General features: G+C 40.7%; 7 protein-coding genes across 9 annotated transcripts; 3 read left to right on the forward strand and 4 right to left on the reverse strand.

Annotated features, from left to right (window-relative positions):
* Positions 1-36253: 36253 nt before the first annotated feature.
* hbp1 (HMG-box transcription factor 1) lies at positions 36254-44223 on the reverse strand. 2 transcript variants are annotated; one of them, XM_004567742.3, is made up of 11 exons: positions 44139-44223; positions 42596-42759; positions 42327-42504; positions 41870-41990; positions 41624-41738; positions 41076-41194; positions 40073-40229; positions 39782-39926; positions 39302-39589; positions 37299-37440; positions 36254-37159 (listed from the first exon to the last, which is right to left on the reverse strand). In XM_004567742.3, exons 2-11 carry the CDS (start codon positions 42732-42734, stop codon positions 37142-37144), a joined length of 1422 nt encoding a protein of 473 aa, XP_004567799.1. In that variant the 5' UTR covers positions 42735-42759; positions 44139-44223; the 3' UTR covers positions 36254-37141. The 2 variants fall into 2 exon arrangements, with proteins under 2 accessions (XP_004567799.1, XP_076742048.1); XM_076885933.1 differs by having other exon boundaries at positions 44124-44142.
* Positions 44224-44572: 349 nt separating this feature from the next.
* On the reverse strand, positions 44573-51469 carry prkar2b (protein kinase cAMP-dependent type II regulatory subunit beta). Its single transcript, XM_004567743.5, has 11 exons — positions 50888-51469; positions 49806-49841; positions 48699-48751; positions 48527-48610; positions 48173-48279; positions 47875-48028; positions 46598-46699; positions 46434-46508; positions 46260-46328; positions 46033-46168; positions 44573-45890 (listed from the first exon to the last, which is right to left on the reverse strand). The coding sequence occupies exons 1-11, from the start codon at positions 51150-51152 to the stop codon at positions 45757-45759; spliced, it is 1215 nt and encodes a 404-aa protein (XP_004567800.1). The 5' UTR covers positions 51153-51469; the 3' UTR covers positions 44573-45756.
* A 4980-nt stretch (positions 51470-56449) lies between these two features.
* hsp90b1 (heat shock protein 90, beta (grp94), member 1) lies at positions 56450-62033 on the reverse strand. Its single transcript, XM_004567744.4, has 18 exons — positions 61868-62033; positions 61296-61398; positions 60835-60976; positions 60626-60742; positions 60210-60541; positions 59842-59953; positions 59603-59731; positions 59299-59415; positions 59076-59213; positions 58902-58979; positions 58735-58800; positions 58214-58483; positions 57872-58117; positions 57614-57750; positions 57445-57523; positions 57125-57280; positions 56821-56916; positions 56450-56718 (listed from the first exon to the last, which is right to left on the reverse strand). Exons 1-18 carry the CDS (start codon positions 61914-61916, stop codon positions 56695-56697), a joined length of 2391 nt encoding a protein of 796 aa, XP_004567801.1. The 5' UTR covers positions 61917-62033; the 3' UTR covers positions 56450-56694.
* A 3689-nt stretch (positions 62034-65722) lies between these two features.
* nt5dc3 (5'-nucleotidase domain containing 3) lies at positions 65723-76204 on the forward strand. Its single transcript, XM_004567745.2, has 14 exons — positions 65723-66121; positions 67131-67315; positions 67767-67841; positions 67936-67991; positions 68098-68188; positions 69195-69332; positions 70144-70204; positions 70366-70468; positions 71107-71208; positions 71352-71433; positions 71532-71618; positions 74526-74666; positions 74796-74860; positions 74968-76204. The coding sequence occupies exons 1-14, from the start codon at positions 65830-65832 to the stop codon at positions 75227-75229; spliced, it is 1740 nt and encodes a 579-aa protein (XP_004567802.1). The 5' UTR covers positions 65723-65829; the 3' UTR covers positions 75230-76204.
* Positions 76205-76266: 62 nt separating this feature from the next.
* Positions 76267-79623, forward strand: parietopsin. Its single transcript, XM_004567792.3, has 4 exons — positions 76267-77026; positions 78546-78874; positions 79024-79269; positions 79404-79623. Exons 1-4 carry the CDS (start codon positions 76675-76677, stop codon positions 79557-79559), a joined length of 1083 nt encoding a protein of 360 aa, XP_004567849.1. The 5' UTR covers positions 76267-76674; the 3' UTR covers positions 79560-79623.
* Positions 79624-84719: 5096 nt separating this feature from the next.
* Positions 84720-120371, reverse strand: LOC101467844 (A-type voltage-gated potassium channel KCND2). 2 transcript variants are annotated; one of them, XM_004567746.4, is made up of 7 exons: positions 119926-120371; positions 118432-119618; positions 94183-94345; positions 93545-93643; positions 92314-92412; positions 91045-91265; positions 84720-86330 (listed from the first exon to the last, which is right to left on the reverse strand). In XM_004567746.4, the coding sequence occupies exons 2-7, from the start codon at positions 119541-119543 to the stop codon at positions 86156-86158; spliced, it is 1869 nt and encodes a 622-aa protein (XP_004567803.1). In that variant the 5' UTR covers positions 119544-119618; positions 119926-120371; the 3' UTR covers positions 84720-86155. The 2 variants fall into 2 exon arrangements, with proteins under 2 accessions (XP_004567803.1, XP_004567804.1); XM_004567747.3 differs by lacking the exon at positions 93545-93643 and having other exon boundaries at positions 119926-120370.
* LOC143419399 (uncharacterized) lies at positions 87538-90161 on the forward strand. Its single transcript, XM_076885935.1, has 4 exons — positions 87538-87699; positions 88613-88761; positions 89455-89619; positions 89697-90161. Exons 2-4 carry the CDS (start codon positions 88705-88707, stop codon positions 89784-89786), a joined length of 312 nt encoding a protein of 103 aa, XP_076742050.1. The 5' UTR covers positions 87538-87699; positions 88613-88704; the 3' UTR covers positions 89787-90161.
* Positions 120372-122091: the final 1720 nt, after the last annotated feature.

Raw genomic sequence — 122091 nt, forward strand, 5'->3', positions numbered from 1 at the left:
TTGTCTTAATGGATTTTTTTTATTTATTTTAGACTTGAGAGTAAATGGGTAGGAGTCCTTGCTTATTGTTATTTGTTTTGTTTTTTTAATCTTGTTATTCTTATTCATTTTTATACCAAAACCATCTTTTAACTCACTTCTATAGGAACTCTCTGCTCATTTGTATTCCAGCCTTAAAGAAGAAAAGAAGGGAGGGGTGCGTGGGGAGTGGTTAATGCATAAAAAATTAACCTTTTAGTTTAAATCCAGTTCTTTTTCAGGTTCCTCACAGACAAAAGGGAACGTGGGTGAGTGTGTGAGTGAGTGTCCAAAACATTTGCACAGCCATGGGTGGATGGAAAACATTCAAGCTATGATCAGCTCTTAATCCATCACCACTCTGGTTGCATTTTTGCTCTTTTGCACAGTTTCACAGAAGGTTTAAAAAGTACTTACATATTTAAGAACAGAGAGATAAATGTAAGATGTACTTCTGCATGTATATAAAAATGAAGACGTGTTGGTATTTCAATCGAAAACTGCAGGAGGCATCACAAACCACAATCTTAATGTATGTAGTGCATGTTCATAAATACCATAGGATATACAGACAGCCCACCCACTCACATATGCGGTAGCTGTAAATTGGTGGGAATCCAACGGCAGAGCCAGATTAACTCTCCTTGTAATACAGAACCTCATTATAAGATGAAAAATGAACTCAAAGCTAGAAAACCATACATTGGAATCTACTGTTGAATTCCTGCATTTCTGTTGAGCTTTCGGAGTGTTTTACAGTATTTATCTTTCATAATGCGCCGATAAATTGAACTCAGAGTTTGATTATATCCCCAACCTTTTACAGTTATGACCAGTTTTTAAATGTTACGTGAACCTCTTGGTAAGAATTTCAATTTGTGACTTGAACATTTTTCATTTTGCTAAAACTTTCAAAATATATATGATTATACAGTATATACAAGGCACTGGAAGATTGTGAATGTCTTTTAAATCATTTCTACAGTTTAACCTTTTCTGATTTGAGATTATTTAGACTCATTTTTAGAGTTTATATGTTTTAAGAAAAGAAAACAGTTTGCAAATGCAGGATGTATTTTTCTCTAGTCGCAACATACTTTACCAGCATTATATTGAACTATAAATCCTTCTGTAGAGCCTAGATGTACTGTAAACATGCATTTAGCAGAAAAATAATGAAAATATCAAAAGACAATGACTTTTCATCCAGCAATTGTTGCCAGTTGCAGAGAAATATTTGAATATGACCCAGTTTTAGGAGATTACTTGCGTTTTGCTGACGTCAGTGTCTAAAACGCTGGAGGCCTGAGAGCTTCTGCATGAAAGAAAGACGTCTTAAAATTTTAGGAACCCTATGCAGGAAGGAGGGCTGTGGGAAAACCTTGTTTGAAGTTTCAAACCGGCTCAACCTCAAGAGCATAATAAATTTAGAACTACTAATTTCACTAGACTCTAAGCCTTAGTGTTGCATTTAAAAATCTCTGCGTCTCTGATAGAGAATTGTTAGGTTGCTGTGTTACTTGGAGTCTGCATCCTGCAACTGACTGCTTCATTGCTTACCTGGAGTTTTGTATGAGGTGTGTAAAAACAAAACAATCGGGCCCATCAACATGCTCAAAACCATTTTATACTAATAAAACCTTGTTAACCTTCTAAATAAGCTGTCAGGACCTTTAAGAAACACAGCCAGCTCACTCCGTTATTAAACTGCGCTGTTATTTGTCCTGTTTTGTGCATAATTCTCATTGTCCAGATTTGGCTCAGAGATAACTGCAGATAACAGATTCCAGAAGTGAGTTTTGTGTTTGTAGGAAGATGTGGGTGGGCACCTCTATCAGAGTCCATGTATATAGGAGTGCAAAGCTAAATAAGTAAAGCACTCTCTCAGAAATGCTAATCTGTTTAGTAGGCTCACTGTTAGATTTCCTGTAGCATAGTACACAATTAAAGTGATTGTATTGATTCTACATTTCCACTGCTGATAAAAAAAACTAAGATAAGTCATTACTGCAGTCATGGCATATCCTCTTCTGATTTTAATAATGTGCTTTTTCAGCCTCTATTACATTCTCTCAAAACTGCCTCCTGTCCTTGTGAAGCATGATGCTGCTTGATGGATTTCATGGCGTTTTCTTGGCCTTGTGCATTGAATCCTCCCCCTTCTGCATTCCCCTGTGGCAGCAATTATCCCTCAGTTTGTCAGAGGCTAATGGCTTTCTAACCGAGTCTCCGCAGGTAGTTTACCTGTTTGTGGAGGTTAAACGGAAACAATGCGGGCAGGACAAAGATCTCTCCCCCCCCCCCCTCTTCATCATTTTATGGCAAACAGCAGGAAACAGTGTCCTCAATATATAAGTGTCATCCTTCCTGTCTCTCAGATTGTCACCCAACTGCTCTTCATCCAGTTTGCTGCAGTATCGTGCTGTTCAGCTTTGACTTGTACTTGACTCCTTTAGTCTCCAGTAAACCTCAAAATTCAACCTTACACCAAATGTATGCCTATGTTAACACATTTAAAATTTACAGTACGCTTTCACATCAAAAAGTTAATTGACAGTATGACATTTTTTTTATTTGTTTTACAGGTTTTTTGATAAATTGGAAAATTTCACCTTGCAAAACTATTCCAGTGCACCACCATGCATCCTTCTTCTCATTCCTCCGCACCACATATATCTTTGCACCCTGCATTTTACCTAGCCCCTACTCAGCTTCAATCTTCTTTCCAATATCCCTCTCCTATGGTACATTTTCCATTTTCTATTATCATTCTCACACAGGGCTGTCTCTTTTCTTTAGATCCACAGTTGCCCATCTGTGTGCCTTTTTTCAAAAGCTTTTCTTTTTCTGCCTGGACTGAAGGACACCATCAACATCTCTAATATCACTTGCTGTATTTTTAAAAAATGATTCTTACATTCCTGTTCCCCAATTATTTGCTAGCTATGGGACAAACCTAAAATAAAAGTATCATCTCTCTCACCTTCATCCAAATGAGCACCTCTTCGTATTGATTGAGTACTAAGTGCATTAGTGCCTAAACATGGACTCTCGCTCCCAGCCTGGTAAAGCAATAAAAGGCTATTGATCATCCTGCTCATCTGACATCTGCCTTTTTTGTATGTGTGTGTGTGTTTGTGTGTGAGAGAGAGAGTTTCAGGTCATGCATTGCTGATGGAAGTGTTTGTTACATGTTTTTTTACAGAATTTTTTTTTACAGATTATTTTTTTCTTGCATAGTAGAGACGTGTAGCAATGTAATGGGAAGCTAATCATTTAGCTATGCACAGGTATAAGCCATTATGACAGAAAGAATAGCTTACAGCTGCTGTCCACCTAATTGCACCTGTTGACCTTTCCGAGGCAGTTTGGTGCAAAAACAGGATTGCATTCACAAAAACAGTCCCGTGTAATTATTGTACACTGGGCAAATGAATTTGTCAGAGTAGGTTTGTGGGATTTCGGTATGGATTTTTTTGCTTTGGGCACAACATCTACATACTACTGTCTGAACTAATTGTTAGTGAATGAAATCTCAATCATGCATCCCTCTATTTTCTTCCACTTTTCTGAAGTTGGGTTGCAGTGACAACAGCCTTAAGCAAGGTTTTCTCTCACCATACGGTTCTTGTTAGTGGATCCTGAGGTAATCCCAGTCCAGAAGAGATATAGCTCTACACCAGGTTCTGGGTACACCCCAGGATACCCAGGACCTGGGTATCCCGAAAGAATCTCTGAATGGATCCACCCAGGAGGCATCCTTGAAGATGCCCAACCCATCTCAGCTGGCTGATCCCAGCCACCCTACAGGGGAATTTCATTTCAGTCACTTGTATTCGCAACTTTAATATTTCAGTTATTACCCAGATCTCATGATCATAGTTGAAGCTTGAGACATAGATTGGTGAATCGAAAATTTTGGTTTTTAGCTCAGCTCTCTCATCACCGTGACAGTTCGATTCCTGCATTACTGCCTGTACCACACCAACTGACACTTGAATGCTTCATTCCGGCATGGACGGCATGAAAAAGTAAGGTTAATGTTAATGTGCATCATGGGACTGTAATTGTGATAATAGATACTATTTTGCTAAAAGTGTCAGCAATTACATGGAGGGGAATTTCTGAGTGCGAATAAATCAGACATCACTTACATTAACAATCATTGCCGAGCTATCTCAAAAGTAAATTAGGTACATATTTACCCAGCAGCCAACTATGATGATCACAAGCTTCATAACTATATTTCTATTAGGATATATTTGTCAGAAAGCCCAGTCTGTGTTGTGCTGCATGTAATTTATGAATTTACTTTCATATATAACATATCTATATATTGTAAGTACTGGATTCATTGTCAGTCTTACATAACTGATTATCAAGTTCATATTAAAAAGTGAAAACATTTTTTACTGCAGTCAGCTTACATTCCCATTCCCACTTCATCATTAGCTCATGTGGGAATCATCATTAGGTATGCCAGATAAAAGGAAAAAGTAGAAAAATAAGTCAGTATGTTGTTATAGGATAATCGTTGCTATATGCATGAAAAATTATAGTCTATGTTTGTTGAGGGGGGATGATAATGGAAAACTCCAGACCTCAAACTTAGATTTGGTCCCTCCAAAGCTGACTCCATGCCTTCCCACATGTTCATATTTCATAATAAATGATTTAATATCATGAAAGGTTTCTCTGGGTGTTTTTGTAACCTGTGATGCATCACTCAGTTTCCTTGACCATAGAACAAGGTGTTACCTCTGGGTAGTGAATAAGAAGGCAACGTGCAATCATAGAATTTCGTAACCTGACCGTAAATATCAGTTGCTGTACATTTAATTTAACTTTGATCAATCTTCCCTTCAAGGAAACCCCGTAGCTCACTTTCGCTCGTACAGTAAAGCACAAACTTGTTTAAATAGCAAAGATTCTGTGTTCAACTCAGCTAACATTCATGTGTAGGGTCATCACTGATGACAGTTCCCAGTGTCCAAGTCCAAAGGCTGTGCATCAGGTGAGAAGCAGAATCAGGAGCATTTTATCAACATGTGCAGCTGACACAAGATCAAATGCAAATACTGTGCAATGACATCATGGGTATGCTAATCAGCACTGTTAAGCTGTGTGTCATGGGTTAAACATGCCTGTGACATTTGAGCGCCTCATAGAAAATACAGAGATATGCAATATACAGTTCATTGTCATTCAACCTAAAAATACCACAATCTAAGTTTTGGTCCATCTGCATCAGAAAAAGCTGAACAGCTGTGTTACTATTAAGCAGTGCAACTTCTTAACTTCTGCAAGTTTTCAAATATTTAATCTTCATACAGTTACAGTTGATGTGATCTAAAGTGTGCAATGTTTTGTCATTTTAACCAGAAATGTTTAAGATGTAAAGCTTTGATCGTGCTCCTTTTTTGTGTTCTCATCCTAGCCGGATTCAAAGACAATTATTTATTACACATACAAAATATTCCACTTTTACATTTTTCTGTAGTTGCAGGGTTCCAAGATGGATGTATGGCTCAAATTTTTATGCTAAATGCTAAACACAGCACAATTCCCATACCACCAATGTATCAGTATCAGATCAGAGCATCAGAATGAGGAGAATAAAACACAGTAAGCCCAGCGAAGCCTGGAGTAGCATTTGTTTGACCCTATCAATCCTAAAAAAAAAGGTTTGATCCATGCCAACAACAATCCTTTAGAATAGCTTGGGGCAATAATTCATGGTGCATCATACTTCTTATATTGCTCAGCATGTCCTAAATTATTCTGTACAAATTTCAAGGCATAGAACAAAGTGTTATTTGGGTTCACTTGTGTTCCTGTCCCGTGTTTCTGCTTCTGTGTTGTACACAGTGTCCTCTTGGTGTCACTTCAGAGTTAGGACAGCTGGCACAGGACTATTTGTTTCCCTCTGTAACGTCTTTTAATTATGAATAAAATTAGATCTCACAGGGCCGTAGCTTATATGCAGATCCAATTCACACCAGTTTGTCCTTTGGGCTACTGGTACCCTTTTTGCTACATTGTGCAATATGACGAGCCTGCTCCCCTCTATGAAGAAAGAATTAGCATATCTGAAAAACCCATTGCCTGCACAGGTCTTTGACCATTATGTGCATTTGATAATTTTGTTTCTCTCGAAGTGGCTTTTGAAATAGAATTCACAGATACAACTGTACGCTTCTGTATCTCTTTCCCACTCATTTTGCTCAGAGCAGTGGAGCAGAAAATGGGAGTGTGGTGCATGGGATTGTGTTTATGTGCGTATGTGTGTGTGGAAGGGGGGGGGTGTACGTACTTGTGCATATTTGGAGTGGGTGTCGTTTAAAAGATGTGAGATTATGTGCATGTGAATTATCTGGTATTTTCTTATGTGGTTCAGGGACATCAGCTCATTTATCAGCGAACAGCCTAATTACATTAATTCAAAAGCCGCGTGGTTTTCAGGTTAAGTGACATTTAAATTTTGCAGTCTGTTTTCGAAAGGTCTTTTTAACGATGTTGCACACGATGGAGAAGGGTGTGTGTGCATGTGTGTGTTCTTGTGCGCGTGCGTTTTTGTGAGGGAGCGAAGCAAAAAGACAGAGGGGGTGTGTGCATAGAGAGGTGAGAGAGAAGGAGGAGGGATGTGAATCCATGATTAATGCAGTATTGCCCTTGTATGTTTCAGAGGAGAGAGGACGGAGGTAAGCCTAACAGCATTAGCATTCTGCTGTACTCCTGGAGTAGTCTGCTGTGCCACTGTACAGATGCTCCATTGCCTTTCCGATTACTTGATATGTGCTTCACAGACACACTTTAGTCTGGATGCGCACTAAACAGACATTTTCCAAAATCAGTTTTAGGCCTATAGTGTACTCATAGATCGCTTTATTCTTTAATACAGTTTTTTATGGTGTGTCCATTCATCTGGTCTCAGCTGTCATCTCTCTTCATAGCTCTCATTCTAATGCTATTATTGAATACATAAACAATAGAGTTTGCTACCTACTGTAATTGGGGAATCGCTTTAATGGTACTGGGAAAGTGAAATATTATTGCCTTCAAGTGACAATGTTGTCCAAGGGCCTGGCTTCAAACTGACTTCAAAACTCATCACATATTTAAATCCCGCCACGCTGCCAAAAACCTTTGGGGTGTTATTTGGAGTAGTGACAGCAGGCACTTCAGGGTTACTGGTATGCAGAGCAAGCCGTTCCTGCACATGGAAGAGCTACTAGCCTGACGGTGCAACTTTTGACATTTCTGGTTCTGTGCTGCATTATAATGTGAAATATGAGCACCAACCTAGCAGAAAACTCCGTCACCAAGTTAACTTTGGTTCTGTACATGCCTGAGCAGGACCAATTCTGTCCAAACTACAGACACAGGCGTCCCAATTTAACATTTTTCTTCTCACGTGTGACACAGATCTGAATGTGAGCAGCAAAAAGCACAAGAGCATTATTTTTCTAGTTTAAGTTGGGTCAGCTTTTGTTAAAACCTCAATGAAACAACTCAGAATGCTTACATTGAGGATGAACCCATGCTTGGAACAATCATTCATCAGCACACAATATATGAAGTATTTAAAGTTTTAAGTGTTTCTGCAGCATTATTTGTTCTCAGGAGCAAAACCATGGTATACAAATTGACTGCTGATCATTTTCAAGACCAAACAATCTTCTGTTAGGAGTGTTTTCCAACCTTTAACATATACGTAGTTTGAAAATGACAAATTATTTCTGTTTCTGTTGCTTGTGTTACTCACTTATGGCAACAGTACCTCAACAGTGTTGAGGTAGTTTTTCAGAAAATGTAATTCATTATGCATTACTCATTAATTTCCTTAAAAGTAATGCAATTCATTATTTTTATTCACTGTACAGAGTACTTTGTTATACTACTCAAGGTCAAGGTCAAGGTAACTTTATTTATACCCAAAGGCAAGGTAAATTTGCTTTACAGAAAAATGACAGCATTACCTTACTGTGGTCGTGAAGCGTACTGTCACGTAATTAAGGTCTAATGATATGAAACTAAGGCTACCATCCAACACACACACACTTTCTTTTCCTTTTTGTATGAACACAGAAATCAAAAACGTAAAGCAAAGTTGAAAACGTGCAGCTTCAGCATCACTCTGGGGTTATTGCTAGCTTTGTGTTAGCATACTTCTGTCCAGATGCTTGCTTGCTAGCTAGAGTGGTGCTAGCATAAAAATGTGGTTTTTATGCACACATTACAACACAGGAAGTAGGGCTGATTGTAGCACTAAGGAAGAAAAGAACATGTTTTTTGGAGTTTTTTCTTTCTATCTGCCTGTCGTGCTGATAACTGCAAAACCTTTGTAATATGAGTAATGACCTTATTGTAACTCTAATGTAATTACTAACTTATTTAGTACGGTAATTTACAGTAATAAAAAGTGCATTTTCTTCTATCTGACAAATGTAATGTGATTGCAGAAGCGTGTTATTTTGGAATGCATTACACAAAACCTCATGACAACAGTAAAAATCAGATGATGGAAAAGGCATTTTTTCATGACAATGCAAGAATTTGCTGTGAAACTATGCGTCTTGGTATGTTGTTTTTACTTTGACATATACTAACCACCAAAACATTGCTACAGTGAGCACCACCCCATCACCCCAGCCCTTTCACACTGAAGAAATTACTTGAGGAATGCAACAAAGCAGACCCCAAACAATTAGCCAGATCCAACCCCAGACCTACTCAGCAAAGAACTCAAACAATCTATTGTCACCTTTGTGATCTGGACATCAAAGGACACCCTCGGAGCTCCTGCATCCATGACCGAGAACTTTAACAGGTAACAAAGGCAGTGATGAGCAGTCAGGTTTGTAGTGTTGTAGCCTTGCACATGCCTATGAGAGGCTGAAGTCTCCTGCTGTATAAAAAGCTACATCAACGTAGAGTCAGCCTCAAAAGATGCACAATAATGAGATATGGATATTGTGGGGGAAAATAGACAGCTCTTGACATTTAATTGCAATGGAAAATTGATCTTTGCATTTACTCAGTCAGTACCTCTCAATGGATCAAACCTAGTATTTCATTAACATCCAGAGGTAAACCATATGTTCACACTGGTCGTGTAGAATTAAGTAATGCTTGGAAGTTAATCACAGGTCTAGGTACTAAAATGGTCAAAATCTCATAGTTCTCATATTTTGCGGTATAAAAATTGTCATCTCGTGTTATTGTGGCTGAAAGAGGCTTGTTTCAGAAACAACGTGAGCATCTCTTTGTGTTGTAGGAACTGCTTGATTTTTGTGCCGGCAGTGGAGGAGCTGTTTAAGAATGTCTTTTTGATCCATAGAGCCGAGATCATCACAGCTGCCATTGTACCAATCGATTCCTGCATTTACCCTCCAGTGCTTGTCGTTGTCCTCGTGTTTCTTCTCCGCTGGGTTAAGGAAATGTTTGCACACATGGCTTGTTCGGGTACTTATTTCTGCTCCTGCCTCAGGTCACATATTGAGCTGAACCTGGCAGTAATGTTTGTTATATTGTCGGTCAGACATTAACTCTGCATTGTCTCCTTGTTACATGCTGTGCCAGAATGATTTTTTTAGCACTTTGACCTAACTATCATTCTTAAAGGACAATCAGTGTGGTATGGTTATTTTGTCTATACTCATCCTTAAGTTTGAATATCACCACAGATCAGTTTCATATTGTTAACTAATGGAGTCTTGGTTAATCAACCAGCTGATATGCCAAATGTATGTTATCACTGATAATGTGTATACACTCATCAGCCACTTCATTATATCATGCTAGTTCTGGGATGCTTTCCAAGCAATCCTCGGAGATATATTGACATGATAGAATCACAGAGTTGCTGCCAATTTGCTGGCTCCACATTCATGATGTGAATCTCCTGTTTCACCACATCCCAAATGTCCTATATTGGATTGAGATCTGGTGACTGTGAAAGCCATTTGGAGTACATTTGAGAACTCATTGTTCTGCTCAAGAAACCAGCTTGAGATGATTTGAGTTTTGTGACATGGTGTGTTACCCTGCTGAGAGCAGCCATAAAAAGATGGGTACATTGTGGTCATAAAGGCACGGACATGGTCGGCAAATGTACTTAGGTAGGCCGGGACTTTTTAAACAAGGTTTTCGCTAATGGGCCCAAAATGAGCCAAGAAAATATCGCCGACACAATTACACCACCAGCAGCAGCCTGAATTGCTGATACAAGGCAGCATGGAGCCATGTTTTCATTTTGTTTATATTATTCTCACCATATTCTCACCCCACCATATCAATGCTACTATAGAAATGAAGAGTCATCAGACCAGGCAACATTTTCACAATCTTATATTGTCCAGTAAGCATGACAGAACTGGAGCCTCAGTTAGGTTATTAGAAAGGAGTGGCCAGTGTGGTCTTCTGCTGCTGTAGCCCATCTGTTTCAAGGTTGGCATGTTGTGTATTTAGAGATGGTATTTACCATACTTGAGTTATAACAAGTGGTTATTTGAGTTGCTCTTGCCTTCCTATCAGCTCGACGCAGTCTCCTTCAAGCGCCAGCATCAACAAGTCATTTTCACTCGGAGAACTGCAGCTCACTGGATATTTTCTCCTTTTCCAGAACATTCTCTGTAAAATCTAGAGATGGTTGTGTGCATAGTCATCCTAATCTAAGGAGCTTGGAAAGAAAAGCGTCTGGACTTCTTTAAGTTGCTTGAAGACGTTTCACCTCTCATCCGAGAAGCTTCTTCAGTTCTAGGGTCAAATGGTGGAGAGTCCCAGATTTATGCTTTGTGGGCGTAACCCACCGAGAGGGACAAAGGACCTAATGATCCTCTACCTAATCACATGAGCATTTTCACACCTTGGCTCATGTGATTAGGTAGAGCTTAAATCTGGGACCCTAGAACTGAAGAAGCTTCTCGGATGAGAGATGAAACGTCTTCAAGCAACTTAAAGAAGTCCAGACGCTTTTCTTTCCAAGCTCCTTAGACTACAATGACCTGGATGACTGAGAACCTTCACAGACATAGTCATCCTAAGTTCATTGAAAATGTTGGGCAGTATCATTATTTGAGTTAATTAGTCAATAAACCAGTTAATTTGTGATTACCTATGAAGCAACAAAGTCACTATGTAACTATTATAGGGATAGTATATCTGAAATTATTTTAATAATGAAATGCATACAGATTAGATGAAGTTTAACTTTGTTTGATGGGTGTAAATGTAACCTTAGTATTGTAAAACCTGTTACTTCATTCATTTCAGCAGTTCTGAAACTTTTCTGGCACCATCATAGACTCACATGAGAAACTGGAAAAACCTCAAACTCTACACCTTAAAGGTCTTTTATCAATCTTTAGAAAGGAAAAAAAAGGATCCAGGTTCAATTTTGCTTAAATAATGAAGGTCAACATTTTCACAAGATTCAGTAAAGTCCTGCTTATTAACTTCTGTACACTTCTTATTTTTCACCTGGTTGTCCACACCCTAACCAGAAGGGTTTCGGCATCCTACCATGGGGGGCAAACAGTTTGAGAACCACTGATCCGATCCAACACTGCTGAATAACAGCTGAAGGAACCAGTTTATATCTTCAGATGTTGCAGACAATAGGCACGTAACTGGTGCACCTGATGTCTCGGTAATTTCAGAAATTGTCTGAACTTATGTCATCGGATGGGATTTTCTCATTCATGCTTTCAGGAATCATAAAATCTTCCCATTCTTTGCTATCGATGTCTCTGCAGAGGGTACAAATGTCAGCCTCAGAGGTAACTTTTGTTCACCAAATTCACAAATGTGATACGCATATTTTTAACCTTATTCACATCAGTTACACAGTTTTAATAGTGTTTTTTCTTTACGTGCTGTGAACTAAAAAATGACTTTCATCAGTTAAAATGTAAAAAATCTGCTATTTAAACAGCAAAACCTTATCCACGGATAACCTCAAGTATCACGTCTTCCTTGTATACATAGTATTTCAGTGTAGTTCATTATGCAGGCATATTGTGTTCAGCCACATTTAAATCAGAATCTGTTTTCAGTTAACAACCCACATTCATCTGTTCACATCTTCTACCTTTGATACTATCATCCATATTTATCTGGCATATTTTAGATGTGCATAACACAGTGGTTTGGATGTGCACTGTGGGACTTGTGAACGTTGTTAGCCAAAACAGCTTGCATATGTTAAACTATAGGTAATTTCCATAAGTTATCATTGATTACCATGTAATTGTTAACGTCTTTTAGAAGCATAGTTATTAGTTAAAAATCTTGCTGAATGCTAAATCCATTTTATGTCACTTACAATACTTAAACACTTCTGTTCAAACAATATATAAGTTTTAAAATTTAAGTGAAGTTTGTCTCTAGCTCAGAAGTAGCAAAAGTGTTATTTTTCACAAAAAAAACAAAGCCTTCAGCTCCTGCCTAGTCATGTGTTGGACTGGCTGTCTGAACAGTCGTTGCAGTGGCATCTTTTTCTTTTCTTTCTTTCTGTTTTTCCCTTTTTTTTTTACTGCCCTCTGCTTCACTGCATTGTGGAAACGGATGACAGCACCGTTACAAACAATGCTATACAGTTACACACCACAGATTCAAGTTTAGAAAACTTTTTCTTCCCCTTTTCACGTTCCGCCTTTAAATATCTTTTGCTGCAGCTTCACCATTTATTGAAACAGACGTAACCTTTGCTTTCCCTCATTGCATATGGTTCCCCTGTGCTTTTGGTGCATCCTAAAATACCTCTAAAAATTGTTTCATGTGTTACTGAAGTAGGGAAAGCAGGCAACCTTTGGGCATCCAAATATGGGTCATGAAATAATTTGAGTCCTGTGGATGTGAGGATATCTTTGTGTTGGAGTTAAAAAATATCAGCAAGCTGAAATGTCATGGGGGTCGTGTCTATTAGTGAATAGATTTTTTTAGGGGGATCAGGACCTGTTGCTGTTTCTAGGAGTGACTTTCATGACTCTTAGCTTTCCCCAGCACCTGGGCCCCAGAGCTGGGTTTCTGTGTTTGATGTAGCTTAATTACTTTAACTGTGCTGTAGAAGTCAAGGTCTCCACCTGTCTCCGGTGCCTGAAGTATAGTTCATTTTGCATCTTTAGCTATCCTTTAAAATTTTAAATGCTCTGCTGAGAAGGTGATTGGCTGCAGACTCCCATCTCTGCAGGACCTGTACACCTCCAGGACACTGGGGCGTGCAGCTCGGATCACAGCTGACCCTTCACATCCTGGACACAGTCTGTTTGACCTGCTCCCCTCAGGCAGGAGGCTCCGGTCCATTCGCACCAGAACCTCTCGCCACAAGAACAGTTTCTTCCCCTCTGCTGTTGGACACATGAACAGTAACCGTATGACTGTTCCCACCACTAACACATGACCCTACGCTGTGTTCACTGCATCATTCCATGTTTGGCACTGATCACCACCTGCACTCATGTATATATCATGTATATATCTATCTATCTACTTAGCACTTTTAATTCTTATTCTTATTTTTATTTTCATGTCTATTTTAGCGTAATTTATGACAGTATGTTTGCACTGAAGCACCGCAGCAATTTCCTAATGTTGTAAACCTGCTCAACATTTGGCAATAAAACCCTTTCTGATTCTGAAATTGACGTCAATTCACTCCTGCTTGGCTTGAATGATAGTCAAGTAGCATCCTTCCTGCCACTTTCATATACATAACTTTTATTTTACAGGAAATTTTCCTCTTTATTTATCCTGCTGTATCTCAAAACATTTTATTCTGAAAGCAGCGTAACAACAACAAACCAAAACATATGATAAAAAAAAAGTATTTTCAGCAACAAGACGAACAAGGAGTGTGTAACAGATGGTTTGACCTTAACAGAGACTTGATCTAAATATCCTCAAGTCAGTCTGATATTACAGAGACAGATAGAGACAGAAATACTGAAACAGACAAAATCTGCAGAAGTGCGGCAAATTTTCTAAAATGCTCACGCAGATAAATTGTCTGGTATTTGCATTTCAGCATGGACGTCCCTGCCAACTATGTGTATGGACACTTGTTCAGGAACCATTAATACTATTTTTCCATAAGCAGGCACATCTTTTACCCAAAATCACCACCTTTTCCAAGTAGTTCCCCCAAACTGTGGCCTCCTAAATATGGACAAAGTTACAGCTTAAACATTTGTCATCCATCCTGCCTTTGTATACAAAGTCCTGCTTCAAACAGGACTGTTTAGTGTCCAGTAGCCGTGGTTAATACGTCAAGGCACTGACACATTGCGTGTCTGTCACTTAGCACTTGATACCCTTAAATGTGACTGTATTGAAGATCTTCTTTGCATTGTTTTTGAAGGGGTACTGATTTAACATCAGCGCTGCTAATGCTGTATTTATACAGGGTTTTTCTTTGTTAAAAATAATGCAGTCTGTATACCTCTGTCCACCCAAATCGTACACAGTGAGTCATGGCAACATATTTCAGGCTAATGTACAAAGAGCAGGTATGTAATTTCAAATATTGCAGCTTTGAATAACTGAAATGCTGTCAGAACCACCTAAAGCATTGCTTTGGACATCATTCTTTGTTACTGCACCTTATGCTCTAAATTATTTTCTGTGCTGTCAAAGTGTTTAATGATAATATGCTGCAGATGATTCATTATCACTGTGGTTTAGAACAGAGTATATAAAATGAGGCTGATATTGCTCAATTCATCTTAACCCATGCATACGCTGTATATGACCGCAGACTGTGTTAAACTGCAGCCACAATCACTAATATAAATTCTCAGCTGTTGAATATTTCCCCTGAGATGTGTATGCAAAGCCAAATAATGTACTCTCTCCTCTGTTGATAATTAGAGACGTTCACCTAATCAGGGTTGTGAGACCACCTACAGTAATGTTAATATATTAAAGTCCCCGATCTTCCCGGTGAGATCTTATTCCTCTGCAGTTCACTGTGTTAGACTTTTAAGACCCAGATCTTCTCAGCGGTAGCTTCTCCAACCCTTATTTTTCAAACATTGTATTATTCTCCTGCTGTGCCCCAGGTTTGAGGCTGTTGTCGTCATTAATTCTGGACACAGCGCAGTGTTGCTGTGACCCATTATAACCCACATCTCCATCTTGGTTCTGTGGTGATGCATTGCTCTATAATTCTCATTAATAATCCCAACTGCAAATAGCATGGTGGTGGGATGAGGCATGGCAAATGCACTACAAAAGGCAAGAAAGCAGTGTTTAGATAAAGCAAAGCAGAAGTAGCTGATGGCAATACTGAATGGAGTATTAAACCACCTGTGTAGGTTAATTACTGTGATGATCCATTAAAGTAGCTATGTCCACTGATGCTCCTGGGAAATGTAGTACTAAACTAACTGGTCATGGTTGTGTATTATTAACTTTCAAGGAGCTAAGACAGACCTGAGGGAGGTTTGTGATATCACAAATATAAGGCAGGCATGTTTCCCTCCCACAGCCTTCGCTGTAGCTGAAATGATAAATATTTTTAAGGAAACAATCTGTTTGTGCTTCCTCAAGTTTTCAGTGTTCAAAATGTAAATTTTACCATTTAAAACATGTCTGAGGAGATCAGTCATCACGTAAAGCTATTATGTTTTCTAGTGGTGAGGAAAAATGTCAAATAATTAATCGATGGGAGATAAACAACATGTAATTTGTGATAGCTGCGAGTCTGTAGCGTTAGTGCAATAATTTATAGCAAACAAAACTGCTGCAATGTCAGGAGAATCTGGGTGTAGTACACAACAGAAGACAGGCAGAAAGATTCAAGGGTTAAGCACAGTTGCTGCCTGGGTAGGACATGCAGGACACGTGACATGCTAGATGTGATTTCTCTGGAATATTACCTGCACTCTACTCACACAGACTTTTTCCTCTGCAGGTTAAAGGCTGTTTAATGTCTCATGTTGGACATTTCAGGTCTCGCATCAACCTCCATCAGATAATGTCTACAAAAGTTGTACAAAAAGGGTGCAGTGCATGTGGAAGAACAAAAAACTGTTAATGAATCATTTACTCTGTCGGTTCACAGAAATTTACATTATTGCGGTGCACTTTTAGAGCTTTCAGCAATACATCGCATGGATTTTCTTAACAACTTGTTGACAGTTTTCTAGTGTCTTTCAGGATGATTTGTAATATTTTACAAAGATGCATATTTGCTGCAAAAAAGCAATGTTTGTGGATCTTTACTGCTAGCGAGCGTTTTTGTAAATTCAATAAGGAAGATCTGATCTCTTCTCTGCCTGCTTTCCTGGGTGGTCTGCTGCTTTTCTGTTCTTTACATGACTACAGCTTTCCCACGCTGTCAATCTCAATACTGACATCATTACTTTAGACTCTCCACCTCCTCCCCATCTCCACCTCAGACACCTCAAGCCTCAGTCTTCATCTTCTCCACCACCAGCAGCTAGACTCTGTGGTGTCCTGTCCTAAATCCTATCACCACTGGGATTCTCTTCTGCCGTGATGGTTCATCGGAGTCTGATCGCAAAATACATAAATTTCACTACCTCAATAAATCACGTTCAATTCTTTGGAGTCTGAAGGCACTACAAGCTCCATCGCCAAAAGTCACGCCATGTGTGTTGTTAATTTGTGTTATTTTTAGACTACACATGCACAGATAATGGCCTGCATTGTCAAAAATTTCATGTAGCCAGTGAGCTGATATTTCTAGTGATTGTTGTTAGCACATACTGTACAGTACAGTGCTTTAGGCTGCTGCTGGATTTCTGATATTCTTCATATCATAATTAGATCTAAACAGCTGAGATGGTCTTATCAAACACGCAGAGCTTGTTCGGTAGTCTTGTTAGTAAATGGAACTGAGGCAAAAAATTGGACTCAGACATGAAGGACATACTCTATTCACTGCACCATTCAACATTGTGCAAAAGTCTTATAGTCTAAATTTTCCTGGGAAAAGGCTTACAAAGCAATTTACGTGCAGCATTTTATTCAAACAAGCAAGCATGGAAATGCTGTATAAAAGACTAAAACAAAGCTTGTACAATTATAACGAGCTTGAAAGTCAATATTTGGTATGACCACCGCTATTCTCCAGCACAGTATGAGCACTCTTTACTTTACTGTGTTTCTCTAAGTAGCCCTAAGCTCTCTAAGCTCTTCTTTGGATGCTGCCTGCCTTTTTGTTGCATTTGCTGTCCAAATGATCCCACACTGCTTCCAAAATTTTGAGTTCTTGGCTGTGGGGAGGCCAGTCCATGACTGATAGGGTCCCATCGTGTGTTTGCGATCGTTGTTATTCTGAAAATAAAGCCGTTGCCAGTTAGATGTTTTCCTGATGGTATTGCATGGTGGATCAAAATCTAACAGCAATGTTCTCAGTTCATAATCCCATCAGTTTTGACAACATCCCCGCCACATTATTGACTGAAGCTGTAGCTCTGAATCAGAACAGAGCCACCTCTGTGTTTTACTGAGTGCTGTTGACTCTCACTGTTGTACCTCACCTGATGAAGGCTCAATCATCCACATGAAGAAATCCCAGAAAGTTGATTCTGTTCATCTGGAGGCAGCTTTTTCAGCTGGAGAAAAGTTTCTAACCTATAAGAGAGGATCCTTTATGAAGATGACAAAAGCCTAGAGAGTCTGATGGAAATATGTTTGCTGAAAATAAAGCTGTAAAACTATTTAATATCCTATTTGTTTTGAGGGTTATCTCTCCCATCTTCCATTTTCTTCTTTTCACTATCTCTGACTGGATCACTTGGAAAGGCTTACCTGTTTGAGCCTACTCACTATTCACTCAAATACAGGGCTGTCAGGCCTAAATGAAGAAAACTTTTTGGTGCTAATCAAGAGCATATGTTGCTTGCCACCAGGGTGACTAGGAACCTCACTGACAAGGCAGTTTGGCACACTACAGAACTCCCAGAATTAACAGTATGTTGAACGGCACTGCCAGGACTCCTTGATGAATCCATCACACTGTCACTGTGATACTCAGAGGATTCCTCATTAATTCAGGTATTTTTTCACACGACCACATTCACTTTAATGGTAAATGGTGAGTCTTTCTATGTAAGTGCTTTCTATCTACCATTCACACACATTCATACTCTGATGGATGTATCAGAGAGAAACTTGGGTTTAGTATTGTGCCCAAGAGCATTTGGCATGCCGAGTGAAGCAGACGGGGAGCGAACCCTCTGATTAGTAGGTGACCTGCTCCACCACCTGATCTACAGCTACCCCATAATTGTGATACTGTTCTCTTGATTGTCTATTGACAGTCACTGAATTGGCTGATTTATTATTAGTAGTATTTTTTTAAAGACTGCTACTATTACTTTTAAATGAGATTTCAGCTATATTTGATTGCTCAGGCCAGCCCCTTCAGGTACTGTTTCTCCATCTGTCAATCTTTCTGATTTGTTGCATGGCAAAAAACGAAAATGCAGCTCACAGTATTGACCATTGCAGATTTATGTCTTAAAATTATTTGTCATTTTTTTAAACTGTGGGCAGCTAACTGCAGGCAAAAGCAGAAAAACATTTGATATCTTTCTGATTATCACTGATTCTGATGGATGGACAAATGTTACAGGTTGCAGGTGGGCTACAGCTAATTCAGCTAAAACAAACTGCACTAACTTGTTAAAAAATACTGCCTGTGAGGCATGAAGTTAAGGGATTATTCAGACAAGTGTGTCATTTTCATCTGGTCGTTTTTCAACAAAAAAAGGTGACCACTTGTAAAGGAATGTGCTCTAGCTTGATCACATCCATTAACCCTAAACAAGTTGTGTTTACTGCCGTGACCTAATCACCACATGCTAGAAAAGTTTAACATGAAGGGTAAGGGCTGCCTGCTCACTGAGTTTATTAGTGGATCCGTATGTCATGAGGCAAATGCAGTAACCCTGGTTCAAATATTCCCTGAGGCCAGTTATTTCCTTCCCCCGGTCTTTCTCCCAGCTTTCCTGGCTTCTTCTTTTCTCTCTTGGCTGTTATACCTGTCACTTAAGTGTCAACCCAGGGTGGAAACATTAAATTCAAATGTCAGCATACCCAAGATGATGATCCATGTGGAACAGAGGAAAATGAAAGAACAGCATTGCTTTGTATACAAAGTTTTCCACAAGTATAGGATAAGAACAAATATTCAATGTTATTATTTTAGTGTACATGCTTTTTAATATATATACATATGTGTGTGTGTGTGTGTGTGTGTGTGTGTGTGTGTGTGTGTGTGTGTGTGTGTGTGTGTGTGTGATCTCTGGTAACACTGAGATTTCATGATTTTTCTTGGGAGTGACCAGCAGGGACAGGATTGAAAATCAGAGGGACAGCTCAGGTTGAGTGGTTTGGAGACAAACCTAGAGAGAAAAGCTTGATGTGGTTTGGACATGTGCAGAGGTGGAGTGCCACAGAAAAGATTCATGGATGTTGTGACGAAGGACATGCAGAGCATTGGTGTGACAGAGGAGGAGGCTGGGGTTAGAGCAAGATGGAGGCAGATGATCTGCTGTGGCCATCCCTAAAGGGAGCGGACAGAAGAAGGAGACCATCTCCGGTAACACCGACAGGACTGCTAAAAGTAAACATCCCCAAAAACTAATAAAGAACTGTACAGAGCTGGTAATGTTACACTAAAATCTGATATCTGAGAGAAGCAAGCCAGGTCACTGTGCTGTTGCTCTTATGTTCTCATCTTGGAGAGCCCAAAATATGACACCACTCTCCAAACCATCTAAATATGCCTCAGTTCATTCCCACCAATTTAGGTGTTTAGAGGTCAAGTGTGTTTGGTTCTTTTGTATTTATTTGTATTTTCAGTAAAATGCAAATTCTCCGCTGTTTACATTTTTCATAACGTTTAGATGGATTGTTGCTGTTTTATACGATCCTCGGTCTATCACGAGAACCAAAAAAAGACAGATTTGTGGGATTTATGAGTATGGATTTAAACTCCAACTTGCAGAAATGGATTTTTTTTTTTTTACATCTAGTTTTGAAATGTTAAACTGTTGGAAGGCGCTCCTTTAGTTGTCCATAAAGATTAACTACTCAAGTGCAGACATCTGGGGAGACTTCCTCAGCAACTGTGATGCTTATGACTCTGCCTGCACACAGCAAACACTTGATGGCTTAAAAGGAGAGTTTGTGAAGTGCCACTTAATATACTGATCATCACCTACTGTAAGTGTGAAAGTCCAGGCATGTCGCTCCATCTGTTAAGAAGAAGCAGTGATTATTAGCTCGCGTTAGGGTTGTTGTCACTGCTAGAGCTGGCCAAAAAGCAATGTGTTCAAAGATTAACCTTAAAGCTTGGAAGATTTGTGCCAATGTATGAGAGGGGGAGGGGGTCAGAGTACTGCATGTATTATTCAAAAACACTTATTTAATCATCAAAAAGAAAGAAAGAAATGCATTATTGACCAGTTGCTCCGCAAATAACTATGACTTTATTTGTTTGAAAGCACCGGATAGCAGTGGTAAGAATCGGATAACAAGCAAGGGCGCCGATGCAGTCTCCTCGTCTGTCTCTGATCCTCCTGACTTTCTCATCCCGAGAGTATAACCGTCATCTGTGGGCTAAGATCAGTGTCTTAGCTGAGAAGATCTTCTTTCCTCATATGCAAGCTATGCAAGTGTTTTATTTTGTGGGTACAGTCACAGGACGATCACGAATGGTGACAACCACGTATTTAATGATTGGTTGTTTTTTTTCTTCTATGGAAGATCAGAAAGACGTGCTCTATTCACACTAAGTTTTCTATAAAGATAATTTTGCATTTCTGCCACATTGGTTCTGTTAGACTGGACAAAAGTTGCACAGTTTTTGTTCAGTGTAATTTTGCAGAAATATTTCAATGATTTTTTTTTTCCTGTGGATGGCTGAAGGAGAATAGAACAGTCTGGCAGACTGTGGCATAACACTCTTTCTTATTTACATAATATGTCAAATTCACTGGAGAAGCAATGATATTAGAGTCCACTGGTGCTTTTGCAGCTTTTAGTTAAATGTTGGGGGGGGGGGGGGGGGGGGGGGGGGGGGGTTCTTGCTTCTCCATCACAGCAAGAAAATTTTTTCTCACTTAACATAGTGAGATTACATATCCACTATGACAGAAAATAATACACAATCGACATAATCTTCCCTTTGCCTGGAACAGTGAGGAAAGAGATGAGCAGGTAGCTGATAGTGAAATAAATATATAAATTTCAGAATCAATTTTCCTCAAAAGTGTATGTCACAGAGTTCATCAAGCGCCATCTCTGACCTTAGAACTTGAGGCGAGTGAGCGCACCTACATGAATGAATGTGACAATTACGTTCAGGCTGCACTGCGCTTGCTGATCAGATCAGCCCTGTGTTTACATTCCTGATGCCTCCCATTCATCACGTGAAAAGAAGACTATTTTTTAAGCGCTAAGCATCACTATGAATGAATTATGCGATCGTTTTATAGCTGAACGTGGCAGAAGTCCTTTTTGATTTGCACTCCAAAGATAAAGAGGTGTGTAATTCAGCAGTGCTTTTGCTTATTTTATCCATTTTATTTTTTAGACCTAGTCAGCCTCGTTGATTTGTATTGAATCTGGCAGAGATGCAAAACTCTTTATTATCTGCTTTGACTGGCTAAGAGCCTCAATAAGTGGATTGCATACATGTACAGATAGTAGTGCTATAATACGTAGATATGTAGATTAACTGAAATGTCATCTTTCCAACTTTCTTAGATTTTGCAGGTATTATGGGGATTACTGAAACATGCTGCAGAACATAACCATTCAGAAAGCGATGATAGCGCAACCATCAAATGGTCTCTGGCAAATCCTGCAGAGACCATATGTCAAGCAGTATCTTTGAAAGAGTTACAGCTGGGTATTTTCCTCGCACGTTCACATTTTCCTTCAGTACTGATGGCTATAAAAAAATAAATAAGAATAAAACTGGGCTAGTCTCTTGGCGCTAGGGGTTCCAGAAATACCTGCAGGTGATAACTAGCTGAGACTTTGTAGCAGGTGTCCTGTCACCTTCACCATTATCATAGCTGTGGGTGGAGGTGGTAATTAACTGTTGTTTGCCTTTTTTTAGAATGTTGCCATGACAGCTCTCCCTGTCTCTCTCTCTTTTCACCACTATTTTCTCAATAACTGTCACCTACTTCCAAATGTCTCTGCTTCTACATTTTTACCCTCTAGCTATGTGCCATTACACTTGTTCCTCGTTGTTACATATTTTTTTAAAATAGAAAGTCTGCACAATGCAGTTAAAATAGAATCATCTCATCTTACAAATGTGTGTGCATGTGTTTGTGTTTAAGGATGGTTTTGATGGGCTGACAATGTCATCCATCACGGTCAGGTCAGTTCATGCACTCTGCCCAGTGGGCGGTGGCCTGCAGGTAACAACAGCTGCAGCACAGTGTCTCAGTTGTCATCGGGGTACCGAACATCAGTGCGACAAGCCCTGCCCATGTCAGCCTGTTGTAATTCAATGGGCACACACGTAAAAACATCCCTGTTCTTGTTGTGCTCTGAGCCCTTTAAAGCCTGTTCTTTGATCGATGTTGATATCCAGGCATGTGGGTTTTAAATTACAGTCTTGCAAAAGAAGAGAAGATTTTTTTATAGTTGGGTTTATTTATAACAGTTTGAAATGATTAGTAATTATTTGTTAGCTGAGAGACAAATGCTTAAAGGGGAACTATTAGAGTCATTTCTGGCTCCATATTTTTATTCTTGAACTCATCACAGGTCATCACAGCGGGCGGCTCCGCATATCGGATTTGGCTGATTTTTTACGCCCGCTGCCCTTCATGACACAACCCCCAAGGGATTGGTGTCTCCTCCGGGGGGCTTTCACTTGTCCTTGTTTATCTTACCTACTGAGCTTGTACTCGTGCAGCCCTTCAGTCCATCCACAGTCCAAAACAAGTCGTTTTAGCTCCATTCTCTTGAAGCCAATTTTCTTCTGACTGGCTGCACCTTGCAGGCAGTAGATTTGAAGAGCATAAGGGAGGGCTTGCTGTGTTGACAGCTAGAGCTGTGTGCCTGACATGACTATATGAAGTATATCTGCTCTCACTGACATGATTCAGAGCCAAGAAGAAAAAAAAATGGAGAGGTCTGACTCCCGATCTTTTCCTCACTGGGATTACTTGCACATATGCTGCCCACAGGATTTGAAACTTTTACCATGTTTAACATGACCATCCTCCATTGTTACAGTGCAAAGATGACAGAAAATACTGAAAAGCATATCAGATCTCTTCGAATTCTCAGAGTTTCTGCAGAAATCCTCGTAATTTTTACGGTCCACAAAGCTATTCTTGCGACCTTTTTCTTTTTAGCTCTTCCTCTTGTCTCATTCAAATGCACTTACTGCAAGTTGCTTTGGGCAAACGTAATTGTCCCGGGAATGTAATGTTAAGGTTCAGCCACGTATTGTGCTCAGAGGGAAATGGAACACTTAGAAATGATTCTCAAATAATCTGTAATCTACTGTACCCGTGGATTTGTTTTTTCTGTGGAAAGATGATTCGGTGTTGCTGCTGTTGGCTTCGAGGTTTCCTGCTCTGTGTGGATTTAGTCATATGCATCTTACAGCGAATAAGCATGTGGTACTACCTCTGCTTGTGCTTGTCTCCCTTCTGTAGCACTATAGCTAGATGCTGAAATTCCACTGTCTTAATGCGGGGATGAGGATGAAAAACGGGTGTATAGAGAGTGCAGGTGGGATGATGGGGTGACATTACTCTGTAATTTAGTGAGTGAGTAGCCCCGTGAACACCAGGCTGCGGCACACAAAAATGAACTCACTTCATATCGTTATGTATTAAACTCCTATTAGGTCAGTCCCAAATCATTCCGGCCCACTTCAACCCCTGACTGTGCTACCTCCCTTACTACAGATGAGTTTTTTTGTGATGACAGTTTGTCATTCAGAGTCAGTCACTGGTGAGTGAGCACCATCATAGCCATGATGGACAGGTCCCTTCGAGGGGACCCTTTCCCCCAAAGGAGCAGAAGCTCAGACTTGTCCAGGTCGAGTTTTCAGGCAGTCCATCTCAATCTGCTCTCAGATGTCAGCCAGGCAGGCATCAATCTGCATGGAGTGTAGCGTATCTGGGAGCAGATAGGTCAAGGAATATGAGGACAGAAGAGTCTGTAGCGGAATGAAGCTCTCGTGCTACTGCGAGGATAGGCAAACTAAACTGGTGGGGATCTAAGAGGTAAGCAATTCTGTTTTGGCCATTTGTGGGTCCAGTGTGTGTTGACAGTGTGATAGTGATAGCGGCAAATTTGACAGGAGTAGAAAAACCAGACAGGTTTTGATAGGGTTGGTCCAAAAGGAGAGAAGGTTGGAGGTGACAGACTAGTGGAGGATAGATAAATGGTAGCAGGTGGGAGCAACTGGAAGTCTAAATAGGAGGCGGGGTATAAGATTGGATTATTTTAAATGGAATTAGATTGTCCAGGTGTTACTGAATGAGCACGTTGTTACCAGTACAAATTGTCACATTAAAAATTATGTCTAACCTCTCTAGTTCAGTGACAAATGAAGTAATAACATGAAAATAGTGTCACGGCGAAATACTTGTTATTTAAAAACCAGGATAACAGATATTAATATTGTGACTGAAAATACTAGTGCAGCATCATCAAAAGGTGAGTATTAGTTGAAGAAGGAGATGATGCTTGAGTAATGATATCTCAGGTCTGCGAAAGCTCTCCTGTGCATCTGCTTGAACACTGGTGATGGAGAACAAAGGCGATAAAGAGCAGACATGCCAGCATTAACATGCTACTGTAAATCACTCAGGCTTTGGGGGCCTATTTTGTAGATTGCTTGCAAGGCTCAAGCGCTTGTTATCTGTACATGTTTTCACCATCAGAGAGTAAAAGGTTATATCTTCTGTATTTCATCTTCAGCTGGTTGATTGAACTTGATTTGATCCTGTATTCTTCTGTGCTGAAATTGATCTACCACAATGATGTCTAAAGTGTGCTGTGTTAAATCTAGCAGACCATAACTCAGACAGCACTGTAGCACATTTTAATGGTTTTACTGCTGGGAGTGTGCGAATGAGGATGATCTGTTTGGTTGTTAAGGATGTTTTACTGAATTAGACACACAGCCCCTGTGGAAATGCAAAATAGCTGTTTTCAAATCATGCAGACTCTTAATTCTAAATCTCTAAAGCAGGGGAGTCAAAAAAGTCAGTCAAAATTGGCCTGTAAAGACTCCAATCCAGCTAACTGAATGGCTTTAGAAAATGTGAAGGGGCGCATACATTTTGGACTTTCAGCTTTTGCTCCTCTATCATGGTCATTCAAAGAATCCTTTCTTTTATTTACCACAGCAGCATGTCTCTATCATGTAGAAAAACTGAGACGTACTGTTGATTTTGCATTTCTTATCTTAAGATATCTCTGGGATAAGACGTGTAGTTAAACTCTTTTACACTGACAGGAGGGAACGTTTGACTGCTCCAGCCCTCTTAAGATCAAAGTGGGCTGCATGTGGCTCATGATGTAAAATGAGTTTGACATCCTGCTCTAAAGAGACACGTATGTTTGCAGGAGCGCTACTAAAACTGACAGTAAATTTCATTCTCGTGATTCCCGCCAGACATCCGCGAGAAGCCGATATTCTGCAACAGCATTGATTTTTTTTTTCTTTCTTTTTTTTTTTTGTACGGTCTCAAATTACAAACTTCAGCTGGTGTTTTTGGAAATCTTTGTTGAATGTACTATATACACTTGATGGACAGACCCGATATCAAGGATTTAGCCATACCAGCGGGCTTAGAGCAGCAGCTTATTAGGTTTTCATTAATGTCTCCAAAGATTCAATAAAAGATAAAGCATCCAGATCTGAAGCAGTGCTTGCCCCTCTTCTTCTGTGTCCTTGGCACAGACTAATTCTCACTCATGCTGGCATATTTATGGTGTGAAGCACAGGTTGACTGCCAGGTTAAAAGATTTACTTTTGAATTTAAGAGGATGTTTGGAGTGAGGGGGGCTTGAAAGAAAGTTCATATTATGTGGTTGGGAAATAGGCCTGTATATATTGTGAGGCTATAAATTTACCAGTCTTCAGATATTTTTACTACACTGTTTACACCGTGACAGCTGTCACTTTTATAAAGGTAGCTTCGGATGCAGAAGGTCTTTGTGCACTATGTTCTAAAGTACTGAGGGCAGCAGCTTTATGGCAGTATTCGATTTTTCAGCCATTCTATGAACTCAAGGAATTTCACAATTGATCTGCCTGCCAGCCTGTCCAGAATAAAATCTCTATTTATTGGACGTACTGCTGAAATTTGTCATTTCTACGATATAAATCTGGATGTTTTTTGACAATGCCTCGATTTTTCAACCAAAGCTTTCAAGTACAGTTAATCTTTGCATATTTTATGGGTTTGTTGGATTGCCAAAAGTTATTTATTTTACTTATGCACAGTTTTCAGGTCAGAATTGATCTAACATCTATCTTAGGTCCATTGATGAAATTCCCTTTTGCTGTAACTGGTGTTAAGTAAGTAAGTAAGTAAGTAAGTAAAGTTTATTTATATAGCACCTTTCACAGACATGTGTCACAAAGTGCTTTACAAGAAAGGTAGGAAAACACAATACCGTCATAAAAACATCATAAAAACCCCGGTCTAATTAAAAGCTTTTTGACATAAAAATGTCTTTAGCTGCGTTTTGAAGGCAGAAATAGAGGAAGTGCATTCCAAACAGCTTGGAAAGATCGGTCCCCTCGAGTTCTGAAAAGAGTGTGGGGGACCACTAAAAGGTTTGGATTCGCTGACCTCAGGTTACGAGAAGAGGTACGTGTACAAATCAAATCAGCAATATAGGGAGGGGCCTGTCCCCGTAATGCTCTAAAGGTTAAAACTAAAATTTTAAAATGGAACCTAAATCTGATTGGTAGCCAGTGTAGCGACATTAAAACAGGGGTCATATGAGCTCCCTTGTTCGAGCGGGTCAGTAGCTTCGCTGCAGAGTTTTGAACAACCTGTAGACGAGCTAGCCCTTTCTTGTTTAGACAAGTAAACAGACTGTTACGGTAGTCGAGTGTTGTAGAGACAAAAGCATGGATTATCATCTCAAGTTCACTTGTTGACATGATAGATCTAAGTTTTGAAAAGTTCCTCAAGTGAAAAAAGCAGATTCTTACTATCTGATTTAAATTTCCCTCCAAAGAAAAAGCTTAATCAAAAATAGCATTTAGATTTCTAAGGTTATGCTTCTGTGAGGAACCTAAATCACCCAGTCGCTGTTTAATATCAGACATTGCACTGTCTGGTGCAATAATCAAAGTTTCTGAACTTTGATCTTATGAACTTCAGAAGGCTTAAATGAGTAGTATAGCTGAATATCGTCAGCAAAAAGATGATAAGATACATCAGGAAACTACAGTATTATCTAGCCTAAAGGAAGGATGTATATTGAAAACAGAATAGGTCCCAGCACGGAGCCCTGAGGAGCTCCCCACAGCAGCTATGTAGATTTTGACATAATCTGGTTTGCAGATACACTAAAACTCCTTTCAGATATGTAGGATGAAAACCAGTCTAGAACAGAGCCAGACATCCGAAACAGGTCTCTCAGTCTGTTTATCAGGATGGTATGATTAACTGTGTCAAAGAAAGAGGTAAGGTCTAACAAGACTAGGACTGTGATGATAAGCTGGTGTTAGTAGGCCAAAGGGCTAAGCACACAAGATGAACAGTTGTTTCCATCATTCTTTGTCATTATACGCATGATCTGCTGCCTCACAGACCTGCTACCGCTGCTGAAGACTTACAATATGCTGACAGGCTGCAGGGTCCTGTGTTCGAGTCTTGCTTCCTGTTCACCCTCTATTCTCCAATCAAAAAAAGGTTGATATATTCCTTTAAATACTGTATAGGAATACTTAAAATGACATGTACTTTAACAGAGGCTTTGGTCTACAATGAACCCCCCTGCTTTGTGCAAAGGCATTGTCATTGCCTGTCTATGGAAGCATACAAACACCACTACACACAGTCATTAGCGCTGAAATTCTCCTTTTAATTCATATGTAAATTGCTGGAGCCTGATTAAGTCAGGATTAAGATAATGAAATTAAACAGCAAAGGTTCAGAGATGGTAAAAAGGTTTTGAGAAGAGTGTGTAAGGCACCTGTGGGAGTTTAGTAACAACAATGTCTGGATGTCTCAGAGCAGCAGTGTTGTTAACCTGTATTGTTACCCTTCTCTGCGGCTTCCTGGGCTTTTGTTTGGGATATTTAGTATCGTTATGTAGTGTAACACAATAAAGGACCCACGCGCACAGGGTTGTAGGTTGAGTATTATTATTTTCAGAGTGTCTTTGCGGCAGCTTTCAGCTCACCTCCCCTTCTGTTTCACGGTGCACACAGTTTTGTCTTCTTATTCCAGCGACATATTCAAATGGAGAGACATGATCAAATGATGGAGGTCAGATGTGTGAGTCAGCCTCCCCTGACACCACACCCTGAACTCACTGCTCCACCCCTCCAGCTGAGCCACAAACCACACCCCACAACATGCTGATTAAAATGATTTCCTTCACAGATTCATAGTCAAATTAATCTCTCTCTTACTCTCACTTATTAGCAGTGCATCAGATGGTAGCTTATGTATTAGTTAATGAGTCACTCACACTTGAATTTATTTAAATTATTGCTAACATATGTCGAAATACAATATATAAGTCAATTACTGAGCTTCAAAGTCAATACTTGGTATGAACACAGCCTGAACTCTCTTACGTTTCTTTAAGTAGTCTTCTTGAAGGACATCCAAAGCTCCACTTTGCCTTTTTTTTTCTGTTCTCTGTCAAGATGATCCCACACTGCTTCAATAATATTAAGGTCCAGGCTCTGGGCTCTGGGGAGGCCAGTCCATGCCTAATAGTACCAGTATTCAGTTGTGCGTTTGGGTTCATTGTCATGCTGGAAAATTAAGCTATTGCCAGTGTGGCGTGATCCACATGGTATTGCATAACAGATGAAAATCTGACAGCATTTTTTTCCACTCATACTTCTATCAGTTTTAACAAATCTGCTTCTCACAAAGGCTCCTGAGCAAATAAGAGGGCAATAACATTATGTTGAGGTAGTAGTGATTTAATTTAATAAAAGCATTTTTTTAATCCACCTAAACATATGAGAACAATCAATGAATTATATTTCCCAGTGAGACCACATTCTACCAGTATTTTATGGCACCTTATAGAAAAACTATTTATTAAGCATCCATTCACTCTCAGTGAACCCACTGGAACATAATGTGAGCAGAGTCTGATGCCTGACTCCATACGTCTCTCTTTCATGTCTTGAAGTCTCATTAGCTGCGTGCTCTAGGGCTATTGATCTCGAACAGACGTTAATTACATTATCAAAGCTCGAGTTCTATCCTTCGTTATAGTAAACACAGGAAATGAGCATATGAGGCTGGTTTTAGTCATGTACTGACTCGGGCCTCTAAGTGAACCTCCAGTTTCACTGCTTGAATAATATTAATCAATTAATATACGAGCAGCAATAAAAGCTCCTTGTATCTTGTTTAATATTTTCCTGTGAGAGATGCCTTTTGCTTTCTAGCTTCCTCTCTCTTACTTCCTTTACATTTGCAGTGAACTAACAGTATTTTTTCTTGATTGTTAGTTTTTGAGAATGAATCACTGCACCACTTCCTGTCCCAGTCCCAAGATCCACGCTCATTCTGTGGGTTATTATTATATGTTGAATACAACACATAACAGGCAGTAAGCTGATTGGTATCACTTCTAAATACATTACCACTGAGTAGACTGATCATAAATGTCATCTGTGACAATTAAAGATTAATGGATTCAACAATCATACATCGTTAATGATACTTTAAATAGAATATCTACATTGTGTTACTGTGTTCCAGCAGCGTATTGGACCTAATGCAAGTTTTTCTTAGTTAAAGGCTAATTCATCAGTACAAAAGCTCTTTTCCCGTCCTGTTAGCACAGCTGATAAAAGGAGTAATAAATCTGGCTAGCTGGATGCCCGGAAGCATTACCCTGGTACAAATGTCTCAAAGTGGGGGAAAAAAGGCTTGTTTTAAAACTGTCAGAACACTCTCGGGGTTAAGAAATGCAGGCTACTTTATCAAGGACATTTCCAAATTTCGTACAAACATTATATACTACTCTATTCACAGAACACCACAAAATGGGAAAATGGGTCTAACCTTAATGGAAGAAATGATGTCTTCTCTGGTTGAGAAGCAGTTGCCTCACATGACTTCAGCTGGCAGCTTTGTTAAACGGTACCTGCAAACCATCAGGATGTAGGCCTTCTCGCTGTAGTAGGACATAAAAAGAGTTGGAGTGACCCATGAAGCGAGGGATTAAGATAAACACAAGAAGACAAAGATAAAGAAGAAAAAGATATTAACAGCAGACAAATTAGATTCTAGATGCTTGGATCAAAATTAAGGACATCTGTGAACAGACAAAGACATGCTAGAGGAGTGCTTGAAGTCTTTTTGTTGGGAAGTCTAGATATTTACTGAATTATCCTGATATTTTGACCTGTACTGTAGTGGATCACAGTTGTTTTGGTGATTCTTTGAGTTTTTATGTCTCCTGATAGATTTTAACAACACTCACTAGATGAAGTGACGCAAAAATGACACATTCTAACAACTGTCCTCAGGTTTTCATGATGTTGACATTTTACTTTGTACCATAAGCAGCTTAAATTATATATTAATTAACAAAATTAATGTTTTAATTTTTCATTGCCCTTCTCATTCTCTGATCATTTCAGCCCCAGTTTACTTGGTTTTTAAAAGGTTCTGTAACCCAATTGTGACACAACTTTTTTTCATACTCCAAACTCAGTCACGCAGAAAGTGTGCGTTGTTAACATTAACAGCTATCGCACATAATCCAGGGCAGCAGCTACTCTTTGAGCATTAGTGTAGATTAGTCTGAAACAGCGGCTTCTCTGGAGCAATGTTCAACTCGTGTGATTTCTGTCCTTTCAGCTGTTCTGTTGTTCAGCTGTCAGAGCAAAGTGCAAATTCTATCAGCAGGAGTTTATTCAATCCAGTTTTCCCCAGCCTGAAACCTGTGGACCGAGAAAATGGAACGATTTTCCCCCCTTTCACAGTGTTCACGCACCATCCAATTAGAGCGCCGAAACACAAGGGACAGCGCAATAGGCAGGCAGAAATGTGGGCAGTGTTAAAGGACAAAAGAATGGTAGTACGGCAGGTCATAGAATATTATTAGAGAAGGAAGGACACACAAAGAGGCGCAGAAGTGGTGTCCTTGAATGCCAATTATGTGCTTGTATATGAAAATTAATTGAATACATTAACAAATGAAAGTTCACTCTGTAAGTACATGTGTTTTCTATGTGGTGCAAAAACTGAGTATTTTAGAGCTAGGACCAATATATTGCCCAAGATTTTCTTTTGGTTACTAAATCAGATATAAATGTTCAACTGCTCATTATTGCAAATATCCAATTAGCCAATCACATCTCACAACCAGCTCTAGTGTTTACAGAAAATGGTCCAAAAAAGGGAGTAAAATCTCCAGTGAAAGACAGGTCTCTGGGTGAACATGTCTGGTTGATGACCTGATAGGAAAAGACCTATAACTGAAAAAAACGATTACTCAAACTAAACTAAACAACCAAGGTATGCGGAAGAGCATCTGTGAACACACACCACGATAAACATCGAAGCAGAAGACCACACAGGTACACTGCTGTGAGCTAAGAACAGGAAACAGACTACAATTCCCATGGTTTTACTACAACTCAGCAACAGAAGAGGCCTTCCAGCTGTTCTGTTTTTCAGCTGTAATAGCTAATTCTATCAGTTCAATTCAGTTTTATTTACAGAGGCTTATATCACGGCTGTGTGTGTCGAGATGGGCCAAAATCTCTGAGGAATGTTTGAGACTTTAAATAGTAAAAACACTCAAATATCTTTTAAATCGATGTTTTCTTTCAACTGCATTAGGATTGATTTTAAAAGTCCAAGCTGTCTTATAATTTAATTATATACACTTAAATCTATAGATCAAGTTCCAAATCTCTGACATGAATAAAAATGATTAGTGTTGTTGCGATTTGGCACTACATGAATTGAATCGAACTGAGTAGTGCGCAGGATAGTGGATTTCTTGGTTTTTATACCATACGTGAATTCTAGGGTGCATGTCTTTGTGGCATGCACTTTCCCACCAGACAGATCTCCTGCTACATGCTGCCACTGCATCAAAAGGCGTCCCCTGAATCATCGTTAACCTCGGCGAGCAGAGATTTCGTGATGATAGGTGTCGGTCCTTCCCACACAGCACTGATGGAAAGGACCAACACCTTCTTCTTCCAGCGGTCAATTTTAAATCACAGGGGGTGACTGCGTTTCTGCTTGAGTAAGGCAAAAGTGGCAAGTTAACAGTCGCTATTCTTTTCTGGACTCTTTGCAGGTAGAACAAAAGCAAAGTGACAAATATCTTTTAGGGTCGGTGCTGAGCTTATCCATCACTTTGGTAGCAGAGCTGTCAAAAATCGGAGTGTTCGGCAGCCAAATTGGGATTTATGTTTTGTATTTTAGGGCAACTAAAAGAAATAAAAGTACTGACTTTTCTCTGACGCAACTAAAGTGTAGGTTTTTTTGTCTATTTCTAGTATCAGTTAAATAAAAAAGAAAAACACAGCAATGTGTTTTTCAGCAATGTGAAATTGGTAATATTAAAGTGCTTTTCAGTAGACTTAACACGGCTGAAAAAAGATGCAGGGGCATCTCACTCTTCCAAACCTTTTATTTAATATGCATCAACTCCTAATGAGAAGTTTGTGCATATTAGATAAAGATCACGAGCTCGTCTTTTTCTTAAATCCCAACCTTTAACTGTTTTTTATGTTCTCCGAGTCAGACTGTTGCGAGTGATAGCTTTGCATTTTAAAGCAGCATTTAAAATTATTCACTGTGCAAGTAAAGTTCAAGGAGAATTAAGCAACCAAGAAATTTTGTAGTAGGATGGGGGAAAAACACTCAGTGCAGCAATATATCCTATCACATTCTCTTGTGACATGTTATATACAAACTGTATGTTTTTGTAAATACATACAGACGTTCTAAAGAGAACTCTAGTCCCAATTTTAGTAATATCACCATAATGACCAACTGACTGTAAAGAAGAAACTCAAATAACAAGGGAAAACATTTCACTAAGCTAATTAAGCTGGCACATTATTGGAATTATACTTATTATTATTATTATTATTATTATTATTGGAATAACATTGATAATCCTTATACACACTGATGGAATGTAATGAATAAATCCACAAGTTTTGCTTTTTTTGGCCTTTGTAGTGTTGTGTTTATTTCTTGTATTGTACAAGTATCATGATGTAACCAAAATCAATCAAAAATTGAGTCTTGAAAATACATCATGAGATTTGGAGAATACTTGGTCACTTTGTTACAAATACCTTGTCAGTACCGAATTTGAGCCTTTTACCTTTTGCATAGTTTCAACAAGGTGCTGGAAACATTCCTCAGAGATTTCGGCCCATATTGACATATTGGCATCACACAGTTGCACATCCATGATAGAAATCCCCTGTTTCATCACATCAAAAAATGGGTACACTGTCATAAAGGGATGGGCATATTCAGCCACAATAAGCCTGTTTGGCTCTGGTATTTAAACAATCCAGCCTCAGTTTCCTGCTGTTAGCTGACTGGAGAGGTCTTCTGCTGTCTGTTGCCAATCTGCTTCGTGAATGGATGTGTTGTATATATTTAGAGATGTTCTTCTGCACACGGTCTCACTATTTTCCTGTGATCTCTCACATCAACCAGGCATTTTCTGTTGCTCACTAGATGTTTTCTCCTTTTCAGACCATTCTCTGAAAACATTTGAGATGGCTATGTGGGAAAATCCTGGTAGATCTAAACTTTCTGAAACACTCAGACTAGCACCAACCAACAGCCATGCCATGTTCAAAGTCACTTAAACCCAATTTCTTTCCTGTTCTGATGCTCAGTTTGATCTTCAGAAAGTTGTGCCTAAAAGCATCGAGCTGCAGTCATGCGACTGGCTGATTAGACGTTTGCCTTGAGGAGGAGTTGAATGTGTGCGCCTCACAAACTGGCCAGTGAGTGTATCGTGATAGTATCGTATCTTGTGCTCCCTTAATTCAAACATCTATCAAACAGACATGATTGTGTGGACTGGTGGGGAATAAGTGGACCTAGATTGCCTAAAAAGCACCCTTTTGTAGCTCACTTAAGTGACACATACGTCTTTCCCGTCACTACTGACAACCCAGTGAGCCTGCAAACATGTTCAGCTCTCTTCAGATGCCAAGGCAAAAGTGAGCTGCTGCTGATGGCTGTAAAGACTTGCCTTTTTACAAGTCATCTCCTTTTTTTTCCCTAAATCGTCAAAGCATCTCACACTGCGACATGTGACAAATAGGCCTCTTGCATGCATTCAGCAATCTACTCACATAATATCACACAATGTTTGTCCCACAGAGCTTCTTTTTTGTGCTTTACCAGATTTTAAAATGTGTAATGCTTAGTGTGTGTTAGTGGGGGGGGGGGGGGGGGGGGGGGGGGGAGGCAGCCATGTATCCATAAGAAAAATGTCATTAACACATTACTGCCAAACACTTTGCTCTTACAAAGACACCAAGAGTCTGCTATCTCTCAGTGAATTACTAAAGCTAATTGCCCCTAATTAGAAAGCCTTGATTAAGGTGCAGCTTTTGATTCAGGAGGAAGCCAGCAGTGATGATCCTCTGAGTTTCTCGCCATTCTAATTTTTCATTTTAGTATTCGTCATTTCTTCCTGCAAAAATAAAGGGGCTTTATGCATGAAGGCAAGTCATTTGTCCATGATTGCAATTTTTCTGGATGGCTGTGTGGATTGCAACTCAGCGACCTCTCACATGAATTGTCTCTATCTTTATTCGTTTTCTAGAAAAATCATCCAAGATGGCATTTTTGTACGATTTTTTTAAGGGTTTCCATCCTTTTGTTAAACGTGAGAGCAGCAGACCTTTAAAATCCAAATGTGAGAGGACACAGCTTATGGGTTTTTACTGTTAGGTGTCAGGTTTGCTCACTGTCCACACCTTAATGTTCATAAATAAGACACCACAGCCGTTTCTGTGTTATCCTTATGGCAGTGATACATTGTTTTAATTTACAGAGCAGTGACAAGATTTGAAAAATGCTTTTAATTTTCCACCACAATTATGACATTCTTTAATTCTCCTTTCAGACGTACAGCAGCGTTCAGCCAGAAGCACGTCAGACTCAACTTTTCATTCCCCTCAAAACACCATAAAGTATTAAACATCGACTATTTTAGAGCAGTCTGCTATGGATATGCTATAATTAGATTCCTATGCTTGAAAGGCCTGCAGGGTGTTGATCATTGTTATTTTATGAGGCATGTTTTTCTCGCCAGTTTTAAAATTACCATTTTGTGCTAGCAGCCAAACAGGGACCCACAAAAATTTTTATAAGCATAAAAATGCTTTTATTTGAGCACCAATCACCCGAGGACTATATTACTCTTTTATTGTTTAATTACAGTAAGGAGAAAGGAAAATCATTTTCTTTCTGTTTTTCATGCTGAAGCATCATTTTGTAAAATTCACACATGCTTTTATACATGTTCCCTTTATGATGACCTAGAAATCAGGGTATTTTTTATAAAGAGAAGATTGACATGGAAGAATCAAAAAGCAACTGTCTCTTTACAAAAACTGGGTGATTGCACCCTCTGGTGGTAACCATACATATATATATGTAACGCCTAAAATGATTGCTTAGATTAGACAGACAGACAGACAAACGGGCGCATGCCAAGGTCAGATTCCACTGAGCATAAGATTCAGCTAAAACCTTTAACGCTGCTGTCATTCAGCACAAGAATGAATTCGGCACACTTCCAACTTTGTACATGGTGGCTTTGGTGTGGTAGACAAACAAAAGATTAAACTGCATTAACCTGTGATGAAACTGTCAGTCTTTCCCAGTTGGACTTTCAGCTCAGTGAATATTAAGAGCTTTTAAAACTTGCTCATGTAGGAAACTGATAATTACTCAAAGGATTACCAGAACAAGCTATAAACACGTCAAAATATATTCACACTTAAAGCCAATCACCAAAGAAACACACAGCTGGAGAGAATTTTAAAAAATTATTTATAATATGATACAAGGATATTTTGTGCAAGAGGTTGTTGGTGCTGTAAAACCTGTACATTATGAACAAAAGCATTTAAAACTTAAGAGAAACCTGAAAGCAGAGCATGGCTGCTGGGCCACGATTGTGTCAAATGGCTAACTGTCAAGAGACGAGCTGTATTATACAGTTTCCCCCTGTATACAATGGCTGTATAGGATTAGATTACATATTTATATAAAGTGCAGAAGAAATAAACACTTACAGTGAAAGCCTGAAGTGCTTTATGACTGAGTATAAACCCACCACCGCATGCGGAAAGCCCTGTCATCATGTGACCGGGTGGTCGGGCAAAAACGACCTAAAGACTTGCAGGGCAGTAATCACAAACTGTTCGCCATAGTTCAGCGGCAGAATATGCTGTATACTGTAATACAAAATGTTTTAATAGATTATCTATCTGTGCAATATACTGAATATTAAAAATATCACTATGAACAGGTTTGAAAAAGTTATCTGAAATTCCCCCTTTTGTCTTTTTTTTTTTTTTTGACTGAAGCATAGCACCACAGGCTCTCATGTTTTCCCACCACTAGATATGAAATAACCTGAAATTCATTCCTATTTCAGAGGAATAAGACCATTTTTGACATTAAAGATATAAGAAAATATATGCACTGTTAGTGACTAGATTAAATGCTTTGTATATATATCTCATAACTCTGTTTTGTCACTATAATGTTTCATGGTTATAAAAAGCAAGTGAATTCAGCATCACAGTCGAGTCTCAAGAATACAGGAGAGCAAAGAGGCATCAAGCGGTCCATCAGACTCTGTCCAGCACCTCTCCATGCCAAAACAACAGCAGCCAGGGATGTGGGTAGATTATCTAGGTCTGCTGGGAACCCTGTGCAAAGACAACAGGAGTTGTAGATACACAGCAGACTGGACCCATGTTTAAAACCATAAAAATGCAATGTCAGTGTGCAATGTGGAATCGGTTGTGAAATAGAAATCGGTGCGTGATATCTGATTTTGGTCCTTACCGAGTTGGTTCTTTTACGTTTCCAACAGTCTGGATTGAGCCTTTTCTGCTCTTCGGCCAGGGCCTTGGCCTCCATGGTGTACATCCTCCTCTCCTCGTTCTTCATCTTCTTCCACTTGTCACCCAGAATGACACTAATGGCTCTGGAGCGAAAGGTTAGAGACAAATCGAGATTCAGTTTTTCAGATTTTTGACATGCCAGAATGTGTCTTTGTTTTCCTTTTAACACCGTCCCGTTTGCTCCTTCTGTCCAGGATATAGAAAAAGCGGCCCGCATACGTTTGATTAAGAAGTGAAACTAAATGTCTTTAGAAAAAAAATGTAATTTAATTTAATCTAAACACTGTCAGCTGTCAGTGCTAAATCTGTGACAGAGTTTTAGAGTGGAACCCCAAGGTGTAGATTAGCCTCATCTACATCTAATGTTTCATGTCCACTCTAACTTTTGACCTAAGAAAATAAAAACAGCTACACTTGGTTTTACTATTGCTTTTTTAACAATTAAAGCTGGTAAGCCATCTGTGGGTGGAGAATAAAGCCTTAATTATAATGTGCTGGGAGACGTGTGTCTTCATACAGGGTTTGGGTTCCTAAATGAGAATAGAGTTTTAGTCCTTCTGGTTTTCTACGACTCGTTTACAGCTTGTCTACATATCAGAAATTCTAACCCACCACTGAATGAACAGCTTCTCTATCAGAAGCATGACCCACAGTGGCTCTGCTGTTTTGTTTTGTTTTTTTGTTTGTTTGTTTTGGGGGGAAAGTTTGGGTTTCTTGGAGTGTTATTTTATCCTTGCTGTCAGGGCTACGGTGGCCAATAAGGAATTATCTTTGTGTTCAACTACAAGGCAACCTCTAACACAAGTTGGCGTGGGAAGGGAGACACAAAGCGACCATAAAGCTGTGGGCATTTTGAATCATGTGAAACTGTTCCACATGTTCCTTCATTGACCTGGGGTCACAATAACCCATTTGGCAAACAGGTCAAAGGGATACATTTTGATCCAAGGTCACAGAAAAATTCAAACTAAAGGTCTGATAAAAATTAAATAATTAAAAACATCTAACCAAAGAACATCTAACCATGACAGGGGGTTGGTTTATCAAGTCACTTAATGCTCACCTATGACTCATTCAAGCATTTAAAAAAAAAACATTTTTTTTTTAAAAATCCATCTTGAGCAAATCTGAAAGTCATGTCCCTGAAAAAAGTGCATCAAAGCTCTGGCTGTTAAGTTAATCCATCTATTGCTCAATGAAACTTCATCAGAAGTTATCTCAATTGCACTCAAGAGTCCATTATTAAGGAAGGGAAACAAGGAGGAAAGGCTGAGGTATGCCAAATCAGAAGTAGAAGTAAAGTGAAAATCAGTGAGAACAGGTCTGATGGATCCAAATGTAAAAGTTCAGGTTCAAATCATCGTCAATATGCACAGAGGAGGTAAAACGTAGAGTGTCTACAGCCACCTGTAAAGTATGGTGGAGGCTCTGTCATGGTTTGGTGCTGCATTTTAGCCAGTGCTATTGGAGATCTTGTCAAAACTGATAAAATTATGAAAGGTAATGACAGATTTTGATCACAATAGAACACGAACAGTCATGGTTTGGGCTCCCCAGAGCTCTGACCTCAACATTGTTGAAGCAGTGTGTGATCATCTTGAAAGAAAACAAAACAAAAGAAAACATGCAACATCCAAAAAAAGAAGCCTGGAGAACTATTCCTAAAGAAATGACCCAAAAAAAAAAGAGTTCAGTCTGTATTGAAAAATAAAGATGTTGATACCAAATATTGGCTTTCAGCCTTGTTAGAATTGTACAGACGGAGTCTTTGCCTTACATAATCTATATATTTCCAACTATGTTTGCACGTTTCATGAAATTATTGCACTTTTTTCATATTTTCCTAGCAAAATATAGAAAAATTAGTGGTGGCACAAGACTTATGCACAGTGCTGTAACTGGGAATATCTGTAAGTATATTGTATTTCAGTGACATTTGCACACCTGTTGTCCTTTCCAGGATACATCTGTGTGTACTCCACCCTGTACTTCTTGGCAAAGAGCATGAAGGCATTCATTGGCCGCTTGCATTTCGTAGGTGTGGCACCACTGGCTATCCCTGAGTTGTGGCTCCTGTTCGATTTGCTACTGGAGGAGTGAGGGGAGCTGGAGCGCTCGAGTTTATCACAGTCTGGACTGACAGCACCCCCACTGGACAAGGAGGCCCTCCGTTGACGAGCCATGCTGCTCAGAACATACACCGCTGAGGAATCTAGTGGGGTAAAGTCATAGCTGCAGGAGACAGAAAGGAAGGATTCAATTAACCAATCAATAACCAGAACCTTCTTCTGGTGTGTGGAACAAACAGTATTTCTAAACAGCCAGGTTTCATGTGAAAATATTTACAACTACTTTGACTTATCATGTATCCAAGTGAATGTGAAACGACTGCAAAAAAATTACATGACCATCTAAAGAGCATACCTTCTGAAAGTGTCAAAGACGACTGAGTCATCACAGTTAATGGCATCTGGGTGGTTTGGCGGCAGGCACACATCACCCAGCTGCATCTCATAGCAAGGGATCCCATGGTGCACCACAGTAAGACTTGGATAAAAGGAAGACCACCCTGAAACAGGATATTATATATTAGTTTGATCCTAAAGGTGTTTACTGAAATGCAAAAACTAAATAGATTGGATTCAGCAAATTGTTTAAGTGGAAGATTCTAACAGCAAAGATCAATTTAAAAGGAAAGAACATGTGTTTTTGTACCTTTGTTTTTGACAAAAAAGGGGTGATCCAATCGGCATTCAGCTGTTAGCAGGCCTTCATCTTGTGAGCCCGGGTCAAAGGTCAGTTTCAGAACTGCCTGCCCAAAGGATAATGTCTCCTCGTGGTTCACCAGTTTAAGCCCATCAGAGCCATATCTCTGTAAAGGAAACATAAATGCAGATAAGAAATGTTTCTATTAACTGGAAAAACGTGCATGACAAATTCACTACCAGAGAAGAATTAGTGTAGATACAAATCAGTGTTCAACTGCTTAAAGACTCAGTATGCGAGACACCCACAGTGCTTAATGTAATAGACCACCTGTGATTACATTTTTTTTTTTTTAATTAAAAAAAAATTTAAAAACCAAATATTTTTAGAAATCTGTCAAAAACTAAAAATAACTGAATTCATGTTTTTATACCCAAACTTCAGCCACCACTGGAGAATTTAGAAATTACTCAAGCGTAATATTTGACCACTAAAGCTCATTTTTCTGTTCGGGAATGCAGTTAAATTTATTTTAATTAACAAATAATAATTTGCTTTAATATTATTAATATTTATTTATTATTTATTTATTTTGCAAAACCGGAAATTTGAAAATTTGTGGAGTAAAGACACTAAATTGATTAAACAGTTTGTACACAGTGGTGGATCGACCATTACAGAAACATAAAAGATCATTTTAGTTATTACCAATACTGTTAATTTAGGACAGCTGTGGCATAAACCTTACTTGGGTGATAGTCTAATAAATTAGTTAATTACTTTACACCAACACACACATATATATATATATATAAAAACGACCATTGCTGCAAATCATTTGAGACTCATTTGTGCACACAGTTACTCAAATTTACTGTCAGTCACTTTCTATAAAGTACAAAGTAAACTACATATTATAAAGCACCTTATACAAGTGTCCACAATGATTTACTCATCTAGTCAGACTATCAGAATTTTTAAGACATACTAAAGGCACCATACGTTGCCATACCTTGAAAGAGGATGAGGATGGAGGCATGCTTTCATCATCTGAGTCATCATCCGAATCCCCGAGTTCATCAGCTTCCTGCCACTCCACATTTGGACCTCGATGGAAGCGCAGACGAGTCCCTGAATAGCAACAGAACAATGAAGCATGACAAATTAGCATAAGTGTGCTGATGTTGCAGAGAGGATGCTAGAAACTGGATGCAATGCTGCTGTTTGGACACCAGAGGTAAGAACTGGTCTTCTTTGCAATTTGTGCTAATCCTAGTGGAAGAAAATGTTAACAAAATCATCCTGAATGAATCTCTAGTTGTCCTCAGCACATTTTGAAGGATTTTCCTGCCTTCATCAAGTGATGACATTTGAAAAAAAAAGTGAATTTTGCATTCATGTTTAAATATCAAGCAAACACTATGAGGAATTTTCAAGACAATTGTTTCAAGTACTTCAAACGTTCACCATTAACTCCAACATGTGTGACTGAATTGACTTCTAGGTGTGTGTGTGTATGCACTGACGGATGCATATGGTCATGTATTCTTATTTATGCACCTTTTAGGAAACAATGCCAGGCTGTGGAGGGCCAAGAGTGAGACCATGCCATGTCTTCATCATCAGAAAACGATGATGACATTGAGAAAACCCCAGACTCTGATTCACTGCTGGCCTGTTTTTGATAATTAAGAAAGACAAATTACAATCATACCAGCATTGAGACAGGTTGAAAATCCATGCTGAGTCTGTCAGAATGAATGATTATCAGGTTTTTGAGTGAGAATGTTAGAAATGAAAGGTTACCCTGACACGCCTGCGCTCCCTGAGGTGGCCTCTGGACGGGTTGGGTGCACTACTGGCTAACGGGGGCCGGGCATAGGAATGTAAACTATTGCTGTTGCCAAAGATGTGAACTGGAGATGATCTGAAAAACAGTGACAATGTCACAAACATCAGTAGTTAGTTTGTTACGCAAGTAGATATATTTGTCACACACTCAAATGCACTTATATGCAGCTTTATGTGATTCTTTTGTAATTAAAACAGATTTTGCTCAGTCTTGGTCATAATGTTGCATGTCCCAACTGCAGTTAAAAATCTGCACAATTTTAGGGGCTATTTTTGCTGTTGTTCTGCTAAACTGCTACTCTTAATCTTGTGAAATTACCCCCAGGTGTACTGGGGTGTACTGTTACTACATGTGTAAAGGCGTCTCTGTGTTTACATCACACATGCAGGCATTCCTTAAACATCTACAAACCTTTTGTGTGGGGCGTCCTTCAGTAGAGGGCTCTGAGGACTGGTGGCTATGTTGGCCAACTCGGCAAGCCAGTTGGTGCTAGGAGAGCAGCTGAGCTCCTGGTGAGACACTGCTCCAACTTGAAATAACCTCGGAGACCTCTGGTCCTCCTCCACCTCCTGCAGCTCTGGCATGTCGTCTAAGGAGATAATTCAGTACTTTTCATACGCATATCTGAAGGGTTCGGTTTGCTTAACTGCAGACTGCACATTCTTTTTGGCTAGTTTTACCATACTCCATGTGGCACCCAGGAGGGGAAGGCAGGTCCTCATTACACTTGAGCGGATCGAACGACTCGTCCATTTTCAAGATGTTCGGTTTCCTCTCTTTCAAAATAAAAAACGGGCTACTGTCCAGCTTACTCAGCATCCATCGTCATACTCTGACACATCATCTGGTTTTGGGCAAAACCAAAAGACAAAGTTAGAGCTAAAATGGAGCTACTGCTGTCATCTGAATCAGGGCTGTGCAATAACCAGTTGCACTTGAAGCCCTTGAGGCAACTGTTGTTGTAATTTTGTACTATATATAAATATATAAATAAAAATTGAGCTCCGTTGAATTGAAATATGAACTAAATCAAAATAAAGTCTTTGCAGTTATAAAGTTGTATGTATGTCTGCGTTTGTTTGTTTTTTTATGGTAATATGGTTTGAAAGAATAATCAACTGAAAGAAAAACACGACTATAACACCCATGAGCTATCAAAGATCATCACCACAGCAAAACAAAAACACCACAGTTAGTACTGAATCATTGCATATCACGTATGACATCAATATTACGGAAAAGGCACAAAGCCTTTGGGAACTCCTTTGTCTCTGAATCGACACAGCAAACCTCTGTGAATAGTCATGTGACTCCCTGCGTGGAGGCCTTGTTTATAAACTTAAAAGGGTTTGACGCATGCGTACCAGAGCTCATTCATTCATAACTGCGCAGCGAAAGCGAAAAATACCAGAAATTCGTCTTAAAAAGTGTCTTACCGACGGTGGAAAACATCGATTTTGAAAACAAAAGTATGTGAGTGTCAATGACAAAGTAAAATATATCATTCTTATTGGGAATTTATATTGTGTTAATCGACAAACAATGTATGGAAAATCGTTAAAATATAAAGGTGACCGTGACTTCCTGAATTTAACACATTTAAATGAAAAACTGACGAACACTAACGGTCTGCCAACCGATCAAAGGCCGCAGGTTCGGAGACACCGTTGTTTCGACTTCGTAAGCAAGGATACACGAACAACATAATACCGTTCAGAAAACGCTTCAACAGTCTTATATTGTCGAAAAAGACGGTTGGGGACTCGGCCTGCTCTTTTTCCAACATTTAAATGCAGCAGTACTTTCCTTCGCTCAAACCTCGAAGCTCTGGGGTCTAACACTGTAAACAAAAGAATGTCAACAAGTTGAGGCATGACGCAACATCTTTGCCCCGTTCAAAATGAATGACACGAAAACCTATAGAAGCATTTTGACGGCATTTTCACACTATTCAAAGCATATTCTACTAATTTGAAGACTTGTTTTAATACAAACAACTGCTGTCGGATGGGTTTCTTGCAACAAAAACAACGAGCGTCACAACGGAGAAAAAAAAAAGCCCCACTGTCGATCTCAATCTTTTAGTCGACGTCAAATTAACGCGTGACAACCTCGCTTAAACATTATACAATAATTGCAAAGACACGAGTCTCACGTGGACCGAGTTAAAAATTACTTTCAACCGTTTATTTCTTCGAAAAAACTCACCAACTTCCCACTTACCAGAGCTGTCGACATCAAGTAACTCTGTGGCATTCACTCGAGGGGAGGGATTGAATGGCTCCAGAGGAAGCTCCCCATTGGTGCGTAACAACGTCAACAAGACGAATTCGGATATTCTATTGGTTGATATGTTTGAGAAAAATAGGAGAGGTGTCCCCTAGTTTGTTGTTTATCCTCTCATTGGATAAAAGTACACGCCTGTTACTAGCCAGTAACAGCTGATTGGCAATAAAAGGAACAATACATGACTATTTTTTATCTGCAGTGTTGCAGTTACAGCAAGAATCACATGGACACATCGTTTTAAAGATTAAATTCTCTTTTTCGTAACGAAATAATCTCGTAGAAGATATGGGGACTGCCATGAAGAATGAGTGGGTCAGTAAGAAACTGACTCTTTCATTCTTTTAACAAATACTAACCGGAAGCACAAATACAAAAAAAAAAAATCTTTATTGACATGAAAAGTGAAACATACAGTACTTTTAGCCAGTATTGTGGGTATGCCTTCAAAAATGACCAGTCCTACGGGGAAGGGTGGGGGATAAAATCTGCATGTTTAACCAGTTAAACCATGTAAGCTGCAGACAAAATACAGAAGACCTCAGTTACTTTAAAAAGAGAGAAGTAGTAAGAGAGAGGACCCACTTTAGATTCCTGTTGAGCGTAAAACTGTAGAAGTTGTTGGCAGAGGTAGACAGCAAATATGGATGTCATAATAATGTATGTTTCACCTATGCAAAAACAGTATTACCTAAATTTTACATTGAAACACAGAAAAATGAGTTGCCTTAAGATGTTGCCTGTAATGACTACTGTCTTGTTGGGCAACTTATGAAGTTTAAAGTGGGCCTATTATAATAACAGTAAATACTCCGTTTTAAAATTATACAGCAATGTGTTGTGTGTTGTTACAAAACTATCAGCTATTTCTCTGAACTTTGCTTTTTTGAAAAAAGAAAGAGCATAGTACTCAGCTAACTGCCACAAACACTTAGCAACAGTGATACGTGGTTTATGAGCATGTATTCCAGGGACTCCATCTTATGCTAAACAGGAATGTATTTTTGTAGAAATTTTAGGATACTGCCAAGTTTTTTTGTTTTTTCATAATCAAAATGTCAAAGATTTTATCCTTTACAAACCGTTTACCCTTTCTCAGGTTTGGGCCCTTTTGTACATGTGACGTTTGCTCGCACTTATCCAGTAAGAAATCAGCTTTGGCTTTTGACTTTGACACGCAATGTTTAGAAATTTACAAACGATATATATAATGTTGTACGTGTGGCTATAACACTGTGGAGAAAATGTGAAAGTTAAAAAAAAAATGCTCAAATTACAAACAAGTAATGCACCCAACACCGACAAGTAAAATGCACACTTACATTTTTTTTTTTTTTTTGTAAGGTGAGTGTTGTGGAAAATGTAATTTAAACAAGCTTTAAGCAACTCTGCTTTGGCTTTACTTTTCAGCCATAACCTTCCGACAACGTGTGTTTTATATATCTGACGCTCAAATGGTTTATGTAGGTGGATATTCACATTTCTTGTAAGAAAATCTGTTTAAGTGGTTACAAGCCTTTTTCCATCCACCCATTTACAGTCCACTGCAGTCGCTTCATGCAGTCTGTTGCTCAATTTCAGGGCTACTTCCAAACAGGGTCACCAGCTGCTCCTCATAGTTAGCAATGTTTCTCTTCATGATGTCCATGCATGGGCCTAGCAATCTCTCAAAGGCTTGAACATCCATGACTGATAAAAAAGAAAACAGATACAGTCAGGACTTGGAGGTGAATTTGAAAAGGATGGTACAAAATAATATGTGTTTTACTGGGAGATGTGCATCTTTGGCGCGATATATGAACGAACGAGCACAAAACTGCACAAAATTTACCCAAGCATTTGACACTCCCCACAGCATAGGCAGATGCAGCTCTGGGTTTGTTTGTGACGAGAGCAAGCTCCCCAAAATACTGGCCCCTGGAGCATGTAGCGATGTCCACCTCCTCTTCTTCTTGGTCTGTTTTTGTCTAGCAGAGAAAAAGAAATGCGTACTCTAAGTTTCCAGAGATTTTTTTTTTTAATCAAAGGCTTGTCTAAAGGGTGGCGGTGCAAACTTACCCGACTTCTCTTCATAGTGATTCTAACCTGGCCAGATTCGACAATGTAGAAGCAATCCGCTAAATCACCCTATGACAAAAAGCAACACAGCAATTGCAAAGGAGCACAAAAACATGTAGAATTTTTTAAAAAAAAAAGTCCAATAAAAGCAGATTGTACGAAGACATTATTCACCTGAGCAATGATCTGCTGCGAGTCGCTGTACACCCTGGTGGATAGCACGTCAACTACCTTCATTCTCTCTGACACCTGTGCATGAAACATATTTGGTTTGCAAATGTTTTACTGTAAATATGTAGTACACTGTGTAAATGCTGGAGGACAATGTTAATCTTGACCTCTAAAGATGTAAGCAGGGGTAGAGTTTCAATGAATGCCTCATACAGCTTCCTCTTCTTGGCATTGTTTTTCACTATGATCCTCCTGAATGTCAGACGATCCTGAAACAGATTTAAAATAAGGCTTCATTAAACACAATTTCTGATGACACTGACCCTGGGGTTAGACAAAAACTAACAATTCACACATTATAAAATATTATTCATAATAGTGCTATACAGTAATAAAAATAATAATAAACATAATGATGAAAAATCCCCAACCAAGAAGTCCAGACTGATCTCATGTTGTGTTGTGTGCAGTGCCGACGTGGGACAGTTTCCAAATTCGTTATACTATTGCACCAGGTATGACTGTGCAATGACAATAAAGAGTTATCTTATCTATCTTATCAAATAGCTCACATAAAACAATAGTGTGCACTTATAGTTTGAATTTAAGAAAAGAAAAGAAACAGCACCATCCATGTGTCATTATGTGAATGAAATGAATGAAAGGACACCAAGCCTGAACACAAAGAAAGGAAAAATATCACAGACAGCATGGTCAACAAAGCTTGCAGTAACATACTGTGCTGCAGGAAACATATGTGACTGCAGAGGGCGCCCTATAGCTGACAAACCTTTTTCCCCTCACCCAAAGGCGCAAGCAAGGCTGGAACCTCATGGTTTAAAGGTTGCTAAAGTTGGACCCACTTCAAGTTCATATCCTATCGCTTGTTTACAAAATGAACAAGGGCCATAAATAAATTTTCGACTGTTTGACTGGATGCATTTTTTAGCAGCACTCTTCCTCCTTGACCTAAACCAATTGGTGGTCAAAAGGGGCTTCCTGTTTGAGATTAGAGACTCAAATAAAAACAACCTACAAGTCCTCAGGTGAGCACAGGACATGGCAGCAACCTACCCAGCTGCACTGAGAGGACTTAACTGAGACGTTACCCGCAGTTCAGCGATGGCTCTCATAGTCACTAATAAACAGCAGCTTCTCAGAAACAAGTCAGACTGCGACTGGATACTTAACTGGATGTTTTGCCAGTTTTCCTTAAGTAAAATAGCATCCATGCTGAAATGTAACAATAAAACGAACAGAGCCTGGAGGTAAAACAGCTGCTTTCGCCTTAATTTGTGTTCACCTAATGATGGTTTCCACACCGTCGCAGATAAACTCCCTGCTTACTTAAATCATGACAGCTGACAGCACAGCATGCTATAAAAACCCGATTAAGGATCCAACTGTGCCATTGCAGTGGGGTGCGGTGTAATGGTTTACTCACTAGGCACCAAAGGGCTCCAGGTGAAGTGGCGATTATTGTGGCCGCCCTGGGGGTGTTGTACATCAGCGCCAGTTCTCCAAAGCTGCCTCGGTTGTCATAGCAGCCCACCAACTTTTCCGTGCCATCAACCTTCACGAAAATGTTAAACGTGCCACTGAATGGAAAGGCAGCGGGGAAAAAATATCTTCAGTTAGCACAAAACAATGATTTCAGCAATTATTTAGCAACTGTGTTCACTTTTTCAAGTTAAATAACCAACTATGATGCGATTTGAAATTCACGAGCAAGTTAAACCCACCTTTCGATAACGTAGAAGTTGTCCCCGTCATCATCTTGATCAATGATATGTTCCCCTTCCGTGCAGAACTTCTCGAACATGGCATCCAGCACCTGAGACATCTCTTCCTGTCATGGGGGCGGGGACAGCAGTCAGACAGTGAAAGAATCATGCAGAATGCACTCAGAGTTTGTTTTCGAGTTTCCAAAACAAATAAATAAATAACTATCTCTAAAAAAAATTAGGCACGGTGTACTGGGCATGCAGCAAAAAAAAAAGAAGAAATTTACTGGCCTTGGGCCATGTTTCCCTTTGTTTAATTTAGGATATGGCAGGGCACAAACCAGAGAAGAGCTTATGGAATAATCCACTCACTGGATCCAAATTCTTGAACAGAAGAATGTCCCTACATGCTTCCTGTAGTCTCTGTCTCTGCTCGTCAGTTTTGGGGTGAGTGACCTAAAACAGATCACGAATCACACTTATAACCTCTGAACAGTTAAACCAGTTGTGTAAAAACAATAATCACTGGATGGATGCAGTTTACCCTTGGCTCTTTATCCTCATCATCTTCATCAGGATTGAATGCTTCAGCACACACTGCATGACACAAACACACGAATCACATTTACATTTCTCTTATTGATGGGCAGCAGCTATTTTGTCCATATAGTGTTTTCGACTCTGGGGCAGTTTTCTTGTTATTAGCGACAGTAGATGTTAAAGGTGTTTGTAAATAGAATTGTTAATTGATCCCTTATTAATTGCTTGTTTCTTCCCATCCGCGAATTATAACGCTGAAGTATACTAGCATCTCTAGGGTCTCTGAGAGCTCACTTCCAGTGGAACTGTCTACCAGGTCTTTATTTGAAAAAGTTTCACTTTTTCTTTAAATGAACTTTTAGATGAATAACGACACCTTACATAACATCTGAAAAACAAATGTTCATCTTCAGGTGGCCCACGGCACAGACTTCATCCCAGTCAAACAAAAAAGGCAAATTCCAGGGATGATTCAGGACCAGTTCAGGCAATAAATCTTTCAATAAAAACAACTTTTCTCATCTTGAGTACAGGAATATGCGGTGATGGATGACAGCACTCTTACCACATTTCCTTCCTATATGTTAACAGAAAGATGGGGTAGTGGTATAAAAAACTTTCAACTTGACACAGGCTAACGTGGAATATGGTAAGTGACCAGCTTAATGTTAACTTAATTGAATCTGTTTTCATTTCATGTGCAAGATTTACGGTTTGCTAAGTAAAAGATGTTCGTTCCCCGTCTGAAGTGATAAGAGGTAAGGTAAATACCCAAGTTATTAATAAATAATTCTTTCCATTCAGAAAGGCAAACCAAGCAGCTATCCAAACACAACTAAGTTATGTGAAGCCGCAACTTTACTATTGCTACATTACTCACTGACGGGTTCGAGACAAAGTGGCTTCACAAGCTGTAACATATCAACACTATTACAATAAGTGGATGACGGTAACAAAAGACAGATGGAAAAATACTTAAGTATCACTTGTACTGAAGCCAATCTGACGCAGCCTCGCTAGTCATGTGTCACAGAAGGCTTTATTTAATGTTTTCAGCTCAGACACTGTCCAGAGTTTCCCTCCTTGACACAACAGGAAGATGGTAACTCACCTGATGCTCTTCGGATGAATCTGTTTATCACAGGGGCTGGAGAAAAGAAAAAGAAAGATATATATCTGTATTTTTTTTTTAAAGCATGTTAGATTTCACCATAAAAGATATCCATCCATCACAAACTGTTATTGCTAGTAAGGTTTGAGGCCGTTGTATTTCGTTATCTACAGCACAAGTGGAGCATTCTCATTAGGGTCTATATTCATCTGAGTAAAAACTGAATGGGGGACAGCTGCTTTGAAGTGGATTTTAGCCTTTGAATCAAATTTAAATGAGAAAAACAGTGCCAAGCTGCTACACAATAGGTCAGTATGAAATATACATTAGATAGGTCTCGTCCATTAATGGCCTGCCAGCCAGTGATGACTGGGGAATCTCATTGAAATATGGGAGGCATTAATGGTGGTTGGTTGGTTGGGGGGGCACAACAATGACCCAAAACACAGACGTTTAACAACTGCATGCGAGGCATTTCTCCTTATGTAACCATTGCAGCCAGTCTTGCAGAAGCCACCACTCATTGGGATGCTGTGTCAGAGCTCTGGGTTGCTTCTGGCTGCACCTCATTACACTCTGGCAGCAGTCACTGTGTTAAATACTTCAGGAAATGTAGGCCTGTCGACAGCACATTGTGTACTGCCTGCATCTATATAACAGCTAAAGCTATAGGCCTTTATATTTTACAAGCTTTGTCTTTTTTGGGGGGTACATATGAAGGGGAGGCCCACCGGGCCTGCACCTGAGACAGAAAACATTTAAACGGTCCAGATGTTTTTATCACTATCATAATTATTTATAAAGCAAAATAAGCCGCAGTGTGCAGGTGCTATTCTCTGAGCAGAAACGTGAAGAGCATAACACGTTCGTGAACCAGCATTGAGCCTCGGTGACCATATATGGCAAATGACAGAGCCGTTGTAAATGTATGGCGGCAGCATCAGCGCGCTCGATGTGGATTTTCATTCTCTCCCACGGCCATCCATCCATCCATACATGCTCACAATTCAAAGCAAAGCATCTCGAGTCAAGTTCAGCATCCCCCCATGACAGAAACACGCACGGTGAATGTGTTAGCCCACCTATGAATTCCTCGTCATCGTCGTCGTCCTCCTCTCCGTTTTCCGAATCGATCTGCATGGCTTCGTCAATGAAATTGACCGCTTTCCCAAGTCTCGGGGCCGAATTTTGGTCATTGCCAAATGAGGCCTCTTTGGTCTCGTTCTCCTTAAGCTGGGTGAAATACTGTAGCGCAAACTCGAGCAAGTCCCTGGGCTGATTCCTCAACACTTCCACGGTAAAGCTCTGTAACAGCTCCGTCAGTCCTTCAGGAATTTCTATACTCATTCCTGTTATCAGTCTATGGATGTGGACAAAACCGGTTTGCTGCGAATTTCAGTGATTCAAAAGCACCCAGATCAGGTTTTCTTCCCGTCGTGTTTTTTGGTTGGCTTTTTTTTTTTTAAAGATGCCGAAATCAGCAGACGGGTGTGTAGTCAGACCACCCGCTCAGCAAGCCCTCCACAGCGGATCCTCTCTTTTTCTTGAATGAAAATGGCTCTGGATTTTTGGTCCGAACATCTTCTGCTGCTTCTGGCTAGGAAACCCACGCATGTGACCCAGGAATCCATGGCAACCACCTATCCAGAGATTGCGTACGAGCAGCAGCGGCGCAGAAACTGCAGTCAGTCGCAAAATACAAATGATGGGAAAGAGAAGCCCTGGGGAAGGCTCTTTCAGTCATAGATCGATTTTTCACTAACAGAGATTAGATCAAATATCCTGCGGTCTGGCATGTATGTTTGCCGTGGTTGTTCGCTCATACTTACCCTAAACGATTAAAAATATGATTAAATAAGAAGGGCAACATCGCATATTATTTAAAAAGAAAAAACAACAACAGCAGCAGACATAGCAAGGATAAAGACAAAAAGGTACTGCCATGCAATGATAAACACTGAATCTGAGGGAAATGTACTATTTTTTGTTTACATGTAATTCATATTTAAACAGGTAAACATTAAAACCTAAGGCCTCTGTAAAGACCTACAAATCAATAAAGATTCGTTCTGTATTTTTATTTAGGCTTTCTTCTTTTTAAAGGCGCTAATAAGAAAAGATCGTTTATGATAGTTTAGAGAGTTTGGAGGCTCATTTCTTAGGGAGAAAATAATAATACATGTGCTGGATATTTTAATGTCACGGGACCTGTCAGAACACTTTGACCACGCCAGAATGAAGTTTCATTTCAGAATCAAACGTTCCCCCGTGATATCACGGACTTGTGTAGCTGAACATTTAGAAAAACGGCTCAGACAAAGAAAAAATAAGTCTAGGTCTCAAACTAAAGGCCATTAATCATAGACTTCATATGGGCATCTATCAAGAGATGAACTAATGATGCTTTTCTGTGGGTCACAATATGACTGAGCCACAAAAATGTACATCCATAATATGAGTTCAAATTTGGTTGACACTTTCTCATTCCAGAAACATTTGTAGGAATGACATGAGTTCACAAGCCTGCAAAACTACATTCTGTCAAACAGCTAATCCAAAGAGCTTAGCAGAACAAGGGGAAGTAGAGCAAAACAAGGGGGTAAGGGTTAAACTGGAATGCAGAGCAAGTGGGAAGTCTGCCCACTTGCTGAGGTTGGGTGACCTCAGGTGAGTTTTAGTCATGGCATGTGGTGGCACTACTACTACAGTGTGAGAAATCCCCCCCAAAAAATCCCGTCTCATATTGTGTTGGAATTTCAAGGCTTCCAGCAGAGAGAAGGTTAGTTTGAGGGAACAGATAATAATTGTGCTAAAGGAGCACAGCTATTATCTGCCATGGTTATCATTCCACTGTGGCTCCACTATGACACCCCTCCCCCTGCTGTGGCCCATATCTGTCACCCTTTATTAAGAAAGGCGCAGCATTTTCTCACTCCGGCGAATGGGAGCATGTCGATGGAGCGACCTGTAATGCTCCACTGCTGCAGTTTAGCTGTTAGCTTTCAAACTCACTATTTCAGACCACTGTGAACTATAAGACACCCCCCCACACACACACACACACACATCTGAATACAGCACAACGCCATCATTTCATACTGTAAGAGTCAGCTCCACAAACACACACACTGTGCGTCAGCCCTGTTCACTGAACCATAGATCCTGAAGACTGTTTCTACTTTAAGCTTCACAACAGACCAGTGGAGCTTGCATTGGTGTAATTGTTAACTACACTTAAACAGCGAATATATATATATATATATATATATATATATATATATATATAAAAAGAAGATAAAAGAACACATAACTTCTAGCTACTCTTCATCAGACATAGATTGGTTTTTTTAGGCCTGCAATTTTTTCTTTTGTTCTTCACTGGCATTCTTGCACGTGTATTTAAACTGAAGAAATGGGGGGAAACATGTCTTTTTGCAATACTTAAATAATACTTGCCAAGTGAAGTGGGGCGATATCAGCTTCGAAAGGGCTCCGTGTTTTTATTCTTTGGCTTTAACTCAAAAATGTAAAGCTGAAACCTCTTAAGTCAATTTAATGACGTAATGATTGAGTACGTCCTTCTTTAATTCATTGGCTGCTAGAACCCATTTTGAATGTATTAGTGTCACCTACTGGACATCCCACTACATTACAATGTATTGTTAAACTAGTTAAACAGTTGATGTTGCTTCCTGTTTCAAGTGCCATTAAGTTGCCGTCTTTCCTGAGTGTGTTGGAACAAATGTATTCCTTGGGTATTACTAAGGGTAAAATAAGCTTACTGTGTAAAATTAGATAATTAATTCAGTGGTGAAGCTGTTCCACATCCTTGTGGGTTTCATTGGTGCTTTCCTGTAAACCTTGAAAAGCCTGTGGTCTGCATGTTTAGGTCATTGTAACAGATTCTGAGATAAACCCACACAAGTAGATTTTATTAGATTTAGCATTTAGTGTACAATATTAATATAGTCAAAATCACTATATCCAACAATTAAGGCTAGGCACCTAGTTCTGCTCACGTTCAAGAAAGAAAGAAAGAAAGAAAGAAAGACAGAAAGACAGAAAGACAGAAAGACAGAAAGAAAGAAAGAAAGAAAGAAAGAAAGAAAGAAATGGCTCAATGAAGACATCCTGTACAAGATGCATCAGTCTTCATGACATTTTACCAGTAAGCCATCTCCCTGGGGTTGCTGTAGAGAAACCACAGGGGTGTCACCCTCAGTGCACTTAATTTTTTTTTTTTTTTTTTAAATGCATCCTTCCTCATTAAATTTGCATAAATGTGCAACCGAAAAGAACAGTAAAGTATCCTAAGTGTAGAACAGCTCATGTCACCATGACTCTTTAATAAGAATAATAATAAGAATCACTTTATTTATCCCGAGGGAAATTCTTTTGTCATGTACATGCTCAAAGTAGCAGGAGAGACAGAGGAACAGATGAATAAGATATACAATATATACAATAAGAATAGTAGTATACAGTAATATACCGGTACAGTAGGATAGTGCAAGACATAGTATCAAATAACTCTAACGAAGTAATATATATAACTATAACCTGGAGAATAAAGAACTATCAGTGCAGGCGATTCTAGAAAGTGGCAGTACTGTGCAATAGAATAAAGGGAGTAGCAGCGTATGATGGGGGGATGAAACAAATATTCAATAAGGTACTGTTGGATAATATTGCACGGTCTGAAAGGTAACACAATAACGCTGGTAATAGTCTCAGGAAAATCACCTACAGAGTGAGGAAGAGTTATACAGTCTTATTGCCACCGGTAACGCGTTACTGTAATCCGATTACTTTTTTCAAGTAACGAGTAAAGTAAGGGATTACTATTGCAAAAACGGTAATTAGATTACAGTTACTTTCCCGTAGGAACGCTGCGTTACTAAAACCGTGATTTCTTTTTGTGAGAACGTCTCATGACATTGGTGACAACAGCTGTGTGCAGATCAACAACGGATCATATGAGTGCGGGAGAGAGTATGAACATGCCGTGTTTAAAGCGTGGAAGTACTGACCTTACTTTGAGTTTGATTCCATAAAAACTGACAAAAACATTAGTGTCCATTGTGCGTGGGAAGAAAACTTCTTTTTACACCGAAGAAAAACCCCTAAACTTCCAAGCAAGCACCGGGTGCGCTACGACTTAATGGGAAACTCACGGAGAAACTAGCGGATTCTTCCACTGACCGCTGCAGCACACCTGCACCAGGGTAAACCTCCGCCTACATCACTCCTGCTTTACAGGTGAAAATAGAGCAAAAGGACCGCTAGTCTTTGATGTTATTTATTTTCTGCTGTGTTTTACTTGCATCTATTTGAAAGAGTGTAAACACAAAACATTTTATTTTATGTGCTGGAATGTGCAGAAAATAGGTTTAAATATTAAACAAATTTCTTCCAGTCAGAGAATATTGCATATAATTAAATTTTTGCATGATGCATAAAGTTAAAAGATTAAAACTAATAAAACAAGTTTTAAAAGGGGACCTTTCCGTTTGATTACATTTTGTATGATGGATTATGCAGAAAAAGTAGAATTGGGCTGAAAGATCTATCGCTTTTTCACCTATTCAGGTTGTAAATTGTGTTTTTAAAAAGTAACTAATTAATTACTTTTGAAAATAAGTAATCAGTAAAGTAACGGGATTACTTTTTGGGAAAGTAATCAGTAATTAGTTACTGATTACTTTTTTCAAGTAACTTGACCAACACTGGCCACCGGTACAAAGGATTTACTGTGGCAGTCAGTTCTGCATTTCGGGGCAATGAGTCTTTTGCTGGGTTTGCTCCGATGGTCCATCGTGGGGGTGTGCATGGGGTGACAGGGGTTGTCCATGATAGAAAGCTTTTTTTTTCCCTTTTTTTTTTTTTTTTAAAAGCATTCTCCTCTCAGACACATCCAGGTTCTCAAGTCTGACACCCAGGACAGAACCAGCCTTTTTAATCAGTTTGTTCAGCCTGTTGGCATCAGCTGTCTTCACCCCACTTCCCCAGCACACTGCTGCAAAGAACACGACGCTTTCCAACACCGAGTGATAGAACATGGTCAGCATTTTCCTACCAACATTGAAAGACCTGAGTCGCCTCAGTAGGAAAAGCCGACTCTGCCCTTTTTTGAAGATAGCATTGGCGTGCTTGGTCCAGTCCAGTTTACAGGCCAAGTGTACCCCCCCCCCCCCCCCCAGGTACCGGTAGTCCTCAACGATCTCCACATCAGCCCCTCTGATGGTGACAGGGTTAGGAGGAGCCTGCTTCCTAAAGTCCATAATCAGTTTTTTTTCTTTGTGATGTTAAGTTGTAGGTGGTTTAGCTCACACCACTCGACACAGCTCTCCACCACACTCCTGTACTCCTCCTGTCCATCCCTGATTCAGCCCACAATGGCAGAGTCACCTACCAGTGGGGCGTCCACCTGCATTTCCATGAGCTTATTTACATCGCTTCAGTCTGAAAACAAACTGTAAAAAGTGTCATGGCACCCTATGCATGAGTAGATGTATTACACTGCAAGCTACAGCCAGACTGTACTTTTGATATGTTGGGATTAAGATGACTGAAAAAAGAATAGTAGCCAAGACCTGTCTGAAAGCAACTCTTTCAGTTTTGAATAAAACCAGAAACGATGCAAACATTTTTCCACGAAACATTTATTTGATCAATAGACAGGATCACATCTTTCCATAAACAGGTCAGTTAAATATTAACAAATTTACAGTCATGAGGAATGTAATACAAAAGAAACAAAAACAAATATTCGCTTTAAAAAACCCCAACCCAGGGACCCCACCCAAAATAATGTGACCACGGTGGCACTGAAACAGAGACTTAAGTCCATTTTCCAGCGCCACTGTTACACGCTCTTCCCTTCAGTGCTTCACAGTTCATCCTTGTCTTTTGTCTGCAAGCATGATTAGAGAAAGGTCAGAAGAGTAAACCACTTCAACATCTAGATTCTTAATTTTACATTGTCCTCAAGCAAGAGTGTGTGAAGTCTTCTTACCGTTTCTTCGTCATCATCCTCATCCACAGTCTCCTCTTTATCTTCAGAGTCATCTTCTGCTGGTCCTTCAGGCTCCTCCTCAGGTTCTTCTTCAATCTATAAAAGAGCCATGATTATTAAACATATCCTACAGTCTTAAAAAAAATCACTGCACAAATACTTAACATTTTACAAAGAAGATTTAAAAAGCAGAGACAAGACTAAACTCAAAAAAGGCTCACTGCTGGAAGAGGAATCATTAGTTCAGACACCAAGACATCTGCTATGCAAATTAGTACACCATACAAGAGCTGCAGTGACTTGCCTGTTCATCTAGTGGTACATTCAAGCTGAGTCGGAGCATGCGCTCTATTCTGTCTCCATAAGCTTTTGTATCAGCGAGCTGGTATCCTGAGCGCAGTGTGGCTGTCTCAAACAGAACCACAGCCAGATCTGATGCAGTCTGGTCCTCAGCATCAGTCTGGGGGGTGTGAGGAAAAGAAACTGTTCAACTATGTGCTCTGATTGGTCCATTTTAAGTTTATTCATGTAATGAACTACATTTACTAAGTAATTTGATGGTAGTCTTAGTAAAGGACCATTACTATAGTACAGATAGACAAAAATGACAGTGGTTAAACTCACATTGACTCTATTAAGCAACTGCTTGACAAGAGGATGTTTGGGGTTGAGTTCTAGTGTTTTCTTCTGGCTGGCGTAATAACTGGAAAGATTAAATGGAAATACAGATTTAGAACAAAGCAATAGCAGTGGGAGTAATAAATGCAAAGATGAGCCCAGGATTAACACTCACTTTGTGGAAATGTCCTTTCCTGTCTGGTAGGCCTGTGCCTTCATGATCCTCTCCATGTTCCCTGACCAGCCGTACTGGCTGGCAACCAAGGCGCAGGGTGAGTTGGTTAGCCTCTGAGAGAGAACAGCCTTCTCAATCTGTTGGGGAATAAAAAAGCAATGCATTAAATGTTGCAGACATAAATGAGCAGGTAGAGCCAAAATTAACTGCTTCTACAGCTGGCGCTCATGCCCCATTCTTTTAATGTCACAGAATTACCTTGTCCTTTAGAGCTTTGTCCTTCAGCCAAGTTGTGAGAGGTTCGAACTCCTTCTCCAGGGCCTCCCTCTTCTCCTTGGTCTTTTCACTCTCGTCAAATTTGACACCTTCCTTGGCCACGTTCTGGAAGCGTTTTCCATCAAACTCTGGCAGTGCCTGGATGCAGTACTCATCCACAGGCTCTGTCAGGTAGATGACCTCATAGCCCTTCTTCAGCAGCTTCTCAACAAAGGGAGAAGACTCAGCCTGTAGTGGATGGAAGAACAAGAGACATGAGAATTTCAGCTAGTGTAGGATAGTTTACACTTCTTTCTCCTGACCAATAAACACACATTCACTCACCTCTTTCCTGCTGGTGCCAGCCATGAAATAGATCTTATCCTGCTTCTCTTTCATGCGCTCCACATACTGTTCCAGGCTGGCCAGGTCTGTTTCACTGTTGGAGGTCTGGAAGCGCAGCAGCTTAGCGAGACGGGTCCTGTTGGAGTGATCCTCGATCACACCCAGCTTGATGTTTGTGCCAAACTCCTTCCAGAACTTATCGTTGTACTGTTCCTCTGCAATCTTCTTAATCATGTCCAGAGTCTTACGGACCAACTTCTTGCGGATAACCTGAAAAAGATAAAGTAGGTAATGACCATTTCATACTGCATTAAATCTAGCGTTAGTTATTCAGAATCTTTAATTTATGGTTTCATTTAACCATGTTCTAGTGCCCCCTGTTATTCCTGAAAGCACTTTATGATTTGCACTACATAAAAATTGCTTTGTTGCTTCATTATCCATTTTAATCAAAGGCTTCATTGGTTAATGATGACTAAATGATGGAATGGGAAGCGAACAGGGCTGCACGTTGAGCTCACCTTGAGCAGTTTGTGCTGCTGCAGAGTTTCTCTGGACACATTCAGAGGAAGGTCGTCAGAGTCGACCTAACAAAATAAAGTTTCCCTTAATCACAGTGCAGGTGATAATGTAGAGACCAAGCACATAACATTAGCATGAGACCAAATAAGAGTTAAAAATAACTCACCACTCCCTTGATGAAGTTCAGGTACTTGGGCATCATGTCATTGAAGTCGTCTGTGATGAAAACTCTCCTGACAAACAGCTGCGAATGGAAGGCATTTACTTTGAAACTCAGTTTTTGGGGAATTGCTGAAAAAGTTGAATAAATCTGATACCAAATATTGCTTAGAGTACACACCTTGATGTAATCGTTCTTCTTGGAGCCATACTCGTCAAACAGCCCACGGGGAGCTGAAGTGGGCACAAACAGGATGGACTTAAAAGTGACCTCACCCTCAGCTGTGAAGTGGATGTGAGCCATAGGGTCATCATTGTCCTGTTGGAAGATGGGTAAAGTTTATAAAAATCAGACATTAGTATACCAGCCTATAGAGCCGGTTTGATAAAGTATGTGTGCCTACCTTTGAGAAGGTCTTGTAGAAAGCCTTGTACTCATCTTCCTCAACCTCCTTAGCAGGCCTCTGCCAGATGGGCTTGATATCATTCATCAGTTCCCAGTCCCACACAGTCTTCTCAACCTACACATCACACAATTATATAACTTTTGAAAAATATACATTTTAGATCAGACATATTTTCACAGACTTCTATTTGAGTAAAATAGTCCACAAATCTTAATGACTCAGTGGGACTTTAACCCACCATAAAAACTGTTAATGATCACACTCACACATAGTCTCAACCACCATTTCTTCATCAACATACCTTCTTTGTTTTTGGTTTGTCTTTGTCTTCTTCTTCCTCCTCTACTTCAGCCTCATCTTCAGAAGCCTCTTTCTCTGGTTCCTCTGCTGCCTCAGCATCTTCATCAATGGGCTCTTCAACCGTCTCAGTCTTGAATGTTAAAAGAAATTATGCAACCGTTTGTTCATTTCCATATTTGTCAGTTTCAGTCTGGAATTAAGTCTGACTCATAGTGTTGAAGGAAATGACAAAGTAGTCACCTTGCTGGCCCACACATAGATGGGGAAGTTGATGAACTGAGAGTATTTCTTGACAAGGTTCTTGATGGTCTCCAGCTCCAGGTAGTCTGAGGCCTCCTCCTTTAGGACAAGTCTGCAATTAAACAAAGACAAGATTAAATGTAAAATTCCAGGCTTTAACATTTCAGACTCATGTAGCAGCATGAAAATACTCTGCAGTTCTTCTTCAATAGAGGCTGTACATTAACAACACATAGACATTAACTACGATTTCATAAGCTTTGACAAATAAAATGAGCCACGCATTGAAATTAATTTCACAAGAGCTGTTTAAAAAGATCAAGAAACCAAATCTGGTGTGGGCAAATGTTAGCACATAAATAACATACGTGATGGTGGTTCCTCTACCCAGTGTGTCCCCACGGGGGTCCTCAATGACAGAGAACTGATTTGAGTCAGACTCCCAGATGTGCTGTGTGTCATTGTTGTGCTTGGATGTCACAATGACCTTGTCAGCAACAAGGAAGGCAGAGTAGAAACCGACACCAAACTGTCCGATCAGCTCTGAGGTAGACTGTTCCTCTTCCTGCATCTCGGTCATCTTGTTAAGGAATTCGCTGGTGCCTGACTTGGCAATGGTTCCCAAGTTCTTTACTAGCTCCTCCTTGGTCATTCCAATACCAGTGTCAGTGATGTGCAGCATGTTCTTCTCCTTATCAGACTGGGGATAGAAATAATGAAATTCAATTAGTGGATGCACAGCTCTTCCATTAAAGGTGTCAGCATTCAGTAAGTTAATGCATACCTTTATTTTGATGGTCAGCTCTTCATTTGTGGCCATTGCATCCTCGTTGGTTAGGGACAACAAGCGGATCTTATCCAGAGCATCCGATGCATTGGAAATCAGCTCCCTAAGGAAGATCTGCAGCACAAAACAAAGTGATGAACTCTGTGAGAAATGTCTTAAATAAAAATATGTAGACACAGGTTTGAGTAAAGATTATTCCTGCCCACCTCCTTGTTCTTGTAGAGAGAGTTGATGATCAGCTTCATCATACGGTTAACTTCAGCCTGAAAGGCATGTTTTTCAGACTTTTCCCTGAGTTCCTTAATCTGAGCTGCATTCAAACCGTCCAACTGGATTGCCTCCTCCTCTCTGAAGGCAGACAGATGCAAATACAAACAGGGTAAGAGAGGAGAACGACAGCAAATCTTTGCTGCCAAACAAATCTGTTGTCCTTTCAGATAAGACTGAAGATGAAAGCAAGATACATACAACTTCCTATTATTACAGGCAACTTTACAGTAAAACTTACACACCTCTGCCTCCACTGTAACGCCAAAGTGGCCCTGAGCACTTGTACACAAGCTTTATCTTCTTGACCTTGTTCTGCTAAGATTTAGTGGACTTTTCCCTGATACAGTAACTGCAGTTTTCTAGAAAGATATATGGACTTACGGAAAGTAACACCTACCTCTGCACCACTTCATCGTCTGTTCTGGAGCCATCCCTGCTTTTACCCAAGTCCTCCTCTACTGTCCCGTCAACGTCAAATTCATCATCTGCCTTTACAGCAGCTGTCAAGGGAGAAGTTGCTCGATTAAAATTCATTATCAATTACCGGGAACATGTGGTAATTTTAGACTCATTAAGTTTTTAAAGCACTGTGCAAACACATGCTCACAGTCACCAAATTAATTAAGACGTAACGTCTGACCGTGTCAGCCTTTTAATCATTATTTAAACGTGCATGTATGCAACAGTGGAGGTTAGCTAACATGAGACAGCTTCAACACAGGTGGTGTTTCTGCTAGAAAGTTCTGGAAAGGCAAGGAGATTAACGGACACTGGCGTTACTCTAAAATAACAGGTAAATTAAATACGCTCTCCGTTGCTTTGACACCTGCAAGCCTTTTAAAGTCAAGTACAGAGAGAACGTACAAACTCCACAGTGAATGAAAAGAAAAGCAAAAACCAAGTTAGTGCTAGCATACGGGCTAAAGGTAGCTAAAATAATGAATAATTAAAAAAAATACCACTACTCACCAAATGCTAAGAGTGCAAAAAGAAGCCCTATCACCCAGACTCGTTTCATTGTGAGATGCTTCCTGACTGACTGCCTGCCTGACGACTTGAGCCTTCAGTTGCTGAGACAATAGCCGGGAGATCAGCGCATGCAGCACTGGCTTTTACAACGAGGAATGACTAGCTGTCTCTCCCACCAAAAGAGTCCACTCGCCTTACCCCGTGACTACCGACCAATGGCTGTGCACCACGCACGACCGTCGACCAATCACAATACAGTCTACGGTACATGTTGTCCAATCAGTTTCTTCAACATATGCCTAGACCCGAAAATCGTGGCTGGACACCATTGGCTAGGAATGAATAATCAGCACATCACTTCCTAAAATTTACCTTTCATTGTAGGGAAAACATCACTGACAGCACTTCCAGTTAAAGTTCCAGAGCCAAGGAACACACTTAGGATTAATAATAGAAAGACGGCGAGTGTTTGGTTTATGGCTCCAAGGCCGTTTCAGTCTCTACAAAAGTAAATGATGCAATATTTCTTGCTGTGTATATGGCGCGTTATTCTGGAATTTCGCATTCCCTTTCCTTTAAATGACTGGATGCATCGTAATGCTGTGGAAGCATAAATTATAATGAATGAGTCTATTTCAAGTTAGTCACCGAATCTAATCCACTTGGTGGCGCTATATAGTTAGCAAGCTGAAATGGCAAATGCTAATGTTTCAGGAACTAGTTCTAAGTGTTCTCCCGCAGATCAGGATATCATTATTGTGCTGCTTGCTCAGTTTGTTTTGTATCAGGGGTGTTAGCGATCGTGTCAGCAGCGACATTTAATGTGAATCTTATTTTAAAAAAATGACAACCATCGTCAATACTGAACATCTCAAATGTATTACACTTGACTGTCTGACCAGTGTCAGCTCCTATTAAGTGTGATGTTTCTCCAAATGTGAATGGAAAAAAGATCAGAATTAACAATTTAAAGATAAATAATAAAATACTGGGCTAGTACTTTTTTGTTATAAGGTCAATAGTTTGATTTACTACATTACAGTAAGTCATAGTTCTATCTTAAAAATGATTTTTCCAGTCTAATACAATTTTCATAAAGCATCTTTTAAACAACAAAGATTACCGAAGTTCTGTACACAAAAAGGTGGATTACATAATAAAATACAAGATATACACATGTGCGCACATGCCCACACACATCAACCTAAAAGGACTGCAAAAAAACACAAAACAGCCTTAATGCCTTCAACTCTTATGCTGGGTCAAAGCAAAAGAAGAAAAGCTCGTTTCAAAGGTGGACTCAAACAAATGTTGCACTTATGGCTGAGATAGCTTGATTCAAACATACAATGCAACATCAAAAATCAATTGTAAAATACACAGGAACCAGTGAAGGGAGGTCAGGACAGGGGGAATATGCTCCATTTTATGGGTTCTATTAAGAAGGTGAGGAGCTGCATTTTCTTTTTTTTAAGCAGAATTAATTTGTTTACCCAATTTTAAGTCATAATCCTTCTGCTTACCCAATCCAAGATCATAATCCACAATTCAATGTGAACCTACACAGGAAAAACATGCAAACTCCACACAGAAAGGTCTCAGCTGGCTGGTGGATTCAAACTCTGGACCTTCTTGCGTTTAAGTGTCAGTGGTAACCACTACGCTGCTATATCATTATTAGTCTCTATTAGTCTTAGTCTCTGTTCACAACGATTGATTAATTTAGAAAGCACAGTGGATTCTAAATCAGACAATCAATATGTGCTTGAAGTGCACACTTTCATCTTTAATTCACTGTGTTTAACAAACCCTTTGCAGACACTGTTTAGAAATTACAGCACTTTTTATACATAGTGCCCCATTTTCAGGAGCTTCATGGCCAGGTGAGGCCTGTTCCCTCATTACTCCATGACAAATCAAGGAGATCTGCAGTTCATTCCAAGTGCTGAACTTGTATTTGGTTACTCTTCACTGGAAATCTCAATATGAGTTCCAAAGAGATATTGATGCAAGTGAAAAAACAACAACAATCATTACACTAAAACCCAAATACATCCATCAGAGAGATGGCAAAACCTTCAGGAGTGGCCAGATCAATGAACTGATACCTTCTTAAAAAGAAATACACTGGCGAGTTCAGCAAAACCAAAAGACCTGAAAGACCACAAAATAAAGTGGATGATCACAGACTTCTTTCCTTGGATAACTTTGATGAAAGGTTGAGTCTTTTCATTTGAAAAGCTCTCATACGTATGTGAGATACTTAATATCTATCTGAAAATGTTAAATGTTTGGACCGAGAGATTTTGCATTTTCTTTTCCTTTTTTGGTATCAACTAATGAGGCAGACTAATTATGTGATTGGTTTGGTAAGAGCATCCCAGAGAGGAATGATAAGTTATCAATTAAGGAATAGCTTTCCACTTACATTAATATAGAGTAAACTGAACCAGACAATGTTTGTTGTCTTTGGATATAAACCTTGAATTTGGAAAAATTAGCAAAGTCCCAGAGTATCTAGTGATATAAGACTCTAAGCCTGTTCACATGGGATTTCACAATTTCTGCTATGTAGCTAGTCCATCTAGCTAATATTAGATAGATGTGATGTCATCTGCTAAAAAAGTAAGAAGCACATACTGTATTAGCCTAATAGCTATATTGTGAGCTATCTGGAGGTGAAATAATGACTTTTGGTGTTGCACTGATCAAAAGTCTTGAGCCTTCTCTCCACCTCTGCATAGGAGGTGAAAGTTTTAGTAGCGTTTGCATGCATATGTGCACGTCATACTTTCAGTCTGTAAACACGATAGTGCCAAAGGTTTTGAATGAATTATGATAAAACTTTGTAGGGGTGTAGATGATGTCATGTTCACAATCCATTAAAATGTAGCTCACATCCACCAAGGTCTTCAAGGTCAGCTTAAGAATTAATTTATCAAAAATCATCCTGTCATGTCACATTTTACCTCTGACCTCTCCCTCAAGATCAGTAGATTATTCCGGAGGTCAAATTGATATAGAGCTACTGCAGTTGTTAGTTGGTTAGATATATGGGGCAGCAAGGTGGCATAGTGGTGGCACTGTTGCCTCGCAGCAAGCCTGAGTTCATTTCCACCATCAGGCCGGGGCCTTTCTGTGTGGAGTTTGCTTATTCTCCACGTGTTTGCGTGGGTTCTCTCCGGGTACTGCAACACACGTACACACCTGCTAAGTAGTGTTGACGGTGAGTATTACACCAACTCATCTTGACAATGCTGTACAAGCATACAGCGAATGAGTGCTGATCTTTATCCACTAAGCGGCACTATTTAGCTACTGACTTAAAATATACACCTTATAGTAAACACAAATGATAGAAAAAACACTGGTGCAAGTTTCTCCCACGAATGTGCATATTATTCTACTGCTTGCTCATTCTGTTTACATGTTTACGTGGGCAGCGGAACAAACAGAAGCTAAAAGACACACAACTCTTTCTGATAATCCTCGTCCCAAAAGGATAGATAGATAGATAGATAGATAGATAGATAGATAGATAGATAGATAGATAGATAGATAGATAGATAGATAGATAGATAGATAGATAGATTTGATTCAGCATTCAGTCTTTTATTGCTTTCATATTTTATTGGATTTCTACTCTCTAATAACACATTTACTACGTGTTGGCTACCTGTGATCCCAAATGATGGAAGGGCAGTAAGGAGCAAGCATAAAGTATTAGAAATATGCATCTTATATGCATTTATAAATATAGTCAGGCTATGGGAGGCACTGAACGTCAAACGCACGAGCTCCTGATTGGCTGGCTGGTCGTAACCTTACCAAACAGGGAAGTGACGTAAGAGCAACTACACAGCGACAGTTTCTGTTTTTGCCGAGGGAGCCCGTTGCCGCATGCAGTCGGCTGGGGAGTACACCGCAACCTCCGCACGGTCCGCCACGCTCTGAACAAAGCTATGGCGCCCTGGTCTTTGCCGCTCTGTTCTCTTCTGAAACACACGGACTGTCTGCAGAAGGCCAATATTTTTTGTAATGTCGTACAGGGGTTACACCACCACTACCATCCGGTAAGGTCTCGGTTATGGAAACGGAATTTCAGAGCGGTGTCCCAGGGAGTTGGTCAGCTACTCTCCCACGAGCCCAGAGCCGGAAAGAGCGCAGCATCTGTTTGTAGCAGCTCCTTAGACGGCCAGAACACGACAGAGAGGCTGTGGTCTGTTTACGATGAGACCAAAAGACAAACTGGAGGTAAGGTCACTGTTCACAGTGAGGCGGCTCCTCATTAATAATTACAGCCCTGCCCTAAATACAAAGCTGCTGTTTCTTTATAACTCTGTCATGGCTTGTGTTTCCTGCTGACTAACTACATCTCGCCATTGCTCTATATTAATAGCTTCTCAGACAGCAGACTCTAAATGTGGAAAATAGGTTGTACCTGTAACTTGATTTATTTGTGTATCACTGATGCTAACAAATCCCCAATGTCTACATTTCGGAACCTTAAAACCTGCATGTTTTTATTTATTGCATTACTGATTAATGATCTTTTTTAAAGGTCAGAATTTGTTGGGAAGTTGACATTGAAGGGTTAAATCAACGCTGTGCTGATGTTTGACTGAGGTGTTCTTTTACACACCTTTTGTCCACTCCTGAATGAGAGTAACCTTGGGAGTTGGTGTGATTAGCACTGTTGCCTCACAGCAAGAAGCTTCCCGGTTTCCTCCACATGTTTTAGCTTCCTTCCACATTCCAAAGACATTCATGTCAGGTGAGTTGGTGACTCTAAACTGGCCATGGATGTGAGATAGATAAAATATTTTAGGTGCATAGAATCAAGAGCTGTATGAATGCATCCCCCCCCCCCCCCCCCCCCTTTTCTAATGTATTAGTTTTTACATGTTTGTCACAATTACATATTTTCAGATCCTCAAAAACTTATATTCACTTCTTCCGATTACTATAAATGATTTTAATAATGCTATAAATAAAATAGACGTGACAGTCAATGTAGGCAATATACTTATTAATTATAGATGAAATATATACAATAATGCAAGAATTTATTATAAATATTTTTTAAAAACACAGATGTTAATAATTGCTGTACATGTGTCTGTGCAAAGTTTTGCTGAGATTGGCCCACTTGTTAAGAAAGAGGTAGGATATATACAGATACATTCCTCATCTGTATTATTGTTTATATTTCTGAATTCAAATAAGCTGAAGAAAGCTCTTGTGTTTTTATTTTTCTTCTCAGATCTGATCTCCGTTATAACTGCCAACTCTGTCGACCCAGACACTATTTTTGCCAACAATGAGATGAGTCTGCGAGACATAGAGATCTACGGGTTCGACTACGACTACACTCTGGCATTCTACTCCAGCCATCTCCACACTCTCATCTTCAACATAGCACGGGACATCCTCGTCACTAACCACCGGGTGTGTGTTGTGAATGATTCTACAACCTGACACTACTGATTAAGTCACCCCTCCGCTCCACCATAACTGGTTGCCCACACATGGCCACCCATCCCTGAGCCCGGTTCTGTCCGGCTTCTTCCTTTGAAAAGGGAGTTTTTTTCTTTCCACTGTCACCAAATGCTTACTCGTATGGGTCATCTGATTGTTTGGGTTTAGGGTCTTTACCAAACAATCCAAAGCGTCTTGAGGCGGTGGTTGTTGTGCATTGGCTAAAAACAAAGCAAGTTAATTTATGTAACATATTCTTAAAGGTTGTCAATGTGCTAAGGTCTAAAAGAAGCTACAACCCTGTTTAAGCTCCATGTGCAAAAGTACATTTACCTTTGTGGGTAATTTATGTTGCTCATTGGTTTTAAGTAAACCTAATGCTTTTCTTGTCACTAAATGTAAACCTTTGTTTTTTTTAAAGTATCCAGAGGGCCTGCGAAAGTACGAATACATTCCAAGTTTTGCTGTAAGAGGACTTCACTATGACGTCCAAAAGGTGAGAGTGGAGCTTCCATTGTCTTAAACTGTTTAGACAATCTAAGAACGATGTGAGGACCATCGGTATGATGATTATATTTAATCATTTTTAGGCATTACTGATGAAGATAGATGCTTTTCACTATATCCAGTTGGGAACTGTATACAGGTATGTGTGCACTTTGTTAATTCCATGTCTGAGTAGTGACCATTTATATGACGATACAAATGACATGCTGTTTAGGAATTTACATTGTTTAATGTTTTTGATTCAGAGGTCTTCATCCAGTTCCTGACGAAGAAGTAATTGCCATGTATGAAGGCTGCCATGTTCCTCTGGAGATCATGAGTGACTTCTATGGCAAGGTGATCAGCACTTCCACACTGTCATGTCTCCACACATATACTGTAACAAACATAATAATTATGATAATGACTAGGGCTGGGCTATATCATACCGTTCACGGTAATACCGGTATAATGTTGGGCAATGATAGGAAAATGAAATATCGCGACAGAATATGGGTAAAACGGGCATGCGCCGTGCCTTTGCTTACATATGAACATGGCGGCGACGCAGAATGAGAAGAGCGAAAGCGGATCGTTGAATGAAACGGATGAACCAGAATTGGTTTGTAAAAATGCTGCAACTTCAGTGGTGTGGAACTGGTTTGGCTTTCATCCGTCAGATACACAACAAAACACTATTTTTGGTAGAGCATGCTAGCGGCCCGTCGTTATTACCGTGTTTTTTGGAAAATACGGCACACTTAAAATCAATCCTTTGATTTTTCTGAAAATCGACAGTGCCCCTTATAATCCCGTGTACCTTGTTTATGAATTCTGGTTGTGTTTACTGACCTCGAAATGATTTTATGTCGTACACGGCGCTCGAGAGTCTGTCAAATGTTTCAGTACGACTTTGCTAAGCTACAAAGCCGCACAGCTTGATGGATTGTCGGAGCATTACGGTTATCGTAGGCAGGAGCCTCGCGGAGTGATACGTACTGTGCTTCAACATAATATTACCGTATTGTATGTGTATAACCTCTTTTTAAGTTTTGTGGATATTATACATGGTTATGCTGAGGATATGTCGGCCAGTTTTCACTGGAAATGCCTTTTGGTTAAACTGTCAGCAAGGAATTTGCATTTGCACTGTTAATTTTTTATATAACTTTAATGCACTTAAAACAGCTGCTTGTTTAAGTGAAAATACACTGATGGTTTTTTTTTGCAATTATAAAGTTGAGGAGTTGTAAAGTGTTTTGTCTAGTGTCAATTATATCATCAGTTATATCGTTATCGCAGATTTTCAAATGTATATCGTGATAAATATTTTTGGTCATATCGCCCTGCTCTAATAATGCAGAGTTCACATGGCCATACGATGAAACAGTTCATGGACATATTCTCCCTGCCTGAGATGACCCTTCTGTCGTGTGTCAACGACTTCTTCATGAGGCACAACATCGACTATGAGCCAGTCCATCTCTACAAAGATGTAAAGGTCAGCTGTCTTGTTATCGCTGTACCTTGTTTTAATGCAATGATTTAACAGCACTCTCTTTTTCCTGATTGGATCTCGAAAAAGGCCAGTGTGTGTGTGATGAGAATAAATCCAGCCACATGTTCATGACTGTAACTGTATTTACATGTTTCCAGGGAGCGCTGTGGTACTCCAGCCATTCGGTTCCATCTTATATTTAGATCTGAAAAGCAATGTCTAATTTTAGTCAAGCATGCTCGCTTGCAGCCATGTGCGTCTGTTCTCTGGTGGCTCCACGACTTCACAGGGAGACCGGCGAAAAATCTGATCTGCGTTCTCCCTTTGAGGCCAACTGTCATGGTGGGCTTCTCAGTTCTGTGTCACACTGTAGGGTATTTGTCAGATCGCTGTCTTTAAAAAGTCCTCACACTGACTCTCTGTTCCGCTAATGCTTCTCATGTTTGCTCAAGGACACCCCCTTCCTCCTTTTTTTAATTACTTTCAAGCCCATTTTATTATTTTTTACTTCTTTTGTGCATCAAACAATCTTTGTATATGTTAAACATCCTAAGTTTTCCCTGAGGGGATCAGGATTTCAGGGGAAAGTTTACTCGCACACTCATTGATTCAAACACTTTCTCAGTGTGTCACCAAAGAAACTAAACTCTGGGGCTTTCTTTCTTGATATTCATTTGTATTCACAGATGCACTTGCTTTGTGCTTCTAAGTCAACTGTTTATATTCACAGCAAAGTTGCTATTGGACCTGAATGTTAACATAGCGTCGCTGAAGTTATAACTTGTGGCTAAGGGCTGTTTACTTTTCTTCACAGGAAGCTATTAGGGATGTTCATGTCAAGGGCATAATGTACCGAGCTGTGGAGGCGGATATTGGTAATTTTACTTTGATTTATATTACTTAGTTTGAACTAATGAAAGAAACGATATGGCCACATCTGAATAGTTGCCAAGAAATAAAAACACAATTTAGGCTTAATGAAGCTGTGATTTACAATTAAAAGCATAGGGTTTCTTTTCCCCCTCTCTCTTTTCAGAGAAGTACATTTGCTATGGTGAGCAAAGCCACGCTGTGCTGAAGAAGCTGTCAGCGCAAGGAAAAAAGATGTTCCTCATTACCAATAGCCCTTTTGACTTTGTGTAAGTGAGAGCAAACAGAGTGCAAGTGTTTGTTGACGTGATTAATTAAAAATGTCGTGTATTGGTGTACTAATGTTTAATTGGTGCCGCTTTATAATGCCCCAAGTTTTATGGATGGGCAAACACACATCAGCAGGCTGGTGTTTGTAATTCATTGTAAATCATTCACTGTGAAGCCTTTTGAAGTGTCTTTTTTTCCAGAAATATAACAAGCTTGTGCGTATCCAACCTCGAAAGGTTGAAAAATCACTGAAATTATGTCTTTGATATAATATTTTGTTACACTGAGTTATCAGGATGGGCCTGATGTGTGCTACAATGTGCACGATCTCGTGTTTTTATTAATGTCGTAATTGGAAGAATGGGCTTCATAACTGTGTTAGTAAATGTGTAAATGTTAAAATGAGATGTTGATATTTTAATTAACAGGCAATCTAAGTTGTGCCCAGCTGGGTTTGGATTTGACTGTCCTCCATTTTTATGAATTAACAGGTGGACCAATTTGCAAGTTTAACTGAGTTTACGCTAGCCTAGTGCTGCATTGACATGCTAACCCTAAGCTTAGTGTTATTGCACCCTCATAACGAGCTCTAAGGCGTTGCTGACAAAGTAAAAAGCGGAATCTTTGTTTGCTGCAGGGATCGAGGAATGAACTTCATCGTAGGAAAAGACTGGAGGGACTTGTTTGATGTTGTCATTGTTCAAGCTGATAAACCTAGTTTCTTTAATGACAGGAGGAAGTAAGTAATATGCTTCTCATACTATCTTCATGTTATGTTTTAGGGCACTTAAATAACACATGCCAGTGTGGCTACATTGTGTTGATCGTTGTATAAAAATGTGCATCGCTTTACTAAATATCCAATTTGCCGTTTTGTTTTAGACCTTTCAGGCGAGTGACAGACAAAGGTGTGCTGCTGTGGGACAGAATTCACAGGCTGGAAAAAGGGCAGATCTATAAACAGGTACTGTGCTCATTTAACAATTCTAATAAATCCCACTGGATACACTGCATGATGAAACAAATGGTTAATCTTTCTTTCTGTATGACTTTGGTATTCAGGGAAACCTTTATGAATTCCTCAGGCTGACCGGCTGGAGAGGATCCAAAGTACTCTACTTTGGAGATCACATCTACAGCGACTTGGCAGTAAGTTGCATATTTATAACAAAGCATTAAAACTACACCAAGGCCTGCAGTGTTAAAAATTATTGTACTATGAATACAAACAAAGAGTGGAACCCCGCTTTGACCATGCAGTGCTTTGATAATGCTCCATTTAGTGTGTTTTCCCAGAACTCAAAGGTCTCAGGCTGGATTATTCTTTACAACAATCTAAGTCTTACCTGTTCTGGAAGAAGACAACAGGGTTTGAAATATACAACTAAATGCACTGAAGCCTAGTTACTTAGACGCTGCATTGGGTTTGGCTGATAAATTAAAGGGAGACTTTTTAATAAGAGCACAGCATCAGGTCAGTTAAACTTTGGGGTATTGATCTGGTCAGTTAAGTAGCAGAGGGGGTTGTTAATAGGTTTTAGTTGCTTTCATGTTAATTACATTAACAACAGGTGCACTAGTGGAGCAACAATAAATCTACCCCCAAAACAGGAATGGTATTACAGGTGGAGGCCACAGAGATTTTTTTCCCTCCTCATATTTTCTGTCTGTTTTTCACTAGTTTTGCAGTAGTCCCACTCCTCCTCCTCCTCCTCCTCCAAGTCCTCCAGTCATACATGCAATTTCCATAAGGTTTACTGTGTCTCCCAGCACAGTCTCAGGAGCATGGAGGAGATTCCAGGAGACAGGCAGTTACTCTAAGAGGGCCAGACAGGGCTGTAGATCTGTTTTTGCACAAAAGAGCAGATACAGAGGAACAGGATGAGAATGCCAGAGCTGCAAAATGACCTCCAGCAGGCCATTGGTGTGAATCTGACCAGACAAGTAGAAACAGACTCCATGAGAGTGGCTTGAGGACTCAATTGGCATTTGCCATAGAATACCAGAAGGGCACCCTGTGCTTTTCACAGATGAGGTTCACCCTGAGCACCTGACAGACATAAAAGGGTCTGGTTTGGGCTTTATAATTGTGGAGAACGTTATGCTGCCTCTAATATTGTTCGGCATGACTGGTTTGGTGGTGGGTCAGTGAGGTCTGGGGAGGTATATCCACTGAGGCAGGGACAGATCTCTACAGGCTAGCCGACGGCACCATGATTCCCATTAGCTATCAGGATGAAATCCCTGGACCCATTGTGAGAACCTACTCTGATGCAGTGGGTCCTGGGTTCCTCCTGGTACATGACAATGCCTCATGTGTGAGAGTATGCAGGCATTTCCTGGAGGATTACATAATTGATACCACTGACTGACCTCAATGTTCGGCTGATCTGAATCCAGCAGAACACCTCTGGGACATTATGTTTTAGTCCATCCAACGCAGCCAGATTGAACGTTAACTGTCCAGGAGTTCAGTAATGCCCTTGTTCAGATCTGGGAGATTCCCCAACCGTTGTCTCATTAGAAGCATGGCCCAATGTTGTCAGGCATGCATGTAACCACATGGGCACCATACAAACTACTGAGTGTAGATTGATCATTTTGATTTTCATCAAATGATCTGGCTTCCTTTCATTCCTAACACATTACACAGTAGGTATCAGTACAGATATCCAGTAGGATTTTTTCCCCCCATTGACATTTGATGTGTTTTTAAAGTGATCACTTAAGTTTGTATGACACACCTGCTGTAAAGATAGATAGATAGAACTTTATTAATCCCTCGGGTAGGTTCCTCCGGGAAATTCACTCATGAGTAGCACAGCACATCACCACCTCTTATCTTTTCATGCCTGTAACTCAGGAACTGGCAACAGCTTGGACAAAGCAGGTTACATATATGTATAAACTTGATTAGCAGTAAAAGCTGATTATGAGAGGTAGATTTTATATCGTTGGCATGATGCCTTGCAGGTGGCAGGCAGCCAGGAGTCAGTTATGTCGTCTTGCTTGTTTAGAGAGATGGAAGCTGGTATTTTGTAGTTTACACTAGTCACAGCTTACACTCAGGCTGTCTGGCTGTGGAATGACCTCATTGCTGCAAGTGGGCACAGAGTAGAAACATTTCTGAGTTTCCTCTTTTTAATTACTCAAGTCCAAAACATGTTCCCGCTTTGGATGTGTTGCAGATGGCATTTTCAGAGGTCATGTTCCTCTTAACTAGCAGATGAAATTGTTATAGTTTAGTTCTGATTATCTGTCTTTACTTAGACATACTACCGTAAGTACTGAAACACTGTGTGTTCTGTGTTTATTATTGTTTAATCAGAATCAGAATCGTGTTTATTGGCCAAATATGTGCAGACACATACAGGGAATTTGGTTCCGGTAGATGGTGGCTCTCAAGCACAAGCACAGCAATGTAACACACACACACACACACACACACACACACACACACACACACACACACACACACACACACAAAGCTGTGTAAACCAACTATAAATAACTAATCTAAACTTATATACATAAAATACAGAAATGAAATGAGGTGGAATGAATACTACAGAATATACATAAGGTGCAGTTTCAGTCTGGCAGTGGGAGCAGTGTGACAGGTCAACTGTTAAGAAGGGAGATGGCGAGGGGAAAGAAACTTTTCCTATGTCGGGTGGTCCTGGTCTGCAGGCTTCTGTACCGTCTGCCAGAGGGCAGCAGATCAAAAAGTCTGTGTCCAGGGTGTGAGGGGTCTGTGATGATTTTCCCTGCCCGTTTCCTGGTTCTTGAGAGGTACAGATCCTGGATGGAGGGCAAGGGGGCACCGATGATCCTTTCTGCTGCCCGTACAGTCCGCTGCAGTCTGCTCCTGTCCTGTTTAGTGGCTGCACCATACCAGACAGTGATGGAGGAGCACACGACAGACTCAAATGATTTATTTCCTCCATACCCTGTGCTAAAGATTCACGGCTCAAGCCCCAGACTGAAGGAGTATATTTCTAAATTATTGGCCTATCATGATCATGAAGATGGATCTACTGATCTTTTGTTCAACAGGATCTAACACTGAAACATGGCTGGAGGACGGGTGCCATCATTCCTGAGCTGAGGAAGGAGATTAAGATCATGAATACACCAGAGTACGTCCACATGATGACCTGGTTACAGTCACTGACTGGACTTATTGAACAGATGCAGGTCAGAAACCTAGTATATCATCCCTCCTCTTAGTTTTTTATTTGTATTATTATTGTTATTGTACTTTATAAACTTTAATTTCATTCTTAAAGTTTTTTTGGTTCACATTTATGCACTGCTCTCTAACAGGTGCACAGGGATCCAACGTCTCGAGCTGTGGTCGAGGAGTGGATCAAAGAAAGAGAAGCCATGAAGTAATAACAAAATGTTTTATTTATCTAAAACCATTTTGGATAATTTTTAGAGATATTGTGGAATCGATCTAACCATATCTCAATGGTTGTGTTTTCATATATTACAGGCCTCATACCAAGGACATCTTCAATGCTCAGTTTGGAAGTCTCTTTCGAACATACCACAACCCCACTTACTTCTCACGCCGACTCTCGCGCTTCGCTGACATCTACATGGCCTCCATCAGCTGCCTGCTCAACTACGACTTCCAGCACACCTTTTTCCCTCGCCGTACTCCTCTGCAGCACGAAGCCTCCTACTGGCCCGAGCACGGTTCTGCCGGTTTAGGTGCCTCCTCTCCATCTCCACAGGACCAAAGCAGAGTGTGATTAGCAACAGAAAACCACCGTAAAAAGCAAAACGCAGAGGCTGAATGATCTCAATCATTCGTTCATTTATTTAATTTTATTTTCTTCAGCATGCCACATTTTGAAGTGAGCTCCAATGGTGACAGTTGATGTAAACTGTTTATGAAATTTGTGCTTTAAATTAGTAATTTATGTCCTTGTAAAACAACAAGTCTTAAGATGAGTAGTTTGTGTTTGACAGAATTGTTTAATTAAACGAATAGATGATTTTATGCAGTACAAACAACAGGGGGCAGTCACGCACCGTTTTTGTTTTCTCCTATTTCGAGCTGTGAATTGCACACAAATCATCTATGCCTTTTATGTCCTTTGCATCTGTGGGTGTAATGGATATTTACAGTTACATTACAGACTGCGTTGCCTTAATCCCTTTGTTTACGTTACTGCAGTATTTACTTTTTGCAACACCCTGATATAACTTTGTTGCAATTAGCTTTTTCAGAAAAACATTTGCCAGCCACAATCTCCGTTGATGTCATTATTTGCTGCACATTGTCAAGCAAACTGCACTTTGATGTTCTGAGACGTTTAATAGTTTTAGGAGTTCTCACACAGCACAGCCTGTATGTCTCATTTTAGCACGTGAGAAATGTTCAATTTTCTCAGGAGAAAAAAAAATTGAACATCATCGCTATATTTAGCATGAATGTTGCTTTTTGATGTGTGAAGGAAGCTGCGTTTTGGGTTTGTTAGGTTTGACACTTTTGTAGGAGATGAGTAAAATGTTTTGTGCTGTAACCGTGGCTATATTTTATATATATATATATATATATATATATATGCTGGAGTTTTTAAAAAAGGAATATCAAAGGGAAAATTACAGTGGCCACAACCATGACCTCATAGTCTTGGTCTGTAGTTTAAATGATGTGTTTATGAAGTGTTTACTTACGGTCTATTTCATTATTTATTAAACTGGAAATGGCCTGATCCTAACCCAGTGATTATGTCGTCATTTAAAAGGGCATGATCTGATCTGCCGACTTAATTAGCACGTATGTGTTCACTGAATGAGTAATCCATTCATTCTTTGCTTATGTTATTGGTATTATTACCTATTCAAACAACAAAAGGTTTCATAGTTGAAATTTAATTTTCAGGACTAATTGCACCGGTGTTAATAACCACTCGAGTTTCTAATTACAGTTATAGCAGAGGGTTTATTGGGATTAATCCCCCACCCAAATCGTGTTACTGACTAATTTACCGTATTGCATCTGGGGCTTTAACTGTCAGGCAGGTGCAGGCTCTGGGATCTTAGAAAGAAAAAAAAAAAGCCTAGTGCTTTGACAGGGATCAAAAATGATCAAACCAATGATATTGGCTCCTGAGCTGAGGAGAGAGTATCTGGGGGTTCAGTCCCTGACCTCATAGATGCTTCATTAAGGCTGGATAGTTTGGGCACCATGGACACTAACAGCACACCTCTGAGCTCCAGCTCTCCATTCCCTTCCATCCAAACTGAGGTGGTGACCGTACCACCAACCATCTTCCCTCATGTGGGCTACAGCATCCTTTCTTTCCTCATGTTCATCAACACGGTGCTATCAGTGTTTAACAACAGTGTGGTCATAGCCGTGATGCTGAGGAATTCGGCTCTCCTACAGCCAATGAACGTTTTGATCCTCAGCCTCGCTGTGTCTGACCTCATGATAGGCCTTTGTGGCTCCCTGGTGGTCACCATCACAAACTACCAAGGCTCCTATTTTATTGGACACACAGCCTGTGTGCTCCAGGGATTTTCAGTCAATTACTTTGGTAAGTTTAGTTGTTATATGCGGTGTTTTTGTATGTGTGTGTTTCTGGAGTTCAGACTTTCTGTCTGTCTTACTGCCTTTGGTCCATAAAATCACATTATATTCTACCATTCTTATGCACGTGACACTCAGTTGTATCTATCATTTTACTCTGATGATGTAAATTCTGTTCTCAAACTAATGAGCTGCATTGATTGCCGTATGCCTTGAAACTTTTTACAACTGGACAGGGACAAGACAGAAATACTTGTAGTTTCTTATTTATTATCCCTGTCTCTGAAACACAGTGAGCAGTGAGCTGAGTCAGGGACCTTGGCATTATTTTGGACAGTGATCTCAGTTTTGATAATTACTCATTTAACCAGAACTGCTTTCTAGCACTCAAAAATATATTAAAAGTTGGAAAATTCTTATCTCAAACTGACTTTGAGAAACTGGTTCATGCTGTCATATCAAGGATGTTCGAATATTATAACGCTGTGTTTTCAGGACACTCCAAATCATCAGTAGAATTACTTCAACTCATTAAAAACGCAGCAACCAGAATTCTTAAAGGTATGAAGGACAATGATACCCCACTATTGAAGGCACTGCACTGGCTCCCAGTACAGCATGGAATTACCTTTTAAATCTTTTTAATAGATCACAAAGCTCTTAATGGTTTGAACACCCCCAGTACATCTCTGACTTGCTCACTGTTTATGACAGAGTCAGACCTCTCTGGTGATCAGGTGTAGATCTTGACGTTCCTAGAATCAGATCCAAATATGCTGATGGTGCTTCTTTTAGATACTATTGTCCTGCTCTTTGGAACAAGCTGCCTGCTGACCTGAGATCAGTTACATCTGTGGCAACATTCAAAAATAGACTCAAAACCTTTTTTGTTCAAACAGACCTACACACAGAGGTTTATATGTTTGTTTCTTCTGTTAAGCACATTGAGTTTACACATAATAAAATGTAGTGTATGAATCCAGTTGCCACTGTCATTCTGTCACAGTGAGACATACTAATTAAAATTACTAATGCTTTAGATTTCAGTGCCAAATCACAACAACAGTTGCCCAGGGAGCTTCATATTATAAGGTAAAGACCCTTACAATAATCGAGAGAAAATTATCCTTGTAAGCAAGCATTTAACAGTGGAAAGGAAAAACTCAATTTTAACAGGAAGAAACCTCCAGAAGAACCAGACTTAGGGAGGAGCCTGAAAGCTGAAGGCTCTGCTTCCCATTCTGCTTTTAAATATCCTGGGAACCAAGAAACATTAGAAAATCTTACATTTTTGGAGCATCTTTTTTAGCATTTCAAGAAATGACTTTTGTTTCTTTTGTGTTTTATGAATGTTTTCTTTGCATGTAGAGTTTAGTCACATGTCAGATTTATCAGATATCTTCTTCATGACACCCGAGCATACTCAAAAATCATTGGAGTTGATAACTCTATAAAAGAAAAGAAATCCGAGTATGCCTTGAACTGTCTAAATGTCAGTTATGTTTTCTTGTTGTTGTCTTGTCTAGGTTTGGTGTCTCTCTGCACTCTTACTCTTCTTGCCTATGAGCGATACAATGTGGTATGCAAGCCAAAAGCTGGTTTAAAGATGAAGATGCGGAGAAGCATCTTTGGCTTGCTGTTTGTCTGGATCTTCTGCTTGTTTTGGGCTGTGGCGCCATTATTTGGCTGGAGCTCCTACGGACCTGAGGGGGTCCAGACATCCTGCTCACTGGCCTGGGAAGAGAGATCATGGAGCAACTACAGCTATCTCATTTTCTACACACTCCTCTGCTTCATTATTCCAGTTGCAATCATCATCTACTGCTACTTTAAACTGCTGAAATCTATGAATAAGGTGGGTGTGTAATAGCTTTTGCTTATTCATTACACCATTTAAGCAACATTTAAAATTCATGCATCTATCTATGTTTGCTTGCAGTCTACCGCATGCATAGTAAAACAAGTAATTAGCTTTTAATGTGGCCCAACGTTGCTCTCTTCTAGCTGAACAGGAGTGTGGAGCTACAAGGTGGGCGTTCCAGCCAGAAAGAGAATGATCATGCCATCAGTATGGTGTTGGCTATGGTAGTAGCATTTTTTGCCTGCTGGCTGCCCTACACAGCATTGTCATTGGTGGTAGTTATAGATCCAGAGCTGCACATTCCTCCTCTAGTTGCCACCATGCCAATGTACTTTGCCAAGACGAGTCCAATCTACAACCCCATCATCTACTTCTTTTCCAACAAACAGGTAAAAGCACACAGGTACTGTAGAACTGAGATAAAATCTTGATTGTGAACAAAGATTGAAGAAACACTGTTTGTGAAATTATTGCTCATATTTCCTGACAGTTCTTGTTCTTGGTTGTTTTTTTTTCCTATCAGTTCCGTGATTGTGCTCTGGAGGTGCTGTCTTGTGGCCGTTACATTCCTCATGGGTCCACCAGTGTCAGCATCCGCATGCACTCTGTGAACAAGGGGAGCTGGCTGTCCTCCTTTGGCAGAAGCGTCAACACACACAGCAAGGTGTTGCCTCTGTGACAAAAAAAAGCTGTCATGGTTGTCAGCGTTCACTGGTGCCTCATCAAGAAGACAGACCAGGACACCTACAGACTCGAGTCTGTCACAGAGGTACCAACGTTGTTAGAGAACAGAATCAGCTCAGAGGCTGACAGGGATATTCAGAAGGTTGGACAAAAAAACAGGAAACTTCACAATAAAATGCTGTAATGCAACCCAATACCATGTAAATGTTGTGTTATTTTTTTGTTTTAAATGTATTTTCCTGACTAGAATATTATATTGCGTGGTTATTTTGTAGTCTCTTCTTTTGATCTGTAACATTTTACTAACAAAACCAGTAATGATTTTTACTTATGAATTGAAGGAGATATATAACAAACAGAAATACACTACATAAAAAATGTATGTGGTTTTCAATTTCTTTCCATTTTTAAACACACTAGGATGGTTAAACACACCCAGACTGCAGAGAAAGACTGCGGGAAACTGAAATCCTAGACTTTTTTTCTTCTTTTTTTTGCATAAATTTAATGCAGTGGCTCTTTTTCTACTCATTTTACTCATATAAGACGTCATTTCCTATTTTTCTTCCTAATATTGTTGAACTGTTGGGTAATGAATTGTTAATTCATGCATATAGTAGACTGTGTGACCCTTTTTACATTAGGAGGACTGTTCTGGGAATAGGTGATCTGTTTTTATGGAAACTATACAGCACACCATCCTCCTGTGTGATAGCATTATGCAACAACAACAAAAAAATTTGAATTAAAGTCAACAGTAGCCAGCTCCGTGGTCTAATCAATACTGACAGCTTGGTCAAATAATTTTATTTGTTTTTGGATTATGCAATAAGTCCTTCCTTTTCCCAACTCTCACACTTTCCAAACGTCTGCTGCACAAAAACATTGCTCCGGCATTATTTCTTTGTCGAGCGCCTTTGTGAATACACAATGTACTCGGTAAAATTATTATTTTTTATTCTAGGGAAATAGCAAAGAAAAAATAATGTGCTTAAATCAGTTTTTCTCTACCCACAAAATCGCATTAGGAAAACATGAGAAATTTCGGTGCACTTGTTAAGCAAGCTTGCTGCACAGCTCACCTTGTGCATGTTTTAACAATGAGTAGTCAGTCAGGCAGTAAAAGACTTTCATTTTACTTGGTTAGCCTGCTCTGTGGTCTGGCAATTTTTCATTTGTATTATTTTGTGCTTTTTCGTCTGTGTAGACAGTTCAAAGGGGCATTAGGCGGTTCAGAGAAGGGTAACATAATAACATCTCTGGGTCTGATTCAAAGGCAGGACATCGTGTCCCACGTGACACGTTCCTGAAGCAACGATGAGTCACGAAGAGAAAAATGCATTGCTGATTAACGATGGAGTAAAAGCACCCAGTTGAGGAGAATTTTTTTTCACTCTTGAGTTGGTGCTAACAAACAGGATAATTCATTTAAATCAATCACTGTAACAATCCATCATTAGTTTTACTCAAAAATTACTATGTGACAAGTCAAACTTCAGCTTTGAGCAGCTGGACCGTTCCGTCTGTGAGCAGCAGATCAGTTTTTCAGTGGTCCTAGTCAATGAAATCCAGCCACTCAGTCTCAGGCTTCAGGAACAGCCACAAGCACGGCGAAAGAGCTAGTTTCCCCTTTGGCGCACTGTAGTTATAAAACTGTAGCAGTATTTTTAAATTAAATCTACACGTCACATTACATCACATTACACTGTGCACAGCTGAGTGATATCTTTCAGGTAATTGTTTAGTGCTCTGCTACAATATTTTACATTGTCTTTTTTTTGTCTGTATGTAAGCTTTGTTATATTAGTGTGAATCTGTTTCGCTCTCTTGCTCACATTGTTCCCACCCACCTGTTTGGTGCGCTGTAAATATTGCAGATGGGCATCTGCTTCGGAATAAAGTGTTTTTGATCTTTTATCTTGTGGTTATAAGCTGCACATTGTCTTTGGCGTCCAGATATTGTCAGATGTGCGATAACTGATTTTGTTCTTTTCCAGAACTTCTGATTTGATTCCATATGTTACTGGAAGATATTTGATCAGCCTAATATGTTAATGATCAAAAGCAAAATGCATTATATATTAATCTAATCCCAGATTTGGTGTAGTCCATAGCTTGCATATTTGAAGCAAAGAGCATTTCACACTTTATCTCCAAACAGGATTACACAGTGTCGTGCAATAATCCTGCAGCATTGCTCGCTTTATATCCTGAGCCAATTCAAGAACTCCCAAGTCATCCATCTGGCATGCTTAATGCAAAGCTTTTAACCTTTGTGGTGCACTGTATTAATATGACACGGACAGCTGTTCAGTTCGCACATATGCGCACAGTATCCTGTGCATTACAGTGCCATGCCGTCATCATCGCCGCATTATAGATTTGAACCCCTGCCTGGTTTTTTTGTGTTTTTTTTGCAGTTATATCAGGATTGAGACAATGGTGACGTAATTGCTATTTAATTAACAGCCATCGTTTCCCCCCAGTTGTCTCTGCTGTGAATACACTGCAGAGCTTTTAATGAATGTGAACACTGAGGACTCCCAGGTGACCCGCCGGTGCTGTCGAGTGATAATGAAAAGGGCGGATTCTTTGGCGCAAATTGTCTGAGCTACAGGTTTACCAGTTAATATTATTCATTCAGTGGCGATAAGGGACGCAGGCTTGACGTGCGTTTGGTCAGCGTGGAAAGAGTGATGATAAAGAACTAAATATGTTGGCTCTTTGAATCCAGAGATGAGAGGCGAGCCCACACCTGCACTAGACTCTGGGAACAATACAGCCTTGGAGGAATACGTTGAAATCGCATTTGTGCTGGCGAACAGCTTTATTCTCTCCAGCACTTCTGTTGTGGGGGCTGCGGCAAATGTTTTTGTCATACTGGCGGTGTATCGGCAAAAGTCCCTGCAAACTTCCAATAACGCGCTGGTGGTCAGTCTGGCTGTTATAGACTTTCTGAGATGTGTAATCGATTGCCCGGTTCTCTTAACCATCGTTGTGAGTGTGTATCGAAACAGAAAAGTGGACAGTTTCATCTGTGATGTACAAATGGCCTCTTTTTCATTCAGCTGCTGTATCCAGTTGTTAACACTGGCGTGCATAAGTGCAGAGAGATACCAGGCCATTGCACAGCCCTTCAAAGCCAATCAAAGGAAAAGGCGAATTAAGGCGCTGATTCCTCTCACATGGACCTTCGCTATTCTGGTGTCTGCTTTTTGTGTGATATTTTTGAGGGACTCACCTTTGCATATGAAATGCCAACGACAACAGAGAGAAACGTTATTCTCTTTTGACAAATTTGGGCTTTACATGCTATTCCCACTGTGGGCAGCGTGTTTTGGTGTCATCATTGGATTCTACGCTCGCATATTTGCCCTGGTGAGATCACACAGCCGTAAAATATTTGACAAAGGTACTTTTACTCTTGCTACAAAAGACAAAAATGAAGAGAAGCCGGAGACAGAAAAAGCCGCAGTGGTGGAAAATGAATGTGGAAGATTTGAGCAAAACCCCACTTTGAGCTTAGGCAATGCTCAGACACAAGCTGAATCAAATTCACCCAAAGAAAAATCAGTACAATCTGTCTCCATCAATTCAGAGGATAAGAAAGAATTTAAAGATACAGTGAAGATGAGCAATGCAGAAACAAAACAAGCTCGGCCCCTTCCAGTACAGGCTACAGTGCTTACTGAGAAAAAACCTTTAAAAACAGAGCAGTCAAACCCCCATGTCATGAAGGTTGAAGTGAATCTGTCAAATGGAGATGCTGATTCAAATGTTAAGAGCTTAACCACAAAGCGGGCGTCAGTCAGTTTCAACACACAGGAACAGTCCAAAGACAGACTGAAGTCTGAAGAAGAATCCAAAGAAAACAGCCTCCTGCAGCCCCCATCATTGCCTGCACCAAATGTAAATTCTCAGTCTACTACTATCTTACTGACAGAGCCTGACCAAGCCCTAAACAACAATGAAGGAGAAACACTGACTGTTGCCTCACAGGCTCAGGTGACCGCTTCACCTCCAGTCTCAAGCAACGTCCCCGAAACAGAAGCAATGCAACTCCCTGCAGCGGTAGAAGGGGCTGTTTGCATGATGCCTTCAAAAGCAAGTAAAGAGAGAGCAAACAAAAAGAAAGAGGGCAAAATGGCTAAACGTGCTGGCTATATAATTCTAACCTTCCTCTTATTCTGGTTACCACTGATCACAACGATCCTGGTGAATTACTTGGTTCACAAAAACACAAACTCACAGGTAAGTGCCTGCAGAAATAGGCTTGTGATTTCTCTCTATTATTGCAGGGTCGTTACCTTACAATACAAAACACGTCGGGGGGGGGGGGGGGGCTGTTGCTGTGATTTAGTGCTATGTAAATGAAATGGGATTCACATGAAAATCTCTGTTGTGTTATACAAAGTTAATCTAAAGATCTCTTAATTCTTAAAATTGCCTATTGTTTTTCAGATAATTATCATTGAAGACATGGAGGTCCTGTCAGTGTCTGTTGCCTGCATCACGTCACTAAGTGACCCAATCATATACGCTGCAGTAAACCCTCAGTTTTCTTCAGAATTTTATCGGCTGAAAAACAGGATGAAGTCCATATTTCATAAGAAAAGATAGACTTTCCACCCCTATAAACATCTTTTAAGTGGCTCTAGACCCAATGACTGTATTCATATTCGCTGTGCAAGTGAATATAGAATTTAATAACGTTTGTCTAGTCATTGTCCAAATATTAACTAAATTAAATCCCAGTTGTCAAAGTGGGATTTTTCCTTTTTTTTATTTGGGTATAAGAAGCTTATTATTTTATATGCCGCTGCGTTATCTTAGATTTTATGCAGGCTGACTTCTCAGCAGTTACTAAACACTGCAGAGCAGAGGCAGTGCATGCTGTGAGAAGCTGCCTGGACTAACGCAATCAGCTCTGCAGGGGAGGTCGGTGCTGCGCTCTCTGTCAAACAATCACAGAGGCCTGCAGTCTGCCTCCAGAGACCCTGCAGCCGCGACCCACCGCTGGGCCAGTCAGGTCTTCACATGTCCTCCAGCAGCACCTAATTATTATGCCATTCTGTTATAAAAGATGCTCTTTGAGTGGTCGTGAAAAAAACATTATCACATCTACCTAATTATTTTCTTTCTTTTTTTGTAAGAAAAGAAAAGACATGGGTCATTTAATGGATGTTTCCATAGAGCTACAGTATTTATTCTATCCACTGCACCAAATGCACAATGTGTGTGATCATTTGTCCCCTTTTCCCTTGCCGCTTACATATGTGGTCCGTGACAAGACTTGTGTTTCATTAAAAGCAGAATTTACATCATGACATACCAGGCTCACTTGTTTCCTTCCCACCAATCTCGTTTTTACTGACAAACCAACAAGAAGCAGAGACATACTTTAATAAAACAGAATTCGGCAATGAGAGCATGCAAATCCTTAATTCAACCAGTTAACAGACAGAAAGAGAATGCCAACAAGTGTCAACTAAATCTAGAAATAAGAGAGGAGCCAGCTTCAAATGCGGTTGAGAAAGTCCTAACTGAGATATTTACAACATGAAAAGTGTACAAAATGGCCCTTTGACACAGTAAACTCCACTGAGGCTTGCTTTTGAATATCATAAGAATTGGTAAGTCATTGGGATTGATGCTCAAAACTCTCTCATATAGTTTTCAGTCCAAATACCACGTGTCCACATTAGGGTTAGTATTAGTTAAGTGCCGCCGAGAACATTGACTTATGTTTCTACCTTGTGACCTAACTAATATATACCCTGTATAGTTCTCAGTATCAATTATTAACTAACGACAGCGGCTGTCACACAGATCCATATCAGGATGTCAAATATGTAAGCTAACACAGAATTCGTCATTTGACTTTCACTTTGCACATTTCACAAACATGGTCAGGATGCGTAGTATATTTTACTCGTCATCGAGCGATGTTTTTCAACTAGTTAATGAGTCAGTTAATGAATATTCACAACAGTTATCCATTCTGGTGGATGTACGATTTTTGGAATTTACAACAGTGAGGGGAGCGTTAGAAAACATGTCATTGAAGGGGGTTGGGGTTCAAAACAATCGATGTAACAAGCAGTGAGTGAAACGAATGTCCCGCGATGTGTAAAGGAGACTGATTTAATATTCACAAAGATCGCCTTCAGGCAATGAATATGTGTGCTTTGTCATCAGAGGCCATCGAGAATGACCTTTAAACATCCGCATTTCCTCCTTAAATCATAGACAACAAATATGACTACATTACATAATCAAAAATAAAGTTGTTTTTCTTTTTTCCTCAGTATTTTTAGGCAACGACGATGACCACGCGTTCCTCGCCCTCTTCCTTGCTCTTGCTGTGCTTGATGGAGCAAGATCTGCTGGTTCACTTCCAAGGCAGCTGTCCACATCATACTAATACCATGCAGAGTTTGACATCAGATGAGATAACAACTTCAAAAAAACCCTCGACCTCTGTTAATCTTATAATCCTTCTTAGATTATGGCAGGTTGATGCTCGGTGGTCCCTCTCCTCAGCATCTGGTGCTTCTTGAGACCAGTTAGCCGACCAGATAGGCGTGACATCTACAAGGCAGATACTCGGACAATGTTGCTCTGAGAGTATGCTGTGGTGGTGGAGCCGTCCCCGTCTGATGAAGTCACCACCGGGGCAGATAAGCTGACCATGGAGGGAGTGATGTAAGGTTCATCACATTTCAAGGGCACGGTCTCGTCGAGTTTAGCGTTCAGGCTGGCGCGACTGTGAAAGAAAACAAAGGAATTAAAAGAGGCTGAAAGGTCTGAGCTTGCAAAATGTACACGGCACAAACCTGTTATTTAATATGTTCTTGTACAACGTATACACGAGTGAGGATTGTATACAGGCATGAATACACGCCCTCTTTATGAAGTGGTTCATCCTGTGATGCGTATGCTGTAAAAATCCTACATTTTTAATTTACTGTCCGAGAACAGTCCTTTATTGTAAATACTGAAATGATGTTCCACACACGGTAGACGTTTTCAGAGCAATAGCACCAGACTACTCCACCCAGTTTGGAATCGCAGATTCTTTTTTTTTTTTGACCTTCTGAAGTAACAAGAACTGCAGATCATTTATATTGTACTTGCCTATGGGAATGGGTTTGCTCAGGGGAATCTGCTGCCACCCGTTGTAATGAAGAGGAAGGGTATTTAATTTGTGGTACTCACAGGGGGGGAGAAAAAAGACCTGTTACTCTGCACTCAGAAAAATTATGGTTCTTAAATGGTTCTTCAGATGTCTTCATGGTTCTTTAAAGAACCATCATACGTCAAAGAACCTTTTTATTTTGTGGATGGTTCTTCAGCTATTACAAATGGTTCTTTAAAGAACAAAAGGTTCTTTATCCTTAGCAATCTAAGTTTGATGGTGTAAATGGCATAAATATTTATTCACTATAATGAGGCTGTGAATTATACTGTGTTTTTTCTTTGTGTGCATGTGTGTGCAAAGGGGAAGGGCGGGATACCTGGCAATTACCCTTTAAGAGAAGATGGTAGGAAACTGAATATTCAAATAAAAGTTAGAAATATTTGCAAACAGTAGACACAATACACACATTCAAATACTGTACTTTAGTTTTAAATTTTAATAAAGCATTACTATTTTCTACTCCAAGGCATTACTTTTGAGATTATTATATATTTTTGAAAATATAGCATAATGATAATAATAAACTTTACAAACCACCCAGCAGTATGTAAAGTCAAATTATAAAATACAAGTAAATAACAATTGCAGAACAGAATGTCAGTGTAATGAACACACACTTCGTTTTGACAAAGCGCACTGCTTAGGTAAATGATCTGAGTAGTTGTTCATCACTGAGCAATTTGTTAATATGTGTTTCGAGCCAAATAAATGACAGGGAGAGAGAGAGTGACGTCAGAACACGTCATACTATAACCTACAGGGAGCGGACGGAGGGGGTCAGTCGTTGGGATGCGCATGCGCAGACAGAGTGTGCGAGCGGCGGGCCTTGACCTTTCGGGAAAAAAAAAACTCACGGACGGTGACAGCGAAACGGATAACAGTCTTCAGTACCTGCTGGACTTTGAAGCTGTGGATTCTGGGACTGTTAGAAAAGGTAAAACATTTTCATTAAAACCTTATTACTGTTTTGTTTTTGTTAGTCGTCATTGTAGCTTGCTGTTAATGTTGTGCTAACAGTAGCGATTAGCTAGATACGTTAGCCGTTGAGGTCAACGCAATTTAGTATCCAACTGTTTTCCTAACAAAACCACTGTTATAATTAAGTGAAGCTGCTCCCAGCTAATTTGAACCTTTGGCTTCTAAAATATGTGGTTCAATTGCGTGCTGCGTACATAACCTAATGTCAGCTAGACCGAAATTAAAATTAATATGTTGTTAAAGTCACTAAAATGGCGCCTGAAGCCTGTTGTGGCGTGAGCTCTGTGTCTGCTCTAGAAACTCTGAAATTCTGTAGATCTGAGCCGTACATTAAATACTCACATGAACCTGTACTTTGAATTCTGTATGAGCTGTATAAAATACAGCTATGCATAAGAGTTTTGAATGAATAATTAGATTAGATAACTCTTTATTGTCTAATCGAATTATATAGAAATGAATAGAAATGTGACATGAGGAGGTGTGTCTTTGACTGTTCCTGCATAAGTTAGTTTCGGACTAGTTGACAAGTTATGCTCCGGTCATTTGATGTTTCCAAGATAGATGTTCTTTTGTAATATAGTTAATTTTTTTGTATATTTCATTTATCCACCATCATACATACAAGCTAAGAAGAGGTCGTTATACTAACAAGAGGTATCAACGCCGGGCCAAAGTTCAGCACATGGTTAAAGTTTGTAATCCAGCCAGGGTGTAAATATCACTCAGCAGCCAGAGCTGAAGCAGGTAGCATCAACACATAAATCTACTCTACCCGGCTTAAATCACAAGAGCACCTCTGACCAAAAAGCTGTAGATTTTTCTTGTTTGCACAAATTAATCCAGATTCACATTAATTGTGTTCACAGCTCCAACAAAATGAGGAAGAGGAGGGGGAGAAACACAATTAGGTTGAATTACAATTGGATGGAAGGCGAGGACAAGAAGAAGGAAGCTTAGGATGAGGAGGAAGAAAAGCAGCAGGAGCATCTTTAGGGCTCCCTATGATGTCATTGAGGTTTGTTTCATTAATATGGTCCTCTCACAAAGAAAGATGACTTGTTTTAGTTCACGTACTTCCTGTATTAAATAGTGATGTGCAAAATGTTGTGAAAAACCATAGAGCAGGCACGTATAGTGCATCTGCAGGTAAATGAACATCAAATCTCTAAGACAGACTGAAATCTGTATATTTATCACCCTTATGATAAAACCCACTTCAGCCATTGGTTTATGGACTTGAAGCCTCAACATTTGCTTTATTGCTGTTGCTATGTTGGGACCATATTAGGATGAGGGATCAGAATCTGGAGTCGTGCACACTATTGTTTCATTTAGTGTGTATCCATAAGATTCGTACAGCAGATCCAAGTTGTGCCTTGAAAACAGGAAAGTCGTCTGCATAGAGGAAAACTGTAATAGCAGGCTTGTACAAAGTGAGGCTTTGTGCACTCGTTTTACTTCTGTCACCCTGTTTTGATGCAGAATTCATTTGAAATCAGGCAAGAACTGGACTTATTTTTTATAATGTGTTCTTGTGAATTGATTGTGTATCGCATATGTTTGATTTGACTTTCTGCAAGACAACAGTCGTCCACTGGCCAAAAAAGTTTTCCAAATACCTCCACGTGATCTAGCCTGCATTTAGAAAAGAATAGCAAAAAAAACCTGCACCTCCTGCTTCAGATGCAGTTTGTGTTTCTGTGTTCAGAGGCAGCGGCGAGAGGGGAGACCTCGGCTCATCCAGCTGGAGAGCCTGACCAGGAGGAGTCGAACATTAACTCAGCTCTTCCAGGGCACCCTGCAGACTCGGCTGCTGGCATCGGCGAGGGATGACGTGAACGCCAAACTGGAGTCCATCACAGGTCAACTGCAGGTATGCGAGTCAGACCTTCTGAGGAGGGTTTCACTTCTCTCTCTTCTTTATAATTGACTCTTTTCTCTCTCTTTCAGCTCCTTGTCTCAGAGTGGGAGGGATTTGAAGCACAAAGGGAGGAGCTTGTCGTTTGGTTGGCTGATATGGATGTGAGGTTGACCAGCTGACAGGAAACACCAGTGAAAAACTGAAACAACTGCAGGTGTGGGCTTGTTTTGATATGACATATATTTGATATGAAACATACGTCAGAGACATTGTCCTAAACTGGACTAACAAAGGACAATGAGTACAACATGAAACGTACATTACATAGCGTAAGGCTGAAGTTCATTGATCATTTTAATCATAAACTTGTTGAAATATTTTTACTGAACATGCAAACATCTGCTGATAATGTGTTGATTTATTGGTCTGTTATGAAGCTATTTCTATTTCTAATGTGTTTTATCACTTTCTGATGTTTTATTAATTAAACAATACATGTATTATTTGTTGTGTTATCTGTAGCTATAGTATTTATATATATTTATTTATAGTATAGCAAATATATTTTATTATTACTGTTTAAAACACTAATATGTGACATGTATTAGTAGTGATGTTGTGCTGAGGGTTAAAATGCCTTTTTGTCTTTTGGTATACTACAAAATGACAATAAACCATTAATATATGTCTATGCTGTGCTCGTATTTATTTTACCCTACTCAAATTCAATTTATGATGCATTTTATTTTGAAAGATTTAAAATGGTTTTTTAAAGAACCACTCAAAAAAGGTTCTTTAAAATGGTTCTTTTAAAGAACCATTTTTAAAAAGGTTCTTTGAAAAACCATTAAAGGTGCCCCAAAGAACCATTTCTTGATGGTTCTTTGGGGAACCTTTAAAGGTTCTTCAATGAACCACTGAAAGAAATGGTTCTTCAAAGAACCATTGTTTGAAAGGTTCTTTGTGGCACCAAAAAAGGTTCTTCTATGGCATCAGTCTAAAGAACCACTTTTGGTTCCAGTTGGCACCTTTATTTTTCTGAGTGTGCATAATCCACTGAATGTGCTTTCAACAGTTTTCATGAGAGCAATTAGGCAGGAAGCAGTTCCAGTGAAAAACAGTGAGGATTATTCCGAGATAACAGGAATACTGTGCTGGGATAACAGCATTAACTACAGCACGTTAGTGCGTTTATGTCAATACAACCTACATACTGTATATATGCCAGCTGTACTGTCGATCTTTTTTTTCTTTCCTTGTGCTTGTAGCTGCTTGTTCATTTGTTGCTCTTTGCTGTTGCTGCATATCTCCACATTTATTGAGGAGGGAAGAGGTGACATCACTTGTAGATGTATGATCAAATCAAAAAACACACAAGTCATTCATTTAATTTCTCAGCATCCCAAAAAGCACTGTGAAGTCAGAGAGACTACATACCTGTTAGCCACTGGCCTCTCTCTTATCTGTATGGTGCTGAGCTCCTGGTTATTTGTGCTGGGCAGGCTGAAGCTGCTCTTCTTTCTATGGCGTCGAGAGCAGCATGAGCCCAGGCCGTGCGGAGACGAGGACACGGAGGAGGTCCGGGAGCCGGACTTGTTCATTACGGAGACCTCCATGCAGTTTGCCTGAAAGGTCTGCTCGTCCACAAACTCGTGATTCTGGAGAAGGAAATAAAATTGGATTCAGTGTTGCTTATGAATCACTCTATTACATCGATGATTGGCTCTGCTCAATGATGAGTAAAGATGTTTCACAGTAAAGCCTAAACAGACTGAACAGAATCCACTGCAAAATTGTTTAATAATTGGAAAATGAATCATCAAGGGAATAGAAATATATTGGCCCAGATGTCCATATTAAGTGCCATCTGTGAGAACATTCACAACTGTTATCGCTGTGAAAAACGAGCAGAACTTGAAGGTCAGCCTTCAAGTGTGTTTCGGGCCCCGCCAGCAGGTGGCAGAGAGCGGCTGTGCAAGATCTGATGCCGTGCCTTGAATCTTATAGCTCACCTCTGTCACTCTTGGTCTGCTCTCTGTCTGTTATCTATAATGCACACTGTAAAAGACCTGATGTAAACCTTTTCATCGCCACGGGAATAGTGTGAAACCATTTTTTGGAACTTTTCCCAGATGAGAGGCAAGCCGGTTAATAGGAGAGGGATCATCTCATGACATGAAAAACTGATTCACTCCCTGCATACGTCTGTTTGCAGAGTTTAGATCTGCACGAGTGTAAACCTCATGTCAGAGCAAAGAATAAAAGAGGCCCCTGCATCTCTAAATTATTGATACAGTAAAATGAAGTACGCCGGTTTGTTCAGATGAAATAATCCTTGTGGATGGCAGAGCCACGGTATCTTTAGCATGTCGCTGGCTCGGGGACTCAACATTTCCCAGCCCCATTTAAAGCTATTTTTAACTTAGCTGAACAGGAAATAGATTGTACAGTCTGAGCATAGATGAAAAAAAAAGTCACTTTGTTTCTATTTGCAACTCACTGTAACAGGTTGGAACTACTGATGATACAGCGCAGACTGTAGGAGTAATGCAATGAAAGGAGCTTTTTTCCCCCCCACAGAGAGCTATTTTAAACCGTGTGAAGTCTGTTACCAAGATAGTAAAAAATGAAAAGTACCAAAGCTTTCATCTTCCAATCGACATGGCTTTAAGGTCTTCTAAGATTTTTTTTGTCTGTTTTTTTTACCGTGGTCTTTTCCAGGCAGTGCAGCAGATGATGATGCTGGCTCTCGAAAGGAGGGCTGGGGGCCTTCCCCACCAGGGCTTGTCCTGCCTCCTTGGAAGCCTTGATAGAGTTAAAAGAGAAAAACAAAACAAAACAAAGAGAAAACCACAGCAGTGTAGATGAGCAGGGTTACATTCTGCTAGTAGACAGTCAACAGCAAGTAGCTCGGCGATGTAGTGGCGAGGACGCAAAAGCACCGAGAGTTGAAATGCTGATCTGTAGCATGGCAGCCAGTCCACTGAACCTAGTGACACGGCGACGTTTTAGGGGTGGGTGCACAGAAACTGCGACTAATCGCAGCGTCTTTACGCTGAGAACACTGGTTTTCTTATTCTTTCACAAATTTGATGATAAGAAGCAGGAAAAGTCCAATTCGAGGTGAAATCGCTTTCAATGCGGCAGCAGTGGCACACCTAGACACAGATCAAACACAGCGTACCAAACACAGCAACAGCATTCTGCACCATAATGTCACCACACATATGAGACACACTTTATGAAGCTTTGCGCGGCTCTGGGATGGACGGTATGCTGTATTAGTCTGCACTACAACCTGGGATGCTCTAGAAAATACGCACAAAACACACAGCAGATCCAAAAAAACACCCCCCCCCCCCCCCCCTTCAAAAAAACCCCTCCCCAAATCAAACAGCAACAAAAAACAAACCAAAACAGAGTTTAGAGGAGATGTGGGCTGAGCGGACAGCCTCCACAGGTGACATACTGTCATGTAAGCCTTTGTCTCCCTCCTTCCCCTCCAAACCCTGTTGGACAGACATGCAGAGCTTGGTTAATGAGTAAGTGTGAGTGTAATGGCTGAGGCTCCACCAGAAGGCAAGTATGCCTGCCTGGTCCTCCTGCTGCATGGACAGAGAGAGGGAGTGTTGACAAGGAATGTCAATGCTGCAGCTGAGAGGGTTGATGTAAGAGAGGACGATCACACTGAAGCACTGGAATGACAGCAGCCCCTGTGTTACAGCATGAAAAGCTTCCCCGTGTGTGTGTGTGTGTGTGTGTGTGTGTGTGTGTGTGTGTGTGTGTGTGTGTATAGTGTGTGGTGGCATGCCCCCCCACCCCCGACCACCCTACCCACACCCCTGAGCAGAGTGACATGCAAGCATCAGCGAGGCCCCGGTCAGTCAGCCCCCACCCCCCACCCTCAAGCCGCTGCTTGGCCCCCAATCCGGTTTACCTCCTCCAGTGAGTCGATCAGGAGCCCATTTTGTTTGTAGCGCATATAGGCATTAGTGCCTCGAATCTTCACAGCACGGATTCTAGCGAGGCGAGTTTTCTGTTTGAACAAACAGACCTCTGTTTTAGCCTCTGACAGTTTGTCCGTCACACTAATTGGCTACGTCTTCCTCCACCACCCCTCCTCCCCACCCCGCCCTCTCCACCCGCCCCGGCAGCCGCAGTATTTAGTGGAGAAAGGGTATGCCCAAATCTACGATTAGGAAGTTCTGCCTTAGCAAACACTTTTAGAAAGAAATGCACATATTGCTATCGAAAAAGCTGCTGACACAATACTCTGAAGATCATTTGTTCTGTCATTGTCATTCGCTCTTTTATTTCCCTCGTTCCCCTCCCACCCCGAAATATACTTAAGCAAGTCAATACACACATACGCTCAATAGACACACAATACGCAGAAGCACAATAAAAGATTAATATTCTGGAAGATAGCGTTTGCCCTGTCATTCTGTTACATGCGGATAAGACAGGGACAGAGAAGAGGGGGAGAAAAAAGAGGGCAGATAGAAGCAAAATAAAGACAGATAGGGGGAAAAGGAAGACAGTGGCAAAGGAACGGGGAAGGCGGGGAGCCAATACCCTCTGTGCTCGTCGTTTCTCTGCCCGCTGGCTTTGGTGGTAGATACGGCTGAAGTTTGACACTATGACAGGGACAGGCAAGGCAATGACCAGCACCCCACTCAGAGAGCATATGGACCCAAACACCTTCCCTACGATTGTTTTTGGCACCATGTCACCGTACCTGAAACACACACAAAACAGATAAGAGTGAGCACACTGGGTAGGAACACAAACAGGGAAAATCTTCCACTCAGGAGGTTTATTTAGCATGTCAAGTTGTTGCGTGTGCCTAACGGTATTTTTAATAGTCTTGAAGATAGTTACGGTGACCTTGGGATATTTCACACCTTCAAATAAAAAGTCACACATTTGAAGTGGGCGAAGAATAAATAGGACTCCCTCTGATGTCACCTCTCCCCAGCCTAGTTTCTACACGCCATTGCGATGTTCCTCTTTTAAAACACTGTTTCATATATAATTACACACCTGCTGGCATCGGCTAATGCTTTCACGTCGTGACCAAATGCGCTACATATCCTCCGTGACCTCTGTTAGCCAAACAGCTTGTGAAAGATACAGCGAGTAGTATCACGTTGAGTAAAAGCAAAAAGGGGAAGGGAGCAGTGTGATGCCGAACCCCGGAGAGATCGATTAAGTCTGTGGTCCTCGGCGACAGCCACCGGTGTGTTTTGTTCTTATTCCCACATTAAAATGGAATATGGAGACGCAAAGGGAACCCAAAAATTCAACACAAGGAGAAAAGAGCTTTTCTGGCACACATGCATGACACTGATGAGGAATGTTTCATGGTATACCTGAGCACAATTAAAGCATGTCATTTTTCAATGGTGAACAGGCTGCATTCAACAGATTAAAGGCTGCGCTTCTGTCAGGTTGGACTGACTCATCCCCAGTCCCATCAAATTAACGTGCCTGTCTTCTGCTAGAAAGCCAAATCCGTCTCTGTTCAAGGCAAACCTGAAATCAAACTGTTTTCGTCACCTCGTTTTCTTTACTTTAGCAGGCACCCTCAGCACCACTTACTACGGTAAGCACTAAAACCAAGGATACCAAACTGAAGAAGAGAGACACTTCCTGACTTTCCCTGAAACTTTGTTGTCTTTTCACCTGTTTTATAAAAGACATAGCTTTGGAGATACTAGGCCATTATATGCTCCTATTTTGATGACAAAATTTGATTTAATGCCAACATGTGCAACAAAGGTAATTCAGGTCATTCATAAACACTGTTATAAAATGATATCGCAAAATGTAAAAAATTTGCAATACAATCCCAGGCATGTCTGAGGCTAATATGTTCACGAGCTTTTGAAAAACTGCCACAGTGAAGGTTTTAAAAACCTCAGTTTCTATTTTTAACATGTGGTCGAATAAAACGTGGATTTTGTCTCACAATGTTAAAGGTGTGCAGCTTTATTTCCTTTTTTGATGTTGGACTGTGCGCCGTGTTGAGCCTGGGTTATGCTTGATTGCGGACACGGACACAGATAGCTGGACGGCCGAGTTGTAGTTCTTATTATACTTCTTTAAAGTCCACTGCCTGGGCGCGTGCGTAGTTGGTGTACTGTTATCTAAATTATCTGCGCTGTCACAAAATTTGGACAACCTCATACTCAATGTTTGATGATGAAATTTATGTTATGGGGCCCAAGCAGAAATCGTGTGCACGGAAAGTAGAAATCTCGCTTTATTGTTTGTGGACTTTTAATTGGCCAACATTTCTTTACGGTTAAGGTTATATTACCACTTGTTCTTTTGGTATGCATGAGATAATTTTTTGCATGTGGACGGCGACTTTTTTCATAACGAATTTGGAAAAAAGTCCCCGTTGCCTGAAGCCTAAAATGGGAGCTACTTTAACAACCTCTAACAAATCACAGTGCTTTGTAAAACACGCTAGAAAACTGTCTCCACTAAATGTGGAAACGATAAATTCAATTCACCTCATGAGGCACAAACACGCCGTCTATTACAAACAGGCTACAAGGAGGAGATGCTAGCAGCTGGTGATGTGCAAAACACATGTAAACAAATGACTCCACCGAGCTTCGGGAGAGGACTTGCTAGTTTCACTCCATGTGACGGGAAGAGCAAATGGTGGACGGAAATTACTGATGCGATTACAGGTGGATAAACAGGGTGGTTAAAAAGCTGGATCTAAGATACAACATCCCAGGTAGGAAACATCTTTCAGTTTTATAAGGCGACAACATTGTGCAGCTACTGAGAAGTTATTTATACTTGAATTTTCCTGGGAAAATGTTACCTTTGCATTTGACTTGCAATAGATTCACACTTCAAACTAGGTAATGTGTCATCAGTGAAAATGTGTCCTCATTGTAAAGTTTCTTCAAACATTGTGATATAAGGTTGAGGCTATAATGGCTGCCCCTAGCACTCAGGAGGAAATGCTGGAAAAAGATCAGATCATTTTTGTGTTTGCTGGGTGGTTAAACAAGCTGTAGCCCCTGCTACTATATACACATTTCAATATGGATTTTTGTATGGACGATGGATTTTATGTAAATAACATTTTTTCTAGTGCTTTACCAGCTCACTGCTAGTTTATTACAAATGCATCCAATGTAGTATATTATATATGAATTTATGTTTTTTTTCCTCATTCATTTATGACATGTGTGGGTTGCATAGACTACCAGATAGTCCCCCCTGGGACAATAAAGACAATTCAATCCAATTCAAACATTTAGCTGCAAACACAGTGACATCCTGTAGCCACATGCACATCTGATTACTTTTCAAGATTATTACTTTATCAAATAGAAAATCCCGATGTCTCCAAGGCAATTAACAGATCCAGGGAAAAAATCTGCAAATTCATTCGTATGAGCATAATCTGCATATTCACAAGCGGCTCTGTGCTGACATGCTAGGCCACCAGCAGCACTGGGACTTAAAATGAATGATTCAGGGCACGTATGTTTTCCGTGTCATCTAAACATCTCTCCGTGTGCTGCAGAGGACCGGCAATTCACACGTTCGCAGGTGGGTGAGATGAATGAGTGAGACCCTAATGCGCAAATGACCTGAGTAGACCATTACCTCCCGAGAGTAAGATGAATGCAGGTAGGAAGGAACATCAGCATTGCTCAGTGGCTGTGACAGTAGTCCGTCTCTCAAGTGAGGCAGGGTAATGTGAATGTATCGCTACACGGGAGGTTGATTATTTCATAAATGAAGTTGTCTAATGCCCACAGACGTCTGCTTGAGTCATTAGCTTCAGGTTTCCATCATGTTGGGCCCAACAGTCTGGGCTTTTACAGAGCTCGGGCGGAAAGATGTAAAAGTGGACATTTTAATATCACGCTTGATGGGACTTCATGTACAACAGTTTGCTTTCAAGTTGACTAATCTCGCACAGATGTCATTAGTTTTGCAGTTCATTACAGGTCAAGTCATTTTCCTATCTAATGGCAGACAATGACTGAAAGCAGGTGTCAATTATAGGTTCTGGATGTGCTGCTGAGAGCCTATTAAGAGATCCATAAAAAAATGGAAGACAGCATTCCCTCGCATGTACTTTACTGCGGCGAGTGGAGTGATGCAGGCACGTCTGTTGTGGAATACAGTGTGTTGCAGTGACTGTCTTCTTTTGGAAGGAAAGCCTAGCAGCGAGCAGATGAGAAAGGAAAGCAGCAAGCGCACTCTGGAGAGAAACAGTAACAGTGATGGATTGTTCATAAGGGAAAGCTGAGATACACAAAGCCTCATGGATGATGGCAGAGGTAGGAATTAACAGCAGCTGCAGATTAAAGTAATGTTCCTACTTTGTTCTTGTTGTCTCTAAGTACCAGGTACTCACATTTGCTACCCCTGCTACCCTAAGCTGACACGGGTGAGACACAAAGACGGATGACCGGATTCTTATCCTCACTGCAGAGGATGAAGAGGAATGTCGAGATGACTGAATATCAATTCCCCACTTCCACCCACCTAAAACCATACCGTGCTCGCGCTGGCGCCGGCCTTTAAAAACAACGCATTCTGTAGAATTGTCCGACAGCGAGATGACAGCATTGCAGATGAAGCTCGGCGCGCCGAGAGAGAGTGAAACCGCGGGGTTGCCTCAGACTGTAGGAGAAATGTCAGACTCAAAGGAATATTTGAATTCTAGAAACGGGGGGATGAATGTCCTCACCTGGCTTTGGATAATAGACCAATCAAACATTCATGAGTCCCTGTATCAACCTGCGTGGCAGAGTTTGTGCAGTTGACCTTAAAAGCAGTGCGGTATTCCATCAGGGGTGCTCTGAGACACTTCTGTACATGACCTCACCGCCTCACAGCTAGCGCCAACACCTAAAAACAGGGACACGCTTGGATACACAGGAACTGACACACAGTCAAAACAGACGCTTGTTTGTGTGTATATGTGTGTGCGTAGGGCCTTTAATTTGACATATAGTTAAACCAATCCTCCTTCCTAAAAAAGCAATCTTGTTCCTTGATTGTCTTCCAGAACCCTGTGTCTGAAATCTGACTGCCATCTGGTTAGTGGGAAGTGAAAAAAAAAAGATATCTGGATGACATTGCAGACACGTCATTTGTTTATTTCTCTTTTCAGAGACAGGGCAGGTTCGTTTTTTCCCCCTAAAGATTAAACTAAATGAAATGAACCTTTTCAGGTAATAAACTATGCCTGAATGGCCTTTTCTGGTCATTTGTACCACTCTGTCTGCAGCACACAAATAGGGTTTGGTGGCTGATAGAAATTACAAATCCCTACTTTAAGCGAGCATAAGCTCAGGTTTCTGAAATAAGCACAGAGGCCTGAAGTAATCACACTGCTGTCCCAACAACTCACATTCCAGTTGTGATTACTGCCAACAGCTTACCAGTGCTGACAATTAGGATTCAAGGAGGGGTGCGGCAGATCTTTCAGAGGCTTCGTCAACAGCATCGAAGACCAGTCGCCCAGCGGCGCCTCTGTCGCGGTCTTCCTACCCTCCTTTTTGTGGATTTTAGTACGAAACTAGCTCACACACTGCACAAGTGACTATAGTAAAGTGCATTAATCAAAGCAAAGTGAATATCTAACGTTCAAAAAGCCTCACAGTGTTCGCCTGTGCCGATAAGCGATCAAGGTCAAGGTGTTCAAAGGAAGAAGAATCCTATGATTAAGATAGTGAAACTGCTGGACTGTGAGGTGACATCCTATTAAATCCTTCATGGTAAAGACATTAAATCTCACTTTCATCAAACCACACTTTGATCTACTCCAATTAGATATTTCAGTGAGAAGCAGTGGAATGAAACTAATTTAATTATTAACCATTTTGATTCATCAGCTGATTAGAATACAGATGAGTTAAGCACACTGTCCTTATCTTGTGCGCCATCTATGCATGTTGTTTTATAGCAATAATTACAAAGGGACCTGCAATCTGAAAATCTGAATCTCAAATTAATTTCGGTCTCATTTTCTTCCCTGAGACTGATTTAACTTCACATCCCACTCAGCATTTGTCTTTTATGCTCGGAAAGTCACAATGAGCTTACTGTGCTAAAACAAGGCTTTCATATATTATATTAAAAAAAAAGGACTTTTATCAAGCAATTATGTGCAGGTGAGCCACTTTTACTCTACATTTTCTTAGACTGGTAAACTCCCACCGTGCATTGTGAATCAAGTCTCCTCAACACGTCTTTGATCATTCTGGGAATGCACAATTTTCTGTTTGACCTTCACCGAACATCTCATGGCGCACCGACTCCCCATCATGCTTCCAGAGGTAATTCACTGGCTCCGTTTCACAGTTCAGTGGTTTCTACAGTGCAGACAAGCCCTCCAAACCTGTGAGACCAAATCCTGTCAATTATAGTGAAACTCTGATACTGTCACCGACTGTACCAATCAGAAGTTGATAATGACAGCGAGAGGCAATAAAACTGTGCGGGGACAACGGGACAGTGGCAAGGTCAGGAAGTATTAGGCGCTCTTGAAGTGAAGACATCTCTTGTGGGCAGTGCTGTGAAACGTACCACAGAGATTAAAGTGTCAGAGTGGACGCAACATTAAAATCTTCTCTAAGGACTTAACACAGACTCTTCCAGATATTAGCCTGACCAGTTGAAACAGTCTCCATTTCTTTTACAAGTCATGACAAGGAGCAAATGGAGCAATGCTGCACAACAATACTGCTCTCTGTACCTTCTCCATGAGGCTGAAAGAGCACAATATTCATCCGTGCTGACAGTTAAATAATAGATGTTACCCCCCCACCCACCCATCCCCCACAACAAAAAGAAAAAAGTAATTTTCCTCCAGAACTCTATCATACTATGAACTACGAATCGAGAATTTGAGGAAAATAGATTACACTGCCTGGATGTCATACAAGGCATATGAACATGAGTGACAAGAGGATATAGATTCTCTGACATTGTATTTGTGAAGACTGCAAGATTCATGGGTTACTGAGAGGTTGTAAGGGTGCTTATGTCATATTAAGAGCCTTCATTAAATGTTTGTTTCTAAAAACACAAATGAGCTGACCAGTCGGCCATTCTTTTATGTGCCAGTAGGTAGTAAATCTGACCATGTAGTAAGAAAATCGAAGCTGGATAGACATTCTTGTATGTACAGATATACAAGGGCAAGTGAAGGTAGCAGAATGAAAGAAAACTCCCTCTCTCTCGCGCTCATAAATTTATATCATTGATGCACCAAATGTGCATCTGTTTCGTGTTTAAAATAAATTAAAAATATTAAGGACATTTTGTATTTATCTATTTCCACCACGAACAGACTGCAAAACAGTACAAATTAAATCTTTGTAATTGCCAGATAGACTGGCACAATCTTTGGAGGCTCGCACTCAATACACGCTAGCACACCTACAGTATGTACCACTGCAATGCTGGGAGACACACCACAAGGGTTCAACAGTCTGACACACAATAAATGAACATGATCTCCAGCATGATCCCTGAACACAACATATCATTCCTGATGTTCTGCACCGCATCTCTGGCAAGAGGCCGGGAGCACAACATTCAAAATGCTCCCTCTCCTGGGTTTGGACACCACAGACTGATGGGATTAAGAGTGTGTGGGCTGATAGGACTCTGCTCTGATGCTATCCCTCAGATATACATCATTATAGAGAGGGGAATCCCACAGGCACTGGGATTAGCCCGCTAGATTTTCACTGCAGGTGATAAGGGAAAGAAGGAGAGGCTGGCAGAACTACACAACATAATGGGGAGAAGGAAGCACAGATAGGGGAGGACCAGAGGACCGCACTGCCTGGTGTTATGCATGCGGTAGGAAAAACAGGGTGCTCAGGTATGAGTAACTGCAAACAATAGCTACAGGGAAGGACAACTTTGTGATAGGTGCCTGTCGCAGTCTCTGCAGGCAGTAATGCAAAGGCTGCATTGTTCTGGCTGTTTGCTGAAATGCAGGGAAAAAAATCAAATTTAAAAAAAAGAAGTGTGGAGCAGATGCGCGAGATCATTTTTTATGATTTTCACAACCCAGCTGAGATCCGGTCTCTGCAGATTTGTGAAAGCTGACGAGTGGAGCCAAAGGTTGGGATGTGAAGTTTGTGGGAGCAAGAATGTGTGGCTGCGTGCCAGTCAGTGTTAACGCATAGTAAATGAAAGCTTTTGTGGTGCTGCAGTGTCTATATAACTTTGATCCTCCAGCTGAATGTTCACCTCAGAGTCTCAGGAACCACACAGACCTAATAAAGAGCGGCAAAATTCCTCTCTTCGAACCACGAAGACACAGATAAACCATATAAAATAATCCCTCACGTATGGCTCTGGCAAAGGCACCTCAGCTCTCTCTCTCGCTCACATATCAAACATGTATTCCCTCAGCCCTGCAAATCCCAGCTTAACCCTCACCCTGCAAAACCAGGCAGCTAGTTATCACCGCGGCTTTGACATTAGCATGCACGCCCTCTCTCATTTGGGAGATCTTCTTAAGAGTCAGGGATGATAAAAAGCTTTCCTCTTTACCGCTCTTCCGCTCCTGACTTTGACTCACCCTTCCTCTGCCTGGACCTGCCTGCCTCTAACTATGAGTTGGAGATGAAACGCTTCATTCACTTTCTTTTTCTCCTCCTTTTCTATTATCATGCAGTGCTAGCACAGCCCTGCTTGACATTTTTCTTTTCTTCTGCTCCTCTCCAGTCTCCAGTCTACACCTGCTGACACTTGAGAAACAAGCGCAGTACTATGCAAAAAAGCGCCCTTTTCCCCCCATTACTGTATATGCCGAGTCACCTCTAGGCCCACTTGAGCTCCTTATGGTCATAATTACAACCATTTCCTTGTGCCAATTGCTTTCGATAACTAAATGAAAGGCTGTTTTGTATTATTAAAAGTTTTAAGAGGGTTGAGTGTTGACCTGGACCAAGAAAAATAGCATGCCACCGTGTAAATATGAGAATTATGATTTGTGGCTATTAAAGCGAGGCCTGAGAGATGCTTTAATCAGTCTGGACATGATGAAACCAAGGTAAGCCAACTCAAACATTGCTCAGAATCTTAATTTGTCATTGCATGTTTATATTTCTGCCCATCCGCCTTACATCATTCCAGAAAGCCAAGGGCTAAAAATATATTCCACAACGTCGGTATAATACTTTGATAATGCAATTACACTCCTTCGTGACTGAATGGGGAGGGCAAAGGAACATGAAAGACTGGGCTGAAAGCACGAAGGGGCGACAGAGCTATGGATTATAAGGGAACGTGATAATAAAAATGAAATCATCAGACACTCAAGCGATTATGCTAATGAACTCGTTCTGTATTCATCGTAGGTTAATCTGAATGCTGGCAAAAGAGCAGTGGCATTTTCTTGAACGCCGAAAGCTTTCATTGAACTGGCAGCAAGTTACCTCACCTCCGGAATCTAAATGCCGGAGGCAGGGTTAAAGGTGAAAACTGAATTTCTTAAGATGATCAATTAAGGAAAAACTAGCAGTAATGACAGCGGTTGCTGTGTTCGTGGCATTCGCCGCATTAATACTTGTGTTTTTTCCAGTCTAAAGTAGAAAAAAAAGTACACTTCAAAGTAAGATGTGGCTCTTAAAGGCAAAATGCACCAAAACCAGCTTTCCTTAAACTGAAACACAATAAACACCAAAACCAGTGGCGATGCTCAGCTAGTATTGACCAGACGAGATTTCAAAGGGAACCTTGTGACCTTTGTTGTCTGGTCAGGTGATGAAGCGGAGAAAAAAAACGTGAAAGGTCTTGTGGATTAGTGCCTCTGTGTTGGAAAGGGGAACTGGTCCAGGAGCCTCATCACGCTGACAGCAGATTAGTGCTCCGTGGCGCCGCCAGAGCAGACGGCACAAGATTAACTTTGATGTGCGATTCCACGCAGAGCAGCCGCTGGATATCAGCTTCCTCCACCAAATGGCCCCTTTTGCCCTGACTTTGCAGAGTGTGCATTCACAAGCTACGTTATCTAAAAAAATCTGCTCATTTAACAGGAGAGTACAGCGTCACCAGGCAGAGGTAAAGATGTATAGCTCTTTTTTGGGCTATATGTCCCTTTAGGTCTGCATTTACAAGTTTCATTATGTATCAGTTCATCACTTTAAAGGGTAGGGGGGGGGGGGGGGGGTGTTTTGGGGTTTTTTAGATGACATAAGGGTACTCCATCAATTTTCCAGACAAAGATCAGTTTTATAAGGAGGAGAGCTACTTGTAAAAACAGCTGTGTAATTTTTTCTGTGGATCTCAAAGGAGGTTTATCTGGTGTATATATAACCCCTGACTATGTCACAGCAGTGTCATCAGGGTTATCTGTACTATAAGATAAAGCCAGAGTAGAATGGGGTTTGAAAGGTTTAATGAAACAGTCGCCCGTCGAATGCCTCACAACTGCACATGTAATACAAAAACGAGTAGGCCATTAATTCAGCAGCTGTTTAAACTATTGAATTAAAAAAACAAATTGGAAATGCCCGTCACAATATAGCAGAGCTGAAGGTGATGTGGCGATCCACCATTTCAAACTCAAAGGTTATTCGATTTCCAATTACAGAAGACAAATAAAAGCTGCCCATTTGAGAAGCTGACATCCAAAGTAGTCAGCTGACGTGTCAATTGATTCATCGTTATGACAAATGATGAAAATTGTGGTGTTAAAAGCTCCAGACAAGCTAACCAATGGACTGGCTTAAAGGGTTACTCATGAATCAAGTCGAAAAATGAATTTTGGTCTTTAGCTGCGGGCATGTTAACGTCATAACAAATGGTTAAAAGAAAAAGACTGAAGGTAGGCTAAATAAATAAATAACACGAAAAAAGTTGCAGGATAATACGTGTTGAGGAAGAGAATCAATTGTCCTCAGGCTTTAAAAAAAAGTTCTGTATTCTGTTTGAGCTGCAACTTTAAATTGTCTGTATCAGCTTTTTGCACCAAACAGCTGCAGCCTCTCATATATCGGTTCACTTCCTGTATACACAAGACTATACATACATTCAGGATGCTTTGTAAGTAGTTACAGTACTCAGGGCGTAAATGGCCTGTGCCAATGGAGCATTGTCTTTGAAATAAATATCAAGGTAGAAAAATACAGCTGTTAAAAATTATATATGTATATATAAATATAGGAGCAGTCGCCAGTTCAAAGGGACACTTCAAAATCTCACAGTAAAAGTGAGAGGAATAGCCGAGGTTGGAATGAGACGGAAAGAGTGGCGAAGCGTAAAAATGTACTGAGCGCGCTCTCTCCCAGAGAGTGTGGACGGCAGCCAGACCAGCGACAGCAGCGAGCCCAGATAACAGCGAGTACCAAGGAAGCAGCGAGAACCTGCAGGGAAGAATTGGGAAGAGCTGAAGCTCTCCTAACAGCTGCAGACTGGCCCCCGGGGCAGAGCAGAGCTACTAGCTGCGGCCCTATCTACCATCGCCCCACCTGCACCACGCTACATCACGCACATGGGGACATCATTACTTTTTCCATTTCACTCCTCGAGACTTCTCCTGTCAAATCAAAAAATGACATGAAAAGTAATAACTCGGGGGCCGTGGCGACAACAACAACACAAGCAAAAGGTCATTTTGCCAGTGAAAATTGGTCTTGCATCCACACAATCTATCAGTCATCAACAGGTTTATTGCGATGTCTGCATTAACAGCAGGGGTGGCTAAAAGCCAGAATTAAACCGACCTAGGCCCAACGCGTGCTTGATGACACAACTCCCATTATTTATAACTTCGGCATCTTTGCCAGCGCTGAGGACGAGCTTCCTGGTGAATAATGATGTTCAAACTTGGAGGACAAGGCAGATAAAGGCACAGCTTTGGCCCCCACCACAGACAGCACATTCAAATGTACCGTTAACAAACGTGACTGAATGAAGGTTATTCGTTTTAATCACACCACAGCACTCCCTTCCTTCTACTATCCCAGGGGGGTTGCTATATTTAAGCACTTTTTCATTCTTTCTCCTTTTTTTGGTCTTGGCTAATGGCAAGGCAATTGCTATGTGGGATGTTTGCCCTTGAAGAATCAGACAACATAAGGAGACATTTATACATATTGTAGATGTGGCGCGAGCAAACTGTATCATATTCGGTGGCTACTTTTTTGACTGTGTCATGTTAAGAAATCAAATCCCAGCCTCGTTATCCTTTATTTCTCTTTTTTTTTGTGATGTTTTCCCTCCGACACGTGTTGGTTTTAATACCTGTGCTGAAAGAAAAGCTGTCTGTCCCGGGAGAGAAAGAGCAGGGACATTCATCTCTCATTTTTCCCACTTTCTAATTGGACTTCTCCATCTGTTGAGGTCTACAAATTGTCTTCTGGGGATGCTTTAGCTAAACCATCCTATCAAACACGCAAATACAGGAGGGACGCTCTTCTTGGAGCTCTGCCATAGCAGGCACTGAAAGAGTAGTGTGTGTGTGTATGTGTGTGTGTGTGTGTGTGTGTGTGTGTGTGTGTGTGTGTGTGTGTGTGTGTATAAACCTGTATGATGTATGATCAGTCCAGCAGCATACTGCCTGGAGATAAGTAGATCTACGTGATGCGCTGAACTCTGATTGGAAGCTGGCAGAGTTGGCTTCTTGGGAAATTAATCTATCTAGCACGCAGCAGATCTGTCAGTAACAAGTGACATACTTTAATAAGAATTATTTCACCAGATGACAATGTGGATGGGTGCCTGAAAAACGGCGTCAGTAGTATTGACTGTTTGTCACATATGCATCTAATAAATGTTTCTCCTCTGCAGTCCCAGAAGAGGTTGAGCAAACAGAATCTAAATCTGAAGAATAGGCAAAACTTTTTTGGGGGCGGTGGGTGGATTCTTTTCCAATTCTCACTCGGAGCCGTTAATGATATGGGAAATTGTGTTCCTCATGCTTGTCACTCTTTACATCCCATTGACTGGGAGTTGAATACTCAGGAGCGAGCAGTGGAACGTGTGACAGTGTATTTGTGGTGATGATTACAGCCCATTAACTTTGATGGATGCCATTTCATAGAAAAGACGATGGGAGTTGAAACAACAGCAGCGCAGCTTGTTTTCTGTCTCTGACATATGTGCGCAAAAATCTCGGGGAAAGAAACTGCAGTTAAATCCATGTAAAATGGAATTTTTGGATTCAAAATGAGACCGTGTTTCCTTTGGAGGTTACTGAATGTCACATCTGACACTTTGATGCTGGATCAGTTTACGTGAAAGCTCGGGTATGATTGTCCTGCGACCTCCAGAGGACAGTCTACCACAGATTTCACCATATAATACATTGCCAGTGAAAATACTGTGAGACGCATATGTGTGCAATTAAATAAGGCTGAGCTGGTTCTGGAATTGACTGCAGTGTCTGCCTTTATTAAGGTTAACTATCTGGGCAGCTTTTTTTTCCTCTGCACAACTCACTTTGCCTTTTGGCCTCAGTCAAAGTGAGATACATTCCATTTGTCTGTGTTGGTTGTGTAAAGATAAGAGAGTGTATGCCAGAAATCTAACTCTTAAGCTCCTTCGTGGGATTACAGACAATTGGCTAAGAGGAAAATACAAATAATCATCAACTGTTTACGATTTCCCACTAATACCTTTGAAAAAGGAAAAAAAAAAGATGAAAATCCCCCACATGGAAATGCAGTCCTTAACTGAGATACTCCTGTGTAGGACACCTGCAACAAGATTCACAGGCAGGAAATCCTCTAGATGGGAGCTGGACCCACACTGCAGTAACACCCAGACAAGCAGAACAATCTACAGTAGCTACCGTCTATCCCTTTTCAAATAGCGCTTTCGAGTATTGTTGTTTTTACATCCAAGAAATCCAACCAGCAAAACATCAGAAGGCACTGATAGGCAAGATAGGATTGGAATTTCTCTCCCTCTCTCCTTTTGGACCTTTAATATGTCTGCCTTGTTTGACCTTATTAGTTTTCTGCCTAGCGTCCCCTGTGAGGCATGTAATCACTAAAATAGGGGCTTAAACTGTGGGCTAAGAATCAAGCTTTTTTCCCCCCAATGATTAAGAAGTACTCTGTTCTTCTACACAGAAATACTTTGTTTGAACTACATGTTCAGAGGATAACACAAAGTCGTCCTTTTCAAAAGATCTGTATAATTCTATCTATTATATGGATAACATAATGCACCCAGTTAAGCAAAAAGTGTCAGCCTAAGCCGCTGTGCTCACGCACCTCTAACCGACAGTGTTTTCTCTGAATCACTGCCCAAAAATCATTCATTAGACACATCCAAGTGATAGATGGTTATGCATCTGTGGACTTGATATTAACTGGGCAATAATAAGTTTTTTGGGCAGACAACGATCAGCGATCACTTTCACCGCCGATTTCTTTCTCCAGAAGTCGATGAATTCGCCCCAAGTTGTTCTGTGCTGTAGCAGGTGACACATTATCAGGGGAACACAGACATCCCGCATGGGCGCTTTAAGTAATGCTCAGCACAGTGATTCAGTAAAATGTGAATTAATCAAGGAGATAGCCAGAGAAAATACAGCTGAATACATTTCTCTAACAAGATATCCTGTAACACTGATGTCAAAGCAATCAGACGTGAAACTCCTTCAGTGTGATATTTGAGAAAATTAAGGGGTCTTAGTATTGAATAGTTATAGTTATATATTTTAACAAAACAAAGTAACAGGGTGTAATTGGATTACAAAAATCGGAATACTTCTACAGCAACACAAGCACTGTGAGGCTGTAGTCAAACATATGGTTGCTTTGAACAGACTACGTGCTCAAACCTGCAGTACCAACATGCTGGTGTTAAGTAATGTCACCGTTTTACAGTAGCATGTCAGGACGCTCATATCTGGATATTGCAGCTATTTTTCTTTTCATTTCATCATAAAACTTTATTGATCCTGAAGGAAATGCATCAGTGTTGGTCAGCGGTTCACACACACAATAAAATAAAGTGTTTGCTCTATAAAAAAGACGAGAATAAATCAAATAATAAGTCAAAAATATCTTAATTAAAAATACACTCGCTCATCCTTAAGGTCCATTAGGTCCACAAGGTGCTCCTGCACTTTTCTAATCCTTCCCCCTGGTAAAGTAATGGGAAAGTCCATTTTTGAAACAGTTCATGGATTTCTGTATTAGATTTCAAATCCCTCCATACATGTGCTAGAAAATAAATGTAGGGATGAGTTTGCAACACACAATTCCAATGTCATTTCCTTTTTTTGGAACACCTTTCAAAAGTAATTTCTTGTAGAAATACAGTGGTGCACGAGAGCTTTATTTTTGTTGGGGTGGTACAAATGTTGTTTTTCATGCACTTTGCTACTAAAGTTTTGTTATTTCTCTGATATAGTGAGGAGCAATCATAAGAGTTTTTATAAGTTTCAACAAAATCTTTTAGTGGCAAACAAAAGCAAGATTTTGATTGTGGCAGTGGTGCCTCTGCCAAAGCTTTTGGCCACGATGCACTTCCGTTCACTGCAATTCTTCATTGTGTTCATTAAACAGTTTGTGTGTCATTAGTTCAGTTGGACTGTGTTTTTTGTGTTGTGAAAATAAATGATCAGAATTCACAGCAAAAGCAGATTAATTTTAAAGCCAATTCCCAAACTTTTTCTTGCAACTGTAGATGTGACTAAAGTGGCGCACTGACTTACAGATCAGCTTTGCCATTCATGAAGCCATGCCAGTAAATTGGCTTAAACAACTTCTGCTTCTAGCTGTTTATACAGAAACCTGGAAGGAAAATACTATGCTTTATCACAGTGGGACAGTAAATTACACTCAATACACACAAGAGACTGACACTGATATGTGCTGCTTTCCGCCGGTCGTGTAGCTGCTCTGAGTTTACGGTGGGTGGGCACAATGAACCAGCATCGCCGGTTCCCTCTGTGAAGATTTAATGCTCGGTTCTCGAGAATGTGACAGCAAAGAGTTGATTTAACACTCTTTCTGCAGACCGTAGTTTGTGGTAATTTAATTGTGTCGCAGCGTTGTGTGTGACTGAAATGTTGATGAGCTAAAACAACACCTTTCTGAGACATTAAAAAAATAATAATCACACAATGAAACACTATAATAGTCACAAGCTGATCCTTATTGCAGGCCTATTGCGCCGGGATCATTCAGACTGCCTTTATTTACTGCCTCAGGATTTTAGCTCTACAATATCTCATCAAAATGTTAAAATTATAGAAGAATACTAATGAAACCTGTACACAATTGTTCTTTAAAGATTTTTGAGCGTGCATTCGCTCAGCTGAAGCTCCGAACCTGACGTAAAGTGATGGCGCTGCAAAATCGCAACCTAATATGTCATCAATCCACGTTGGACAGGAAGGAGATAGTCACAGAAGGATAAAACGGTGAAGATTTGGTGTCACCACCGTGCATGAGAAATTCGTTTGAGGTGAAAGGGAAACATATAGGCCCAGAGCTCATGCCCTGTTTAGTTTCTGTTTGACCAAATGGCCTACATTAGGTGATATATTTAGCTATTTATAGTAGCTGGGGCAGGCAGGAAACAGCTGCCATGTGTCAGGGTGACAGGCTGACATCCCTCATCTCAGCAGGACCTCCCTGCCAGGCAGACAGGAGGAAGCTCTTTATACCTAAACTGAAATGGGACATAGCCTCTTATCATTCATGCTGCATACAGAAACTAATAATCTATGGAGCCTGTGGCAAAGACTCAACAATGAAACTGGGTTAACAGTGGCTAGCATGGGCAGCTCGAGTCAAAGCCAGACTCGTGAGCTTTGCACAGCTCTGTTTTCTTTCTGTTTTTTCTTTTTTTCTTACAGAGAACACTGTGGATTTCATTCAAGCCGGATCAGTATTGATCACGAGGAGCTTTTATTGTGGCATCTTGGCGGCGTAAACTGGCACAAGATTCCTCAGTTCTGATGAAATAATGTGTTGATTCACAAGCGCTGGAAGAAACGTTCAGGCTGACAAACGGGCAGAATCAATATTCACGACTTCGCTCGAATCTGCAGGCGTTCAGGTATTACGGATGGCTGTAAACAAAGTTTCCATTAATGTGCTAGCGTCAAGGTCTTATTGTTTTCTTGAAAAACTCATGAAAACCCATGCCTTACATTTGTTTGGGGAACATGAAAGTCCATATTGATTTCAGCTTTTTTGCAAAACGCATGGCATTAAATGGCGTTAACATAACATACTGCTGTACAATAAAAGTCTGACACAGCCAAATGAATGTATGCCGTGTAGCTTTTAAAAGTAGATACTTTAAAAACTGGGGTAGGTGTCAAGGTAATGTGCTTCCCTCATTTCAGCCTAGTTAATGTTTTGCTGAGAGGCTTTAAAACCAGAACCACTTTCTTTTTAAAACCTTATCTACAGTGAAATCCTATCGCTCTTCAAATGAAGTGTCAGAAAAAGCACGAAAGCAAAGCACGACTTTGAATGCTTTTTTGTTTCTGTTTCATTCACGCAACAGACTGATTGTTGCTGTTAGCTATAATCTCTGAATCTCTGCTGATCACAGATGTAGGCTTGTTAGCTGAGGGGTATTTCTGATAAAGAGACAAATGTCAGGGGGAGGGAGATTCGCACTCTGGCATTACAAAAGCTGGCACCATTTCAAGATATTATGTTTGCTGTGCTGTCCCCAACGCTCGAGAGAAATAGTGGGTGCAAAGAGCAACACATTTCTCCCAAGCTCCTCACAGAGACGGGCGAGCCTATCGTTGCCATCGTCTGCGAAACTCTTCCGCCCCACGCCCGTGCTGCGACGTCGGATTTTGAGGTCAAGAAGGGTGCGAGGGCTGGTTCGGTCTTGAAAAAGCAGTATGATGATTGCTAGTTCCACATTTATTGTAGTGACGGTGGCATCTAAAAATTTAAGAAATAAAAAAAGGTGACATTTTCTCCCTCAAACTACTCCATGTTGCATGCCAATATGGGCGCTGTGCAGTGTTCACATAGGAACAGTGGGCATTAAAAATGTTGCAGCTCACCATGAAAACAAACACAGCTTGTACTTTGTATGCTGATTAGTTTGAGAGCTACACAAAGGTAATAAGTGCAAGGGCATTGGCTTGCATATGTAAAACTCAACAGTTTATTATCAGTGACTTTTTTTTCCCCCTCCGCAATGTTAATGTGACCATGTGGCTCATACCAATTAATTCCTTTGTTGTTTCAACACCATATTGAGCTGATAATGAGTTTGTTGACCTCATGGTGAAACCCACACCATGAAATTTTAAACAAGTAAGTGGTACTCGCTGTTTTTCTCCAGGGAAACTTTTTAGTTGCTGTTCTTGTAGCTATAAAAAGGGGTCTGTGCAATGTGTGAACAGTTTTGGTGTAGCAAGCAACGACGCTACACTTAAAGCATGGTTTGGTTGATTGGCAAGAATCACTTGATTAGCTCTGAATCATGATTATGTTAGATAAGCACTCAGCTTAGGTAAAAATAACTATTTTGGTAAGGTACCTAAATGATTGCAGTAAAAAAAAAAAAAATTCTCTCACTTTTTTAGTGCTACTTGCTGAAATTATCGATGCTGTCACTGTTATTCGGAGGACAGTGTCAAATAAGAAAACTGCTTCCACTCAGTAGTTGTTTGCTGTAACCAGCTCCTGTCAAGGTTGCTCATTAAGAACATATATGGGTCATATCTTTCTTCAAACACAAGCAAACGATGCTGCAAAGAAACACAACAGAATATGACAACACACACACAAAAAGTAAAACTACCTCGTCTAGTGTATCAATACATCATCATCAGCAGGATCAATAACGCACAGGCCGGTTGTTCCTTTATTGCTGTGCTTGCACATGGCAGTCGCTTTGCTGGTTCATAAAAGTCACGCAATATTATTTTCTTGTTTATCATTAAAATTGTCTCGCACTTTAGCGCACGTGTAGTTATTTTATTAATAAAGAACTGAAAAAAATAAATGAGCAACGTCGGAGATGGTGAAGATATCCTCAGAAAATATATTAGCCTCATAAATCATGACAAGTGGTCCTCTGCTACATATATTACCTCCGTGAATATTACCACCTTTATAATGAAAGGCCTCTAATTGATATGGGTGATTCTGGGATTATCACAATAATAATGCATTGTACACCCTCTGTGTGTTGTGCTGAATACATTTTTATTGATCTTGATATGATAACTGAATTGATCTAATGCTAAGCTCTTTGTAAAATATATGATTAAACCTAAGAATCTATTTAGAGTACGTTGTACGTTTCAACAAAGTGATGAGGAGGCATTATGTGCGTCTGCATGGCAGACAAGCCATTTTCATCTGTATGTAAATGCTGAGTATGTAAATAAGCCATGCAGCACCACAGAGGGAAATAGCTGTTGGGCTTGGATTTATCATTTGCAAACTGTTTGATCCTCTGATCTTGTGGCACATATACACATCCGATGTCTTTTTACAACATATCAAATTTCAAGATCATACACAATCACATAACAGGCGATATTTCCTCGTTTCATTCATTCACTCAGGCTGGATCGGGGTTTCTTGGCTGTTAAGATCGGGTGGGAGTGGAATCAGGCATAACAAATGCTTTCTAGCAACAATGGAATCTAGGTGATGTTTTTTTTCTCACATATCTCCTTATTTCCTAATGCAATGATGCCGCATTCATACGGTGCAACTTTAATCTTGTTCTGAAAAATTCCATTAATCTCGTACGTTGCTCACAATACAAAAGAAGAAATGCTGAGGAGTTGCAAAAAGAAAAGAAAAAAAAAAAGACACTGGTGCCATATTTTATATCCTCGCACTGCCTTACCAAGGCCCAAGTGCAGAACATGCTAGTCGATTTCCCTGCTTAGTGCAGCACATTGAAAGTGAATTAATGAAAATCCCCCCTCGTGGAATGAGTGTTATTGGGGCTGCCTCGAAGATGGGCTGTCAAAGAAATCGAATCAAATGGGGGGGACAGCCATTTTGTCCTTGCCATATAGATTATTTATCAATCTGACCATCCGCAGTGACGCATGCCTGCTTTTAGAGTCAGTTCACATACACAGTAACCTGACATCAACCTACCAGCTGGCCATAATCTGTTTTTCAGTTCAGGGTTGACTGACCGCAAATGCATTTTCTTTCTGACGCTGGATTTTTTTTTTCAGTGAAATATATATAATTGAAAACTCATTTAACACCCAAATAACCAAATAGAAACATCTACCTTTCAAAGCACAGGAGTATGATGTAATAAATATGCAATATGTGAATGGCCTTAAGATTTTAATCAATCATTCCACTTCAAACCTTCAAAGCACCCTTTTAAATCTCTAACTGCCAGAGTGAAACTGTTTGAGCAAACAAAGAGGAGAAAGAAAATGCAGGGGCTTGCGTGTTTTCAATTTAGCACTTTTTTTTTATGGATTCCTTCTTTCACAATGATCTTAATCTCCTCTGAAGAAAGCTGCCTGGTACCCTCCCCTCGCTTCCACTCCTCCATTTCGCAGTCATTTGCATGGGCAGAAAGGAGCTCGCACAGAACACATTTCAGTGCCAGGTTCCTCTCATTAAGTCACCTGTCACTTCAGGACTATTATACCAGCCTCGTATTAGCGTCACCTCTCCTCCCCAATAAAGCACCTGGAGGACCGCCGTGAGCCCACAGGCTGACGGCGGCCTACACATTTCACATTAGCCACTTCTGTTTTACACGGCGCCACATCACGTCGCTCAAAATGGACTGCTGATTTTCATAATGTGCATAACATACACAATGGCAAGTGGTGTAATTTATTCTACTGAACACAAAAATTACACCAATTGCGCTACATAATCAAACGCACCAAATGTTCTCGCTGACTGCCGAGCTCAGAAGGGGGAAAAAAAAGAATTAGAGGAAAAAAAAGAGTGAAAATTCTCTGCATTGGCTGCCAGGGGCACGGCAACTTATCCAACCGCATGAGGACTATATCATCAAGAATGCGTTTGTTATCTCTTGGGTACAGATACAGTAAAAGGCCCTCCAGATTGTTCCTGCACGTTTCAATTACATTTGACATGCGGTGAAGGGTTTCGACTTCAAAAAGCTTCGCTCTCTGCACCACGCTAAACCGTGAAGCTGATGCTTTGCGTTGTAGTTTTCGATCGCCAGGGGGCTGAGGTGTCAGAACTGGCAAGCATGATAATGGTTATACTTCTGCTGGCTTATGGGCCCTACAGTGACCCTCGTGTCTGTTAACCTTGCTTTCTCTGTCTTATAAATCCTATCCTGAGAGGTTTATAGGGCTCACTTGTCAAGCCGTTCCGGTTGTATTTGGTGGGTGGAGCTGCAGCACAGACAAACGGCATGGTGATAAATTCTGCATCTGTTGAGTGACTACAGCGTACACGCGTATTTGTTACACCGCAGGACAATTTACATAGTAAATGTCACAACAAATCAGTAATTATAATGACCATTCCTCCTAGGCATCTTGGCGGGCAACGAGTACATTTCAATATATGGAAACTGTGTGTGGGCTTGCGTGTTTGAGTCAGAAGCTCGAGCCTATCGTGTCTATCAAAGGTAATGTTTGCCAGTGTCCAGAGGAACGTGTCTAGGTTTAGCCTACGCCAGACTAAGCCCTGTCCTCCCCACTCCTCTTCCCCTGTGGGTTGCGCTTGGCTTCCACCGTTTTCACAGCTGCTCTCAGCAGTGCACTCCATTACACCTTAAATCACTTAAAAGATCTGAAGCACCAAAAACTCCCTCTGCAGCTAATTCACCCTGACCATGTGGATCATCCAGAGAAAATAAGAGCAGGAAAACACTGCAATGTCTGATTCCAGCCTAATAAAGTGCAATACCAGCTTAAATGAACAATTTTAAATCAAGACACTAAATTATACCCTCAGACTCACTTGCCGTTATCAAAGATACCGCAAAGCTGCACATAAAAATCTCATATTTTACACCCAGTTCTTGAAGTTCACGGCAGAAGCAGATTCCTCTTTGTTGGATATCCGAAAGCAGCCACAGAGATTAGGCTCAATAAAGAAGGAGGGATAAGTGGGTCTTGTCCTGTGTTTGGTGGCACAGAGGAGTAGACACACAGAGGCATGACACGCAGCTGCACAGTGCTATTGATTCTCCGCTGGTCTCCAGGCACCCTTCCCTTTCATTCAGGCTGCCTGCCAAGTGCCTCTGAACAGGAGCCCCTGCTCTCCCAATGTCTGCACGTCTGCTTAAGCACAATCAATGGGCCATCAGCAGGGGAGAGAACGCACACCACAGTCTTTACTTCCACGGGGTGCAAGTGAGGGGAAATTGAAAATATATGTAGTGGAAAGGCATCATGATACCATGCAGGCATAAAGCATCATTGACTAACAGAATGAAATCAAATGCTTTCAAAGGCTTCAAATGGAGGTTCCAGCCAGTAGTGCACCCGCTAGTCTCTAAATAGCTTATTTGCCAGCGAATGAAAAGACAACCCCATTCATATGGGTCTAAATACCTATTTGTCAGACGTGGATCAATTTTTCTCCATGCTGAGCTCTGATACATACCATCAGAATACCTCATTTCCCCTGATCAGATAAGCATCTGAAGGTGATTGGAGAAGAATATAGCAGATGCTTTTCTTACATCGCTGTATCAGTAGACATGACTCTGGTTTGTAGGCTTGTATGAGATGTGTTTTTTCAGAAGCACGCCTTTAAAGACAAGGATGGATCGTGAGAAGGGGCTGACTTTGTCTTACACTGATGAGTATTCAGCCTCTCCAGCAGTGGTCCACTATGCAGCATTCTGCAGCACTGTAAGGCTTCGGTTCAGGTTGCGAATCTGTCAGCCGGGCTGTCATGGATCACAATGGAGTGACAAAGATGTCCCCATTACCAAGGACATTTCAGTTTTGTTCTCTCGCGGCAAAAAACATCTTTTTCAAATCCATCTTGAGCAACACAAAGACTCCGAGCTGAATGCAGCAATATCTTTGTTTCTCCCCAAAGATAAATAATGAACCCTCTTACACAACTCACCCTTCACCCGCGCTTTGAATCCAAATGGAAAGCACGGCCGATGCAGCATTGTGTACGAGGTGGCTCGCTTCAATCACCAGATCGTGCCCATTACTAATTATGCTCTCATTGGTCATTTCGAGGGTGAGTGGTAGTTCGACTGATATTGAGTGAGCACAGAGGGAAGAGTTGTATGCCATTAAGAAGACAGAAAATCCACTAACTCAGTGTCACCCGCAGCATGAGCACAGATAGAGGGAAATGTCACCGTTTAATTATATAACAATTACAATAATGATAATAATAACAAAATATGCTGCCTGCAGAGCTGAGGGGTACTCAGGTGCTGAGTGGCTGCATCAATGCAGATGTGAAGGAAGACAAAAACAAGAGGGATTATTCCCCCCCCCAATCAGGTTGTGCGCAATGTGGAGATCCCTGTGTCAGTTCAAACCAACAGTAATAATGATAGTAGTACAAGAAGGAATACATTTTGAACTTAATATTCTCAGGACTGTGCCTTACATAGCTCCAGCTTATGCACTGCTGCAGACACACACACAAGTACACACTGCCAGAAGCAATTTGTTTTTGTAGTGTTTGCTTTGCGATGTTGTGATTTTGAAATTAAAACCCGGGCCCTAATTTCTGTGTCAACAGCGAAGAGGAGGACTAACACTGGCTGAGCGGCTGTGCTCAACCTCATACGAGCAGCAGCAGCGAGTGCTGAAGCAACCGGTATACGTTGTTGTGTTTTTCCTTTAGTGTGATTGCGATTCCCCCGTTGCTTAAACTCCGCATTACCTTTTTTGTTGATTTTTGTTTTGTTTTGTTATGCGAGCAGGCATCAGGTCAAACATATCGACGGTGACAAAAGTTTGCAACACACAGAGGTGGTCCGAAAGCGCATCACCAAAGAAGACTGGGAATAATGCTCATAACAACAATAATAATAATAATAACAGCAAGCCACACAGTGCAGCTGAGCGCGCTCATCAATACAAATTAATTTGATGTAATCGTCCAACCCGAGTTTAATTATTCTATGCTACATCAGCACGTGGTTGCGACCGGCGGTGTTCGCGAGCATGAAATTGGCATTCAAATATTTACTGCACCTTGTTGAAACGGAGAGAGGGGAGCTGAGAGAGGGTGAATGAGAGGCGGAGAGGAGGCGGTGCAGGGAGAGGAGAGGTGTGTGTGTGTGTGTGTGTGTGTCCCCTATACGTTGCTTTGCCTTTAATTTGGCCTGTTAATGCGGTATGTGGGAGCGTGGTCAGTGAGCTGTAGTTTGTTTGCTCCTATAGCTCGACAATAAAAGCGCCTTTTTTAAAGACACTGCGGTAACCTTTGGAAAGGCATTCGGTAACGACCCTCAGAAACCGGCAGGGACGGTAGCTTACCCTCAGAATGATAAGAGGTGCTTGTGAGGGGCAGGCTCGCTGATTGGGGAGCGAATCGACCACGGAAGCTTCTATAAAGCACACTGCTCCTGCTCTCTGATTGGCTGAGCATTAATACGTTCAATGACCCACACCTGTGGCCCAGCTACAATTTTCTAAAATATTTTTATGCAAATTAAGATCTACTAGCTAATTGTAAGTGCTCGTTGAGAACACTACTACATAATAATTGTTTAATTGTTGGTATTATTGCAGTAATATTAATTTTGAATTTTTTCATTGTTGTGTGTTATGTGTGTTTATCGACACAGTAACAAAGCCGAGCTGGTGAGTTGTGGTGTGTCTCGAGCGCTTGAAGGTTTTTTTTTTGTTTGTTTGTTTCTTTTGTTTTTTAATGGACTTTTGCAGCCACCTACCCCAGTGTTGTCATGGTGACAATGGTGTACCAAAAGGCTGCGGGGATACTGGTGAACTTGCTGGCCGTGGAGCCTTTCTCCGCATAAAACATAACCGTGGCAAAGATAATGATGGCCATGGTGAGCGAAAAGAGGAGGAAGCCCAGCTCGGAGGCGCAGCTCTTCAAGGTGTAGCCCAAGATGCGCAGCCCAGCGGAGTGCCGGGAGAACTTGAAAATCCGAAAAACCCGGAAGACTCTGAGGGTGACGAAAGCACCGCTCACCTGGTCGTTGTCGGTCATCACCAGGCCGATGTAGTAAGGCATGATGGCGACCACGTCGATGACGCTCATCACACTTTTCATGAACTTGTACCGGCTGGGCGCCGCGATTAATCGGAGGAGGTACTCGACCGTGAAGATCATGACGCACGCGGTGTCCAAACAAAAGAAGGCTAGAGCGTAACGGTCTCCACAGGAAATCTCCTTTGACCTGTTGGGCAAAGACCCACAGGGAACCGTCTCCACCACGTTGGCCATCACTGATATGGCAATGAAGAACCCCGTGACATAGTAGAAGACCAGAGCCAAGGTGCTGGTGTGGGGGTTTTCAAAAGCCCGCCACAGGTACTCCCGGAACGTCAGGTTGACTGGCGTGACGTCATTGTTCATGTCCATCTCCTCGTCATCCTGAAGCCTCTCCGCGTTTTCGCGCCTTCGGTCTTTGTACTCCTCGTAGCAGCAGTCCCCGATGATCTCGGGAATAATACCAAAGAACGCGAGCTCCTCGTCGTACGCGGATATGCATTCTTGGCGCGGATAGTGTAGTTTCCCCGTGCGGTAGAAATTGAGGATGTGTCTGAAGATGTCAGGGTCGCGGTCGAAAAAGTATTCGTTCGTCTCCTCGTGGAAAAAGAAGTCTCTCTCCGTGCTCCCCAGCAAAGTGTCCGGGTACCTCTCCAAAGTGGTTCGCCACGTTTGAAACTTGGTCCCACTCACGTTGAGGATAATAAGTCCGTCCTGGGCTTTCCTCTTGTCTTGAGGAGGCATGGGCATCGGGGTGCTCGCCACGGGCATCCATCCTATGGCCGCTGCTCGGGCGAAGGGAAGCCATGCCGCTACACCTGCTGCCATGCTGACCTGTAGTTTCTTTTTTAAAACGACCCTGCTCCGGTTATCACAGTGCTACGGCTCGGAGATGAATTGCATCTGCAGGAAGAACAGATAGGGACAGTGACGGTTATAGGCTTGTGGAGCAGAATGTGATAAGAAAACGCATGAGCCCATTTACTTTTACTGATACTCTATGGTGTTATGCGCAGTATCACTCTCCACAGCCTTATCAACAGTGTAACTGTTCAGTTATGGAAGCCCACTTTGCGGCAGAATATGAATTAGATTTCGATCATCATCCATCAATAAAAGCAGGCGTGTTTCTTCTTCTTTTACCCCCGGTCTCAGCAAAAAAAAAAAAGGGGGGGGGGAAAGAGTAAGAGAAAAGGGGAAAAACACCCACCTTAAAGAAGGTTTCTCTTTAAACTGCATCCACGGCGAGTTCAATAAATACCTATCATAGGAAGAGAATACTTGCGATTCCGCCACCCATCTATGTGTCACTGCACCCAGACGAGAAGGGGGGGAAACAGTAGAAAAACGTTGCATCAACAAGTTAAACAATTCAAGCGCCAGTGTTTCAACAGAGCGGTCATCTGTCCAGGCGCGAGCCTTTCTTTTTTTCTCTTCTTGACATCCGCAAGGCTCATGTGCACAGGCTTTTCCTCCCGTTGCAGCTACTCCTCAATAAACTCCTGTTCCTTTCGTCGACTGCAAGACCATCCTCCCCCTTCCTCACCAACAAGCCCCGACTGTGGAGAGAGGAGAGAAAATCGTATGCAGAGAGAGGAGTGGTCCTATATCTGCACCCAGAAATTCCTCTGCTGCTTCACTGTGGGGGGAACTAATCAATGCGTAATGGTGGTCTCAGTAGGCGGCATCGCCAAAACCTCAAGTTAACGCTTTTGTTTGTGTGTTTTTCCTCTCGTTGCACACCAGGGACTTACTCTCAGCCGTATATTACTCCGCTCTAATATTATGCATATTGTATAATGTCGCCAATATAATGACATGTCTTAGATAGAGTGGTTTGTTTTCTATGGAGGTCGTAATGAACATCGGCTTTATGTCGACGCATTAACGCACATATAGTTCCTCAAGGCGCATTTTTTTAAATGTACTCGTGTATTTTTTTTTTTTACCAATTTAGAGGGAAAAAAGTAAACCTGACACCACTCTAGCTTAAAGGAACACGTGAGTGCGCGCATACTCGAAATTTTCTGACTGTAATCTTCAGCCTGAGTTTGTTTAATTTTTTTCTACATAAAAACAAACATCCGATCTCAGATCTGCAACAAATCCTGATCAATACGGTTTCCTGGACTTGCACTGTTGTGTAATGCTGTTGAACAGAGTTACACAGCTTAAAAGGTCAACATCATTGGGCTACACCGCTCTACTGACATTTTCCAAAATAACCATAATCAATTATATGTCTGGCGTGCTCTATAACGTAACAACACTGGCTTTCCAAGGGAATCGAGATAGCTGTGTCCACTGTGTAACACGTGTTTAGACTCAGGCCATGTTTGGCTGTGAAAACAGCAATTTGGGACATAAAGAGCACGTTCCCAGTAAGGATTTAGCTCCCGTTTTAGCCAGTTTTGTTTTTCAGCACCGCGGACAGCACCCGTGTTGTCCGCTTCTCGTGCAGACGCCTGCGTGCAGGTTACAGATTACAGGCGTGTTTTGCCCTGCAGTCACATAATTGTAGAGCTTCTCCAGCTTCAGCCAAACGGTCATGCTTAAGTAAACGCGGCTCCTTGGAAATGGACGGTCAGTGCAGATATGTGGATTCACTCACTTTGGCAAATTTACTGCAGCTGTTGCTCTTATGTAAAGTACTGTAATTTGTAGCAAATGAATAGGAAGGGGCTCCCTTTCTTGCCAAAGGACAGTTTGGCACTATAAATGGCTCCTGATGGACACATTAGATGTTGCACCAGTTTGACCTGTGGCCTTTTACTTTCCAGATCTTCAGCCAGTGCACTACATTCACACCCAGCCTCTGTTCCCCTCTGGCACCATGCCGGGTTTTTGTAGGATGAATGCACAAGACTGTCAGAAGTCCCATTAGTGTATGCTGAGCATGTCAGAACACACTCGGTGTTCAGTTTGAGCCATCGGGCCCAGGGGCTATGTATTCATCAGGGCATTTAAATATTCCAGCGGTTGCCAAATGGCACCAAACACAGGCTGAGGTGGTTGCCAGACTAGCTGCAAGCTTGTCACATCTCACATAGCATCAGTGTTTTAGTTTAAAAGGAGGTAAATGTGGTTGTTTAGTATCTACATATGGTATAATTTAGACTGCACACGGCATTTATCAGAATTTCTGCCATTTAATAGTTGCTTTATGAAATGAATACACGATGAAGCAAATTAACAGCTTGGGTTTTCCTTTTTTTGCCTTTTGTTCTTTATATTTCTGCTTGCATTCAGTTTGTAAAATCAGTCATCCCAAGATATTCCAACAAGTGAATCCACCATTCAACCATATGTTCTTTTTGAAAGAACAGTACGAACCTGTCATTTTGCACAGTTTCAGTCTGTAACATGATAGGAGGGT

The sequence above is a fragment of the Maylandia zebra genome, linkage group LG7 (assembly GCF_041146795.1).
Source record: "Maylandia zebra isolate NMK-2024a linkage group LG7, Mzebra_GT3a, whole genome shotgun sequence".
NCBI lineage: Eukaryota > Metazoa > Chordata > Actinopteri > Cichliformes > Cichlidae > Maylandia > Maylandia zebra.

Excerpts from the sequence above, each read along its gene's own strand:
- hbp1 (XM_004567742.3), bottom strand. The coding sequence starts at position 42,734 with ATGCTGAGTAAGCTGGACAGTAGCCCGTTTTTTATTTTGAAAGAGAGG. Across the intron at positions 41,195-41,623 it reads CTGGCATTGTTTCCTAAAAG|GGACTCGTCTGCGCTTCCAT; the intron begins GTGCATAAATAA and ends GTTGCTATTCAG. Across the intron at positions 40,230-41,075 it reads CATCCTCATCCTCTTTCAAG|AGATATGGCTCTGATGGGCT; the intron begins GTATGGCAACGT and ends TTTCCTTTACAG.
- prkar2b (XM_004567743.5), bottom strand. The coding sequence starts at position 51,152 with ATGAGTATAGAAATTCCTGAAGGACTGACGGAGCTGTTACAGAGCTTT. Across the intron at positions 49,842-50,887 it reads CGATGACGAGGAATTCATAG|CCCCTGTGATAAACAGATTC; the intron begins GTGGGCTAACAC and ends TCTTTTCTCCAG. Across the intron at positions 46,329-46,433 it reads CGCAGCAGATCATTGCTCAG|GGTGATTTAGCGGATTGCTT; the intron begins GTGAATAATGTC and ends TTTTTGTCATAG.
- hsp90b1 (XM_004567744.4), bottom strand. The coding sequence starts at position 61,916 with ATGAAACGAGTCTGGGTGATAGGGCTTCTTTTTGCACTCTTAGCATTT. Across the intron at positions 57,524-57,613 it reads GGAAAGGACATTTCCACAAA|TTATTACGCCAGCCAGAAGA; the intron begins GTGAGTGTTAAT and ends TAATCTTTCCAG. Across the intron at positions 56,917-57,124 it reads ATGTACCACTAGATGAACAG|ATTGAAGAAGAACCTGAGGA; the intron begins GCAAGTCACTGC and ends GCTCTTTTATAG.
- nt5dc3 (XM_004567745.2), top strand. The coding sequence starts at position 65,830 with ATGGCGCCCTGGTCTTTGCCGCTCTGTTCTCTTCTGAAACACACGGAC. Across the intron at positions 67,992-68,097 it reads CAGTTGGGAACTGTATACAG|AGGTCTTCATCCAGTTCCTG; the intron begins GTATGTGTGCAC and ends TTTTTGATTCAG. Across the intron at positions 71,209-71,351 it reads TTCTTTAATGACAGGAGGAA|ACCTTTCAGGCGAGTGACAG; the intron begins GTAAGTAATATG and ends GTTTTGTTTTAG.
- parietopsin (XM_004567792.3), top strand. The coding sequence starts at position 76,675 with ATGGACACTAACAGCACACCTCTGAGCTCCAGCTCTCCATTCCCTTCC. Across the intron at positions 78,875-79,023 it reads TGCTGAAATCTATGAATAAG|CTGAACAGGAGTGTGGAGCT; the intron begins GTGGGTGTGTAA and ends GCTCTCTTCTAG. Across the intron at positions 79,270-79,403 it reads ACTTCTTTTCCAACAAACAG|TTCCGTGATTGTGCTCTGGA; the intron begins GTAAAAGCACAC and ends TTTTCCTATCAG.
- LOC143419399 (XM_076885935.1), top strand. The coding sequence starts at position 88,705 with ATGAGGAGGAAGAAAAGCAGCAGGAGCATCTTTAGGGCTCCCTATGAT. Across the intron at positions 88,762-89,454 it reads CTCCCTATGATGTCATTGAG|AGGCAGCGGCGAGAGGGGAG; the intron begins GTTTGTTTCATT and ends TTCTGTGTTCAG. Across the intron at positions 89,620-89,696 it reads CCATCACAGGTCAACTGCAG|CTCCTTGTCTCAGAGTGGGA; the intron begins GTATGCGAGTCA and ends TCTCTCTTTCAG.
- LOC101467844 (XM_004567746.4), bottom strand. The coding sequence starts at position 119,543 with ATGGCAGCAGGTGTAGCGGCATGGCTTCCCTTCGCCCGAGCAGCGGCC. Across the intron at positions 94,346-118,431 it reads GTCACCATGACAACACTGGG|GTACGGTGACATGGTGCCAA; the intron begins GTAGGTGGCTGC and ends TGTGTGTTTCAG. Across the intron at positions 86,331-91,044 it reads GAGAGGCCAGTGGCTAACAG|TCGCGCCAGCCTGAACGCTA; the intron begins GTATGTAGTCTC and ends TTTCTTTCACAG.